Source organism: Myxine glutinosa, chromosome 1 (genome assembly GCF_964187855.1).
Source record: "Myxine glutinosa chromosome 1, kmMyxGlut1.1, whole genome shotgun sequence".
Lineage (NCBI taxonomy): Eukaryota > Metazoa > Chordata > Myxini > Myxiniformes > Myxinidae > Myxine > Myxine glutinosa.
The window spans coordinates 184247969-184373026 of NC_136261.1; the positions used below are offsets into that span (position 1 = coordinate 184247969).

The 125058-nt window shown below is 45.6% G+C and overlaps 1 protein-coding gene across 1 annotated transcript; it reads right to left on the reverse strand.

Moving 5' to 3' along the window:
- Positions 1 to 55286: 55286 nt before the first annotated feature.
- On the reverse strand, positions 55287 to 120875 carry LOC137431824 (rho GTPase-activating protein 5). Its single transcript, XM_078781065.1, has 6 exons — positions 116771 to 120875; positions 116063 to 116201; positions 96061 to 96138; positions 95493 to 95624; positions 73168 to 73273; positions 55287 to 58330 (listed from the first exon to the last, which is right to left on the reverse strand). Exons 1-6 carry the CDS (start codon positions 120458 to 120460, stop codon positions 58006 to 58008), a joined length of 4470 nt encoding a protein of 1489 aa, XP_078637191.1. The 5' UTR covers positions 120461 to 120875; the 3' UTR covers positions 55287 to 58005.
- Between the last annotated feature and the right edge of the window lie 4183 nt (positions 120876 to 125058).

Genomic DNA, 125058 nt, shown 5'->3' on the forward strand with positions numbered 1-125058 from the left:
GAAACAGGTGCACCAGCTCAGGTGCAAATGATTAGAACATCGTTAGAGAGGATCTTGGAGGAACCTGTCTTATTTAAACCTCAGACATTTAGCTTGGTTTGCTTTTTGTTGTTGAAGTATGTGGCCTCACCATGCCGAGATCAAAAGAGCTCTCTGAGGCCTTCAGAAAGAAGGTTATAGATGCCTACGAGTCTGGGAAGGGATTTAAAAAGATCTCCAAACAATTTGAAATCAATCATTCGACTGTCCGGAAGATCATCTACAAGTGGAGAAGTTTCGTGAGGATCAGGCCAGGCCACCCCAGCAAGTTCAACCCGAGAGCAGACCGCAATATGCTGAAAGAAGTCTCTAAGAACCCCAGCATGTCATTACGGGACCTACAGGTAGCTCTTGCCGCTGTTGATGTCAAAGTGCACGAGTCCACCATTAGAAAGAGGCTGCACAAATTTGATCTACATGGGAGGTGTGCCAGGAGGAAGCCTTTGCTATCCAGAAAGAACATCAGGGCAAGACTAAAGTTTGCCAATGAACACCGAGGCAAAGTCCAGCACTTCTGGAACAATGTGCTCTGGACAGATGAGTCAAAGGCAGAGCTATTTGGCCACAGTACCAGAAGACATGTTTGGCGAAAACCAAACACAGCATTTGACCACTAGAACCTGATACCAACTGTAAAGCATGGTGGTGGAAATATTATGGTTTGGGGCAGCTTTGCTGCATCAGGGCCTGGGCAGCTCACCATCATAGAATCCACTATGAATTCTTCATTGTACCAGAGGGTTCTTGAGGATAATGTGAGGCCATCTGTCGGAAATTGAAGCTCAACCGAAGGTGGACCTTGCAACATGACAATGACCCTAAACATACCGGTAAATCCACCAAGGAATGGCTGAAAAGAAAGAAATGGAGGGTTCTGGAATGGCCAAGTCAAAGCCCGGATCTAAATCCCATCGAGATGTTGTGGGGGGATTTGAAACGAGCTGTGCATGCAAGAAACCCCTCAAACATCGCACAGCTGAAAGAATTCTGCATGGAGGAGTGGGCAAAAATTTCTCCCAGTCGATGTCAGAGACTAGTAGACAGTTATAAGAAACGCCTACTTGAGGTTGTTTCTGCCAAACGGGGCAATGCCACCTATTTGAGCCAAGGGTGTACTTACTTTTTCCACATGCGAAATTTGCATTAATGTTTATTTAAATTATACAATGGACTACAAAATGTAAATGTTTCATGATATTTGTTATATTATATCACCTTTATCTATCAATATTGTTGAAATGAAGATCAAATAGCTGTGTGTTGAAATATGTTGAAAAAGTCAAAACTTTACATGGGGTGTACTTACTTTTTCACGTGACTGTATATATTTATATATTTATATATATATATATATATATATATATATATATATATATATATATATATATATATATATATATATATATATATATATATATATTGTTACGGAACCCAACGTCAGCCTTTTTCCCCCTTATCGAGTGGGTATTAATCCCCTCGTCTATGACTGACCGACGTGGTCCCGGGGGTATGACGTCACGCCCGGTCAGCGCTGGGTAGGATATTAGGCCCAACCGTCCTATGACCTAAATTCCAGCGCCTCCCGGTATGCAAGGAAACACCCCCCCCCCCCCCCCCCCCCCCCCGCTCACGGATGCAGCGTAATGGACTGGTTGCGCTGAGCGAAACGAACTGCGGCGTGAGCCGTTTATCGAAGGGGCTAAACCCGATTCATATTCGTTGGCCGAATCGCGCCACATACACTCAATTTGGAAACCTTTAGAGCGACAGAATGTGAAGAAGAAGACAAGGTAGGAAGAACAGGGATTTATTACTAATTATTATTATTGTACACAATCAAAAAGAACCAAGGAGAAGGAAAGATAAGGAAAGATAACGAAAGTAACTGGAAGAAGAAGAAGAGGAAGACAGTGCAAATACTAGCTTATACTATACAAGCTTACTTAAACCCCAGGACAACATAAAAGACGGACCACAATCAGACTTACACGGGGGATGAAGGCAGGAACGACTGGCAGGAGGTGGATGGCTGGACGGATGAGGTGGGATCTCAGGGCGGGCAGGATGCGGGTCCGGTTCATGTGTGCTCGAGGTGAGCAGCCGCCGTTCAAGCTCAAAGCTGTGGTGGTTCAAGCTGCGATGGTTCAAGCTCCGGTGGTTCAAGCTGCCATCTCTGCCGCATCTGACGCATCCCTCTCATCTCTCTGGGGGCGTTGCGTGACGGGTTATATAGGCCACACCCTCGGACCTTCGCGAATCTCCCCGATCGTTCTCTCTCCGCCCTCTCAAGCCAAACCCCTGGTGTTTGGTTGGTCGGCAAGGGCTCTCCTGGCTCCCGCTCCGATGACGAGGTGGAGACACGCCTTTCTTCTCCGAGGTACAGCACATGGCAATGGCGGCAAATGCAGAAAACCGCCCAATGCAGTTGGCAATGAAGGCTGGCAATTGAAAGGGGATCTATCTTATTTAATTGATGCAACGCAATGAATTAGTGGACCACAGAGCCTTATACTGACATTTACTAAGGACATAACTACTGAGGGGAAACTTATGATTGGCTACGTGTGTGCGATGGCCTAATTAAGGACGATCTTTGACCTTTTCACTTGGAGGTATTTACAAGGGATATTTACAGCAAATTACACACACAGTTCCCAAATCCTCAACAATATATATATATATATATGTGTGTGTGTGTGTGTGTGTGTGGATGTATGTATGTAGTATTGTGTGTGTGGATGTAGGTATGTATGTAGTATGTGTTTATATGTGTGTATGTATGTGTGTGTATGTATTTGTATCTATTGTTATGTTTGTGAGGGGGTAGGCAATGGATTACCTTAGGGCCAGGTAGCATTTATAGGATAGTGTGCTCCGAATGTCACGATGAAGAAGAACAACCCCCTGTACCTAAGTAGGGACACGATAGACCGGATGTCGTGTACGAGTGTATCTTTGTCCCCATGACAAGGGGTGGGGTTATGCTCATTAGGTAGGGGTTAATGGTAAATCCCCTGTATGTAAATTGCCTCTGTGACCTTTTTCCTCTTTTCCTTATGACACATACCACACCCGCCACATGCACCCCACACCGAAAATAAACACTAAATAAAAGTACCCGGAACCAGTACATTCTACTACCACTGATACCACCGACCGGGTGATCACAAAGGCCGGCAAGTGGCCGTGAGGCCACGCCCTGAAGAACCATTCACCAGGACGACCATAGAGCGATGAGATGGGGCTCACTGATAGGAGTGTGCGCGGACGTCATCGGATGATGTAAGAGCCCGGGGAACAAAAGAACGGTATCCCCGCCATTTTCTCTCTTGCGTTGGGGCCGTCATCATGAGCAGTCAAAAGTTGTACCTCTTGCGCCAGGGACATTGAAAGCGAATGATCGCAGATATTCTCTTCTTGCACTAGGTTCCTATTGAAGGCTTCCTTCAATTTAGAAACCTCCGCTTCTGGTCCCTTGAGCAAGGAAGCGATTTCGACCTCTGCATGGCATTAAAGTTTAAGTATCTTCCCATTTTTGTCTTTGTCAAATTTCCGCTCGTTATTTTATTGTGTATGTGTTACTGTGTGTTTCGAGTTAATCTTGGTTTGCAATTCATGCAAACTTGTGTATAATTAAGTCGTTTTCTGTTCGCACGGCGTGCGCGGCCTGGTAACTTGAGGCTTCCCTCCCCCCGTCGGTGTTTTGTGTATTTAAGTTCTTTCCTTCGCTGTATTGCTTATTTATTAGTTTTTCTCTTCTCCCCCTAACTACCCTGAACATCTACCCTTTGTCTAACGTTTTAAATACAAAAAAAAAAAAACTAAATTTTTTTAATTATTATTATTTCCTTCTCTCCTCGCCCCGCCCCCTTTATCTCCTTTTCTTCCACCTCTTCCTTCCACCTCCAGCCGTAACTCACCTTTCCAATCCTAGTTTCATCCCTCCATCCTTTCCTCCATCTCATTCTCCATCCTCCATCTCTTTTAACCCTTTCTCCTTTCTCTGATCCATGCCCTCACTTCAGGGACTTTTCCCAGATTGTTTTTCACGGTTTTGTTTAAATATGTTTAAACTTTCCCCTGCAGTGTTTTATTCAGTGGTTTATTACAACACGCTGTTTTTCTTCCCAATTTAAAGGCTTTTTTCAATTTCCTCTTCAAATCATTCCACTTTAAAAAAAAATACAATCTCTTGCAGTCATTCCTCCCTACATTCTCAAAACTCACCTTCATTCCAACCCTCCTCTATCGTTCTCAAACGGATCTCTGACTTGAAAATCACAAGAAACCCAGGTTGTAATAAATGTTCGTTTTTCATTAATCGTCCACTTTCTAAACTCCCCCTCACCCCTCCCCACCTAAACTCCCCCTCACCCCTCCCCTTCAAAACTCCCCCCTCAGCCATCACCTTCAAAACTCCCCCCTCACCCCTCCCCTTCAAAACTCCCCCCTCAACCCTCCCCTTCAAAACTCCCCCCCCCACCCCTCCCCTTTAAATCTCCATACCCGACTATCTCTCTTAAAATCTCCCCCCTACCACCTCCTCCTCAAAGCTGCCTCCTCCCCACTTCCTCTCCCTTCCATCACATACCCCCACCTCCGCCAACCTTCTACTTTCCTCTGCCCCCCTCAAACCACCCCTCACTGTGCCTCATCCCATCACCATCAAACCTTTCGTCCTCCTCATCCTTCCCTTTCTTGTAACTCTTCTGTAATCTCTGACACACTATCAACAGTTCTCCCTACCTCCTCCTCCTCTTCCTCTTCTTACCCTACCCCTCGCCTCCCATGTCATGTACCCGATGCTCCCGCTCCCTCTTCCTTAACGGTATGGACCTCAAACATACGGGGCCTTCGCTCAAACCTGATTGATCTCTCCATTCAGGTTGCTTCTGACAAACCAGACATAATCTGCTTAACAGAAACTTTCTCCTTCAAGATGTCTATGATTCTTTAATATCTCTTCCTGGTTACTCCCTCCTTCAGTATGATAGACCTGAGCCTCGTCCTGGAGGTGGGGTTGCTATCTTTATCAAAAACTCTCTTCCTCACTCTCCTTGCACTGCCCTCTCTCCACCTCACCCCCAGGATTACCTCTGGCTACAGCTTCCTCTCCTCTCCCACCTTTTGTTCACATGTGTTCTGCACCGTCCTCCAAACAGTGATGACTCCATTTACATCTCCCTGTCTGGCAACATGGACCAACTTCTATCCACTCATGCCAACTCTCTCTTTCTCATATGTGGCGACTTCATCTGTCATAATTCCAACTGGCTGAGTGTGGGTACCTCTCACACCAGGCATGGCACCTCAGCAAAGGACTTCTGTGACTCACTGGGACTGACACAATTTGTCAATTTCCCGACCCGGATCTCAGTCAATGGAGTATTGTCCCTTCTAGACTTGATTATGACAAACTTCCCTGCAAATGTCTGCTGCTCTTCTTGTGGTTCTTCTCATAATTTCCTTGTTAAAGTGGATATCTCTCTGGCCATTCTCAGAGAGCCTCCTCAGCGCTGACAAGTCTGGCATTTCACTCAGGCTGACTGGCACTGTCTTCAAGCAGCAATCAATCATCTGGACTGGTCTCCCATCTCTACTGCCTCTGACATCAACTCTTCCTGGGAAATCTTCCAAAGTAAACTGCTGTCTCTCATACACAGATTTATCCCAGCTCGTCTTCAGTTGTCATACCCTTCCTCCTGTCCATGGTACACTGAAGCTTGTGTTGAGGCAGTTGCCATGAAGCAACTTGCCTTCACCTCATGGAAGGCTAATCCAACTGAAGGCAATCTCAGTTCCTTCCACCAAGCTCGGAACAAGTGTGTCTACCCTCAGGAGAGCCAGGAAGCAATATCTCTCTACTCTCAAGATTGAAATCTCAAACCTGTCTCCCTCCTCCAAATCTTTGTGGCATCTGGTCAAATCTGTTTCTGGTGTTTGTTCCCATTCCATCCCCTCCCTTACCTCAAACGGCAACACAGCTGACACCGCACATGAAAAAGCCGAATGCCTCAACTCTGTGTTTGCCTCAAAATCTTGTATCCCAAACCCCTCTCTCTCTCTGTACTCACCTTGCCCAGTCAAACGCAGATGCTCCAGGACTCTGTGTCCTTCTCTCCTGATAGTCAAGGGACTAAGGGAGATATGAGGCTAAGTTCGTGCAAATCAGTCTAAAAGCACCAAATTTGGCCCAGATGTAGCTCAGGGTATGCTCTAATGATTTAGCGAGAGCACCCGAGCCGGAAACCCCCGGGGTCACCATGGCGGCCAAATTGGATTTGGCCGCCGCCCAATCAAGGTTTTGGCCATAACTTTAGATCCAGATGAGCTACAAATACAAACGTGGTGTCTATTTTATGTTTTTTGACCATCAGAAACACGTTGGAATGCTTATCTTTACGATAGGGTGTGTCTGGACCCCTAATTTGCATATTTCCAAGATGGCGACTACCCAAAAATGAGTTTTACCATAACTTGTGACTCTTTTGGCAAACTTGGTGTCTATTTTATGCTTTTTGAGCATTACAAACTCATTGGAGTACAGATTGATATGACTGAATCTATCTGGAGCACTCTATTTTGCATATTACCAATATGGCCGCTATCCCAAAAAATAAATTTAACGTACATTTTCACCCAGATTGAGTGTAGAGTTGTAGGAACGAGTTAAGATTAAACTGGTGAAAACAATCAACCGATGTATCTCACATATGTCATTTTTATTGAAACAATTCTACAAATAGAAGAGTAGAACCCATTCCTATTGATACAGTTAACAACCAGTACGTGCATCAATATATGTACATGTGAGTAGTAATTATGTCCATTGGGGGGGGGGGGGTATATGTTCTCAGGTATATGTTCTCAGCCCTTTTGATTTACCAGGGCGACTGTTTTTGGATAGTAGCTGTTGAGGTGACGAGTGGATTTTTGTTTTATCCTAATCACACAACCAGATTACTCAAATATCGTCGTCTCGACTCTCATTGTTGGTACAGGCACCCTCGCATCCACATATCGAGGTGCAACGGACTCCAGCTTTACAGCATTTGCAGTGCCCACTACATGACATTTTGCAGCCACAGCGGATGGCGCAGGCTTTACTGGCATCTGCAAGACGGGTCCAGTAAGGTTCCCAAGTCTTGGTCGTGGAGTCCCAGTACCAGCCCCACGTACTGAACTCTGGGATATTTTGCTGGACGGAGGTTGCCTGATTCCAGTAGAAGCTGGCCTGCAGCAGTGCCCTTTTGACATGCTGAATCAGTGCAGCTTGGGTGGGAGGCAGGTTCTCAAGGGACTTGGTATCGTTTGAGAAAAGCCGATGTCTGGCTTCATCTACTCGGCTGGAGCCACAGCTCTTGCTGTACATGATGACGACCATACACTCCAGTCTTTGGACATGGACATCTGAGTTGATCTGTTCAGGCTCCAAGGTGAGGGCGACCAGGGTTTCTGTGAGATCCGGTGTTGCCTCCTAAGCTGCCCATGCACTCCTTTTCCCATGGCCCAGAAAGGCTGATGTAGTATCGCATCCTGTTAGCGAGTGGAAGAGAGGTAAAGCCAGTGACTTTTGGGGACCAAGAGCATTGCGGATCTCGTGAACAGGATTGTCCTGGTAGTTCTTTCCGCATGTGAAGCCAATCCAGAGCTCTGTGCGGCCTAATGTGTCGAAGGGGCGGATTGCAAGTAGTACAACATCGCTGTCGACCGTATGGACAAATGCCTTTTCATGGCCGTTGGCCCCAGCATGTGCCAAGTGCAGAATCATTCTCGTGTCTGCTTCAGGGTGGTTACAACGCTGAAGCGCATATGTCATATTCAGGTCTGTTGGAGAGTACAACATCCTTCTTGGTAGAAAGGAGAAGTTTACCCTACATGTCATGCTTGGTGAGCTCATCGCTGATAAGTCCAAATAGTTCTTTTTTGTTCTCTTCATTCTTCAGGAAGTCGCTGTTCCAGTTACGCTTTGGAATAGGAGTTCTGCCATCTCCTATTTTAGTTCTTGACCCCGTTCCTCGGCGTTGGTGAGTTTGTGCTTTGAGGTTCTCCTCTGGATACGTATCGAACACGATGCCCAAGCGCTCGACAGATTCACGGCTCATATGCGACCTCACAAACCCAGCAATATTGGTGTTTACATAGCCCTGGAATGTTTTTGCAGTAATTGGCCGGACCATTTGGACCATTACTGCTCAATCTAGCACAACTACAGTGGCATCTCTGGCTGCTGCTACGCGGGTTTTTGCCTCATTCGCGCATTCAAGAATGTCCGCCTTTTTGCCGCTGCGTAAAAGCCCTTGGTTGGAAATGCTGGGTGGCTCCCTCTGATTTTCAAACCTGAAGAATTCTGCCATGTCTGCATCGGGCCGGGATTGAAGGGAAAGGAATAGTTGGGCGACGAGTCATGTTTTGCTTGTGAACGCCATTATTCTTTTTGTGTTTGGCTTTTGGGTCAGGTCGATTGGCAAACGTTAAGGTATTTGTCCGTGGGATCGTATCTGAAACGGGCTTGGTGACCTTGTCAAGTCGTTGCTCTACGTAAGCTGAATGTAGGGCCATACCAACTTCGTGAACACTTGCGAGCGATCCAGCCACTTCTGTTTCCATAACGTCTTGTGTGTCGAGTGCTATGAGGTCGTGATTCACTGATAGAAAGGGATTTCCGTGGGTTTCCATAACCTCGGTGAAGGATTTGACATCTTTCCTGAACTTGACCTGCAAGCTATGTGCCTCTTCATGATGAGATGTTGACGATGATGAGCTGCTGTTATACACAGCTTCGAACTCTTGCACCAACGTGGCGCAGTCAGGCTCTGCAAGCATGAATAGTGTGAGGCCTTCAGGGCTTTCATAGAGTCCAGCTGCTCCACCACAGGACTGCAGGATTTTGTTCGATTGCTCATGGGATTGATCTTTTGCAATCAAGCTGAACTTATGTTCTGACCGCTGCACTACGAAATTCCCATTCAAGAACTCTTCATAAATGGCAGGATTTTTTTCAGGCAGCTCAACCATGTCTCGCACGTGGATGGGTAAGGCCAAAAAATATATATTGCTGGTTTCTGGTCAGACCAAAGTTCCAGAATTGATGCGGCGATGTGGTTTTTTTTTTTTCTTGGTTTTTTTTGAAAAGCATGGATTGCACATATAGAGGTTTTTTTGTGTCCTCATGCCTTGCTGTCCTCCTCATCTGCTGTGGTGCCGTCCAGAGAGAAATTAAAGACAGCCAATGGGACTTGAAGGCCTTTTTTTTGTAAATAATGAACACAAGCTTAAGTTATTTTAAAATTTATTTATTCTGAAAATCATTAAGTTCTTCAAGCATATGATAGGCTGCCATTTCGATCTCGAGATCGCCTCGCCGTACCGTTAAACATTCCAATGCGTCCATCACGTCAACACTGCGCATGCGCAAGTGGTCTAACAGGCCGATGGTCTCCCACGATCTCTTCTCCCAGTCCACCAGATTATTACAGACACTTACAACTTCATGAGAAACGAGATAGGATCCAGGCCTAACTAACGAGACCACCCGCAGCTCTCTAGGCCTTCTGGTTGCTTCACACGAACCCGGCAAATAACGTCTTCGTTTCAATAAATGACAATATCCAGCCGATAGAGGCCTTGCATCACGTGAGCGTCGTCCATAGCAACCGGTTCCGGCCGCCATATTGGGTGGCATAAACAACATGGCGGGAAAGCTGTCGTTTGATCAGACGGACCTGTCAGTTTATGCCCGTAGCTTGCCCGTTGAGGCGTTTTCGCGGTATTGCGAGAAACTGAGGCTGTGTCATTTGCCTGTGGACCCATGTGGACCCACAAGTACGCCACACACACTCCACAGTCCACACACACTCCACAGTCCACACACACTCCACACACACTCCACACGTACGCCACACACACTCCACAAGTACGCCACATGTATGCCACAAGTACGCCACAAGTACGCCACAAGTACGCCACACGTATGCCACTAGTACACCACACGTATGCCACAAGTACGCCACACGTATGCCACACACACTCCACACGTACGCCACAAGTATGCCACACACACTCCCCACGCACACCACAAGTACGCCACACGTACGCCACACGTATGCCACACACACTCCACACGTACGCCACAAGTACGCCACACATACGCCACACACACTCCACAAGTACGCCACACACACTCCACAAGTACGCCACACATATGCCACACACACTCCACAAGTACGCCACACACTCCACACGTACGCCACACACACTCCACACGTACGCCACACACACTCCACATGTACGTAACCAAAATGCCTAATCCTGCTTTTCGCTTCGCGAGTGAAGGTAACAACCTCATGAGCCATATTCTCACCTGAGAGCTGCAGTCCAGGCAGCTATGAATCCGTTTTAGCGCGTTGTGTCGTCCGGAAAACGGTAGAATGACAAGCCCGATCCCTTATGAAATCGGGCTGTACATCCGACAGCACAACAACTCTTTACCCTTGTGTAGGGGGCAATTTATATGTGAGATGAGTTTCAAATTGCCGCCATTACGTATGGTGGCAGAAGCTGTCATGTATGAAGTGTATGAAGTGCAAATAATCACCGTTGTATCCCTACACCGGGACCGCATGGTATCCCTACACTGTGACGGCATTGTATCACTACGCGCGAGCTCGGATGGCGCTGAGGTGAATCGGGCCTGTATCGGCAGAGTGAATAAACGCATACGACAATTGATTGTAGTTTGTCGAGATACTTTACATGGCGACGAGGATAAACATCTAGACCATGACTTCTTTCGGCCATATCGATGAATTCGACCCTCATGCGGGGGATTTTGACACGTATTCTGAGCGGTTGTCTTTTTACTTTGAGGTGAACGGCATCGCGACGGAAGCCCTGATGAAGGCCGTCTTCCTGTCCATTTGCGGAGGTGAGACGTTCTCACTTGTTAAAAACCTGATTCGGCCTCGGACAATCCAAGAGCTCACGTATGCAGAGCTCAAGGCCACTTTGAAGGAACATTGCAATCCATCTCCTTCAGTCATCCTGTGTCGGTTTAATTTTTACATGTGCAGACAGCAGCAAGGTCAGTCGATCGCAGACTTCATTGCACACCTCAAAAAACTGTCACATCTGTGTGAGCTTGGGGACACGATTGATGACATGCTCCGTGATTTGCTGGTGGTTGGCATGTCCGATGACCGCACTCGTAGACGCCTGCTTGCGGAGAGAAGACTGACGTTCCAAAATGCCAGAGACACCGCCATTTCCATGGAAAGTGCTTACGCAATGCTACAAGCATCGGTGCCACTCGCTCATCTGGTACCAGCCCTGCTGTGAATCGGTTGGATCATGCTCAGCCAAAACGTTGGAACAAGTCTCTTCGTCAAAAGCCAGTGCAGTCTCAAACCCACAACAAATGTTTTCGGTGCAATGGAAAGCACCCTCCGGAGACGTGTCGGTTCAAAGATGCAACCTGCCATTTCTGTTCGAAAACTGGCCATATTGCTCCAGCTTGCATCACTCGCAAATCGGGAAAAGGGAAAGCTGCTGACAAGATTCATCAGTTTATCGGTTCGGAGGAACCTGAGCTTGACCAGGTGAGCTCTGTTTCCGACAACTCAGAATCGTATGACCTGCTTCATATCGATTCTCACCATAGGCGGGACCCTCTTCTTGCCAATGTTGTTGTCAACAATCGACCATTGCAAATGGAGGTCGACACTGGTGCGGCCGTCTCGCTCATCAGCCATGCTGTTTTCACAAACCTGTGGAGTGATGCTGACCGACCCCATCTGAAACCTACTACCTATGGACTCTCCACCTATACAGGTGAGAAGATTGTTCCCTGCGGTACATGTGACGTCACGGTGGGCTACGATAACCGTGAGTTTCACCTACCCCTGATCATCATTCCTGGAAAGGGCCCTTCCTTACTCGGCAGGAACTGGTTGAGCATAATTCGACTGAAGTGGGAAAGCATTCATCAACTCCGGGCAGCCAACGTTTCTCCTACCGCAGCATACACACTCAAAAATGTGCTGGATACGTACCCGGATGTCTTCAAGGATGAGCTTGGAACCTTGAAAGGACATACGGCTAAACTCAGGGTTGACCGGGATGCCAATCCTATATTTTGCAGGGCTCGCCCAGTCCCTTTCGCCCTGCGGGAGCGGATTGACAAGGAACTGGATCATCTTGAAAATCTGGGGATCATCGAGCAAATCCAGTATGCCGAATGGGCGGCGCCCATCGTTCCGGTCATAAAATCGGACCAGTCCATCCGCATATGTGGAGATTATAAAATGACCGTGAACAAGTGTTCTTCATTGGATAAATATCCAATCCCGAGGATCGAAGACCACTATGCTCGTCTCACGGGAGGCAAGACTTTTACGAAACTCGATCTCAAATCCGCCTATCTACAGCTCCGCTTGGACGAGAATTCGAAACAGTATCTTACCATCAACACGCATCGTGGGTTGTACAGGTACCACCAACTCAGTTTTGGAGTGAAATCTGCACCTGGAATTTATCAGCGTGTCATGGACAGTTTGTTTGCCGCCGAACGCAACGTCGTTTGTTACCAGGATGATATTCTGGTTACTGGTCGTACGGACGCGGAACATCTACAAAACCTGGATGGAGTTCTGAAGAAGATTTCGGACTCCGGCCTACGTTTGCGTCGAGACAAGTGCAAGTTTATGGTGCCATCAGTCACGTACCTGGGTCATACGATTGATGCCGAGGGTCTACACCCGACAGATGAGAAAGTCCGAGCTATCAAGGATGCTCCTGCTCCACGAGACATGACCGAATTGAAGTCATACCTCGGTTTGCTTCAGTTCTATGGTCGTTACATCCCGAATGTGACTGACGTTTTGGGCCCCCTTTATCGGCTTTTGAGGAAAGGAATCTCCTGGAGCTGGGCGTCTACTGAACAATCAGCATTCCAGACCTCTGAGGATCTGCTCAAATCGTCCAATGTTCTCGTTCATTTTGATCCAGAGAAGGATCTTGTGCTGACATGCGATGCCTGTCGGTATGGAGTGGGGAGTGTATTATCACACGTGATGCCTGATGGTACGGAAAGACCTGTTGCATTTGCATCCAGAACGTTGTCCCCGGCAGAGAAGAACTATTCCCAACTTGACAAGGAAGGATTGGGAATCGTTTTTGGCATCAGCAAATTTCGCCAGTACCTTCTTGGACATCATTTCACGATTCGCACTGATCACAAGCCGCTGATCTGTCTGTTTGGTCCAACTAAGGCGACATCTGACACACTACCACCCAGGATCATCCGCTGGTCCCTGTTTCTCGCTGCTTTTGACTACACCATATGTTATAAGCCCGGTTCGTCTATCACAAATGCAGATGCCATGAGTCGGTTACCCCTTCCAGAATCCGTTGATGATTCGCCTACACCAGGATCCATTATCGCACTGATGGATCATCTGGAAGATTGTGCTGTCGATTCCGGCCAGATCCGCACTCATACTCGACGAGACCCCGTTCTGTCCAGAACTGTCCAGGCTGTACAGCTTGGATGGCATTTGCTACCTGAGGGTGACCCAGATTTTGCGGCTTTTAAAGCACGTAAAAACGAACTCAGTGTGGAAAATGGTTGCCTACTCTGGGGATGTCGTGTCGTGATCCCGAAAAATCTGCGTTCCAGGGTCATGGATGAAATCCATGACTGTCACCCCGGGATTGTGAAGATGAAGTCACTCACCAGAAACTATGTGTGGTGGCCGAATCTTGATGCTGATATCGAACATCATGTTCGACATTGTTACCCCTGCCAGAGCACCCGGAATACACCTGCGAAAGCGCCACTGCATCCCTGGGAATGGCCCAGCGAACCGTGGCATCGCCTGCATCTCGATTATGCCGGGCCTATTAACGGCAGCATGATTCTAATAATTACGGACGCGCACACAAAATGGATTGATGCCTATGTGACGCATGGTACTACGTCAGCCATTGTCATCGAAAGACTCAGATGCTGTTTCGCCACTCATGGTCTGCCCAGGATGATCGTAAGTGATAACTGTAGACTACGGATTTTTATGTTAAGAAAATAGGCCTTTTATGTTTTGAAAAGCGGAAATTTTTTTTTTTATGTGAAAAAATCCCGAAATATTTTTTTCCCCCGTTTTATTCATTTTTTATTATTACCAAGTTTTTCAGAAATCAGTCAAAAAAAGAACAAAAAATGGTAAGCTTTTTCCTGCACAACATTAAGCACTCTGGGCTAGTAAACAGGTAAAAAATGACGTTCAGGTACCTTTATTGCAACCGCATTGTTTGATAAGTAGAGGACTAGAAGAAATTGACAAGACCCTTTTAGGAACGGTTAAAGTAGGTGTTTGAAATCATTATCTTGGTAATGTTCTCCTTGGTGAGGCGGTGTCGGCGGTCGGTGAGGACGTTTCTGTAGATGGAGAAGGACCTTTCCACGTCGACGCTGACGATGGGGCAGTACCTCAAGAGGGGGATGTCAGCAAGCTTGACTCCAGCCGGCACACCAACCTCAGATCCGTGCTGATCTCCATCCAGGATCAAAGCCACTGTCCTCAGCACACCAATGTCGGGATTGCGCCGCAGCACCGCCTTGAACTTGGTGAGCAGGATCTCCTTACGGCAGCCTCGGATCTTTTCGAGCTCCTCCTTGGCCTGATCAAGGAGCTGGAAGGCCTTGGCCAGCTCCATGCCGGCCTCCTCCAGCTGCTTAAGGATCTTCAGGATGAACGACACGTGGGCATTTAAGAAGACCAAACTGAGCTTGATGTCCGCCTTTCCGAACAGGTCCTTGGCACTCCGGATTGCCATCGCGTCATCATCGTTCAGCTGGTCCACAATGTCCTTGACGGCCTCGAAGTGCTCGGCGTAAAACACCGCGGCGTCGATCCACGTCCCCCACCGAGTCAGATGGGCTCAGGGGGGAGAGAAAGATTGGGCTGCTGCTCCTTCCAAAAGACAACACGCGACGGGGCTTTGACAAACACCTTCTTCGTCGTGGCATTCAGGTCGTTGACGTCCTTGAACATTTCTCAGACTGTCTCGCAGACACGGTGGAGCGCATGGGCAACGCAAGTCACATGCAGCAAGTCCGGGAAGAGTTCCTTCAGGGCATGGCCGGCCTTGATCATATAGGCCGCGGTGTCGCTGACGAGGACCTTGAGGCACTCCGGCTTGAAATCAGGCCAAAGATAGCGCAGCGTGTCATTGACTGCACGCACGATCTCCCCGGAGTTGGTCTTCTCCAGAAACATGCACTGGACGAGGTGGGGATGAAAGTACCCCTCCTTGGACAAGCGTCCCGCGATGATGTTGGCCACATATCGACCTGCCGAATCGGTCGTCTCGTCGACGGACAGCCAGATGGGCTGCTGTCCGAGGTCGGCACGGATCCCCGCCAAGGCCTCGTCGTAGCACTTGTCGAGGTAGTGCTTTCGAATCCAGCTTTCATCGGGGATCTGGAGAGTGATGTGCTTCTCCAGGAACGACCGGAGGGCAGGGTTTTCCAATTTCGACCATGGGATGCCAGCGGCCAGCATGGCCTGGCACAGCTCCTGAGCCACGACGTCGCACTTGTGCCTCTTTCCGCCACCAAAGTCCTCCATGGTGGCTTGCGTGACCGTCCTCTTCTTCTTCAAGGCCAAGTTGCTCTTGTGGCGGTCTCCTCAGACATGTTGGGCCAGCTCAGACTTCTGCTTCGCCCGGAAAGTCTTTTCACAAGCTCGACAGAAAGCCGTGTCACTCGACACGTACTTGAAGGTGGCCCCATTGCCGCCAGCGTTGAATTCCTTCAGCCACTTGTCACGAAGAGCAGCACTCATCTTGATAGGAGACTTGTTCACACTTTGTGTACACTCTCTCACTGTAGTACACCGCCTCACTGCTGTACACGCTGGGGACGCAACGCACGCAAGTGGACGCAACGTTTTGTTTTTGAGATCGATCGCAGTTAAAAATTTCGATCGCAGTTTAAAATTTCGAAAAATTCCCTAATTTTTTTTAGCGTTGCCAGACATTTTCGACCAAAACGGGCATTTTATTTTATTTTTCCCGAAAAAGGGCGAAATTCTTTTTTTCTCCGAAAATAGCAAAATAATTTTTTTGCGCGCAAAAAAAGCCGTTTTATGTGAAAAAATATTTATTTATTTTTCACATAAAAATCCGATGTGCAGTGATAAGTGATAACGGTACGTGTTTTTCCAGTTCCGAGTTTGCCGAGTTCACACGTCGGAACGGCATCAAACATAAGTTTGTCAGCCCACATCACCAGGCTTCAAAAGGCTTGGCCGAACGATCCGTGGGAATCATCAAATCCGGATTGCAGAAACTTCAGGAGGGAACCCTGGAAACAAAGCTGTCTCGTCTTCTGTTCAAATACCGCATCACGCCACAATCAACAACCGGTGCAGCTCCGTCTGAGTTATTGATGAAACGACACGTGAGATCGACACTTGACAATCTCAAACCAGACATATCATCAAACGTTTATCAGAGCCAGCTTAATCAAAAGTTGGTGCACGATAAGACGTCCAACAGTCGATGTATCAACATTGGAGATCCAGTGTTTGCCCGAAATTTTGGTGCAGGTGTGACGTGGCTACCGGGGGACATCATCGAGAAGCCAGGTCCACTGTCCTGTGTGATTCGCCTGCAGGACGGCCGCGAAATTCGTCGACATCAGGACCACATAACCTACCGTCACTGTCAGTCGATAGAGCCGGCAGCATCGTCACAGTCAGGACAACAGTTCGACCCGCCACTGCCGGAGATCGTCGTGGCCGCTCCAGCCGGCTCGGATGCCCCGAAAACCCCTGCGAACGTTACACCCTTCGTGGAGACCAAAGGAATCACCTCGGACTCTGTATCCACTGGTACACCGCGACCCAAAGGAATCACCTCGGACTCTGTATCCACTGGTACACCGCGACCCAAAGGAATCACCTCGGACTCTGTATCCACTGGTACACCGCGACGCTCAATGCGTGAGAGAAAAGCACCCGACCGGTTGAATCTTTGAAAATGTTTTTTTTTCACGGTGACACGTGTTCTATTTTCACGTATTTTCATTATTCTCATAACCGTTTGCACACATATTTTCACATGTTTTGGAAATGTTGCTTTTGAAATGTCAATTCTTGAAATCTAGCACGTATTGCTCTTGGTAATTTTGGACTTAAAGGGGAGGATGTCATGTATGAAGTGTATGAAGTGCAAATAATCACCGTTGTATCCCTACACCGGGACCGCATGGTATCCCTACACCGTGACGGCATTGTATCACTACGCGCGAGCTCGGATGGCGCTGAAGTGAATCGGGCCTGTATCGGCAGAGTGAATAAACGCGTACGACAATTGATTGTAGTTTGTCGAGATACTTTACAGAAGCAATGTTTTGCCACCCAAGCGGTTACGTGACTAAGACGATGACGTCACATGTAACTTCCCTATTGGATTCATGACGTCACGGCACACAAAACTATTCATATCTTTGGAACGGCTGGTTGGATTTGGACAAACTAAACGCAGTTTTGTAGGGGAGAACCGTGCGCGAACGTCGCTGCCAAATTTGAAAAAAAAAATTGTTGATGCGCAGGGTCAAAATCGATGCGCGCGCTGACCAGAACCCGGAAATGTATTTTTCTCGGCCTAACCAGCGGGCGTAGTTTGTGTGATCCATCACGTGAAACCAAGCACACAGCTCATCACAAACTTGAACGTACAGCTTGAAGTGTCCTTCTCGAAGAGACCGAATCAATCGACAGAGTAGTAGCTCTAGATCCATGATGATGGACCAGTACTTGAACTGTGGATACTCAGCTTGAGACCGTTGGTCCCACATCTCGAATGTTTCAGGTGGGTCAAGAACATCCGCACAATAGGCAGAGTATGCATTCTGCTTGAGAATATGAAGGGACATGAGAGTCACCTGATGGGCAAAACGTGTGCGTTTGATATGGTGCTCATTGAGGGCAGACTGAGCTCGTCCTGTAGTCAAGACCTGTGCCTGGGAAAGGACGGTGGTCCAACCTGAATTACGGAGCAGCTTTCCCGCCATAAGGTGAGCTTTGTCTTCGATGTGCAATGCTCCCATCATCAGGACCAACTTATCTTCGCCAAGTGTCGCCGGATATTGCCATTGGAGCTGCTTGGCTATAGCATACAATGGTTGATCAGCGCCAAGGACAGCAATCTGGCCAGGATTCAGGAATGATGTGCCTTTCTGTGCTAGCTCCATTGCATGCTTCATCATGGATGCAGATGCTGCTTTATCTGGGAATAATGGGTACACTCCTATCTCTGCACGAGGTTTCACTGTGTCATCATTCATAAGCCACGAGTTATACCCTGACCATGTAATAACATCATCTTCACCTGGTGTCTCCTGATCGAGAACTCTTCATGACTTGTACACAAGCACTACTGTAAACAACTGGATTTAACGGTTTTCTAATGCTCAAAAAGCATAAACTAGACACTAAGTTTGCCAAAAGAGTCACAAGTTATGGTAAAACTCATTTTTGGGTAGTCGCCATCTTGGAAATATGCAAATTAGGGGTCCAGACACACCCAATCGTAAAGATAAGCATTCCAACGTGTTTCTAATGGTCAAAAACATAAAATAGACACCACGTTTGTATTTGTAGCTCATCTGGATCAAAAGTTGTAGCCGAAACCTTGATCGGGTGGTGGCCATATTGGATTTAGCCGCCATGGTAACCCCCGGGGGTCGCCGGCTCGGGCTCTCTTGCTAAATCATTAGAGCATGCCCTGAGCTACATCTGGGCCAAATTTGGTGCTTTTAGACTGATTTGCATGAAAATATCCCTAAGGCCCTCGACTATGAGAAGGTGGAGAAGTTTTTGTTAAACCTCGACTCTGATTCTGCAACTGGACCAGACGGCATCAGCCCACGGGTCCTAAAATCCTGCTCTACCACTCCTTCACACCCTCTCTCTGCTCTCTTCACCCTCTCTTTTGCTTAAGGTTATCTGCCATCAGTTTGGAAATCAGCCAACATTACCGCTTTACACAAAAAATGTGCAAAAACAGATCCTTGCAACTACAGACCAATCGGCTTGCTCCCAATAATCAGCAAGGACATGGAATCAATCATCGCTTCTGACATCAAATCCTTCCTCTTCTCCAATGGCTTGACCTCAGATCATCAATTTGGATTCAGACCAGGTTATTCTACTCTGAACATGCTGATTCTGCTGTCTCAACAATGGATGGAGGTCTTTAATGCCAAACAGGAAATCAGAGCTGTCTCCCTTGACATATCACGTGCCTTCGATACGGTCTGGCACCCCGCTCTGCTCTCCAAACTCTCCTCCTATGGTATCCATGGAAATCTCCACGCATGGCTTGCGGACTTCCTCTCTGGTCGTAGTCAACGTGTGGCCCTGAATTTATTTCTCTCATCTCCCCTTCCTGATCAGGCTGGAGTTCCCCAAGGCAGTGTTCTGGGCCCTGTGCTTTTTCTGGTCTTCATCAATGATCTCTCCAACTCTCTGGAAAATCCTCTCCATCTCTTTGCTGATGACTTCACTCTCTGCCGCTCCATACCTCATCCCTCAGATCGGCAGTCTGCAGCCTCCTCACTCTCTGCAGACCTGGACAAAATCAGACTGGTCAAACAAGTGGAACATGTCTTTCAATCCTGACAAAGCTCACACTCTCACTATGTCTCTCCGAAAAGATCATCTGGAAAACCCTCCCATCTACTTTCTGAAAAATCCTCTCCAAGAAGTTCTGTCACTCAAGCTTTTGGGTCTCACTATCTGCCATGATCTTTCCTGGGAAAACAACATTTCTAAGCTGGCCTCCAAAGCCAGTCGCTGACTGGGCATCCTCCGTCGTGCCAAGTCCTTCCTTTGCACATCTCGGCTCCTCACCACATACAAGGCTTTCATCCGCAGCTCAATAGAATATTGTTCTCCCCTCTGGGCTCCTGCTCCTGCCTCACACCGAGCTAAGCTTCACGCTGTTGAAACCAAAGCTTTCAGAATCGTTGGAATCTCCCGCGATGTAGCTAACTCTGAGGGCCTTTCACTCCCTCACTGCAGGCAGGTTGGTGGTCTTTCTGTCTTCTACCATCTCCTCTCCGGCCTTGCTCCCCGAGATCTCTCTGTGCTCTGTCCCACAAATATTCCTACAGGTCGCACAAGATCTGCCTGCAACCCTCTTATGGTTAAACTGCCAAAATTGTGACTCTCTGTTCACCTTCACTCTTTCATTCCTCTTTTCTCCCACCTCTGGAACTAACTCCCTCACTCTATTCAATCCCACTCCTCCCTCCAGTTCTTTAAAACAGCTGTTCACCACCATCTTTTGTCTTCCCCCATCCAAACTTTTCTATCCCCGTTAAAGCACCCCAGATCCATTTTTTTGAAATTCCGACTTCTTTCCTGGAAGTCCGAGCAGTGTCCATGTGTTTTATACCTCTCCCACCCCCACTCCCCCCCTTCACGTGCCTCCTCTCCCCAAGCCCTCTCCCTCCCACAGATCTTCCGATGTCCCTGCTCTCAAATATTGTAGTTGTGTGCTTCCCTCTCTCTCCCCATCTTGTCTCCCGCTCCCTTTATCTTTTGTTTTATGTGTCAGTTTATCTTTTTGTGATTAATGTTAGCTCTTATATGAGCCTTGATGTTTTTTCCAAAAAAATTAATAAAAGGCACAGTCACATTTTCCTACTCTTGCGTTGGGACAGCGACATTGGTGTCGTGCAGTCGTACATTTGCGCTTTTCATTTGAGTTTTGATCGGTTTGAGCGGCCGCATTTTCCTTTCCCTGGCTCGATGGTGCTGATCGGGTGGCAGCTATCTGCGCTGAGAGACTGCATCTCTCAAGGGACCCCTGGGTGGTCTCGAAAGCTGAGGTGTGAAATATGGTGATTTTGTCTTGTGGACAATCCGTGAATGGCTAGGCAGATGCACCTGTAAAGGGAAAGTGTATTCACAACCCGTCTGGGTTGTGTCTGAAGACATGGTTTTGGAGTAAGTGTGAATAATGTTTTGGGAAAGTGCGAAGATGATAAAGGAAAGTCGGATCAGATGGATTATTTGGCAGTGACAAGTGAATCTGCAGGATTTGCTGAGAAGGAAAGGGAGAAGGTTGGAAAAAGTTGATGGTTAAAGCAGGGAATAAGGGAAAGTGCACCAATGAATGTAAAGTTGTGAATTTCGTTTAACAACATTGCGTTAGATTGCTACAGGCAGGTTGACCCCAATCGAAGAGATGGTTGGGTGCTTGTGCAGATTGGATCACGGCTCTGCAGACCAGGTGAACAGAACTCCACCAGCCGGTGACCAGGTGCTCGTGGAGCACCTCACCCACAAGGACCAAGGTGGACGGGACCGTTCCAGGTTCTCCTGACCACACCAACAGCGGTGTTTTGTGAGGGCAAGACATCCTGGGTACACGCCACGCATTGTAAGTTGGCCCTCCCTGCACCCACGGTCACTGAAGTCCCACCAACCACACCCATCGTCACACAGGATGGGGCAGGAGCTGCACCAACCGATATGCCATAGACATATAGGAATAATTACACTTGCACTGCTATGTTTAAAACACCTCGCCAGCACTGCGCCCACCACGACACACCTCAAGTGGGCGGACATGGTGACATATGTTGAAGGATTATATGACAACCTAACCTCTAAGTCACACGTCCACTATCAAAGCGCTATCTGGGGCCAGAAGATAAACGTACCATGTTGTCTAATACCATCAAAGGACCCCCCGTGGATTTATATAGTATGGAGGGCTGTCATGGCAAATTCAAACGGAACGAAGTCAACACAAGTTGCCCTCTCTCGTCAGAGGCAAGTGCAACGGGGAGGAAAATTTGGACCAACAGCAAGTTCCGCCAACGCAGGATTCGAATGGGGAAAAGGCTCAAACAATTTAACCACGCACGCTTTACTAGACAGAAATACCACCCTGATATTGATATGTGAAGTTACGACCATACAATTATTGACTTCCCGGCCACCATGCGTCACACACATAGTGACACCACGGGCCCCAATAGTGGTAAGGAAGAGGGCAGAGAGAAAGGAAAAAGCCAACAGTGTATGGTCCGGGATAGCAGCCTGGTTCCAGGGATGGACGGGAATCGTAGTAAAATGGCTGTTGACAGGCCTGGCCATAATCGTAGGAATCGTACTCACCCTGGTCATAATAAAGGCCTTGATCATGGTGTGTGTGAGAAAATGTTTCACAGGATGGACCACACCAACTGCTGCTATCGAGATGGTCCTCTCGCTACAGGGAAAGGACCCAAAGGCCTTCGGCGAACCGGCCAATTCTGTCACTTCGTCGCAAGATTCGAACACCCACGACTGGATCGTCGACCTAGTCGACTCATGGCAGGAGGATATGGCTTTCTACGACTCCTGGCATGGCACCAATGACCATGCCGATCCTGACTGGAATTTCTTTGATTTTAGTAGTAGAGGTTCTTTTAAGAGCTATTATGCAAACAGCGAGGACGAAAAGACGAATGAATGTCCAGGGGTACCACCATTTGTAAAGAACATTTTTGGATTACCCCCTCTGTAAGAGTCACCCGACACCATGGATACTGATGCTGATTCAGACAATGAGAAGGAGATTTGTGATGATGGATGTGCCACCTTCTCTCCAACAGAACAATCACATGTACAAGGCTTGATGGTATTGGACGTGGATCGTTTGCCCTGATTCGCGAGGATCGCACCTGCATAAGGAGCGCCCCTCATCAGGCCGGCGACTGGGTCGCACCTATGCTGGGACGAGGGTGGACTCAGAACCCGGCCGGGCCTCAGCTATCTCCGGACCAGGGGTCTTCGTCGCGAATTATGGCTAACAATATGCGTTAAATGTCAGACGGCCACAACCAGGGGCCGGTATCCCTCCCAGAGCATGCGTGACGCATTGCACTCCTGGCATGTGACTGGGGGTGGGGGGTGCTGGCCCGCTGGGGTTGATACATTGTCTTTTTCGAGGTGTTGTCTCAAAGACAAAAGGGAGATATATGTCGGTCAGCAGCAGGGGGGAGGGGAGGGGGGGGCACACCACGTGACACAGGGCACCTGAAATATATATATTTCATTGTGTCTTTCTTTTGCTTGCTTCAAAAAAGCTAGATTGAACTGCAAAACATGTTGTTTTATGGCTCGGTCAGAGCCAGCCTGGGAGACGTTTTTTCAACACCTTCTAAAGGGAGAAAGTTATGGGAATAGTTGCCAGTTAACCTCGAGCAGAGTATGATGTAATATGTATCCTTTGATTTTGTATGTGCCTGGCTCAATATGTTTTACTGCCAAGTTAAATACCATTGAACTGTATTATGGGAACGCATCACTGGGCCTTGTAAGCCCAGCTTGTTGGGAAAAATAGCTTGAGAAATATCTTACTTTCACACATCTGTGCCTTCAAACTTAATCTCTCTTGTCTGAGGTCATTACTTCAGCGCAGCGTTTTTTCTGTTAATCCATCTATTAAACAACTTGTCTTTTCTTGAGTTTTCAGTGCGGCTTGGACTTGCACGGTCTTGTGTGACAAGGCCCTGCGATTTCAAGACGTGCTCCACAATTGTGTTTGTTCGATTATTAAACCTCACTTGCTGCTTCAAAGGTGCTTCTTTCTTGAGTTCCGGGGGGGGGGGGGGGGGGGAATCCCGACAACTTGGTGTCAGAAGTGGGATCATCCAGCTGCAGGTCGAGAGGAGCACGCTCCTCAGGTCGGGAAGAGGCAAAAGGCCAGCGCTGGCAATAATGGGCTGAGGTAAGCATATTTGCACACCTAAATTTAAAGCCTCTTCCCTTCCTTTTGGATGTGTGGGGCCTCTGTCGACTGTACCTGAGCATGTTTCTCGAACCAAATTGAAGCAGAGCACCGGTGGGTTAATGAATCGAGCAAGGAGGGCGCCCGAGGTTAGGAGGGATAGCCCTCAGGTTAAGGTATAGTGACCCCGGCGTGGGTGGATAAGAATAAGTAATAGGTATAAAGGCTAGACCCCGGCGTGGGGGGATAAGAATACGGTAAGCTAGGAAAAGAAGGGAGAACCCCTTTAAGGAATCCCCACCCCTCCCAAGGCCTTCTTCGTCCTGTCCCAGGATTAAAGGCATGCACATCCAGTACGTTTTACCCAAAGGAGGGAGTTCTGACAATATATACTACAGGCAGCAAGTATTAGCTCTTTCCGGACAAGAGATGAGGTTCGATCTGGAGAAGTAACAGGGAGGATTATAATGCACAAGGCGCGTGAAATCCAGTGAACACGCGAGCACGCGAGCCGTCGGCTCGTGTGAACACGCGAGCCGACGTGCAGGCAGGTCGCTGTGGCAATGGGGTAACGGCCCTCGCGGTGAACCGCGAGGCGGGGACAAAAGCGAGACGGGAATGCGCATATCCCATGCTGTGCACGGCATGAACGCATTCGTGTTGTCCGAGGCAGGCATGGGAGGATTATAACAAGCCAGAGACAATGATTAAAACCGTGAGATATGAAAAGAAAATGATGCAGCCAGGCGTTGTGGTTGCACCTTTGTGAACAACGTGAGTGATAACGTTGTGCGGAGTGAGCACATGTATGTTGTGCGCTGAGTGGAAGTGATGCTGCATTGTAGAGCATGCTTCCAAGGAGGGCTGTGGGATGCCAGAGCTGGAAGCGTTTTTGTTTTGCATTTCGAGGGAGATATCGGTGATTTATATTTGGAAATAGGAACCCTATGTGATTTTTGGAGAAGGATAAATTAAACTGGAATCAGAAGAGCGCAGGTACCTGGTAGGAGAAACCTGGTAGGCAGGAGAAGTACTGAGGCAGGTGGAGCGCAGGAAACAGGACAGGTGAGCCTGAAGAGGGGATGAATGGGCTCACAGCAAGGAGCCAGGTAAGTTCACAGGTAGGAGGGATTGGGGGTGACGGTGAAAGTGCCGCACCGAATCAAAAAATGGCATGACGATCTCATATCTGCATTTAAATAGAATTTTTCTGTCATTGATGTGTGTATCTGTGTTTATTGTGTGTATTTGGCTGACGTATTGACGTGTGAATGATTGACAAGGGGTTCCCTACATTGCCCGCAGGAATTAGGCAAGGCCGATGAGTACTGGCCACTTGTGTATTGTATATGTGTATTGGATAAGTATATCCCTGAGGGAGATCACCTTCGTGATGAGGTTGTCACGTGGGATGTCATTGATTGCATTTTTGGGTCAGAGGTCAAGGGCGAGATAGCCTGTTGTTGCAACCTGACCACATTGGGTATGATGGAATGATATTATATGATGTAAAAGTAGAAATTAAATTGAGTAAATTTGGGGGCTAAGAAATAGATGGTGTCAGTTTGGATTTTTTTATTGAGATTCAATGTGGGATTCAGTCTGCTTGGGAAAATTGGCAGGCAAAAATGAGCTTGTATGAAGAGCATGTGCAGACAGGGTTTTAAAGCATGTATTTAATTATATCCCCACATTACCAGCTTTCCAGATTTAGCATGGGAGTAAAAGTCAAAGATGATAGGCTGAGTCAACCGACTGGGTGTTAATTCAACGGCATGGCCGGGGCTGGAACTCGGCTGACTTGGGATTGCGGAATGCGTTGGATAAAGGGAGATACTCAAGGTTATGGGCTGCCGTTGCCGTTTGCAACAGAAATTAGGGCAGGAATGGGGAATTTGTTCAGAATGCCGGCGATAACCCACCTGTGTCTATCCCTGTGTGTGTGTGTCCCTGTGTCTGTCTGGCTTTCTGGCCGTCCATGGAGTCATGTTTCTGAACACTGATTTCGAGGGGGTTGCGGGTGTGCCACGGAGCTCAGGTGCACCTGCGGTGGTTGGAAGGTGGTGTGAACGGTGTTGTTCGTGGTGGAGGCCTTGTGTTAAAATAGTATTTTTTCCAGTTATAGTATTTTTCCAGTTATAGTTATATTCATAGTTATAGTATTTTTTCCATTCGTGTCTTCGTCAATTTCTACTCGTTTTTTATTGTGCATGTGTTGCAGGGTGTTTTCCAGTTAGTGTTGATTTGCAATTCTTGCAAACTTTTGTATAATTTAATCGTTTTCTTTTCCCACCGCGTGCGCGGCCTGGTTTCTCTCGGCTTCTTACCCCCATAGGTGTTCTGTGAATTGAAGTTCTTTCCTTCGCTGTATTGCTTATTTCTTAGATTTTCTCTTCTCCCCCTAACTTCCCCGAACATCGACCACTTGTCTAACGTTTTAAATATCTTCAAAGTCTCTTCACGTCTCTTCTCGTCACGTCACGTCATGTCATGTCTCTTCAAAGCTGTCCATGCGCGCACGCTTTCGAAATTAAGTAACTTTACAATTGTGTTTTTGTCGAAACTGTATCTTTCTTTCAGTGTGCGTAACTATTGGTGTGTCTTTAATAGTATTCTTGGTGTTGGTTTTTCATACCTGTGTACAGAATCGTCGGTTAGTTCGTGTCGCGTATTCTGATGCCTAGTGTAGTACTAGTAGGCTACCATGTCTGTAGTACTAGTACAGTGTGTCAGTGTAGTACTGACGTGAAGTACAGTGTGTCAGTGTAGTACTGACGCTATCGTGTCAGTGTAGTACTGACGCCCAGTGTAGTACTAGTAGGCTACCGTGTCTGACCTTGGCTTGAGGCTTTGTTTCTGTCTCAGCGGTTCTTAGATTGTGCTCGCAATTACTTTCAGTCTCTATTTTTCACGTTTCACGTTCGGTTTGTCTCTGTTTTCATCTCAACTAAAAAAAAAAAAAAAAAAAAAAAAAAAAAAAATCCCTTCTCTGTTCTTATCCGTTGTTCGTTCTTATTTGTTCGTTGGTGCTTCAACCACGTTGTTCGTGATCACGTGTTCACGTCGTTAAAAAATGTTTCAACTGTCCCCTGAAGAACTGTATTCTGTCATATACTATAACACCTTTTTCTTCTTCTTCTATAAAAGGATGCTTTCGACTTGCTCACCAAATCTATTCATTCCAAAAAAAAATTCCATCTCTTACAGTTACAGTGCCTCTTTCATACATTCCCTAAACTCTCCAGAACTCCACCCATCCTTCAGCATCCTCAAACGTATTTTTGATTCAAAGGTCTCAAGAAACTCATTTTGCAATAAATGTTCGTTTCCCATTAATCGTACACTTTCTAAAATCCAATCTCACCCCTCCCCACCAAATCTTCCCCATCACCCCTCCCCTTCAAAACTTGCCCATCACCCCTCCCCTCCAAATCCACCCCCTTGCCCCTCCCCTCCAAATCTTCCCCATCACCCATCTCTTTCAAATATTCCCCCTTGCTCCTCCCCTCCAAATCTTCCCCATCACCCATCCCTTTCAAATCTTCCCCCTTGCCCCTCCCCTCCAAATCTTCCCCATCACCCATCCCTTTCAGATCTCCCCCCTTGCCCCTTCCCTCCTAAACTCCCCCCACACACCTCCCCTCCGAGACCCTCCCTCACTCCTCCCCTCCAAGACTCCCCTCTCACCCCTCCTCCTCAAAGCGTCCTCCCCGCTTCTTCCCCCTTCCAACTTTCACCTTCATCTCCCTCAACCTTCTGCCTCACTCTTCGCCCACCTCAAATAACACCTCACTGCGCCTCACCCAATCACCATCAAACCTGTTGTCCGCCCCATTCTTCCCTTTCTCCAAGCTATTCTGAAATCTTTGACACACCTTCAACAGCTCTCCCTACCTCTTCCTCCTCTTCCACATCTTACCCTACCGCTCCCCCCCCCCCCCCCCCCCCGTTCCGATGCTCCCCCTTCCTCTTCTTTAACAGTATGGACCTCAAACATCCGGGGCCTTCGCTCAAACGTGACTGATCTCTCCATACAGGTTGCTTCTGATAAACCAGACGTGATCTGCTTAACAGAAACTTTCCTCCTTCATGATGTCTCTGATTCCTTGGTATCTCTCCCAGGTTACTCCCTCCTCCGGTATGATAGACCTGAGCCTCGTCCTGGAGGGGGAGTTGCTATCTTTATAAAAAACTCTCTTCCTCACTCGCCCTGCACTGCCCTCTCTCCACCTCACCCCCAGGAATACATTTGGCTACGGCTTCCCCTTCGCTCCCACCTTTTGTTCATATGTGTGTTGTACCGTCCACCAAACAGAGATGACTCCATCTACATCTCGCTGTCTGATAATATGGACCAACTTCTATCTACCCATCCCAACTCTCTCTTCCTCATATGTGGTGATTTCAATTGTCACCATGCCAGTTGGCTGGGTGTGGGTTCCTCTCTCACCAGCCATGGCTCTTCAGCAAAGGATTTTTGTGACTCACTGGGACTGACACAATCTGTCAATTTCCTGACCCGGATCTCAGTCAATGGAGCATCTTCTCTTCTGGACTTGGTTATGACAAACTTCCCTGAAAATGTCTGCTGCTCTTCTTCTGCTCCAATCGGCTCATCTGATCATGTGCTTGTTAAAGTGGACATCTCTCTGACCATTCTCAGAGAGCCTCCTCAGCATCGACGAGTCTGGCATTTCACTCAGGCCAACTGGCACGGTCTTCAAGCAGCCATCAATCATCTGGACTGGTCTTCCATCTCTACCGCCTCTGACATCAACTCATCCTGGGAATTCTTCCAAAGTAAATTGCTCTCTCTCATGCACAGATTTATCCCATCTCGTCTTCAGTTGTCATACCCTTCCTCCCGTCCATGGTACACGGAATCTTGTGGTGAGGCTATTGCCCAGAAACAACTTGCTTTAGTCTCGTGGAAAGCAAATCCAACGGAAGGAAATCTCATTTCCTTTCACAAAGCCCGAAACAAGTGTGTGTCCACCCTCAGGAGAGCCAGGAAACTATCTCTCCGTTCTCAGGACAGAACTCTCTTATCTGTCTCCCTATTCCAAATCTTGGTGGCGTCTGGTCAAATCTGTTTCTGGTGTTTGTTCCCCCTCCATCCCCTCCCTCACCTCAAACGGCCACACGGCTGATTAAGCACGTGAAAAAGCTGAATGCCTCAACTCTGTGTTTGCCTCTAAATCTTGTGTCCCAAACCCATCCCTCTCTGTACCCACCGTACCCAGTCATACCCAGCTGCTCCTGGACTCTGTGTCCTTTCCTCCTGACGAGGTGGAAAAGTTTCTGTCAACCCTCGACTCTGATTCTGCAACTGGACCTGACGGCATCAGCCCACGGGTCCTAAAATCCTGTTCTTCCGCTCTTTCACTCCCTCTCTCTGTTCTCTTCACCCTCTCGTTTGCTCAAGGTCATCTGCCATCTGCTTGGAAATCTGCCAACATCACCGCTTTGCACAAAAAAGGTGCAAAAACAGATCCCAGCAACTACAGACCAATCAGCCTTCTCCCAATTATCAGCAAAGTCATGGAATCCATCATTGCTTCAGATATGAAATCTTTCCGCTTCTCCAATGGCTTGATCTCTGATCATCAATTTGGTTTCAGACCTGGACACTACTCTGGACATGCTGCTTCTGCTTTCTCAACAATGGATGGAGGTCCTCAATGCCAAACAGGAAATTAGAGCTGTCTACCTTTTTTTTTCTTTTCTTTTTTTTGTATACAAGATCGAGGCTCGTGAAAGAGCGAACATTAATCACACAGAAAGACAGACACATAAAACAAATAACATCGGGAGCGGTAGACAAGATGGGGAGAGAGGGGGAAGGACACAAACACAACATTTGAGAGCAGGGACCGAGAGACATGGAGACATCGAGAGATCTGTGGGAGGGAGAGGGCTTTGGGGGGGAGGCATGGGAAGGGGGGTGGGTGGGAGAGGTTTAAAACATATGGACACTGCCAGGACTTCCAGGAAAGAAGTTGGAATTTCAAGCAAGGTGGATCTGGGGTGAATTAGTGGGGGTAGAAAAGATCAAGGTTTTGGATGGGGGAAGATAAGAGATGGTGGTGAACAGCTGTTTTAAAGACCTGGAGGGAGGAGTGGGATTGAAGGGAGTGGGGGAGTTTGTTCCAGAGGCGGGAGAAAAGAGGATTGAAAGAGTGGAGGTGAGCAGAGAGCCAAGATTTCGGCAGTTTAACCATCAGAGGGTTGCTGGCAGATCTTGTGCGACCTGTAGGAATATTTGGGGGACAGAGCACAGAGAGAGCCAGGGGAGCAAGGCCGGATAGGAGTCGGTAGAAGACAGAAAGACCACCTACCTGCCTGCGGTGAGTGAGTGAAAGGCCCTCAGAGATAGCTTCATCGCGGGAGATTCCAATGATTCTGAAAGCTTTGGATTCAACAGCGTGAAGCCGAGCCAGGTGTGAGGCAGGAGCACCAGGCCATAGGGGAGAACAGTATTCCATTGAGCTGTGGATGAAAGCCTTGTATGTGGTGAGGAGCTCAGGTGTGCCTTGGAAGGACTTCGCATGATGGAGGATGCCCAGTCGGCGACTGGCTTTGGAGGCCAGCTTGGAAATGTGGTTTTCCCAAGAAAGATCATGGCAGATAGTGAGACCCAAAAGCTTGAGCGACAGAACTTCTTAGAGAGGATTGTTGAGAAAGTAGATGGGAGGGTTGTCCAGTCGATCTTTTCGAAGAGACATAGTAAGAGTGTGAGATTTGTCAGGATTGAAAGACATGTTCCACTTGTTTGACCAGTCTGTGATTTTGTCCAGGTCTTCAGAGAGTGAGGAGGCTGCAGACTACCGATCTGAGGGAAGAGGAATGGAGCGGCAGAGAGTGGAGTCATCAGCAAATAGATAGAGAGGATTTTCCAGAGAGTCGGAGAGATCATTGATGAAGACCAGAAAAAGCACAGGGCCCAGCACACTGCCTTGGGGAACTCCAGCCTGAACAGGAAGCGAAGATGAGAGAATTCCATTCAGGGCCTCACGTTGACTACGACCAGAGAGGAAGTCCGCAAGCAGCAAGCAAGCTGACCAGAGATCAAGTCCCTTGACATATCACGTGCCTTCGATACGGTCTGGCACCCCGCTCTGCTCACCAAACTCTCCTCTTTTGGTATCCATGGAAATCTCCACGCATGGCTGGCGGACTTCCTCTCTAGTCGTAGTCAACGTGTGGCCCTGAATGGGTTTCTCTCATCTCCTCTTCCTGTTCAGGCTGGAGTTCCCCAAGGCAGTGTTCTGGGCCCTGTGCTTTTTCTGGTCTTCATCAATGATCTCTCTGACTCTCTTGAAAATCCTCTCCATCTCTTTGCTGATGACTCTACTCTCTGTCGCTCCATTCTTCATCCCTCAGATTGGCAGTCTGCAGCCTCCTCACTCTCTGCAGACCTGGACAAAATCACAGACTGGGCATACAAGTGGAACATGTCTTTCAATCCTGACAAATCTCACACTCTTACGATGTCTCTCCGAAAAGACCGACTGGACAACCCTCCCATCCACTTTCTGAATAATTGCTCTCCAAGAAGTTTTGTCACTCAAGCTTTTGGGTCTCACTATCTGCCATGATCTTTCCTGGGAAAACCACATTTCAAATCTGGCCTCCAAAGCCAGTCGCCGACTGGGCATCCTCCGTCGTGTGAAGTCCTTCCTTGGCACACCTGAGCTCCTCACCACATACAAGGCTTTCATCCGCAGCTCAATGGAATACTGCTCTCCCCTCTGGGCTGGTGCACCTGCCTCACACCTAGCTCGTCTTCACGCTGTTGAAACCAAAGCATTCAGAATCATTGGAATCTCCCGCGATGAAGCTAACTCCAAGGGCCTCTCACTCACTCACCGCAGGCAGGTTGGTGGTCTTTCCGTCTTCTACCGACTCCTCTCTGGCCTTGCCCCCCCCAGCTCTCTCTGGGCTCTGTCCAGAAAATATTCCTACAGGTCGCACAAGATCTGCCTGCAACCCTCTTATGGTTAAACTGCCAAAATCAAGACTCTCTGCTCACCTTCACTCCTTCATTCCTCTTTTCTCCTGCCTCTGGAACAAACTCCCTCACTCTCTTCAATCCCACTCCACCCTCCAGGTCTTTAAAACAGCTGTTCACCACCATCTCTTATCTTCCCCCATCCAAAACATTGATCTTTTCTGTCCCCGCTAATTTCACCCCAATCCCACTTTTTTGAAATACCAACTTCTGTCCTGGAAGTCCTTGGTGTCCTTGTGTTTGATACTTCTGCCACCCCCCTCCCCCCAAGCCCTCTCCCTCCCACACATCTCCCTGCTCTTAAATGTTGTGTGCCCTCAAGTGTTTGTGTGCTTCCCCTTCTATTGTCTTCCGCTCCCTCTTTTTATATATTTGTTTGTCTGGTTGATTTGTTTGTGAAATAAATGTCAGCTCTTTCACGAGCCTCGATTCAGTATACAAAAAATAATAATAATAATAATAATTAGGGCGTGTTGCTAGGGATCTGGGTGGCTGCACGCGTGGTGGAAGTGTGGCTGGCACCTCGTGTGGTCGAAGGTTACAGTTTCACAGGAGGAGAGGGATTGACGGAGACAGGCGATGTTTTTCAGGTGAAAGAAGGCTGTCTTTGTGATTTGTTTAATGTATTTATCGAAGGAAAGGGTATGATCAAAGATGATGCCAAGATTCCGGATGTGAGGGGAGGTGGATACTGGGAAACCGTCGATGTTGAGGGCAAAGTTATGGGTGGATTTGGTGAGCGTTTTGGGCCAATGATGATTATTTCAGATTTATCATAGTTAAGTTTGAGGAAGTTGATTTGAAGCCAGGATTTTATTTCAGTGATGCAGTTTGTTAGGATAGAGTGGGAGCAGTGGAGGATTTGCAGTTATTGATGGAGATGAATTGGTGTCTGTTAGAGGTAAGATTTGATCCAAGAGAGGGCAGTGCCGGTGGTGTTAAAGGTGCGATTCCAAGGAGGGCTAATTGAGAGCTTTTAAGTGATTAACATCGGAATGCACCTTTCAGAGGACCACCAGCTGTTCCATGGAGGTAAGGTGTGAAATATAGCATAAGCTATAGGTCATGGAAATATGGCAGTGTAAGCTCGACGAGGGAAAGTTACCTGTAGTAGGGGACGTAGCAGATTAGTGGATTATAATGACGGGGAGTGCAATAGTATAAGGGGCGACTGGGAAGCGCAAGTCTCAGAAGGGAGTAGTCAGCTTAGATGATGCAGTGTGTGGGAAGGAGGTGATGGAGCAGTGTATGAGTGAGTAATTGTGATTGTGAACAGTGTAGATGCAAGAAGAGATAGACAGGGACACAATGAGCTGCTTGGCGAGCCATTGAGGTGGATTGGATGTTTTATTGTTGTTGTCTTGGGAGTTCAGTTGTTGACGTTGGCTGCACATTGTCCGGAGTGCTTTAATTTGCACAGGGAATGACAATTGGGATGACAATTGCATTCATTGAGTAGGTTACATATTGTTACGGTCCGCGGATAAGGATGTTGTTTGCCAAGCGGAGGCACCGCGGCCGAACAGTTTTTCCCCGACTAAACCCGATTCCCCAAACGTTGGCCAGATCGCGCCACAGCTACTCAATGAGGGAAAAGACAAAGACGACACGGATGTGAAGAAGAGGAAGACGAAGGCAAAAAAAGGTTTGAAATACGATTACTATTTATTACTATTTACAGGCTCAAAATAACCAAGGAGAAGGAAGGATAAGAAAATAATATAGACAGAGGGACGGACCAGAAGGACACAGTGAAAATTACTAGCTTATACAAACTTAATTAAATACCCAGGACAGAACAAACAGAACAAACTCATGTACACGAATGGGGAAATTGCAGGCAGGATTGGCTGGAAGGAGGTGTGTGGCTGGAGCTTGATCCCGCACGGGACGTAGGGCTGGACCTCGACGGCCGCTGATGCCACCGATCCTGTCGTGTGCGCGGGATCACGGGTCGGAGCTGCTTGGTGGAGCCGACGCACTGGTGGGGGGTCTGGCGTGACGGGTTCTCTCTCCTCGTGTCTTTCCTGGTCCAACCACTCTTCACCACCGGCAACTCAACGCAACCAACGCAACCACTCAACGCAACCACTGACGACCAACTCTTGCCAAAACCACACAACTCAGCTCCTGCTCTTGTCATGGACCTCTCTTGTCATGGACCTCTCTTTGTCATGGACCTCTTTTTGTCATGGACCTCTTTACGCAACTTCTTGTCATCACTCTTGCGCGCGCGCTTTTATAACGCCTCCGGCGATTAAGCCGCCGGCCTTTAGGACATGCCCATCGGTGTGCTCACCTCGGCCCTGGTTGGTCGCGCGACCCTCTAGCTCCGCCCTTGATGACGACGGGTGAGCACGCCTTTCTTCCCCAACCCGAGCACATGTTCAATGGCGGCTTTGGGGCGAAAACAACCCACAGCTGTAACAAACTGGCCAACTGCCCAGTGCAGTTGGCAATGGAGACTTGGAGGGGATGTAATTGGCAGATTGAGGCTTGGCCATGACGAAAGGGGAAATGGAGGTTTGTGGGGGTGGGAATGGGGAATGAAAGGAATCTATCTTTTTCACTTGGTGCAATGGAGTGTCATTTTAATGGAAGACAAGGCCTTACCCTAAAACACATAATAAGGATATAAACTACTGAACAGGGATATTATAGTGTCCTTCAATGTATGCTTTATGGAATTAACTACCGGGACGCCCCTTTGACCTTTATACACACTGGAGCAAGGAGGGCTCAGAATCAAGCAATGTTACACAACAATTTACCACAATACAACACAATAAAAAAAATACAATCCTCATATCCGCAACACTGCACCCTCCTCCTCTTAGGCACGTCCCGGGCCTATAACTTTAATTTAGTGTGACACGTAGGTGTAGTTCCCTCTACTTTTAACCTGACCCTGAGTGCGACAGTTTTAAAACATAAATAAATATGTCCCGCTGCTCCATTGCACCCTGCCTAACAGACTCACGCCCACAGCTAACCGAATTGCGGAATGGTCTTCAAACTATACACTGACCGTGGGGAGCATTATTTACAGTGACACTATTTTATTTACAAAACGTAACCCAGGACCTGTGATTGTTCTTTCTGGGGGGGGGGGGAGACAGTCTGCTCTGCATCGACGCACCATGAAAGCACCCAAAACGCACCAATACACCCTCAAGCACCAATCGGTGCACAGTCATCACTGTCCATCAAAATAAAACCAACAACCCCTAACCCTGCAGCTGGTCTCTTGCTCTTCGGCTCCCTCTGCTGGCTATTACTATGTTCCTGATGTTGTCATCTTCCTTTGCTGGCAGCCTATTTGTAATAAAATTTGCACCCAACATGTCCATTTGTATTTATTTATGGCCCACAGGGGCCGACTATGTATGGTTCACCTGTGGGGCACCGGTGCCCTGTGGCCAAACTCCGCCAGCAAGATTTCGGGCCTTCATGGCCGGTTCCAGCAGAGGGGCCATGCCCCAACCCATGGGGTCCATCAGTGGTGCTCGGCCACAGACATGTGGTCCATAATGTGGTGCATCGATGCAGGCAGCTGGTTCTGGGAGTTCCGGGCGCACAATGGCGGACTCACGCACGCTCCCCTCGGCGCCCAGTGGTGCTCAGGTCCTCATGTGGGAGACAAAGTGGAGAAGACAGATGAGCGAGGGGTAAGGTCACAAGGGTACACATCAATAAGGCAATGCAAGGCGAAGTGCGTACGGAGAGCGAAGTGAGAAAAGCTCGTCCCTACCGTACGTCACCCCCCCCCCCCTTGTCACCTACACTACCCTTGCCCTTACCCCATATATACAACAATCTACACATTTACAAATCCGTCGCTACCGTCACGTCTTCCCCATATTTCAAATTCGTCTTCACTCCCTCTATCCAAAATTTGCCATCACCCAATTCATCATCAATCCTCATAATGAGGAAGAGATGGAACACAAAGCACAATGTCACACCCACGTCATGATGCGTCTCACATTCCAAACATTTGCATCATAAAAATAATAAAAACAACCTGGCATGGTGTGGAGGTACGTCATCTCAGGTGAGTGGATGCAGATGGTGCGAGGAGACTTCAATCCTAACTATCTTTCTAAATGACATTAATACACTTCACACTACCCGGGGTCTTTCCCTGCCAATCCATTGGCCATCTTACACTATGGGTTCTAAAAACCAATTCCCATTGAACAAACTGTGGTGCTTCTCAATTTGGGGTCTCACTCCCCCGATTCAACTCCCTGTGCCCTTGCACAATTTCAGGACTGGGGCGTGTAGCTTTCCCAGCAGGTCTACCCACCTGCACACCTCCACCACTGCAGTTGCCACCCGAGCTTACCTAGCTCCTCACCCTAACCTAACTAACTGGGGAAGGCCCCTCCTGGCTCTGTCACCCCTCGGTGCCCTCTGGCACTGGGCTACCCGGGTCCGTCCTCTGGATCCTCGGGCCCCATCCACAACAACTCTACCGGCTCCCAGAGCCCACCTGCGGCCTCACCTGGCCGACATCCTCACATTGGTGGAGTGCCCAAACCAACTACACACAATAACAGGCTACACGCCCAGCCATTTCCACAACACTAATGCACCCATCCAAACACCATTCTTTCACCCGCACCACAGATGCCAATATCCAACCACAATTTACCTATACCCGCTACCTAACACTTACACTACCCTCCCCGGGTATTCGTGATGGGGGTCCATCCTTCCCCCATTCACACCTTTGCACCATCCACTCCACTCCATAGTTTCCACCATACTCACTCCACGACCATCCATTCCCATACTCCATATATTCCATAATCCATATATTCCCCACAACCATTCTCCATACACCTGTCGTTGCACACCTGTGCAATCACACCTGTTCCTCACACACTTTTCACAATACACTTCCAATCCTCAAACACACGGCATCATCTCATCTAACTACTCCCCTCTGAAACTTGCGCTTCCCAGTCGTCCCTTTAAACTATTGCGCTCCCTCATCATTATCATCCACACTAATCTACCTGCGTCCCCACTACCGGTATCACTGTCACTAACTAACCTTAACGTTACCTAAGGTCATCTTCTAGGTCCCTATCATTATCCAAACCCTCCCTCGGCGAGCTTACACTGCCATAAACCCCATAACCTAGTGCTCCTTTGCCCCCGCTGTGAGGGATGATGGATTGGCCATCCCACCACATCGGGCATCTCCCACTACCAATTTGGCTCGTCCAAATTCCAACCAATCAAAAATTTTCCAATTACTGCCAATTCTATTCACTTTTCTAAATTTCAGATCAAAACCACTATCACTATTATCATCATCACAGTCCGCTATATCCTAGCCTCGGTGCGTCATGACATCATTAAACTCGGCTTCGTAAAGCCGAGCAATGAATTCGGGTGGTTTGGTCGCCTGCAGGTTGAATCCGTCCGGCTTTCGGTTCAAGGGAGGTGGTTTGGTCGGGCCGAGATTCCACGCACCATCTCGGCGCGGTACCTTGCGGTCCCGGGCCCGATGGCTCAATCTCCCCCAGTCGGAACACCGTCCCCGCCAGGGGGCGCCGTTCCGCTTCCTCCCACTCGCCCTTGAACCGGACCGGTCGCCTCGCCCGACAAGGCCCGGACTCGACCGTGCAGGGCGGGCCAAGCCCGAATCGGCAACGACGCTTCAAAGAGAAGCGACGCAGCATCGTTCCACGCCGGGCCTCGCATCCAACAAAGCACACCGCGCCCCGAGTGCTTGCATCGGCTATCCGTCGCTCTAACCGCTAACCCGGTTACCGTCGATGCTTCACCTGCATGCTCACACGCATACGCTACCTCTTTCACCCTCACAAAACCCGGCGTTCCAACGCCGTCCGTCCATTCCACCAACGCACTCCCTGTTACACACCACACCTCTCGCGCACACTCACCGTTCGCACACTCTTTTAACACACCTCGCGCACCGTCTTGCGCACTCTCCCTTGGTACGTACTCCGTACCACTCACCATGGGCGTGCACTCTGGCATCCACCCACTAACGCGCTCACATGGGCTCTCCCACACCCGCACCATGACCAACTCAGGTGTGCTTCCTCGCACACCCTCAACCATTCCAAGCGTGCCTTCTCGCACCCGCTCCACCACCACCTTACTCTCCGTGTCACACTCCGTACACCCCGACATGCATTCTCGCTCGCACTCGGTATCACACTCGCGCTTCGTAACACGCTCACCCCTTGACGCACACTTTTTATTGCTCTCACTCCCTGTGTCACACTCCGTACACCCCGACGTGCATTCTCGCTCGCACTCGGTATCACACTCGCGCTTCGTAACACGCTCACTCCTTGACGCACACTTTTTTTCCACACGCGTGCCATTTCCACTCACACGGGACCCTTCACCAACGCCCGGGTGCCCTATTGACCCCAATAGCGCGACAATTCTTTTGTCGCCAAACATCCTTCTACAAAATCTACCCGCACAATATACAGCACGACTCACCTGGGGGATCCTTTTCTCCACACGCACCTGCAAACTTCCATTTGGATTAGCGAGTACATCATCATGATTTGAGCAGGGACTTTGTACATATTCCATCTTTTCCTCCCGCCGCGAGTGGTTTTCTAAGTCCCCGGTCTCTTCAATTTCAATGCCCACTTCCACTTTTTCTTTACTCACCTCGACGACCGTTGGCTTTAATAAAATTTCCTCTACCTCAGGGGCGGGCAACCTTTTCAGAGTGAGGGCCAGATGAGACTTTTGGAAGGAGATCGCGGGCCGGAGTGAAAAACGAAATCTCAGAATTACTATATTTTGTTTACATGAATAGATTGTACAAAAATTGCATTGAACACTCTACAAATCAATGAGACTGCTGGTGCTGTTTGCCATGAAGAAGTATTTCCATGTCTGGCTCGATGGTTGAGGTAGACAACAGAAGAATGTCATTGAGGTGGCGGTCCGAGAGTTGGGAGCGAAGGTGAGACTTCGTGTACTTCATTTTCGAGAAGAGCTGTTCACAGCAGTAGGTGCTGCCGAACATGGCCACAATGCGTTGGACATAGGCAATGTATTTTTGAAAATTGTTAGAAGGGAGAACGGTGTCGCGGAAGAAGGACAATGGAGAAGAGGTGCGGAACTTCGCCTTCATTTCATCGTTGCACTGCAGCTCCACCAACTCCATCTGTAAGGAGGCAGGGGCGTCTTCCACGGGGAAGTCAAAGGGAGCAGTGAAAAGCTTGAAGTCCGCAGCCAGCACCCTGACTCCTGCAAAACGGGAAGCAAATTCCTCACGTAGAGAGTTGACGACACTAACGCAAGTGCCCAGGTCCACATCGTCAGGGGCACATGCAGCAAGGCGAGGAAAATGCACAAACTGACCAGAAGCCAATTGAGCCTCCCACAAGCGCAGTTTAACCTCGAAGGCAGTGATGTGCGCGTACATGTCTGTCACGAGAATGTCTTTGCCTTGCAGCTTTATGTTGAGGGTGTTCAGGTGCGCCGTGATGTCCGTGAGCAGGGCCAGGCGAGCTAGCCACCGCGGATCAGAGAATTGATCAGCGTGGGGAAGGTTCTTCTGACGTAGAAAGGTGGCAATCTCCTGCTGTAGGTCGCACACCCGAGACAGCATGGCCCCACGACTCAGCCAGCGTACCTCACAGAAGTAGAGCAGGTCGTTGTAGTGCACGTTCACCTCGTCCATCAGTGCCTGGAACTGACGATGGTTAAGGCTGCGGGAGAGGATGGAGTTGACGACCTTCACCACGACAGACATGACACCAACGAGGTTGGCAGACTTAGCGCACAGGGACTCTTGGTGGATGATGCAGTGCATCTTGTTAATGGGCTGAGTGTATCCGGCGGCTGCACAGTGACGCACTAGCAGCGAAGCGGCGCCCTTCTTCTCACCAACCATCGCCGGGGCACCGTCGGTCGTCACACACACAAGACGGGAGAGGTCCAGGGAGTGCTGATCAACACACAGAAGCACGGCGTCGCAGATGTCTTTCCCAGTGGTGGTGTCGCGCAGCGGGACAAGCTGGAGGAATTCCTCACACACTTGAAAGTCAGCGGTGACGCCACGGATGAAAACGGACAGCTGGGCCGTGTCCTTTGTGTCGGTGCTCTCATCCAGAGCGAGGGAAAAGGCGACGAAATTTGAGCTGCGTGTTTTGAGTGAGTCGTGCACGTTTTCCGACATATCCTCGATGCGGCGACGAACGGTGCGGGACGAAAGGCTCACGTTCTCAAAGGCGGAACGCTGCTCTGGACAGACGGAGTCCACTACAGCGAGGAGGCATTCCTTGATGAAGTCCCCATCCACGAATGGCTTCATTCGGCGAGCAAGGATGCGGGAGACTTCATAACTGGCGCGCGTCACCTTTTCGGCCTCAGTATTCTGCTTGCGGAAGAGTGAAGTTTGTTTCTCCAAGTTGCCTGATAGTCTAACCATGGCGTCCTTCCTTTCGGTGGCAGACACCGACGCGAAGTTTGACGAGCGGTGCTCTGTCTCCCAGTGGCGGCGCACGTTGTACTCTTTTAGGACAGCCAAAGTCTTCAAGCATATGAGGCACTGGGCCTGTCCAAAGCGCTCGATGAAGAAGTACTTCTCCCACTCAGGGTTGAAGATCCGACGCTCGAGGTCCACTTTCCTCTTCTTAACACGCTGGGTCGCAGACATGATGAGCTGAAAAGGAAGAAAATTAGGTATATCAGCAATGAATAAATGATGTAACAGCAAGCAATCTGGGGCACAAAAAATCTCGGAAGACGAATTGTACAGATGAATGTATTTATTTTGCGCGCACGTGGCCAACGCTGAATATGACACAGTTTCACCGTAAAACTGAAATACAGGAAATGAATCAGTCTGCATACTTTTTTTTTTAAAGAGTTCGTTTTCCTTTTAAACAAAAGTTCGTCAATTTCGTTTTCCTTTTAAACAAAAGTTCGTCAATTTCTTTTTTCTTTTACAAACAGAAAGTTCGTTATATATATTTTTTCTTTACAAATAGAAAGTTCGTTATATTTTTATTTTTACAAATAAAAAGGGAGAATAAAATTATTTAAACGCAGCAAATGAAAGATAATAACATGTTCTGACAAACAAAACAAAGCAAATTGAAAGAAAGTGAAAATTGAAATAGGTTTAGAGAACTCTGCGTCGCTTACCTCTTTGTTGCAAGTTATTTGTCCCAGACACCAACGTTTGTCGCAAGCTGACTGAATCGGAAGGACGTCCGTATCACATGCTGGCTGATTTGAAAAGACCGCCTATCAGCAAGCAGGCGGTGTCTAGGCAAGACAGTTCCCCGTGCGCATGTCTTCCGGAAGAGGACGGTGCTGAAGACAAAATGTCCCTTTCTTGAATTCAGACCGGCTAAATATAAACTCTTACATTTACAAATGATATGAGTTTTACTGGGAGGTCCGCGGGCCGGATTGCAATAATAAAGCCTAGCAGGGTGGCGGGCCGGACGCTAAGCCTTCGCGGGCCGGATGTGGCCCGCGGGCCGGGGGTTGCCCGCCCCTGCTCTACCTCATCGGTCGCCGGCTTTTCCAAACCCCGTGTCACGATTTCTACCCGCGCTTTTCTCCGCTTCGTTCAACCAGCGCTTCTCGACCCGCGTTACCTCCTCGTGCACCCCTGGGACCCTCTCGCCCACCATGCGATCCATGGTCTCCCCACATTTTTGCATGCGGTCACCCGTTCTGTCCGCAATTTTGCCGATTCACTCCATTTTGCTTCCTAGCCTCTCAAATTTATTGTCTAACTTCCCAATTTGGGCATTGGTACCCCTCGCTTCGTCCCTCATTTGGCCCCTCAATTGCTCACCCTGAGCATCCATCTGGTTCCCCATCCTATCCATTTTTGCATTCAGTTGGGTCAAGAATAATCTGAGGTCAAACCCGGTTTGCCCAGCGTCCCCAGCCGCCACCGCGGGCTCGCCCTCCGCGGCGCCGCTATTTTGGGACCCTTCAACCACGTGCGCGAGCGCGCCATTTTGTGCACCCGATACCCCCTCAACCACATTGCCAATGTTCTCCTCCTCCCTTTCCTCCACATACATTTCCCCGAGGTCCTGGGTCGATTCTACCACGTCTATCTCTCCCACCGACATCCCGTCGCCTTGACCAGCCATGGCGCGATTTCAAAATTCAGGTTTTGTAAAACAAAAGCAATTTCGGTAGTTTGTAATTTTGAGCGCGTTAAGCACTTCAGGTCCGAATCCGACACTTCTGACACCAATTGTTACGGTCCACGGATAAGGATGTTGTTTGCCGAGCGGAGGCACCGCGGCCGAACAGTTTTTCCCCGACTAAACCCGATTCCCCAAACGTTGGCCAGATCGCGCCACAGCTACTCAATGAGGGAAAAGACAAAGATGACACGGATGTGAAGAAGAGGAAGACGAAGGCAAAAAAAGGTTTGAAATACGATTACTATTTATTACTATTTACAGGCTCAAAATAACCAAGGAGAAGGAAGGATAAGAAAATAATATAGACAGAGGGACGGACCAGAAGGACACAGTGAAAATTACTAGCTTATACAAACTTAATTAAATACCCAGGACAGAACAAACAGAACAAACTCACGTACACGAATGGGGAAATTGCAGGCAGGATTGGCTGGAAGGAGGTGTGTGGCTGGAGCTTGATCCCGCACGGGACGTCGGGCTGGACCTCGACGGCCGCTGATGCCACCGATCCTGTCGTGTGCGCGGGATCACGGGTCGGAGCTGCTTGGTGGAGCCGACGTGCTGGTGGGGGGTCTGGCGTGACGGGTTCTCTCTCCTCGTGTCTTTCCTGGTCCAACCACTCTTCACCACCGGCAACTCAACACAACCAACGCAACCACTGACGACCAACTCTGACCAAAACCACACAACTCAGCTCCTGCTCTCGTCATGGACCTCTCTTGTCATGGACCTCTCTTTGTCATGGACCTCTTTTGTCATGGACCTCTCTTTGTCATGGACCTCTTTACGCAACTTCTTGTCATCACTCTTGCGCGCGCGCTTTTATAACGCCTCCGGCGATTAAGTCGCCGGCCTTTAGGACACGCCCATCGGTGTGCTCACCTCGGCCCTGGTTGGTCGCGTGACCCTCTGGCTCCGCCCTTGATGACGACGGGCGGGCACGCCTTTCTTCCCCAACCCGAGCACATGTTCAATGGCGGCTTTGGGGCGAAAACAACCCACAGCTGTAACAAACTGGCCAACTGCCCAGTGCAGTTGGCAATGGAGACTTGGAGGGGATGTAATTGGCAGATTGAGGCTTGGCCATGACGAAAGGGGAAATGGAGGTTTGTGGGGGTGGGAAAGGGGAATGAAAGGAATCTATCTTTTTCACTTGGTGCAATGGAGTGTCATTTTAATGGAAGACAAGGCCTTACCCTAAAACACATAATAAGGATATAAACTACTGAACAGGGATATTATAGTGTCCTTCAATGTATGCTTTATGGAATTAACTACCGGGACGCCCTTTTGACTTTTATACACACTGGAGCAAGGAAGGCTCAGAATCAAGCAATGTTACACAACAATTTACCACAATACAACACAATAACAAAAATACAATCCTCATAACCGCAACAATATTTTGTTTTGTGGATCTGGGGACAAGCTAGTTTGATGGGACCCTGGGATCTTCGGTGTGTCTATGTGTTTGTCTGTCTGTTACACTGGACTCTTGGATGGGTTTTCATGAGACGAATTTCAGACATAACAACAGTGAGAATCTATTTTGAGTGAGTCACAGTGGGTGGGAAAAATTGGCCAGACAGTAAGAGATATGAGAACTATTTTTATTTCAATAAATAGATCAGGTTATTTTCTTTTATTATTTGTATATTGGGATATTGGGAATATTCATAATATTGGGCAGCTATTGGGCCAGAGGCTAAAACAGGTGCCTACAACAGGTGCATGTGATGCTAAGAGGTATTAGAGGACATTGAATTGACTTTAAATTGAAATGAAAATTGAAAAGGTGGATTAGGAAAATGGGTTTGTTAAAATAATCGTGGCATCTGTGGGATGCAACAATTTTGTGCCAGAATAGCGTATGGAGAACCGTCATTTGGGAAGTAGTTAAATGGCAGTAGGTTTAGACAGGTATTGAAAGGGTTCGTGCAATGTCATTTTGGGGCACCACTCGACACAGGAGTGGTGGAGAGCTGAATTGAATTCTGCCAATAGGGTGACAATTTTTATTGGAAAACTATTTGTTTGCAGTCTTGGTTCGTATGTAAGCTGGTAAAGAGATTATACCAGTCTGAGGAAGTTGTGTCCTTTGGATGGGAGCTGGAGCCTTGTTGGGTTGGGCTTGTGGCTCGCCATTGTCTGTCTGCCAGTTATGGTGGGCAGAGGGAAGAGGGAGTGATACTGCTCTTGCCTCTTGCTTGGCAGAAGGTAATTGTGGTTATTGGTGGTTTCACCCCTGTCTGCCTGTCCGAATTGTGTTCATGAAGTCCATGGACGAGCTCATGGGCCAAAATTGAGCTCTCGAGAGCTGGGGTGATTTTAACATTAGGATGCATCTCTCAAGGGACCCCTGGGTGGTCTCGAAAGCTGAGGTGTGAAATATGGTGATTTTGTCTTGTGGACAATCCGTGAATGGCTAGGCAGATGCGCCTGTAAAGGGAAAGTGTATTCACAACCCGTCTGGGTTGTGTCTGAAGACATGGTTTTGGAGTAAGTGTGAATAATGTTTTGGGAAAGTGCGAAGATGATAAAGGAAAGTCGGATCAGATGGATTATTTGGCAGTGACAAGTGAATCTGCAGGATTTGCTGAGAAGGAAAGGGAGAAGGTTGGAAAAAGTTGATGGTAAAAGCAGGGAATAAGGGAAAGTGCACCAATGAATGTAAAGTTGTGAATTTCGTTTAACAACATTGCGTTAGATTGCTACAGGCAGGTTGACCCCAATCGAAGAGATGGTTGGGTGCTTGTGCAGATTGGATCACGGCTCTGCAGACCAGGTGAACAGAACTCCACCAGCCGGTGACCAGGTGCTCGTGGAGCACCTCACCCACAAGGACCAAGGTGGACGGGACCGTTCCAGGTTCTCCTGACCACACCAACAGCAGTGTTTTGTGAGGGCAAGACGTCCTGGGTACACGCCACGCATTGTAAGTTGGCCCTCCCTGCACCCACGGTCACTGAAGTCCCACCAACCACACCCATCGTCACACAGGATGGGGCAGGAGCTGCACCAACCGATATGCCATAGACATATAGGAATAATTACACTTGCACTGCTATGTTTAAAACACCTCGCCAGCACTGCGCCCACCACGATACACCTCAAGTGGGCGGACATGGTGACATATGTTGAAGGATTATATGACAACCTAACCTCTAAGTCACACGTCCACTATCAAAGCGCTATCTGGGGCCAGAAGATAAACGTACCATGTTGTCTAATACCATCAAAGGACCCCCCGTGGATTTATATAGTATGGAGGGCTGTCATGGCAAATTCAAACGGAACGAAGTCAACACAAGTTGCCCTCTCTCGTCAGAGGCAAGTGCAACGGGGAGGAAAATTTGGACCAACAGCAAGTTCCGCCAACGCAGGATTCGAATGGGGAAAAGGCTCAAACAATTTAACCACGCACGCTTTACTAGACAGAAATACCACCCTGATATTGATATGTGAAGTTACGACCATACAATTATTGACTTCCCGGCCACCATGCGTCACACACATAGTGACACCACGGGCCCCAATAGTGGTAAGGAAGAGGGCAGAGAGAAAGGAAAAAGCCAACAGTGTATGGTCCGGGATAGCAGCCTGGTTCCAGGGATGGACGGGAATCGTAGTAAAATGGCTGTTGACAGGCCTGGCCATAATCGTAGGAATCGTACTCACCCTGGTCATAATAAAGGCCTTGATCATGGTGTGTGTGAGAAAATGTTTCACAGGATGGACCACACCAACTGCTGCTATCGAGATGGTCCTCTCGCTACATGGAAAGGACCCAAAGGCCTTCGGCGAACCGGCCAATTCTGTCACTTCGTTGCAAGATTCGAACACCCACGACTGGATCGTCGACCTAGTCGACTCATGGCAGGAGGATATGGCTTTCTACGACTCCTGGCATGGCACCAATGACCATGCCGATCCTGACTGGAATTTCTTTGATTTTAGTAGTAGAGGTTCTTTTAAGAACTATTATGCAAACAGCGAGGACGAAAAGACGAATGAATGTCCAGGGGTACCACCATTTGTAAAGAACATTTTTGGATTACCCCCTCTGTACAAGTCACCCGACACCACGGATACTGATGCTGATTCAGACAATGAGAAGGAGATTTGTGATGATGGATGTGCCACCTTCTCTCCCACAGAACAATCACATGTACAAGGCTTGATGGCATTGGACGTGGATCGTTTGCCCTGATTCGCGAGGATCGCACCTGCATAAGGAGCGCCCCTCATCTGGCCGGCGACTGGGTCGCACCCATGCTGGGACGAGGGTGGACTCAGAACCCAGCCGGGCCTCAGCTATCTCTGGACCAGGGGTCTTCGTCGCGAATTATGGCTAACAATATGCGTTAAATGTCAGACGGCCACAACCAGGGGCCGGTATCCCTCCCAGAGCATGCGTGACGCATTGCACGCCTGGCATGTGACTGGGGGTGGGGGGTGCTGGCCCGCTGGGGTTGATACATTGTCTTTTTCGAGGTGTTGTCTCAAAGACAAAAGGGAGATATATGTCGGTCAGCAGCAGGGGGGGGGGGGGGGCACACCACGTGACACAGGGCACCTGAAATATATATATTTAATTGTGTCTTTCTTTTGCTTGCTTCAAAAAAGCTAGATTGAACTGCAAAACATGTTGTTTTACAGCTCGGTCAGAGCCAGCCGGGGAGTCGTTTTTTCAACACCTTCTAAAGGGAGAAAGTTATGGGAATAGTTGCCAGTTAACCTCGAGCAGAGTATGATGTAATATGTATCCTTTGATTTTGTATGTGCCTGGCTCAATAAGTTTTACTGCCAAGTCAAATACCATTGAACTGTATTATGGGAATGCATCCCTGGGCCTTGTAAGCCCAGCTTGTTGGGAAAAATAGCTTGAGAAATATCTTACTTTCACACATCTGTGCCTTCAAACTTAATCTCTCTTCTCTGAGGTCATTACTTCAGCGCAGCGTTTTTTCTGTTATTCCATCTATAAAACAACTTGTCTTTTCTTGAGTTTTCAGTGCGGCTTGGACTTGCACGGTCTTGTGTGACAAGGCCCTGCGATTTCAAGACATGATCCACAATTGTGTTTGCTTGATTATTAAACCGCACTTGCTGCTTCAAAGGTGCCTCTTTCTTGAGTTCCGTGGGGGGGGGGGGTGGGGGGGGGGGGGGAATCCCGACATATGTATGTATGTATGTATGTATGTGTGTGAGTATTGTGTGCATATGTGTGAGTATATGTGTATGTGTGAGTGTGTGTGTGTATTTGTTTGTGTGTGTATGTATGTATGTATGAATGTATGTGTGTATGTATGTACAAATGTATGTGTACAGTATGGATGTACAGTGCATTCAGAAAGTATTCAGACCCCTTCACTTTTTTCACATTTTGTTATGTTGCAGCCTGATGCTGAAATAGTTTAAATTCATTTTTTCCCTCATTAATCTACACTCAATACCCCATAATGACAAAGAGAAAACAGGATTTTAGAAAGTTTGGCAAATTTATTAAAAATAAAAAACTGAAATATCACATTGACATAAGTATTCAGACCCTTTGCTATGACACTTGACATTTAGCTCAGGTGCCTCCCATTTCTCTTGATCATCTTTGAGATGTTTCTACACCTTGATTGGAGTCCACCTGTGGTAAATTCAATTGATTGGACATGATTTTGACAAGCACACACCTGTCTATATAAGGTCTCACAGCCGACAATGCATATCAGAGCAAAAACAAAGCCATGAGGTCAAAGGAACTGCCTGCAGAAATCTGAGACAGGATTGTGTCGAGGCACAGATATGGGGAAGCCTACAAAAAAGTTTCTGCTGCATTGAAGGTTCCCAAGAGCACAGTGGCCTCCATAATTCTTAAATGGAAGAAGTTTGGAACAACCTGGACTCTTCATAGAGCTGGCCGCCCAGCCAAACTGAGCAATCGGGGGAGAACGGCCTTGGTAAGAGAGGTGACCAAGAACTCGATGGTCACTCTGGCTGAGCCCCAGAGATCCTGTGTGGAGATGGGAGAAACATCCAGAAGGACAAGCATCACTGCAACACTCCACCGATCTGGGCTTTATGGCAGAGTGGCCAGACGGAAGCCTCTCCTCAGTGAAAGACACATGAAAGCCTGCTTGGAGTTTGCAAAAACGCACCTAAAGGACTCTCAGACTGTGTGAAACAAGATTCTGTGCTGCTGGCCTTGCTACTGGCAGTTTGTCCCACTTTTCTTGTGCAAACTGCTCCAATTCTCCCAGATTTGAAGGGAGCCTTCTCCTAACTGCTGTTTTCAGATCTCCCCACAGGTGTACAATGGGATTTAGATCTGGACTCATTGCTGGCCACTTCAGAACAGTCCAGCGTTTTAATTTGAACCATTACTGGGTGCTTTCTGAAGTGTGGTTGGGGTCATTGCCCTGCTGGAAGACCCATCACCTTCGACGGAGACTCAGATTTCTGACACTGGTTTGAACATTGTGCTCCAAAATTCCTTGGTAATCTCCTGATTTCATGATGCCATGCACACATTCAAGGCACCCAGTGCCAGAGGCTGCACAGCAACCCCAAAACATCACTGAACCTCCTCCATGTTTGACTGTAGGGAAGGTGTTCTTTTCTTTGAAGGATTGATTTTGTTTTCTGTAAACATAGAGATGATGTGATTTACCAAAAAGCTCTAATTTAGTCTCTTCTGTCCACATGGCATTCTCCACGAAGGACTTGGGCTTGTTCAGGTGTGTTTTGGAAAACTCCAGTCGGGTTTTCTCAGCAGTGGGGTCCTCCTGGGTCTCCTACCATAGAACCCCCTTTCATTGAGTTGGCGATGGATGGTGCGAGTTGAAACTGTCGTACCTTGTGTCTGAAGATGAGCTTGAATCTGATTGGCAGTTGATCGAGGTGCTTTCTCCACCATTCAAACAATCCTTCACTGCAATCTTCGAGCAAGTTTTGTCTTGCGGCCACGTCCAGGGAGGTTGGCTACAGTGCCATGGGCTTTTAACTTCCTGATAACATTGCGTACTATGGACACAGGAACATCAAGGTATCTGGAGATTGACTTGTAGCCTTGAGATTGTCCATGCTTGGCTACAATCTCGTGTCTGACCTCCTCAGACAATTCTCTGGTTTTCTTTCTTTTCTCCATGCTCATTGAGGTACACACAGTGACACAAAACAGCAGAATGACTCCTTTTCTCTATTCAAACTGGTTAAATGAATGATTTTTATATTTCAGGTACCTGCAACTCACCACAGGTGAGTTCAATTCCAAAGTTAAGGAGAATCACCTGCCTGAAATCTAATTATTGCTAACAACTTCTAAAAGGTGCCAATAATATTGTCTGGGCCAATTTAGGATTTCTGTGTGGAATAAGCTATGATTTTGTAATTTTTTAAAGCTTTTTTTGTTTTGTTCCATTGCAAGCCAAAGAAATACATATGTGGATACCAAAATATTTTTTATTTCAAAACTTTTCTGGAATAAATGGTGCATTATTTGGAAAAAGTGCAAGGGTGCCAATATTTTTGGCTACGACTGTATGAGGAAGAGAGAGTTGGGATGAGTGGATAGAAGTTGGTCCATATTGTCAGACAGCGAGATGTAAATGGAGTCATCATTGTTTGGTGTTGACAGTGTGTCGGAGATTGCAGGAGAGCTAGGAGAAGGGGAAGAATGAGGTTTGATGGTGATGGGATGAGGCACAGAGAGGAGTTATTTGAGCAGGGGAAGAGTGAAATGGAGGGTTGGAGGAGGTGCAGGTATGAGTTGGAAGGGAGAGGAAGCAGCTTTGTGGAGGAGGGGTGGGAGGGGGGAATTTAAGAAAAATGGTAAGGGGGAGATTTGAAGGGAAGGGGTGAGGGGGGAGTTTTGGAGGGGAGGGGAGAGGAGGGAGAATTAAAGGGGGGGGGTGATTTGGGAGATTACAGGGGGAGGGTGAGGGGAGAGATTTGAAGGGGAGGGGTGAGGAGGAAATTTGAGGGGGAGGGGAGAGGGGGGAGATTAGAAGGGGAGGGGTGAGGAGGGAGATTTGAAGGGGAGGAGTGAGTTGGGAGTATTGCAAGTTTTGAATGATGAATGAGGAAAGGTGAGTTTAGAGAATGAAGAAAGGAAGAACTGGAAAAGATTGAATTTTCTTTTGTGATGGAAATATTTAATGAGCAAATTGAAGACAGCCTTTTGAATAGGAAGAAGAAGAGCGAATTATAATATACACATGAATACAACATTGCAGGGAGGAGTTTAAACATTTTAAAACAAAACCATGAACAGTCTGGGAAATTCCCTGAAATGCAGAAGAGGAGATTAACAAGCCAGGGGAGCAGAGAGGGAAGGGGAAGTGTATCAGGATTTTGTTCGTATGGAAGGAGAGCCCTAATTTTTATTTTCTTCCTTAATATTATATTTTTTGAAGGTTAGGTTAAAGCGGATTTGAGAAAGCAGGAGAAAGGTTGAAAGAGTATGGTGAATTATTCACAAATTGGAAAAGTGAAAAAAAATAACTGGAGCGGAAGGAGTTATGATGGAAGAAGGGAGGGGCAAGACAACACGTGGTCGTGGGCAGGGGAGGGTGGGTTGCAAGGAGAGAAGGTAATTATTATTATTATTATTATTATTTGTATTTAAGTTATTAACCAAAGGGTGAGAGGTTAGGGGGAGGTAGGTGGTGAAAAAAGGTAATCCAGAGAAAGAATGTACAGTATGTGAATAAACAAAAGACCGAAATGAGGAGACTGGGCAGGCCTTGAGGCTAACCAGGCCCCAAACACATACGACCAAATTGACTGACTAATACACAAATTTGCACGAAATGTACAACAAGATCGAACAAGAAACACACAGTAAAGACGCACAGAGAAAAATAAAAACTTAACTTTGAATAAAATATAACTTAACTTTGATTGACGTGGACGAGCTTGGACGACACAACCTCGCCCGCAGAACTGGAAGTCCAAAGAATGGTGAATTCCAAAATACAAAGAAATCCTGTGAAGAAAAACCCTAAAACAACTGTCATTGACATCAGCAAAATCTTTCAGAGTGCAGGGGTAAAAGTATGACAATTTACCGTTAGTAGAAGACTTTGACAGCAGAATTACAAATGCTAAACCACAAAATGAAAACCTCTCATCAACACCAAATATAGAAAGGTCAGATTAGAATTTGCCAATAAGTACAGAGGTGAGCCAGTAGAGTTCTGGAACAAAGTTTTTGGACATATGAGACCAAGATAAACCTTTACCAAAACGATGGAAAGGTGAAAGTGTGGAGAAAGGAAGGAACTGCGTATGATCCATAGCATACTACCTCATATGTGAAGCATGGTGGAGGTAATGTCATGGTTTGGGCTTGTGGGGCTGCCTCTGGAACTGGATCACTCATCTTTACTGATGATGTAACTAATGATGACAGCAGCAGAATGAATTTGGAAGTTTACAGAAACATTTTATCTACCTATGTACAAGAAAATGCATCCAACCTCATTGAGCAGCACTTCACCATGCAGTAGGACAATGACACAAAACACACTGCCAATGCAACCAAGGAGTTCATCAGGGGAGTTTAAGATTTTAGACTGGCCAAGTCGATCTCCTGATTTAAATCAAATAGAGCATGGATTTCTCTTCCTTAAGAGGAGAATAAAGTCAGGAACCCCCCAAAACAAACAACAACTGAAAATGTTTGCAGGAAAGGCTTGGTAAAGCATCTCAAACTAGATGGTATTCATAGAATACTTACCCTGCGCAGTCAACTTGGTGTGAGCCAACTCTTCTATTTTTGAACGTTTCTTTTTTTTTGATCCAATATGGCTGCCAGACCACGTGAGCGATGACATCATAAATTTATATTCTCTAAATAATTGTTGCATAGATCATGCTCAATACATTTCAAACTGATCAGACGAAGCGTTGTCCGTGTCGAATTATGATGTCGTAATTATGGCACCAATGATATCATCGTTAACAACACCTATTCCCCATATGGAGTTATTTACAATGAGCCACATTTCAATTTTTTAAATGCTGAAACGGCATACACTTTACTTTACTGAAATGCATACACAAATGTTATATTTTCGTCAAAAATCGTCGGAATTTCGCCAAATCTGTTTTGGTCCTGTGTTAATATACCTCAGCGATTAACAAATCTGAGATCAGAATTTTATTTGAGATCAAAATGACCCCGTGAGGTCGCTCCGTACTTTGCCTGCTCGTCATTTGCAGTGTGATAATTAATTCCATGACCACTCTAGAAGACTTCTTCTTCACGCAATAACAACTTCTAGCTTCCAGATCGTACATCCAATCATCTTGAAAATTTGCACACGTTACACTTCATTACCTCTACTATAATATAAAGTTTCACGTCGATCAATGAAGCGGTTCAGGAGTTGTAAAAATTTTTATATTTTCGTTTAATTATTTATATCTGCCAAACCACGTGACCTATCGCAAATTCCAAAAGGTGATTTTAGTACACTGATATGCTGAACACATCTGTGAAGTTTCCCCTCGATAGGATCACAAATGAGGGAGGAGCTTGGTTTTAAACGTTTATGCTTAAAAATGTCATAACTCCAAAACCATGTGATGCATGACATCATTCTCGCTGACTTTTTTGTTCGTCATGGATTGCGATTCTGCCTGCAAAGTTTGGCCTTGATCTGCTCAGTTGTTTAGGAGAAAATTGGATGTTAGTGTTTTTTCACTCAAAACAATATGGCGTCCGTACCACGTGACCTACGACGTCATAATTATATTTCTGCATCAATTTATACCGAGAAGATGCTCAAGAAATTATCCTGATCGGATAGTTTTTTTACTTGTCGAATTATGACGTCATAACGGCGGTACCTATGACGTCATCATTCACATATGTTATTCCGCATGGAGAGTTCTTTGCAATGAGACCTGTCTCAATTATTTATGTGCAGTGGTTTTTGAGATATAGAGGTGCAATTTTTTTGGGTTTTTCCATGATGACGCCCGTACCACGTGACCTGTGACGTCATAATATGCACTAAAATATTCTACAGGAGTCCCTCCTATGGAGAAAATGAATTTTTTAAATGCAGACACGCACGTACGTACGTACGACCGAATGCTTAACCCTGCCTTTCGCTTCGCGAGCGCAGGGTAATGAAGATAACAAGGATTTGGTGATGTTGATGGGTCACAGGCTCGATGCAGTTATTGCATGCAAGGGATATGTAGCCAAACACTAACTATTACACTACTTTATGTAATCTGTTCCGATAATTATACTTATCTAAAATGGGGGCAACTGAACATAAAAAGTGCTATTGTTCTACAATGGAAAAACATATATACATAAAATACCAATAAATAAAAGCTGACCTTCTGTACTCTTGCCTCGTATTCATCTTTTGATCTCAAATCCAAATTTCTTGAAGTATACAGCAATAATAACACATTTGACTTCACTGTTTCAATATTTATAGAGGGCACTGTATATGTCACACTATCTGAACATAACTTGAACATAATTTATTGTGAGGTATGTTTGTTTGCTGGGTAGTCAGGATAAAACTTCGTGAGGAGGATTATCAATGTTTATCCAACCTGTTGTAAAATATTTGAAGTGATGGTGCAGCTACCACTAACTGAGGAAGGCTATTCCATTTCTCGGTTACCGTTTGAATGAAACTTCATTTGTAGAGCCGTGCAACTCCTCTCCTTAAACAACCTCAGAGTATGTCCTCTAGTTACATGACATATCATTATAAGAAAGAAGTGCTCGGGATCTGTGGCTATACTAAACCTTTGATGATCTTGTAGACTTCAATCAAGTCTCCTCGTTGTCACCTGTAGTGAAGGGAGAATATATCCAGTTGTCTGAGTCTTTCCTCATATGCGAGTTGACTGGGTTTTGGTACTTGCTGTTTTGGTACAAATGCACCCTCTCTATCTGCTTTAAATCTTGGATTCCAAATGACATTTCCATATTCTAAGAGAGGATGGATGGACCATAGAGTTGAAGAGGAGCGGCAAAGTTTATTTGGTGAAGCTGGAAAAGGTCCTCTTGTAAAGATCCAGTTACATGATCTGGATCTATCCTGGATTCCAAAATCCTGGATTCCAAATGACATTTCCATATTCTAGGAGAGGATGGATGGACCATAGAGTTGAAGAGGAGTGGCAAAGTTTATTTGGTGAAGCTGGAAAAGGTCCTCTTGTAAAGATCCAGTTACATGATCTGGATCTATCCTGGATTCCAAAATCTTGGATTCCAAATTACATTTCCATATTCTAAGAGAGGATGGACCATAGAGTTGAAGAGGAGCGGCAAAGTTTATTTGGTGAAGCTGGAAAAGGTCCTCTTGTAAAGATCCAGTTACATGATCTGGATCTATCCTGGATTCCAAAATCTTGGATTCCAAATGACATTTCCATATTCTAGGAGAGGACGGACCATAGAGTTGAAGAGGAGCGGCCAAGTTTATTTGGTGAAGCTGGAAAAGATCCTCTTGATAAGATCCAATATCTGTTTGGCCTTATTGACAGATGCTGCTACATACCTATGAAAGGTTAGTTCATTGTATAATACAAGCTCCTTCTCTTCCTGTGTAACTTGTAGTTCTTCACCCTTGAGATAATACGTTACATTCTGGTTTCCTTTGCCAATGTGCATGACATTACATTTTACTAGATGAAAGTTTCCAAGTATTCCCATCTTTCAGGTGTGCCAAGGTCCTCCTGTAATAATCTTGAGTGTGCTAGTGTCATGACGTCCCCATATGTGTCTTCAGTTTAAATCTGGATGGAGTTCTGTATCTCAGTCGGCAAGCCATTGCCGTATAACACAAAAAGCTGGGGACCAAGACCACTTCCTTGTGGGACTCCGTTGCCGATGCTAATCCAGTCGGATTGAACACCGTTGAGTGACATGTTGGATTCTACCTCCAAGAAATCTACTTTTGGAGCCTTCTACTTTTTTTTGTATACAAAGTCGAGGCTCATGTAATTTTGAACTCAAAATCTAATCAGTTAATCTTTGTGTTACAGTCCATACTTGTGCCAAGTTTGGTTGAAATCACTTCAGTGTTTCACAAGTTATCTTGGTGAAAAAACCCTGATGAACTGATGGTCGGATGAACGCACGGATGGACAACCCAAAAACGTAATGCCTCTGACCTTTGCATGCGGAGGCATAAAAAAGTGGCATGAAGGATACAATAATCATCCCACAAAAATAATAAGGCTCCAACTTAGAATCTCAATAACAGGCAAAGTAACCAACCATAAACATATCGTTTTATTGTACAGCAAGCTGGAAAAAGATCGCATGACCAATTTTTTTTTTTTTAAACAACAAGTACGGCTGTATATGACACAAAACATCATAAAGCCTTGGCTAAAATGTACATCAGAGAAATGGTCCAAAATGTTTACATGTAATCGGATATTTTGTATTTTATATATTCACAACAGCATTGCTGCCACCAGGCCTAAAGGGAGACCCACAGATACCATTGTCACTATTCTATTGCTCTTGGGTAGTCTAATCTAAAATGTTCAATACTCAAATTACAACATAAATATTGTAATACAGAAGCCATGGGCTTTACTGGCACAGAATAAATTCACTTGTCCACCAACTAATATTACATAGTCACACAACATACAAGGCTTGTGGATTAAATAGGGAACTTTTACAAGGAAAACGTCTGAATAACAAAACGTGTTCGAAAATGCACATAAATAAGCTACGCTGAAGGAAATGTTGACAAAGTCATCGTTTCAAGTAACTTCGGCGTAGGTCTTTGCAGCGAAGGCTTAACACTTGCACGGCACACAGAGCTCGGATAAACCGAGTGGACCATTTCATTGAAGTAATTCGACTCTCCATGCAACATCAACCACATTGTAGCACTAACAAAACTCAGAACACAGACCCGTGTGATCATCAAACGAATCTGCATCGGGTTGTACAAATGGGCCCGGTCATAGAGAGAACACAAAGTATGTAAAAAGGGGGAAAAATGAAAAAGATTCATCTTCAAGTAAAAGTATTCGAGTAAAGGGGGGGGGGGGGAGGGAAAGCAAAAAAAAAAAAAAGATTGATGTTTCATTTATTTTTTTTTAGTTCAAAATGTAAGAAATGCATGCAATACTCCAAATGAAGAATACACAAACAACCAATGAGGCAATTCGTCAAGAAGTTGCAACAGTTCGTAAGGGCAAGACTAACTAACCTAGTTCTTGTACAAACAAACATGTCCTCATAATGTACATTTAAATAAGGCATGTACTGTGAGATGAGAAGATTTGATGGTACAAAATCTAAGGCTGACAAATGGGACCAAAATGGAAACGCAGACGTCGAACATCCCACGATACTTTACGCTCAAGAAGAAAATAAATGCCAAGCTAAGCGAAGCCCTTTAAATACAATAGTTGATAAACATTAATTTGGTCGTAGCCACGAAACACTGCTGGTTTTGAAATAACAAAACAACTTGTTTGTAATCGTTGCTTGTCGAAAAGGAAATACCGTTATTAATTCAGTGGGTGGCGCTGTCTACAAACCTTAAACGCAAAGCTCCTTAGTGCCACATTGAACCACAGCTGAGTCTGAGAGGCCATGAGTGGAGAATGTAAGCTCCGGTTTAAGTGACAAAGCAAAGGGCGGGCTGAACGACGGCTGGAAAAAGGCAGCGGTCATACGCGCAGCAGGTCAAATTTGAAACGCAGTGGGAACAAAAGGTGTATTTATAAAATTATGACAAAACATATAGAACTTGAACAAAAGTTTCTCTCATTCTCCCCATTTTGGCACGACAGCAATTTGAGGCATCTTGCTTGCTGGGCAGGGCAACACATGGACGGCGGATGTAGATGCCGTGCAAGACACAGGCACGTACATTACCAAGACCTAGACGGCAAGCTTCGCTTTGGACGAACGATTATAGAAATAGAATGCACGACTGCGCGGATAGCAAATGGTTTGTTGGTTGAACATTTCAAACCTCTACATAATTAATGTCAACATGTATTTTCTTCTTTTATTACAAAGATTTTGGTTCCCTCTGCAAGCGAAACCTCTCAAGATTTCATTACATGCGGTAATTCAATCATGCAGGAGGAGAATGGTGATGTAATTCAGCTGGAATGTGTCAGAAATTCATTCGGCCATCACAATACTATAATCACAAATGCATTGCGGAAACCTACTCCGTGCCCAGAATCACCAGCAGAGTACAACTACAGCACTGGCACTGCAATGTACCTATCAAAATCCACACCATACAGCCGACATGTTTGAACCTATCCTTTTGGCAAAAAACTAACTCGGAATCGAAGAATGCATCCTCATAAGATTTCCAAGCAAATGTTGTTTTCTTTTTTTTTTTCTTTACGGAGCTCGAAGAGTCCTTGTAATGGAGAAAAAGATCATCAAAGCATTTTTCAACACAAGTACTTGTGATTTTGCACAAAGTTGTGAGTGAGCAACATCCAATCAAGTGCAAATTAATTGACTCGAGTGGCATATTGTGATCAGAGGCAAAATGTCAGGAAACGTCATTTTGGGAAGGGCCAAGCAAAAACAACTGCAGAGTCGAAGAACATCACAAACCGGCAAATGTGGTCAAGACGAGAAAATAACCATGTATTTGTTCAGAGGTTTTCCATTGGATTGGCAGGGCCTGCAGCTCCAGGAAACAAGGGTGCGGTGATGAACAGCAGGTGCTGCAAACTGTTCAGACAGACGAACAATCTCTCCTGGTATAAAACCACACCAACCAAAGCACGTCTGTTTGAGCTCCTCAAAACCAGGACCCGTGGGAATCTTTTCAAGTCTCTCTATCTAAAGAGCCAAAAAACAATCCATTGGACCTTCATCCACTTATTATGCATCCCATCTGTCAAGTAAAACAAAACTATGATGCAGAGATAGTTCCAGCTCAACACGAAAGACACGCAAAAGGTGTCTCATACAAAATACAGACACTATCGAAGCAAGTCTTGCTGATGAGAGAGGGGGGAGTGTTTGGTAGGAGGTGGTGGAGGTGGAGACCCAATGAGGTCAATGAGACAGGCTTCAGGGGGGCCAGACGTAGAATTGATTAAATGTAATGAAGAGGCCACGTGGAGTCCTGGCTCCTTGAGGAAAAGGACTGGGCAGTGCTGGATGAATGGCTGGATGGGTGTTCGGCCGGCAAGCGTAGCAGTGATGGATGCCATATCCGTAAAGTTTGGCTTCATGAGGGTGGGCCAGAAGCAAATGGACAAGTTGTCGCAGTTCATCTTGTTCTCACTGCTGTGCTGGAATACACTGCAAAGGACAGGGTTGGGTGTGAAGACATGTCTGGTTATTTTGAAATGCAATGAAAAACATGCAATTGAAATGCAAAAAAGAAACTTAGACAAGGAAGTCAGAAATTCGGTCCGGTTCATACCTATCCCATAAGTTAAACTATCAATTTACTTGATCCAATGTAATAATATCATCATCCTATATTTACAACTTACATATGCAGTAGAACTCTCATCAATTTGAATAGATATGTTTCAGAGATCATACAAAATGGAAAAAAAAACTTTCAATCAAAATCAATTCTGGCTTTTGTTTCTGCAACCTTCTCCTCCCCCTCCATCCTATAACTTGGGACAAGGAACATAATTTATAGTGCTAAACATTCATATGATATATATATAATTATATTTATATATATATATATATATATATATATATATATATATATATATATATATATATACTGTATATATATATATATATTAGGGTGGTCCTCAAATGTAAACATTAACTTTTCTAAAGTGCTTTTCCATTTTTTTATTACACCTGTAGAGAGAACAAATTGGGTAAAATTTCATTTCATTTTGAAAACTTTTACCACTGTCACATGGCCCCTGCTAATCTGCTAATCAGCACTATACAGAAATTATTTCAGTTTGTTTCAGTTATGATGGCGAGTGCAAGTACTTCAAGAAGAGCAACCAGAAAAAAGAACCATGTGTGGCTGATAGGCTGCCATATTGAAAAACTACCAGAAACTCGGCTCCCATCTTGGCAAGAGATTCTGCAGCGATACTTTAAGCTACATCATGCTGAGAAATTGGATATAAGCAGTGCCGCAACAACTGTTGTTCGTGAGACATTATGCATCTGGGAAAAAGCACGGATCCCCACTGCAGATGAGCAGAATATCATTGCAAAACTAGAGAGAAAAGTAGAACAATACAGATCCATCCTGAAAGGAAAGAGCCGGCGATCTGTTCCTCAGATAAAGAAAGAAGAGCAGTTTCAAACCGGTCTACGTGACTTATTTGACATTGCTCATGTTGATGTCCTTGATCTGATCAAAATACCAGATGACCGTGAATTCCTTAAGGCACAACGGGAGCCAGGTCGACGGGGCTTTATGGTTGGTGTTGACAAGGTGCTAGCAGGAAAAGAGGAGCGGACACATCAACACGACAAGGTGTTGACTGAAAGAGAGCAGCATGAAAAAGAGAAGAAAGCAGCCCGAGAGGAGACTCTTGAGCTAGCATCATCAACAGACAGCAGTGCTGAAGCCAGTGATCATGATGACTCTGGTGTTCTATCTGCTTCAAAGAGGCAGAGCCGAAAGCGTGCAAGTAGCATTGTTACACCGGACCTAACAGCAGCTCTCGAACGCACCAAGGTTAGCGATCGATCAGCTGTTCACATCTTGTCAGCAGCAGCTTCTGCTCTGGGACACGACCCTTCAGAGTTGGCCATCAACCACACATCGATCAGGAAATCCAGGCGGATCCAACGGAAGACAATTGCAGGTGACATCCAGGCATCCTATGCTCCAAACACAAGTCTGGTGGTTCATTGGGATGGCAAGCTCCTTCCAGACGATGGGACTAAAAAAGTTGATCGCCTTCCTGTCATTGTCAGTGACCCACAAGGAACTGGAAAGCTTCTGGGTGTGCCAAAGCTGCCAGCAGGAACTGGACTAGCAACAGCTGCTGCTGTTATGCAATGCCTAGAAGAATGGCATTTGCAAGACATGGTGGCAGGTATGAGCTTTGACACGACAGTCAGCAACACTGGTTCAGCACTTGGTGGGTGCACTATTTTGCAGCAAAAGCTTGGACGACCACTATTACATTTTGCATGCCGGCATCACATTCTGGAACTAGTGGTAGAGGCAGCAATGGCAGCATTCAAACCATTTCTTGGTCCATCAAAAGGACCTGAGATAGCCGTCTTCAAGCATTTCCAGTCAAACTGGAATTCCATTGACCAAAGCAAGTTTAAGCCAATGATGCCTGATGACCTGGACTCTGTAGTTTCAGGTGTATTTTAAAGTTGCAAAGAAGATGTCGTTTCATTCTGCATCCAGAAACTGGAATTGGGCCAACTACGAGATGACTACCGTGAACTTATTGAGTTGACTATTATTCTGTTTGGTGAGCGTCCTCCGAGAGGATTCAGGTTCATGCAGCCAGGAGCCATGCATCGGGCAAGATGGATGGCCTGTGTGATTTATGGAATCAAGATCTACTTGTTCCGTGATCAGTTTCGACTGACCCCAAAGGAACTCACTGGCATAAAGCGTTTTACAGCATTTGTTGGAGCAGTGTATACCAAAGCCTGGTTCAGCGCTCCATCTGCCATTGGTGCTCCCGCTGGAGACCTAGCTCTCTTAAAAGCACTCATTTTCTATCCTGATTCAGTGATTGCCGAAGCCACCAGCAAAACGCTTTCCGATCACTTGTGGTACCTCAGCGAAGAACTGGCAGGACTTGCTCTGTTTGACGATAGTGTTGAGCTTGATGTCAAGCGAATGATAGTAGCTGCTCTTAAAGAAGAATGCCAAGAGAATCCTCAACCACGGGTACATGTGGATCTTACAGCAAAAGAAGCCATCGCTGCCAAGACTGTTGCAGATTTTGTTACTTCTGCCTCACTGCGAATTTTTACTGCATTCAAAGTCAATACTGACTTCCGAGAAAAGGACCCTGGTGAGTGGGCCGATGACCCATCATTTCAGTCATCACAGCAAGTATTGCGCGGTATTGCCACTGTCAACGACTTTGCAGAACGTGGTGCAGCATTAATACAGGACGACAATCAAGTCTTGACAAAGGATGAACAGCAGCGCCAGTACCTGTTGCAAGTTGTTGAGTGGCATCGCCATCAGTTCCCCGACGCAAAGAAGATAAGGAGGAAATAATTTACCACAGAACTTATAAATGAGGAATCAATGGTCTGGAGGACTCTTACTCTGTGTGTTTATGATGATTGTCATACATTCTTACTGATTTGGGATTACATCTGAGTGTTAGTTTATTAAAAACAATTTTGTGTGTCGATACTGAAACATTGTAATTTTCAACCCATGTGTGACAGTAGTAAATAAAGTCGTATAGAAACCATCTTTGGCACATTTCATTTTTTCACAATAAGGAACAATTTTAGCAACAAGCACCTGAAAAAAGTCCAATTTTATTTTTTGGTGTACATTTGAGGACCACCCTAATATATATATATATATATATATATATATATATATATATATATATATATATATATATATATATATATATATATATATATATATATATATATTTCACACTACATGACCAAAAGTATGCGGACACCCCTTCAAATTAGTGGATTCGGCTGTTTCAGCCACACCCATTCCTAACAGGTATACATAATCAAGCACACAGCCATGCAATCTCCATAGACAAACATTGGCAATAGAATGGGCTGTACTGAAGAGCTCAGTGACATTCAACGTGGCACCGTCATAGGATGCCATCTTTCCAACAAGTCAGCTCGTCAAATTTCTGCCCTGCTCCAGCAGGGCAGAACAGGTGAAAAGGTGATACGCTGCCCCGGTCAACTGTAAGTGCCGTTATTGTGAAGTGTAAACGCCTCGGAGCAACAGCTCAGCCGCAAAGTGGTAGGCCACACAAACCCACAGAACGGGACCGCCGAGTGCTGAAGCACATAAAAATCGTCTGTCCTTGGTTGCAACACTCACTACCAAGTTCCAAACTGCCTCTGGAAGCAACGTCAGCACAACAACTGTTCGTCTAGAGCTTCATGAAATGGGTTTCCATTGCCGAGCAGTCGCAGACAAGGCTTAAATCACCATGCGCAATGCCAAGCGTCGGCTGGAGTGGTGTAAAGCTCGCATTGTTTACACTGGAGTGGTGTAAAGCAATGCGAGCATTTCGTATCAAGTACTGCAATGCCACAAGCATCAGAAAAGTGTTTTCCAAGCACACTCTGTATGACAACAGTGGCACATTGTGATAGCGTTGCATAGTTGCTAACCGTCTGTCCCCTATTAGAGCTTTGCGGTGAAGTGCGCTATTGAACACTAGAACACAAGACTTGTGAAAGAGATGGCAAAAGAGCACTCAAAACCTGCCTATTGGCCTATATTTGCTTCGTTTCTTTGAGCATATCCAATATGGCTACACAATACAATAGTGGGATGCTTTTGAAAGGGTCCTTTCAATTCCACATTAAAAATGAAAAAGGGATTCCCTTACCATCAAAGGTTTTGAACATGAATATGTTGGAACCCATCTGTGGATCGGTCCCATCGGCCGATGGGTCTGACCCGTTTGCAGATCCGCAGATGGGCGACCCATCTGTGGATCCGCAAACGGGTCAGACCCATCGCTGAGGGCCTCATAGAATCACATAGGGCCTCATAGAATCACACTGAGGGCCTCATAGAATCACATAATGCGTTATTGTGTTTATATAATTGACAATGCCCCGATTACGAAGCCACACCTTCATCTTTAGCTTTGGGGTGATTAAGGCATGCCAGGAATTGCTATATAAACAATGGAGAGCTGAGTCTGCCAGTGCCACCACCGAAGTAGACCAGCGTTTTTAAATGGAGCGACATTATCTTATTTTTATCTTATCGACAAACGGTTATCGACAAACCACATGTCACGGACTGCTTTATAAACATTTATGACATCAATTGCTTCTTTTTAGGTTCAAATAAACATACTCATCCACCATTGATGCATACACATTCCTTCAAGGTGAACAACACATCCGCAGATGGCGCAGACCCATCGGCCGATGGGTCTGCATTGTCATTTCTCGTGCATCCACAGATGGGTCGCCCATCTGCGGATCCGCAAACGGGTCAGACCCATCGGCCGATGGGACCGATCCACAGATGGGTTCCAACAAATATATGGAAGAAACATTCAAAGCAGATTGCACACACACACACACACACACACACACACACACACACACACACACACACACACACACACACACACACACACACACACACACACACACACACACACACACACACACACACACACACACAATTGCTTGTGAAGCCTACTCTCGTTTCCCTTCCTATTACTATGCATCTATCTATAATTCCAGTAATCTCTGTGTGTATGTTTGTATGTATGTATGTATGTATGTATGTATGTATGTATGTTTGTCTGTGACCGCTGTTTCTCGACAACTACCGGTCCGATATACTTGAAACTTGCCAGGTATATTGCTGGGGACCCGAGGATGTGCCTTTTCAAGGTTTCATATTAATCGGAGAAGTAGTTACCGAGCTATGTCCAAAAAACGATTCAACCAATCAGAGAGCAGCGAGCTATCACGTGTGCCGAACGTGGCGAACAGACTCTGCCTCGGACGGCACATTTGAGAGCGTATTCATTTATTTCACGTTGGCAAACTATGTTGGCGTTCAACTATGTTTTAAAACTAATTAAAACTAATTTGCGATTCATCGTAACTGCGATATGCGACCTTCCGGACAGTGAAGACTGCACTTCCGGCAGCCAATCACAGAACGCGTTGTTGCGTAGGCGTGGCCGATGTGAGAGCGAGCCGAGCCGAGCGCGTGCGCCATTACGGTTCGTAATTCGATTTCTTCCGGAGAAAATAATAATTTCTCGATTTCTTATGTGCATTATTTCTCCCAATTCAGTCAGAGCGAAGGGCGGAAGCGAAGAGCGTTGTTTTTTTTGTTTATGGGCGTACGGGCGTACGGGCAGGGTAGAGCGTACGGGTAGCGTTTTTTTTTTTTTTTGGCAAGGAACGGGCACCCACGTACGGGCATGCCCTAGTAGAGATAAAGTTTTGCTTTACTTTTCATGGAATCCTTTCAAGTCATGAAAATTTTGAGTAGTCACAGATCTCCCCACTATAAAATGAACGATAGCTGTGTCTAAACTAAATCCTGAGCTTAAGCCAATTTTGAAATCGGATTTCTAAAAAAATAAGAACTAGAACGACACTCTTCGAAATCACGATGTCAACCGATATGCCTCCACCCACATCATTACATAATTTTATATATATTTGTACTAAGTTTGATTTAAATCCATTCAGCTGGTGTCAAGTATCAAATTTTTACCTGACATGACCTCTGACCTCACCAAAATCACAAAAACACCTCAATCCTCACCTTTGATGACCTCACCTCACCTTTGATGACCTCACCTTTGATGCCAAAATATAATCCGTTTATATTTGCATCATAATATATACTTGTACCAAGTTTGTTCAAAATCCCAACACTTGTTCACAAGTTGGAACGGCAACATAATTCTTGCTTAACATGACCTCTGACCTTTGACCTCTTGACACCAAAATGTCATCAGTTCATGTTTACATCATTATGCATAGTTTGCATACCTGTACCAAGTTGGATTTAAATCCCTTCAGTTGTTCTCACGTTATGACATTTTTACATGACATGACCTTTGATCTGTTGATGCCATAATCCAATCAGTTAAACTTTGCATCATATATACTGATACCATGTTTGTTCAAATTCCCATCACTTGTTCACAAGTTACGTCGGTAACAGAATTTTTACCTGATGGGACATCTGACATTTGACTTTTGACCTCTTGACACCAAAATCGAATCAGTTAATCTTTATATCATTGTACATGCCTGTACCAAGTTTTAATTATATACCTTAAGCCGTTCTCAGGTTATAGACCTATTACAGAATATGACCTTTGACCTCTTGACCCGAAAATCTAATCAGTTAATCTTTATATCATTGTACATGCCTGTACCAAATTTGAATTGGATCACTTCAGCCATTCTCAAGTTATAGACATATTAGTCTTTGACCTTTGACCTCTTTACCCCAAAATCAAATATGTTCATATTTGCATCATAATACATACTTGTACCAAATTTGGTCAGAATCCCATCACTGATTCACAAGTTATAGTGGTAACGAAAACCTATCATGGACGGACGGACAGACGGCCGGATGGACAGCCTGAAAACATAATACCTCCGGCAACTTTGTCGGCAGAGACATAAAAAATGCCAGAGCGGTTATTTGGGGTCGGTCATTTATGTATTTTAACGATGTTAGCCAAAAGTTTAATCCATGTTATTGGATGTGAAATCCTCCACAGACGATTGGTAGGTACTTTATAAGTTTGTATATTGGTCGGTTTTTTGAGGATTTGTGTTGTATTATACCGAGGGTATCCCTACATCAAAAGTCCACCAACCGCCTGAGAAGACTACGACTCCCTGATAATTTGAGAATTGTCTGTTTTTTGTTTGACTTCTATGCATTCCTGAACCGCTTGACAGCATAAGTTGAAAACTGGTGATTGTACTCGGGGTGTGGACGGTAAGGTTTTTAACGACGGGAAAAAGTCATAGTCCCAGTGTTCAGGGTTTGTAGGTGGAGGGGATGAAAATTATCTCTGTAAATGTGTATCATATAGCTCCACTCCCGATGTCGGGGGGGGGGGGGGCATTACAAATTATCATAAAATACACCATTTTTCTGCATTAAAACCAAAAAGATCATTGAAGTGGTGTAATTATCATACTAGATTACTATCATACTATTTAAAAAAAAAAAAAAACACCTTTAGAGGCCATTTTTCCCCGCAAGCGGGGGTTGTCCTTTTTCGGGAACTGTGGTAGTTGTTGTTTTTCGGTCCCCTTTTTGAAGCAATGTTTTACGGCCGGATGCCCTTCCTGACGCCAACCCTTTTTGCCGCCTTTAACGACAAGCAGGGAATTACCAGTGAACTGGTACTCAATTTGCCGACCTCGGAAGGATGACAGGCTGAGTCAACCCCCCTGGCGTTAATTCAGCGATCGACCGGGTTTCGAACCCAGGATCCTAGGATCCTAAGCCGACACCCTAGCCGCTAGCCCAACACCAGGGTTAAATTATCATATCTATCATACTATATAATACTATCATACTATAATTATCATAATTATCATACTTGATATTGTTTTGTGTGTTTGTTTGGTTTCTATGCTCTCCTGAACCGTTGGACGGATCCATGTTATTCCCTTACCGTCAAAGGTTTTGAATATATGGAAGTTGTACCCTTCTATGCTCTTAACGAGGAGGGGTCACTGGTAGACGCATACCTACTGGAGTAGATAGGGATGGTCGGAGGACTGAGAGAGCAAAGGGAACAATATAGGAGAATACACTGTAGAAAACAGAGAAAACCAACATACCTGTGATGTGAGAGCAACATACCCAATGCTTTGGCTTCATCATGGGAGATTCAAATAATTTTGAGAGCTGTAGATTCCACAGAATCCAGGAGACACAGATATATTGGGGCACAAACCCATAGTAGAGAGCAGTACTGTATTCAATTGATCTACGGACAAAGGCCTTGTAGATTGTGAGTTGCTGTGATTTTCCAGGGAAAGACTTGGATCGATGGAGGATGCCCAGATTCAGTCTGTGGCTGGCTTTATAGGCCAGCTTTGCAATGTTATCGGCCCAGGAAAGGTCATGGCTGATGATGAGACTTAAGAATTTCAAGAGACTGAACCTCTTCCAAATGGATGACTAAGGATATAAATAGTTCATTTGACAATCATTCCGGAGCGATACTAAAGGACTTGTTCCATTTATCAGACAAGAGTCTAATCATTTATAGATCGGCATAGAGAAACACAGTTGTTGTCTGCCGAGCAGAGCAGAGGTACTGAACGACACAATGTGGAGTTGTCTGCAAAAAAAGAAGAAGGTTTTCCAGAGCACCAAAGGGATCATTTCTATAGATGAGGAACAAGACTGGGCCCAACGTACTTCCATGGGGAACTCCAGATTCCATTGGGAGAGGAAAGGAGAGGCTTCCATTGATGGCAACACATTGATTGAGTGAGTGGAGAAAGTGAGAAATCCAGAAATATAATACACTAGCGAGGTACACGTACGATGCAAGGGTGGGAATTGTAACAGCATTGTTTCTTCTATCTCCGACCTTTATGTGAGCTTCATTGTCTTTGGCCTGTTCTTCCTCTCTGACGCTTGAACTTTGTCTGGCATCTCTGTGAGCTTCAGTGTCTTTGCCTGTTCTTCCTCTCTGAACTCAGCACTTTGTCTCATTTTTCTGTAAAAGTCAGTTTCTTTTACTTGTTCTTGTGTCGTGTTGGCATAATCCCATCTCTGACTTTATTTTGAGCATCAGAGCTTCCTCTCAATAAGACAAATTTTTTTTTTTTTTTTCCCCTCAACATTTTCTCAACATTTTCCCTCAACTACGTGTTGCACCTTTAAGTGCTCAAAAGCAAACAGACAATGCAGAAACGATGAATACCAAACCACAAGTCAATAAATTCAACATTCCTGTGCCACCTTCAGTATAACGTCAGCCATGGACAGCTGATTCGTGAATAACTTGGGCAAGAAAAAAAACTACTGCAGCTGACCTCACCAGAAGGTGGGTAATGTTTCTTCATACGGTCAATAACGAAACACTAGATGTGTTTGTCCATTGTCGACCAATATCCTTGTAATTCACATTAAAGTACACCGTTGTCTTCAAATAGTGCCTTTAAAAATTAGTTACACCCCTTGATTTTTTCACATTTTGTTGTGTTACAGCCAGAATTTAATAAAATGGTTTACATTGATATTTTTGTCACTAATCTACACATAATACATTATAATGTCAAAGTGATTTTTTTTTTTTTTACAAACTTTTGCAAAGTAATTAAAAATGAAATACGGAAATATCTCATTCACATAAGTATTCAACCCCCTGAGTCAATACTTCGTAGAACCACCTTTGGCAACGATTACAGCTTCGAGTATTCTTAGGTATGTCTGTATCAGCTTTGCACATCTGGATTTGGGGAGTTTCTCACATTGTTCTTTGCAGATTTGCTCAAGTTCTGTCAAGTTGGATGGGGAGCGTCGGTGAAAAGCAATCTTCAAGTCTTTCCACAGATTCTCAATGGGATTCAAGTCTGGCTTTGGCTGGGCTACTCAAGGACTTTCACGTTCTTGTTCTGAAGCCATTCCAGTGTGGCTTTGGCTGTATGCTTGGGTCATTGTCCTGGTGGAACGTAAATCTTCACTGCAGTCTGAGGTCTTTTGCATTCTGAAGCAGGTTCTCTTCAATAATTTGCTTGTATTTGGCTCCATTAATTGTTCCCTCTGTCCTTACAAATCTCCCATTCCCTTCAGCTGAAAAGCATCCCCATAGCATGATGCTGTCACCACCATGCTTCATGGTAGGGATGGTATTAGATGGGTGATGAGCTGTGCTCAGTTTCCGCCAGAAGTAGCGCTTTGTATTCAGGCCAAAGAGCTTATTTTTAGTCTCATAAGACCACAGAATATTTTGCCTCATGCTCCCAGAGTCTTTCACGTGCTTTTTGCAAACTCCAGGCATGCTGCCATGTACCTTTTTCTCAGGAGTGGCTTCTGTCTGGCCACTCTCCCATAAAGCCTACATTTGTAAAGTGCTGCAGAGACTGTTGTCCTTCAGCAGGTTCTCCCATCTCAGCCAAAGAACTCTGTAGTTCTGTCAGAGTTGTCATTGGGTTCTTGGTCACCACCCTGACCAAAGTCCTTGACCGGTGGCTCAGTTTGGTTGGATGGCCAGCTCTAGGAAGAGTCTGGGTAGTTCCATGTTATTTCCATTTCCTAATGATGGAGCTCACTGTGCTCTTGGGAACTTTCAACACTCTAGAAATTGTTTTATTCTCTTCCCCAGATATATGCCTCCTCACAATTGTCTCTCGGAGTTCTGCGGACAGCTCCTTGGACTTCTTGGTACAGTTTCTTCTCTGTCCTGCACTGTCAACTGTGGGACCTTATATAGAAAGGTGTGTTTCTTTCTAAACCATGTCCAATCAATTGATTTGGCAACAGATATACTCCATTCAAGTTGTAGAGATGTCTCAAGGATGATCAAAGGAAATTGGATGCACCTGAACTCAATTCGTAGTGTCATAGCAAAGGGTTTGAATACTTATTGACTTGAGACATTTCAGCTTTTCATTTTTAATTATTTTGTAAAATTTTCTACTAAAAAAAACCTCCACTTTGACATTATGGGGTAGTATGTGTAAATCAGTGACAAAAACTCTCAATTTAATACATTCTAAATTCAGGCTGTAACACAACAAAATGTGAAAAAGTCAAGGGGTGTGAATACTTTACGAAGGCATCTTTGCCCTGCAGGTGATTTATGGACCAGCTTCACACTATGACTCTTCGATCAATGTAAAAAGTAGAGGGCACTATTCGACGTTACGACGTCGACTGATATGCCTCCGCTCACATTATTACATCACTATACATACTTGTACCAAGTTTGATTGAAATCCCTTCAGCTGTTCTCAAGTATTACATTTCTATTTGACATCACTTCTCATCTTTGACCTTTGATGCCAAATTAATCTAATCAATTCAGCTCTTCGTCATAATACATACTTATACCAAGTTCGGTCAAAATCCCATCACTGGTTCACAAGTTATTGCAGTATCGGAATTTTTATCAAACGGGACCTCCGACCTTTGACCTCCTAACCTCATTATCTATTCTTTTATTTTAACATCATATACCTATTTGTACCAAGTATGACTTATTTCCCTTCAGCTGTTCTTAAGTTATCACGGTAACAAAAACCTAGTACAGAGTCTGACCTTTGACATCTTGATGTCAAAATTGAATCAGTTTATCTTTGCATCATAATAAATACTGAACCAAATTTGCTCAAAATCCATCACTGGTTCACAACTTAGCTCGGTAACAGAATTTTTTATCAAAAGGGATCTCAGAGGTTTGAACTTTGACCTCGTGTCCCCTAAATCTAATCAGTTCATCCTTACATCATACTACATACTTATCTAAGTTTGATTTAATCCCTTCAGCTATTCCAAAGTTATTGTGGTAATGAAAACCTGTCACAAACGCACGGAAGGACAGCCGGACAGACAACCCGAAAACATAATGCCTCCGGCGACTTCTTCAACGGAGGCATAAAAAGCTTCACAATTGAAAGAGCTTCTTGCAATAACAATTTTACATCAACATAGAAAGATGGCAATTCTGATGGGTCATCATTGTACGAAACATAGAAAGAGGAAAAATCATGGTGAAGCTCAATGAACCCTTTCACTCCCAAGATTGATATTTTTCACTTAATGATAAGCATCTTGTACCAACTGATTCAAATACAGGGTGTCCACAAATTACCATTCCAAATTCAAACCGTAAGAAAACATGAGATGCCATACAACGATGTACTTTGCTGCATGTGAAAGAGCTGCATTTTGTCAAAGTTTTATTGACTTTTTCGTTTCCAGGTATCTCCTGTGACATCACATTTACTGCAAAATGCCATCCCCACAAGAAAAAGTACAGTGTGTTGCCTGATTTATAGGAGACCAAATCAGCTGAGCAGGTTCAACAATGCTTCAGGATTACCCATTTCATTATTATGCCTTCACCGGTGAAGCCGCCGGAGGCATTATGTTTTTGGGTTGTCCGTCCGGTTGTCCGTCTGTCCGTGATAGGTTTTTGTTACCACAATAACTTCAGAACGGCTGAAGAGATCTCAGTCAAACTTGGTTCAGTTATGTATAAGGAGGTTAGCTTGTGGGGTCACAAGGTCAAAGGCCATAGGTCATGTTAATTAAAAATCCTGTTACCACAATAACTTGTGAACCAGTCATGGGATTCTCACCAAACTTGGTGTCATTATATATTATGATGCAAAGATAAACCGATTCGATTTTGGGGTCAAGAGGTCAAAGATCAGAGGTTATGTTAAGTTACAATTATTTCGTTACCGTGATAACCTAAGAACAGCTGAAGGGATTTTAGTCAAACTTGGTGGAGGTATGTATGAGGTAAAGATGAACTGATTTGATTTTGGGGTCACGGGGTCAATGGTCAGAGGTCATGTTAAGTAAAAATTATGTTGCCGCACCAACTTGTGAACTAGTGATGGGATTTTGAACAAACTTGGAATAAGTATGAATGATCGTTTTAAGGCCATTCTCCCCACTAGAGCGGGGGTTAGCCTTGCGGGCCACATGACAATCATGGTTCCCTGTTTTTGAAGCAATGTTTTTATGGCCGGATGCCCTTCCTGACGCCAACCCTTGGTCGCCTCTTACAATGTGCAGGGATACGGTGTACCTATTCTAAACCGGGGTACACACCGGGATCATTCATCCCAGCGAGCTGGTACTCAATTTGCCAATTTAGCGATCGACCGGGATTGGAACCCAGGATCCTAGGATCCCAAGCCGGCACCCTAACCGCTAAGCCAACACCACCAACACCGCATCATATAAGTATATATGATGTAAATATGAACTTATTCAATTTTGGGGTCAAGAGGTCAAAGATCAGAGGTCATATGTCAGGTAAAAATGTGATAACTTGAGAACAGTTGAATGGAATTAAATCAAACTTGGTACAAGTATTATGATGATGTAATAATGTGGGTGGAGGCATATCGGTCGACGTCGTGACGTCGAAGAGTGTCATTCTAGTTTTTATTTATTATGGTTGGAATTTGGAACAGTGCTTTGTGGTACTGTTCCAAATTCAAACCGTAAAGTACTGTTACAAATTCGTAAAAAACCATAATAAAAATAATAATAAAATGGGACACAACGATGTGGGTTTCTGCATATGAAAGAACATTTATCAAAGTTTTAGTTCTCAAAGCTCCCCTCCCTCACACCCTAAGACTCGTCAAAAACAAAACAGGAGCTCTACCCATTATGGCTTCTGGAAACACCCACAATTGGGAAAAAGTGTCACTGATTGGAAACCAAACTAAAAAGAGCTAACTACCAAGTTTCACTGGTGTAGGATCATTACTTCAAGGATTTGAGGGGGGCAGAGGGAGGTTGCCTTTTACTGCCCAATCAAACCCCCTTTTTGTACTAATTATAAGCTTTGCCATCCTCTATTATATATCTCAATCATGCATTGCCAATAAAATTAAAACAAACAAATGAGGTCTGCATGCAAAACTATAAACTGGTTTGACAAATTATATTTGGCAGTTATGTTATTAAAAAGGTCGAATCATGAGAAAAGAAGAGAGAAAAACAGGAAGATAACAGAAGAGATAAAGCAGATGTATACAGACCATTTGCAATGTAAAAATTGTTCTTTCATTATTGGAAAAGAAGACAGCTTGGATATAATTTGGTAACTTATAGTTAGCAATTGCTTCTTCCTCCCCTTTAAAACCAGAATTTCTCTGCAATACAACTTTTGTTTCTGATAAACAAACATTTCTAATGTTAGTTTCTGGTAAACATCTCTATGCAAGAAAACTACTTAATTGCTGGTGAATAACGCTGAGGCCATCAGCCGACTAAGCATCCAAGCATCGACTAAGCATCTCGATGCGACTAAGCATCGACTAAGCCTCTTCGAGTAAGGAATTGAAAAAGGAATTGGCAGGAAGGAGAGAAGAACATTGCACAAGAGGAATGAAAGGCGAAGAAAAAGTTTGGAGAGACCCAGGAATGAAAGTCAAAAAAAGAAAAGATAAAAATAAGGAATCCTGTGAAAAGGCAGGAAAATTTTCACCGTTTTGTTAACATAATAAAGAGATAGTCTCCAACCTAAATGTCATCCAAGAATACCAAAATTCTTATGTAAATATCCATAGTCGATCAATGCTGATCAGACATGGCAGGTGGCTGAGACATTATCTCAATGCCATTTGATCACCTGATTTCATAAGCCAATCCTGATGTAACAAGCGAACAAGAGCTACAATATTCACCAGACAATGCACTTCAAGATATATTACATGAAGGTACGCTAATCACAGGAACAACACCACAAGGAACAGGTACACACCGGTGCAGATGTTTGATTATGTATGTGAAAACTGCAAGGTTGGCAGGAGGCAGGCAACGTAGCACATTCCGGAGAGCGTCCAACAGGGTCTGCTCGTCTAGCAGAGCTGCAGCAACACATTCGATGCAAAAGGTTGATGAGAAAACAAAGAAAAACAAAAAATTTGGGATATTGAAATTATTTAATATATAAACCATCATAGTGGCACCGCTATCATTTCGCTATCACCATATAAATGCTATAATTTCGAATTCAACCCACTACGTGTAACCTACCACAGCTAACCTCATGTTACAATGGAGTTTATGCTGCAACAACATGGAGTTATATTAAAATAAATACATGTAGCCAAAATAGGTACTTGGCTTTCTCTGCATAATAGATGCGATTTATTACAACAGAAAAATCGATTAACATTGCATTTCCTTTGCCATCTGTTGCAGTGTCGCACAATGTGGGTCAATTATTCAACCCTTGACATGAATGAGGCGAAAACCACCAAGTGTGCTTTTGCATAGGTTTTGGTGGCAGGAAACAACAGAAGCTTCTTAAACAAATCCATCTTTGTGCTGTTGATAAAGTTTTTTTTTTTTTTTTTTTTCTTGAGCTGATAATTACTTTGTTCACTTGTTTTGCATTTACTTGTGTATTTTATCATGGTGTTAGGTTTTTTTATTGAGCATAATGGAACAAGAGAAAAATGACCACAGTGTGGTCACCAGCTGCGACGTGTAGAATCATGAGGATATCCGTTGCAATATGCGCTAATATGCTGTTGTCTTTGTTGCTAAATTTATTCTGGTTTCTTCAAACAAATCGCGATTTTAGTCCACGATGTTCTTACCTCATACCAACGCACGTGAGAGTGTATGCGCATGCGCTATTCAAAAAGGCACCCCAACAACAAGAACAACAACGCGCGGTCCTCTCATAGAGCTGCTCGTCGCAGCTAAAATAGCCTTGGTAGTAAAGGCTAGTGTTTATCTACGTCGGGGATAGGTAGAACCAAGAGAACATTGCTGCTGTTGGAAGCAAAGAGAAGCTGACATTTCAGGCATTAATCCTTCATCGGAGCAAAACAGGCAGGTGGTATATGGAGGAAGGTTGATTGTAGGATGGGAGTGAGTCAGAGTTATCCAGTCCTATCCAATCTTCCTCTTTTTCTCTGAAGAAGGGATAATGCCCGAAATGTCAGTTCCGCCTCATTCCCCATGGCGGTTAGCATACCTTGGTCAACATCCTGTGTTTTTATTATCAATTCATTGTATCGCTACATATAAACACGAACTCATATGTACAAACAACTTAAAGACAGTATTGCTGATTTCACTTCTCCTCGTAAATGTGAATCTACTAATCTATTGAAATTGAGTGAAAATAACATAATAAAGAGAAATATTAAACTGATGTAGAGTCACACTTAAAAATAACCTGCCAAATTATTGCACCATTGTACCAGTAGATTTTATCGTCCAGATAGTTTTTACCTGCGTCATTCGGGGAAATAATTGCAGAAATAATTGCCCCTTTTTTCTTCTATTCTTTGTATATGACTTGCCAACGTTTAATACTCTTCGCATTTACATGGCTGGGAATGAAAGGCTTCATTATTACTGGAAGAATTTCAATGAGAATCAAGTTCTTGTTTTGGAAAACGTAAGGCTTCCAGAGCAGTTTATGTTATCATAATAGTACAGCATTTGTATTAATGCCTTGATAGCCAAGCAATAAGTGCAATGTGAAAACTACAAATGAGCATCGATATGAGTGATTGCAGTGAAATTAGTTCCACTTGTTCATTTGTAAGGAGCTCTTAGGATAACATTTTAAAGCAGGGTCTGCATGAGCCTCCGAGTCACTGGATATACAGTGCCCTCCATAAGTATCGGAACAGTGAAGTCAAATTTGTTATTACTGCTATATACTTCAAGAAATTTGGATTTGAGATCAAAAAATGAATATGAGGCAAGAGTACAGAAGATCAGCTTTTATTTATTGGTATTTCTATATACATATACTGTATGTCTTACCATTGTAGAACAATAGCACTTTTTATATTCAGTCTGCCCCATCCCCTCATCACCCCCATCTCCTCCGCCCCCTCTCCCTCCCCCCCACACCCCACCCAAATTTTAGGTAAGCATGTATTAGAACAGATGCATACATTGGAACAGATGACTGATAGGTGTTTCTACTTGCTCAGGTAGAAGCAATGTTGTTGCAATGTTGTTGCAATCTAGTTGCAATGACTGTTGTTGAAGAACAGGTTTGTGATATTTCTACACTGTCCACACATGAAAGAGCTGTGAATGTCTCGTCTTGGTTTTAGCCTTTGCTTTTGCCCTGGGAGTCTGCCTTTGGAGTCAGTGTACATAAACCAACATGAATACCAGAGAACTGTCTATGAAAGAAAAACAAGCAATTTGGAAGTTGAAAGAATAGAATAATTTAATTATAACCGTAGCACAAAAATTGCGGATTGCAAATGCAACAATTTGGAATATCTTGAAAAAGACATAAACAACTAGTGTACTTAGCAATAGACAATGGCCAAGTTAGCGAAGGAAAACAACTGCAGTCACAGGTGTGAAGAAAAAACATGAAACAACTATCAGTGACATCACCAACAACGTCCAGAGTGCATGGGTGAAAGTATCACAATCTACCATTTGCAGAAGACATCGACAGCAGAATTACAAAAGCTACACTGCAGGATGCAAACCTTTAATTGCATGGCAGCCTCTGGAACTGGCTCACTTATCTTTGTTACCCTGTGCGTGCGAAGCAAAAATCAGGGTTAGGCATTCGGTTACGTACATACGTGTGGCGTGCGTCTGCATTTTTTAAATTCATTTTCTCGGCAACTGTTGGTCTGATTGACATGAAATTTTACCATAGGAGTGCATCCGCCTGTATAATTTTTTTATTCTTAATTATGACATCATAGGTCATGTGGCACAGATGCAATCTTGGAAAAACGTTGCACCTGTATATCTCCAAAAACACTCAATGCAAAAAATTGAAACATGGCTCATTGTAAAGAACTCCACATGTAACTGTGTAAATAAGTAACATGTAAATAAGTGTTGGTAATGATGATATCATTGGTACCTTAATTATGACATCATAATTCGACAGGGACAATGCTTAGTCTGATCAGTTTGAAATTTCTTGAGCGTGATGTGTGCAACAATTATATTAGATAATATAAATTTATGACGTCATCACTCACATGGTCTGGCAGCCATATTGGATCAAAGAAAAAAACCCTTCAAAAACAGAAGAGTTGGCTTGCACCAAGTTGACTACATGGGGTATGTATTCTATGAATATCATGTAATTGATGATGTAAATAATGATGGCAGCAGCAGAATGAATTTGAAAGTATACCGAAACATTTTGTCTGCCTATGTACAAGAAAATGCCTCAAATTCATTGGGCGGCGCTTCATCATGCAGCAGGACAATGACCTAAAACACAATGTCAACGCAACCAAGGAGTTTATCAGGGGGGAAAATTGGAAGTTTTTAGACTGGCCAAGTCAATCTCCTGATTTAAATCCAATAGAGCATGGATTTCACTTGCTGAAGAGGAGATTAAAGTCAGGAACCCCCCAAAACAAACAACAACTGAAAGTGGCTGCAGGAAAAACTTGGCAAAGCATCTCAAATGAAGATACCAAGAGTTTGGCGATGTCGATGGGTCACAGGCTCGATGCAGTTATTGCATGCAAGGAATATGCAATCAAATACTAACTATTATACTACTTTAATTTACTTTAAGTTAGGCCTGGTGTTGGGCTAGCGGCTAGGGTGCCAGCTTAGGATCCTAGGATCCTGGGTTCGAATCCCGGTTGATCGCTGAATCAACGCCAGGGGGGTTGACTCAGCCTGTCATCCTTCCGAGGTCGGCAAATTGAGTACCAGTTCACTGGTCATTCCCTGTTTGTCGTAAAAGGCGACAAAAAGGGTTGGCGGCAGGAAGGGCATCCGGCCGTAAAACATTGCTTCAAAAAGGGGACCAACAAAAACAACAACAACCACGGTGCCCGAAAAAGGCCAACCCCCGCTTTGCGGGGGAAAATGGCCTCTAAAGGTGTTTTTTTTTTGGTTTTGTTTTTACTTTAAGTTAATCCTTTACAATACTTATGCTTACCATAAAAGGGCTGAGTAAACATACAAAGTGTTATACAATGGTAAAACATATACACATAAATACTGTTACGTGGTCCTCCCGGTAACTACCTGGTCTTGGTGACCCCCGGACCGTGGGAGGGACCCCGCCAGAAAGATATATGGTTTATACGCTTTCGTAACGCAATCAATATGAATTCCGGTCAAGAAGAAACCCCACACCAAGGATCCGGAATAATCAATAATATATTCACTGAGCAATCAACAACCATCAACAATGCACAATCAATATTACAAAGATGTACACTCATCTACACAAACTCTAAGATGGCCATCTTATAGATTCCTCACGTGAGCCCCACTCCTGACTCCCTCCGTGGTCAATGTCTCCCCCAATGTCTCTCGTCTCCGCACACGGGCGGTTGAACGAACCCCGGGCGGACGTGCTCCAAACGTGCCGTCTCGTACCGGGGACAGCTGTTGCAGCGCACCTCCTTGCCAAGCAACGGGGCAAAACCCAGCGCGGCTTCCAACGCGCGCGAGGCCCCGAAGTGCGACCCGTACGCGTCCTTGTAGACGGGGCAAAACCGAGCGCGGTTTGTAACGCGTGCGAGGCTCCAAAGTTCGACCCGTACGCGTCCTTGTAGACGGGGCAAAACCGAGCGCGGTTTGTAACGCGTGCGAGGCTCCAAAGTGCGACCCGTACGCGTCCTTGTAGACGGGGAAAAACCGAGCGCGGTTTGTAACGCGCGCGCGGCCCAACGTGCGACCGCTTGGTTCCGTGCACGAACTCACGGGGACTTCACGTGTCCAAAGGTAATTACGCGGCCAGGTAACTCCTCGCGCCAAACGGGTTTCGGAACGCCTCTGTTTTCCGCGCAGCGCAAGGTCGATTCCACCTTCTGTCGTCGCGGGGCGAGGAAGAAGAAACCCCCGTCCTTTTTCTCCTCGTGTCTTTTCTTCTTCCGTTTCCGGCCACTTCCGTTTCCGGCCACTGGTTCCGAAGGGCTCCTGACCCTCCAACCACAACAACTACACCACAACTTAATATACTACACACGGATAAGCAAAGACCTGAATGGTAATTCACATACATTCACATAAATATGTAACACTCCCCCCCTTCAAGAAAGAAAGTTTGAACCCAGCGAAAACTTTCTTTGCCGGCCAAATTGGGAGAAACAAACCAGATAACTCAACCCCCCCCCCCCCCACATTATCAGTTCCCCCCGGGCCCAATTATCACTTAAAAATAAAGCAACCAAAATTTCACCACAACCCCTCCAGATTACTCCCTCTGGACTAAGTACCAACAACGACATTGTCCCTGCCAAATCAAACTCCCTCTCATGACCCTCTGACTTTGACCGTCCGTATCTTGGGAATGAAGGTTAAGGGTTGATCAAAGATCCAAAGTTAAGCAACTCGATAGCACTTTTTCCGGGAGGCCAAGCCGAGTATTCACTACATGGATGCCTTTAGGAACGCGGAGTTCACGGTTAGTCCGTGCAGGAAAGTTCTCTACATGGGCGCCTTGAGGAACGTGGAGTTCACGGTTAGTCCGTGCATGAAAGTTCACTACCTGGACGCCTTTAGGAACGGCGTTCACGGTTAATTCGTGTAGGAATCTTGGCTCGGCGGCTCCGCCGCCTTCAGTGCTTCAACTTCTCAGAACTTCCCTAATAATTAGGGTGGGACCACTGGTCCCTGTAGTCCCATGAATAGCGGTCTCCTTCTCGGCCACCACCAAAACTACCGCCCAGTTGTCCTCTCCTGTAGACCTCTCGACGCCTACGAAATGCCTTCCCTACTGTTATGGTCCGACCCTCCAAATCCTTGCCATTCCAATTCTTCTCTGCCTCTCTGGCGTCTTTTGTGTTGGCAAACGTGACAAAGCCGAACCCTCTTGACTGTTGCGTTTCCCAGTCTCTTACCAACCGCACTTCCACCAGCGGCCCATATCTGTTGAAGACAGAGGTCAGAACTTCTTCCTCTGTTTTGAAGTTCAGTCCCCCTACAAATAACTTGGCACTTTTGTCGCCATCCCGAGCTGGTGTGGCGTTATTTTCCCTGCTGGGCTCTTTACCAACCCTCAGGTTACCATAAACTTGACCCCCGGCCAAATCATTCCCAATAACCACAGATACACCCTCTACAGGAAGCGTGGCTTGTAAACCGACGGTGACCGGTCCTGACACCAAATCGGACTCCAAATGGATGACATGAAGGGGAGCACTAACACCGCCCCCGATCCCCTGTAAACGAACACTATCCCCCGTTGCCGTCTCCTCGGACCATGGCAAAATGCCTTCAAGCATTAAAGATTGATGTGCCCCTGTGTCCCTCAATATCCTAACCGGTTTCCGGTTAGTCGAGGCTCCATCCCGTGACACAAACCCCTCTGAAATGAAGGGTTGGTAACCCTTTTGATGGCGATTTCTCACAATGGCCATTGCGTTTGGAGTCGTAGTAGTCGGACTCCGCTCTGGGTCTTCGCTTTTCATGCGGTAACAACTGGACATCAAGTGTCCAGGTTTCTTGCAAAAAGCGCAAGTAGGCCCGGAGGAAAAACTCGTGGTCTGCCTCGGGCCCCCCGAACTATAAGTTTGTCTTGGGCCCTCATCCCTCCGATTTCGAACCGGTGGGGTATCATAGTTGTCCCCATAATCATCTCGAGGCCGCCGCCATGTATGGTCGTTCTCCGCACCTGCTGTTCCCCACCTCCCCTGCGGAGATCTAGGCGAGGAGTTAGGTTCGTGGACCCCTATTCGGTGGGTTAAGGCATAATCATCTGCCATGGTGGCTGCGTCCCACAACTTTGGTACCTTCTTTTCCTGCAGGTACACTTTGATGTCCTCGTGGACACACTGCTGGAATTCCTCCACCAGGATCAAGTCCCGCAATTTCTCGAAGTCTTTCCCGACTCCTTTTGACTCACACCACCGATCAAACATGTTTTCTTTCACTCTGGCAAACTCCACATGGGTCTCACTCTCCCTCTTCCTGGCATTCCTGAATTTTTGCCTGTAAGCTTCCGGAACCAACTCATAGGCCTTGAGGATGTGCTTCTTCAGTACCTCATAATCTGCACATTGGTCGATTGGTAGCGCCGAATAAATTTCCTGAGCTTTCCCCACCAGCACACTTTGCACGAGTATGGTCCAGGCCTCCTCCGGCCAATTTAATTGTCGAGCCACTTTCTCAAAGTGTGGAAAAAATTTCGCGACTTCTTTTTCACTGAACGGTGGAACCAGCCTCACATGTCTGCCCACATCCCAGGTTTTCTGGTTAGGTGTCGACCCCGTCAGCAAGGGTGGTGCCTCTCCCCGTTCTCTCATTAACTCCAGCTCCTTGAATTTGATTTCTTGCTGAAGCTCCATGTCACGTTCCTTTAATTCCCTTTCCGCTTTTCTCTCCTCTGCTTCGAGGTCCCTTGCAGCTCTCCTTTCCTCTGCTTGTTCCTTTTCTCTTCTTTCCTGGAGTTCTCTTTCCACTCTCCTTTCCTCGGTTCTTTCTTGTGCTGTTTTCTCTTCCAACCTTTCCTGGAGTTCTCGTTCCACTCTCCTTTCCTCTGCTTTTTTGTCTTCTAACCTTTCCTGGAGTTCTCGTTCCACTCTCCTTTCCTCTGCTTGTTTCTCTTCCCTCCTCTCTTCTGCTTTCCTTTCTTCTTCTGCTCTTTCCTTTTCTGCTTTCCTTTCTTCTTCTTTAATCCGTTCCTGGCTCCGTAACTGCAACTCCAGTTTCCGGAGCTCAACGTCTTCTGGTTCTTCGGGTAGCCACTCCCAGGCTAACTCGTCCCATTTTCCTAATCCCACCATAGATTGTATCACCGTGGCCTGCAACTCTGCCTTCCTCAAATTAGTTTGGACCTCCAAGTTAAAATGTTTGGCCAATTTCAAGAGGTCCGACTTTAGCAACGCTCGGAACTGTGCCTCACTCGGTGTTACCCCAAAGTTCTGTGCCACAAACGCCATGGTGCCTATCGTTAACACCTGTTAACCTTCACCCAAGACTTTACCCCAATTTCTCAAAAAAAAAATTTACCAATTAATAATTAATTAATAAATTTTAATTAATAAAAAATATTATTATTTTATTATTTTATACAATTTTAAATCCCGGACGTAGACCCAATTGCGAAACCGCAAATCGTAATTTGGACGAGCCCCCAATTCTGTTACGTGGTCCTCCCGGTAACTACCTGGTCTTGGTGACCCCCGGACCGTGGGAGGGACCCCGCCAGAAAGATATATGGTTTATACGCTTTCGTAACGCAATCAATATGAATTCCGGTCAAGAAGAAACCCCACACCAAGGATCCGGAATAATCAATAATATATTCACTGAGCAATCAACAACCATCAACAATGCACAATCAATATTACAAAGATGTACACTCATCTACACAAACTCTAAGATGGCCATCTTATAGATTCCTCACGTGAGCCCCACTCCTGACTCCCTCCGTGGTCAATGTCTCCCCCAATGTCTCTCGTCTCCGCACACGGGCGGTTGAACGAACCCCGGGCGGACGTGCTCCAAACGTGCCGTCTCGTACCGGGGACAGCTGTTGCAGCGCACCTCCTTGCCAAGCAACGGGGCAAAACCCAGCGCGGCTTCCAACGCGCGCGAGGCCCCGAAGTGCGACCCGTACGCGTCCTTGTAGACGGGGCAAAACCGAGCGCGGTTTGTAACGCGTGCGAGGCTCCAAAGTGCGACCCGTACGCGTCCTTGTAGACGGGGCAAAACCGAGCGCGGTTTGTAACGCGCGCGCGGCCCAACGTGCGACCGCTTGGTTCCGTGCACGAACTCACGGGGACTTCACGTGTCCAAAGGTAATTACGCGGCCAGGTAACTCCTCGCGCCAAACGGGTTTCGGAACGCCTCTGTTTTCCGCGCAGCGCAAGGTCGATTCCACCTTCTGTCGTCGCGGGGCGAGGAAGAAGAAACCCCCGTCCTTTTTCTCCTCGTGTCTTTTCTTCTTCCGTTTCCGGCCACTTCCGTTTCCGGCCACTGGTTCCGAAGGGCTCCTGACCCTCCAACCACAACAACTACACCACAACTTAATATACTACACACGGATAAGCAAAGACCTGAATGGTAATTCACATACATTGACATAAATATGTAACAATACCAATAAATAAAATCTGACCTGTACTCTTGCCTCATATTCATCTTTTGATCTCAAATCCAAATTTCTTGAGTAATTTACTGTACCAGCAACGGTACCCGCCCTACGGGCGGGGCTTCAATAGGGAGGCCGAAATGAAAAGGCAAAATATCAGAAGTTCAAGGTTTTTTTTAATTTTAAACGATTTATATAAACATGCATTTAAATCATATCACATGCAAATCATCAAAATCTAAACAGTATTTTTAGAATTTCAATAAAAGCCACATCACTGTTCATATCGGTAAATATTATTCCATCGTGTTTGGAAAAACTGGAATATTGGAAAATTGGGAAAATTTGGCAAAATTGGAAAAAACAATATAGCCTATTTTACTCCTGGGGGTCCCAGGATTACCCACCCAAAATTTTGTTGCAATCGGTTCAGACGCTTTTGCGGTACCTGGGAACGGACGGATAGACAGACAGACGGACGGACATTTGGTGAATTATAGTAAGACTAGCAACGGTATCCGCCCTATGGGCGGGGCTTCAATTGGGAAGCCCAAATGAAAAGGAAAAATATTAGAAATTGAAGGCTTTTTTATTTTAAACGATTCATATAAACATCCGTTGAATCATATCACACGCAAATCATCAAAATCTAAACAGTACATGGCGCCCATTTTCAAAAAAGATTGAATTCTGCAAAACGGAAGCGGCCGCTGCACGTCTTTCTCAGTCGCACACTCATGTGTGAAGAGTGCGCACCGAATCTGTAAGACGAAAGCGGCCGCAACACCTGTTTCTCAGTCGCTTTGCACACGCTGCCGTGTTACTTCGGAGCCGCACGTTTATATCAGCAACACCCGTTTCTCAGTCGCTTTGCACACGCTGCCGTGTTACTTCGGAGCCGCACGTTTATATCAGAAGACTAGCAACGGTATCCGCCCTATGGGCGGGGCTAGCAACGGTATCCGCCCTATGGATACTGTACTGTATGGGCGCCATGTACTGTTTAGATTTTGATGATTTGCGTGTGATATGATTCAACGGATGTTTATATGAATCGTTTAAAATAAAAAAGCCTTCAATTTCTAATATTTTTCCTCTGCGATCCGGAGTCGATCTACTCTCTTCTGGTACGTAGAATAAACAGTATTTGTAGAAATTCAACAAAAGCCACATCACTGTTCATATCGGTAAATATTATTCCATCGTGTTTGGAAAAACTGTTAAATTGGAAAATTTGGAAAAATTTGAAAAACAATACAGCCTATTTTACTCCCAGGGGTCCCAGGTAAACCCACCCAAAATATCGTTGCGATCGGTTGAGCCGTTTTTCCGGTACCTTCGAACGGACGGACGGACATTTGGTGAATTATAGTAAGTATAGCAATAATAACAAATTTCACTTCACTGTTCCAATACTTATAGGGGCACTGTATACGTGTGCAGAACCCGGAATGGTGATTGGCAAATGGGGGAAGAGAGCAGTGCAAAATCTTAAATCTTGAAGGAGTATGTGGATGGATGTTATGGCTATTGTTATCCCATCCCCCACACAGTGGGAAATGGGTTTTGCAATCACTTATGTGTGTCTGTCTATGCCATAATATTTTCACCATTAGAACTTTTGTCATCAAATTTTCAACAAACTTTTATGATGAGAATATGGAGAAGACAAAGTAATAATGTTGTAAAAATGTCAAAAGGTCAAAGGTCAGCATCATCTAAAATCATCAATTTTCATTCAATTAACCTGAAATTTTTACTTAGCATTCGAGCTTTGTCATCAAATTTTCAACATAGTTTTATTATGAGAATATGGAGAAAACACACAATTTGGTCGAAAGGTCAAAGTTCAGGGTCACACAAAATCATCAATTTTCATCCAATTGTCCTGAAATTTTAAGACTTTGCATATTGGGTCACTTTGCATATTGGGTCACTTTGCATATTGGGTTATTGGTTAACCAATGAAAAGCTAGTGGCCAATTGTTTGCTGTTGTTTTTTTGTTTTTTTTATTTAAAGGTCAGGGCTGCATGAAATCGACAATTTTCATTACCTCTGCCACCAAAGGTGGGTGCAGGTTATGTTTTCACCACTGCCTGTCTGTCTGTCTGTCTGTTTCTTTGTCCATTTGTTTGTCCATTTGTGAACAAAATATCTCAAAAAGTTGTGGACGGATTTGGACTAAACTTGGCGGAGGGGTTGGGTGTCTGACAAGGATGATTCAATTCGATTTTGGTGAAGATCTGAGTATAGATTCGGATTTGAGTATTATTTAATCTTTCAAGTGATTCTTCACCATTGGGAGATAGGGCCAAAAACGATACATAGCAGGATATCTCAAAAAGTTATGGATGGATTTGGACGAAACTTGTTGGACAGGCTGTGTGTGTGACAAGGAAGAATCAATTCCATTTTAGTGAAGATCCGGATCAAGCTAGTATAATTTTTAAAGTGATTCTTCACCACCATTGAATGATATGGCCAACCAGGCTGAGGTATGCTCTCTACTGAGTGCCGTTCTAGTTTTGTATTTTTTTTTAGCTGCTTACGTCATGTTTCGCATACAGAAGAAGACATCTGAATACAAAGCAGATGCGGATGCGCAATGCATTTTCAGATGCTTTTTAGTTACTCCGGCCAGGGAGTAATGCATTCATTCGTGTCCGTGTGTGTGTGTGTGTGTGTGTGTGTGTGTGTGTGTGTGTGTGTGTGTGTGTGTGTGTGTGTGTGTGTGTTCGTGTGTTTGTGAACAAGATATCTGGAAAAATTCTGAACGGATTTCGATGAAAGTTGGTGGGATGATTGCCCTTGGGATAAGGAAGAATTGATTAGTTTTTGGTGAAGCTCAGGATATTATTCCCGATCCAGGAATTTTTTGAAGGATTTAATTACCATTGGAAGATAGGGCTAATTTTTTTCGAGCATTATCTTCTATATATTCTATATTTAACATTGTGATATGAAAATAGTTTTCATATTTGTTGTAAATGTAGTTTAAACTCGTGGTTATGTGTTAGAGCGGTGTATTTTTTTAGCAGCGTCGTCTTCAATGTTCTTTTTTTTCTTTCTAATAAAGACATTCTGTCATTTTAAAACCACCAAAGTGTGTATTAGGTTTCCCCGTTTCATAAAATGTATCGTTTGATACGTATAATGCTTTAAAACTGTTGTTGTTTTTTTTAACCTCAGAAGAGATTGTGTAGCGGCTACCGCTGGGTTTTCACAATCGCCTTGCACCTATCAAGGACGCGGAGCGATCACCATGCCGGGCTCGTCCAGGACGCCCGGGCAGGCTCGCCCTCAACTTGCCAGGCCGCAGCCAGGACGCTGGGCCACGCCCCCTCTCGCCTTTCCTGGGCAAACGCTCCTGGATAATATGTATATATATTGCTGCCCGATAAACGGGCTTTTGAGAGTGCCTGAGTGTTTGGTTTGAATAAAGCAACTCGGATGAATTCCAGCTTTTTGTCGCGTCCATTCTTCCGATCGACGTGGGAGCCCCAGCTCCTTCATTGGTGACCTACCGACATGGACACGGCAGTCGCCCTTAAACTGCCTACCTTCTGGGAGGCTCACGCGGCGGTTTGGTTCGCACAGGCGGATTCCCTGTTCGCCCTGCGAGGCATCACGGCCGACGACACCCGCTTCCACCATGTGGTAGCAGCGCTCGGTTCGGCCACCGCGGCCCGCGCCCTGAGCCTCCTCGAGAGCCCGCCAGCCGCTGACAAATACGGCGCGATTAAGAAGCTTCTCCTTGACGCTTTCGTCCTCCCATCGGCGGAACGCGCACGGCGCCTGCTCGACCTGCCCGAGCTCGGCGACACGCGCCCTTCCGAGCGAATGGACTACATGCTTTCACTGCTCGGCGAGCACTCTCCGGCATTCCTGTTCCGGGAGCTGTTCCTCCGTCAGCTGCCTAACCCGGTACGCCTCGCCCTGGCAAGCACGACGATCACAGATCCCCGGGCCCTTGCCAGAGAAGCCGACAAGATCTCCGCCGCAGATCAGCGCATCGCAGCGGCGACATGGGACCCACCGCCGTCCGACGCAACACCCATGGCGCCCGAGCGCCCGGCACGGTCGACGACCGAACTGCCGACGCAATTGGCGGCCGCTACACCGAGCCGACCACCTCCAGCACGACGACCGGGGCCTCCACCTGACCAAGCGTGGTGTTACTATCATGCCAGGTTCGGACAGAAGGCCCGGACGTGCCGACCCCCGTGCACCTTCGGCAGGCCGGGAAACGGCCGGGCCGGCGTTCATTACCAGCCATGAGCACCGGCCACACGGGCAACTTACTGTTCATCACGGATAAAGCGTCCGGACGGCGCTTCCTGTGCGACACCGGCGCCCAACTGAGCGTCATACCCGCCTCTGACCAGGACAGGCAATCCGCGGTTTGCGGCCCCTCCTTGGTTGCGGCCAACGGATCGACCATCCGCACCTTCGGCCCGCGCAACGTCACCCTCTGCTTCGGCGGCCAACGCTTTGCTTGGACGTTTGTAACCGCAAACGTGCCCATGGCTCTGCTAGGCGCCGACTTCCTCTGCGCACACGGACTGCTGGTGGACGTCCAACGGCGTCGTTTAATCAACGCCGAAACCTTCAGCTCCCTGGTATGCACATTGAGCAGCTCCGCGCCGACCGAGCTGGCATGCGCCGTCCCGGCGGCGAACGAGTTTGCTCGCCTGCTCACGGAGTTCCTGGCCCTCACGCGGCCGACGTTTTCGGCCGTCGCAGTACGGCATGGGATTGAGCACCACATACCAACCACGGGCCCGCCGGTCTACGCCAGGGCCCGCCGCCTCGACCCAGCCAAGCTCGCCGTGGCGAAGGCCGAATTCGACGCGTTGGAGCACCTCGGCATCGTGCGGCGCTCCGATAGCGCGTGGGCCTCGCCACTGCACATCGTGCCAAAGCCGGGGGGTGGATGGCGCACGTGTGGCGACTACCGCCGTCTCAATGACGCTACCACCCCCGACAGGTACCCGATCCCGCATATCCAAGACTTCTCCGCCCGTCTGGCGGGACGGGTCATTTTTTCGAAAATTGATCTCATACGGGGATATCACCAGGTACCTGTCAGGGCGGCCGACGTCCCTAAAACGGCAGTCATCACGCCGTTCGGCTTATTCGAATTCTTGCGGATGCCGTTTGGTCTCAAGAACGCGGCTCAGGCGTTCCAGCGCTTGATGGACGGCGTGCTGCGTGACCTGCCGTTCCTTTTCGTTTACCTGGACGACATCCTCGTCGCCAGCACGTCCCGGGCCGAGCACCTCCTCCACCTCCGAACACTGTTCGGGCACCTCAGCGAGCACGGCCTCATCGTCAACCCGGCCAAATGCCACTTCGGCACGACGGCCGTTGATTTTTTGGGCCACCACATCACCAAGAACGGGGCCGTGCCGCTGCCAACCAAGGTCGAGGCCATCACCACGTTCCCGCGTCCCCGCACCATAAAGGCCCTGCAGGAATTCCTGGGAATGGTGAATTTTTATCACCACTTCGTGCCCCGCGCTGCTCAACTCATGCGGCCCCTCTACGAAGCCCTCCGGGGCAAGCCGGCCAAGCACGACATCGCCTGGTCCGCAGCAATGGATGCAGCCTTCCAAAGCTCAAAGCGGGCCCTCGCCGACGCAACACTGCTCGCTCACCCGGTGCTCAACGCTCCCATCGCCCTCACCACGGATGCCTCCGACTACGCGGTGGGCGCCGTACATGAGCAATGGGTGAACGGGGTTTGGCAGCCACTCGCTTTTTTCAGCCGGCAGCTCCGGCCGAACGAGCTCAAATACAGCACGTTTGACAGGGAGCTCCTCGGTCTACACCTGGCCGTCCGCCATTTCCGCCACCTCCTGGAGGGCCGACCTTTCACGGCGTTCGTCGACCACAAGCCGTTGGTTTACGCCATGGCCAAGGTCACGGAGCCGTGGTCGGCCCGCCAACAGCGCCACCTCTCCGCCGTGTCGGAGTTTACCACGGACATCCGGCACGTCGCCGGCAAAAACAACGCCGTGGCCGACTGTCTTTCCCGGGCCAGCGCGAACGCGGTCCACCTGGGAGTGGACTTTGCGCTTATGGCGGCGGACCAAACCACCGACACCACGGTGCAAGCCCTCCGGGCGGCGGACACGGGCCTCCGCCTGGCCGACATCCCCTTCGTGGACACTGTCCTGCTCTGCGACGTCTCCCAAGGCCAGCCTCGCCCCATCGTGCCCGTCACCTGGCAACGCCGCATCTTCGCCTCCCTCCACGGCCTTTCCCACCCGGGCCGGAAAGCTTCCCAGAAGCTGGTGTCGGCGCGATTCGTCTGGCACGGCCTTCGTCGGGACGTCCGCGATTGGACCAGCACCTGCACGGCCTGCCAACGGGCCAAGGTCCACCGACACACCCAGGCCCCGCTGGCACCTTTCACCGTGCCCGAACGACGTTTCGACCACGTCAACGTAGATCTGGTGGGCCCCCTCCCCCCGTCACGGGGGTTCACACACCTGCTCACCATGGTGGACAGGACCACCAGGTGGCCGGAGGCCGTTCCCCTCGTCTCCACCACCACCGCCGACGTGGCGCAGGCTTTCATCGCCACCTGGGTCACCCGCTTCGGCGCACCGGCGGACATCTCGTCAGACCGCGGACCACAGTTCACCTCCGAGCTGTGGGGCGCGGTCGCCCGCAACCTGGGGGTCAAGCTCCACCGTACTACGGCCTACCACCCCCAAGCAAACGGGTTGTGCGAGCGATTCCACCGCTCCATGAAGGCCGCGCTCATGGCCGGCCTTCAAGACGGCGGTTGGGCCGACCGGCTGCCGTGGGTCCTTTTGGGCCTCCGCACGGCCCCCAAGGAGGACCTCCAGGCATCCACCGCCGAGCTTGTCTATGGCCAGGCGCTACGCGTCCCGGGCGAATTCGTCCCCGACGCTACCAGTCCCTGGTCCGCAGCTCACCAGCGCTCGGACCTCCAGGAGGCCGCCCGACGGTTTGCCCCCGTGCCAACATCCCACCACGGTGACCCCTAGTCCTACGTCCCCCCAGCACTTCGCACAGCGGAGTATGTTTTTGTGCGTCACGACGCACATCGGGGGCCACTCCGGCCGCCGTACGACGGGCCCTTCCGGGTGCTGCGACGGGACGACAAGTCGTTCGTCATCGACATCGGCGGCAGGTCGGACTGGATTGCGGTGGACCGCCTCAAGCCGGCGCACGTGGACGTGGACCACCCACCACAGGTGGCCCTTCCGCCGCGGCGAGGCCACGCCCCGTCCACAGTGCCCCCCACTCGACCGCCCACCACCACACCGGACCCCCTCCCACGACCCGCCAGGGGTCGCTTCGGCCGGGTCATCAGGACCCCCCTCAAATTGACCCTGCCGGTGCAAGTCGATTCTGGGGGGACGTGTGTAGCGGCTACCGCTGGGTTTTCACAATCGCCTTGCACCTATCAAGGACGCGGAGCGATCACCATGCCGGGCTCGTCCAGGACGCCCGGGCAGGCTCGCCCTCAACTTGCCAGGCCGCAGCCAGGACGCTGGGCCACGCCCCCTCTCGCCTTTCCTGGGCAAACGCTCCTGGATAATATGTATATATATTGCTGCCCGATAAACGGACTTTTGAGAGTGCCTGAGTGTTTGGTTTGAATAAAGCAACTCGGATGAATTCCAGCTTTTTGTCGCGTCCATTCTTCCGATCGACGTGGGAGCCCCAGCTCCTTCAATATCAACATTTAGCTCAGCGAATGTCATTCGCGGGTCAGTATTTGATGAACTTATAAAGACTTAGTTCCAGATTTGTCAATGGCTGAGGTATATTAACAAACGAATAAAACAGATTTGGCAAAAATTCCAACTTTTTTTTATAAAAGATCGCATATTCACCCAGGGTTGTGAAAGGCTGAAGAAGAAGAAACCTCACATGGGCTTCCCAGACCAAATAAATAATTCTGGTTCTGGCTCTGCGATTTTCAGGTTTATTACTCCCGTCAGGGAGTAACGCATTCGATCGTGTATGTCCGTGTGTGTGTGTGTGTGTGTGCATATGTTCGTGTGTTTGTGAACAAGATATCTGGAAAAGTTCTGAACGGATTTGGATGAAAGTTGGTGGGATGATTGCCCTTGGGATAAGGAAGAATTTATTAGTTTTTGGTGAAGCTCGGGATATTATTCCGGATCCAGGAATTTTTTGAAGGATTTAATTACCATTAGAAGATAGGGCTAATTTTTTTCTAGCATTATCTTCTATATATTCTATATTTAACATTGTGATATGAAAATAGTTTTCATATTTGTTGTAAATGTAGTTTAAACTCGTGGTTATGTGTTAGAGCGGTGTATTTTTTTAGCAGCGTCGTCTTCAATATTCTTTTTTTTTTTATAATAAAGACATTCTGTCATTTTAAAACCATCAAAGTGTGTATTAGGTTTCCCCGTTTCATAAAATGTATCGTTTGATATGTATAATGCTTTAAAACTGTTGTTGTTTTTTTTAACCTCAGAAGAGATATCAACATTTAGCTCAGCGAATGTCATTCGCGGGGTCAGTATTTGATGAACTTATAAAGACTTAGTTCCAAATTTGTCAATGGCTGAGGTATATTAACAAACGAATAAAACAGATTTGGCAAAAATTCCAACTTTTTTTATAAAAGATCGCATATTCATCCTGGGTTGTGAAAGGCTGAAGAAGAAGAAACCTCACATGGGCTTCCCAGACCAAATAAATAATTCTGGTTCTGGCTCTGCGATTTTCAGGTTTATTACTCCCGCCAGGGAGTAACGCATTCAATCGTGTCCGTTCGTGTGTGTGTGTGTGCGTATGTTCGTGTGTTCGTGAACAAGATATCTGGAAAAGTTCTGAACGGATTTGGATGAAAGTTGGTGGGATGATTGCCCTTGGGATAAGGAAGAATTTATTAGTTTTTGGTGAAGCTCGGGATATTATTCCGGATCCAGGAAATTTTTTGGGAAATTTTTTTGGGAATTACTTTTCCTGTTTTACTGCATTAAAGCTTTTATTCTTATTCTTAAATGATGATTTTCTCCTCTAATTCCGAGATATATCAAAATAAATTCTCTGACAGTTAGGGCCTACTTTCTTTTTCATTCATTGTTTTGGGGAGAGGGGATGTTAAACAAAACGTATTATTCCAACTAAACCCACGGCGGGAGAATGCGCTCTACTGAGTGGCGTTCTAGTTTATTCTGTAATACAAACATAGAATGACACTGAATAACGTGCAAATGTATCAACCGGTAGCAAAGTGAGTATTTCATCTCAGGCCCACACTCTACATAGGTTGTAGCAGCCTGCAGCATGTTGAACCCAGGCTTGATAGCTCAGCGGAGAGTGTGCATATACTTCTGCACTATCATGCCAACAAAATCAACCAACTTATGACCATTTTGCCTTTTCAGTGGGTTGGTTGAATGAAAGCATTCCTAAATATGGATTATGCAATGCCATCACTGACATGCAAATTCAAACATTCCATGTCTTTCTTGACAGTCTTCCATGTCTTTTTAGGACGTTCTCTCAGCTTCCTCCCTTCTCCCCCGAGCTTTATTACTTTGTTTACAGCTTCATCTTCTGATCTCCATTACACATGATCATACCAACCAAGGCTTCTCCTCATGAATTGTTCACCAGTATTGATTTTATAATCTCTTCCTGATTATTGAGCTCGGTATTTTCTTTCTTTCAGAGACAATCCATTCGTTCTTCATTCAATCTCTTCTCTGTTCCTTCCATTATTTTTACATCTTCAATCCGCATTGCCCACATTTCGCTTCCATACATCAATACAGGTCTAATACAGGCGTTATGAACGAGTAAAAGGCCCGTCAAAAATGATGGGTCGGAACAGTTTATTGAATCCATCATTGCTTCGGATATGAAATCTTTCCTCTTCTCAAATGGCTTGATCTCTGATCATCAATTTGGTTTCAGACCTGGACACTCTACTCTGGACATGCTGCTTCTGCTTTCTCAACAATTGATGGAGGTCCTCAATGCCAAACAGGAAATCAGAGCTGTCTCCCTCGACACATCACGTGCCTTCGATACGGTCTGGCACCCAGCTCTGCTCACCAAACTCTCCTCCTATGGTATCCATGGAAATCTCCATGCATGGCTTGCAGACTTCCTCTCTGGTCGTAGTCAACGTGTGGCCCTGAATGGATTTCTCTCATCTCCCCTTCCTGTTCAGGCTGGAGTTCCCCAAGGCAGTGTTCTGGGCCCTGTGCTTTTTCTGGTCTTTATCAATGATCTCTCCGACTCTCTGGAAAATCCTCTCTATCTCTTTGCTGATGACTCACTCTCTGCCGCTCCATTCCTCTTCCCTCAGATCGGCAGTCTGCAGCCTCCTCACTCTCTGAAGACTTGGACAAAATCACAGACTGGTCAAACAAGTGGAACATGTCTTTCAATCCTGACAAATCTCACACTCTTACTATGTCTCTCCAAAAAGATCGACTGGACAACCCTCCCATCTACTTTCTCAACAATCCTCTCCAAGAAGTCTTGTCGCTCAAGCTTTTGGGTCTCACTATCTGCCATGATCTTTCTTGGGAAAACCACATTTCCAAGCTGGCCTCCAAAGCCAGTCAACGACTGGGCATCCTCCGTCGTGCGAAGTCCTTCCTCGGCACACCTGAGCTCCTCACCACATACAAGGCTTTCATCCGCAGCTCAATGGAATACTGTTCTCCCCTATGGGCCGGTGCTCCTGCCTCACACCTAACTCGGCTTCACGCTGTCGAAACCAAAGCTTTCAGAATTATTGGAATCTCCTGCGATGAAGCTATCTCTGAGGGCCTTTCACTCACTCACCGCAGGCAGGTAGGTGGTCTTTCTGTCTTCTACCGAATCCTCTCCGGCCTTGCACCCCCAGCTCTCTCTGTGCTCTGTCCCCCAAATATTCCTACAGGTCGCACAAGATCTGCCAGCAACCCTCTGATGGTTAAACTGCCGAAATCTCGGCTCTCTGCTCACCTTCACTCTTTCATTCCTCTTTTCTCCCGCCTCTGGAACAAACTCCCTCACTCCCTTCAATCCCACTCGTCCCTCCAGGTCTTTAAAACAGCTGTTCACCACCATCTCTTATCTTCCCCCATCCAAAACCTTGATCTTTTCTACCCTCGCTAATTCACCCCAGATCCACCTTGTTTGAAATTCCAACTTCTTTCCTGGAAGTCCTGGCAGTGTCCATATGTTTTATACCTCTCCTACCCCCCCCCCCCCTTCCCATGCCCCCCCCTCCCATGCCCCCCCCCAATGCCCTCTCCCTCTCACAGATCTCTCGATGTCTCCATGTCTCTCGGTCCCTGCTCTCAAATGTTGTGTTTGTGTCCTTCCCCCTCTCTCCCCATCTTGTCTACCGCTCCCGATGTTATATGTTTTATGTGTCGGTTTGTCTTTCTGTGTGATTAATGTTCGCTCTTTCACGAGCCTCGATCTTGTATACAAAAAAAAAAGAAAAAAAAAAAAGGGTGCAACCTCGTGAGCATGCCGAAGTCTGAAGCCTCGGACTCATGTCAGGTGTGCTTCTTCTTTATTTATCTTTATTTATTCTTCTTCTTTATTTCTTCTTTCTTCTTTATTTATTTGACATCCTACGGACTTGAATGAACACTCGTTTTACTCTGCACACGTTGCACATCACATGCAGCTAATTTTACCTCCCTGAACCTTGTATTTATTGTTATCTTTTTTAAAACACTTCTGTACACCGCCCTTGAGGCTCGGTTCGCAAGCCACTGTCTACAATTCCTATAAAAGAGACATAATTACTCTTTTAAGAAAATCTTTTTCGAGTTTGTTTTATCAAAAATCGACCATAGTAAACACACATTCGTGTTAAAAGATTGGCCTTTAAAACCTATCCTTATGAAGGGGCCAGACATCTGTACAATCATACAAACACACAAACTGACATTGTTGAGGAAAACATTGGATGAGTTGCTGAGAGATGATCTCAGAGTTAAAGAACTAACGAGAGGGCTAGCAACAAGAGGGTTAGCAACAGATCGTGCAGCCTGGAAAGCAGCCATTGGGTGAATCACGGCTTACACATGGAAGCATGGAAATGGCCCTAAAATGATGATGATGATGGTAGATTTTTTTTTTACAGACTATGGAATGTTTCCGTGCTTCGTGATACCACTTAGTTGCCTCCATGTATTCCATGCTGACTTTATTCATGATTTAACGGATTAATTCTCCTGCTCCTGATGCCTCTATCATGTCTTCAAGGTAGCAGAAACTTTTGACTTTTTCTAAATTAAATTCTGAGGATTTCATTATCTTCATCTTTTTCTTGAAATTATTGATCCTCAACATCTCTTAAATATGAAAATCCCAGCTTTTGCTTCCAAATTTCCTGTGATACCACTGCACCTCTTGTGACACCATATATAACAATGCCTACATTGAATTGAGTTCCTTCCAACTCCTTTTCCGCGTATTGAATAAGGCCATTGTCTTCTCTCTTTTCTTTTGCCTTCTCCACTCACACATAACCTTCGTTTTATTAATATTGATGCATAAACTTCCCTTCTCTATTTCACTTTTTGAAACATCGATTTTTCTCCTTTTTCACTTTCCACATTCAATACCAAGTCATCTGCGTACAATAACTCGCATGTGAATAACAACCATTCATTCTTCGTCAATCCTTCAATCACTATTTAAACAGTAAAATATTTAAAACCGATTCCTGGTGTAATCCTACCTTGACTTCAAACATTGTAATACATCCCAAGTTGGTCTTTACCATGGGTTGTGATTTTTTTTTTTATACATTCCCTTCACTACTTTTACCATTTCTTCAGGCAGAAATTGCCTTCCAAGGGCCCATTCTATCCTGAGATCATGTTACCCTGCAGTTCCTTTATTATCCATCTAAGCGTTAAAATAAACAAACTCAGTTTGGCCAACCATCGTCACCTCTTAAAATAGAAACATCTCTTTATAGCTCAAAAGCAATAAAAAAATATATAGAATTGTCAGCAGTTAATGGACAAGCAAACATGGACATTTGAAGCCCATTGACGCAATCTGATTGACTTACAAACAGCTTGCGTAAGCTCTTTCTGGATGTCGTAGGGCAACAGCGGCTCATCAAGACCAGTGAAGAAAGATTTCAGCACTCCAGTGACAGAATGCACAGAAATGTTCATTTTTGCAAAGTCCACAGAATTATCTGTAACACACGCAGCACTCCACTGAACCTAAACTTGGAATGACACACACACACACACACACACACACACACACACACACACACACACACACACACACACACACACACACACACACACACACACACACACACACACACACACACACACACACAATTCCAATTTTACTTGGTGTTGTAGTTTCCTTTCTCAATTAGTATCCACAAAGGGTACTTTCAAGTCCTCCACATAACATGATGGTTCAACATTCCACCCACTTAGCAATGAACAGCACAAATTATGAGTCACAATGTTGCAAACGTACCAAGGCAAAACACATAATGGCATAATTGAAGATATGAGTGGTCTGTGTGTTTCAAAGAGACCAGCAGACCCCATTGGAAAAGAAAATGAAAAAACAAAAAAACAATGAAAGTTGGATTTGTGAAACGAACAAACCTTTCTCGAAAATAAGTTGAAGGTTCTCTTGGTCAGCCTTGTTTCCACTGACACGATATAGGCCTTCTGTATTTAGACCTGAGCCAAGGGATAAGAAGTGAGTTTAGAGAGTTGGTCAATATATGAATATCATTGACAAATATCCATCATCCCATCCCTGGTGTTGGGCTAGCAGCTAGGGTGCCGGCTTGGGATCCTAGGATCCTGGGTTCGAATCCCGGTCGATCGCTGAATTAACGCCAGGGGGGTTGACTCAGCCTGTCATCCTTTCGAGGTCGGCAAATTGAGTACCAGTTCACTGGTAATTCCCTGTTTGTCGTTAAAGGCGGCAAAAAGGGTTGGCGTCAGGAAGGGCATCCGGCCGTAAAACATTGCTTCAAAAAGGGGACCAAAAAACAACAACAACCACGGTTCCCGAAAAAGGCCAACCCCCGCTTGCGGGGAAAAATGGCCTCTAAAGGTGGTTATTTTATTTTATTTTTTTTGACAAAGCAACCAAGCTACATTGGAATCGGTGCAATTCAAGATGACTCAACAAAAAGAGCACACAAAGGTAAGCACCACACCGACAACACAAAAATTGCCAATGACAAGCAAGCATTAAATGCAACTGGTAACGTTTACGGTTATGCTGGTAATGACACAGGTGCAGCTACAATGGACACGTTTTATCACGTGCTCTTCTCCAAACGGCTATTCCGAATTTCATCCCAAGTGGAATCAAGCATGGTTACACTAACTTATCAAGCAGATATGGTGCAGCGTAAAGCACAACACCCTTATAAATGATGTAAAAAGCCAGCCATTCTGTCTACAACTATGTGCAAATTAAAAGGTATTTTTCTTTTATAAAAAGGTATAAAAGGTATTTATGGTATTTCTCCACAAGAGTAGGCCTTTGGGTGGCCACTTGTGACAAATGGTATGACACTGGTGTCATAAGCCGTGCCATGGCTCGTTACTGTCTCCAAGCTTCCTCATGAAATCCTTGTACAAACAGAAATATAATAAGTGGAAATAAAGTGATACTCCTTTCACCCCACACCATTTTTCCTCTCGAGGTTCTGCATCCCGGAGGCTGCAGGGTCAAGATAAGGACCGGATATGCCTTGTGGCGTGGGGAATTCAAGTCAAAAAGTTTCCGTGAGGCACTTGAGGATTCAAGAGACTTGCACTCCATGCCAGTTCCACTTCCACATCACATTCACCATCGGTTGGGTACCTTGATTTCGTAGAGCAGAAATACATTTTTGGGAACTATTTATTCATTAATTCCAATTCATTATTTTTTTATTGTCCACGTGAAACATGGAAATTTTTCATCCACTGGCAATCCACTACAGCATCTTACTTGAGGTAAAAAACAAAACAAAATAGGTTCACATCCATCATATCTTTTGAAATGAATACTGTAAAGTACTTATCTTTCGTGTGGATCTAACTTTCGTGCTTTTCACTATCGAGTAATCTCCATTGTCAGTCCAATGAATAATATTCCTCATTGTATTCGTGTAAACATAAACAGGAATCATGTTTGATGTGCCAAAGTTACATGATACAGGGAAACAACTTTAAATGCTCACAAGGCAACAAGTCTTGTGTGGATACCATTGATTGATCTATAGGTATCAATTTTTCTGCCTTTTGACAGCATTTCCTCCATCAAGGATTCCACAACCCTAACCAGGCACTCTTCTGCCGGAGGCCATTGGCACTTCCTGGGGTTGTCTAGTTAATTAACCACCGCCAAGTTTTCAGCATTGCTCTGATAAGATTAGTCAAAGCAGGGCCACCGTGGGCAGGCTTTGGAGCTCCAATATGTGTAAACACAGATTTTACCCCGATTCATTGTAGACTTTCCACCCACCTTCTCTCTTTTGTTCCTCTTTTATCCAGTTTGTGGAAATGTCTTCCAGAGATGGTTCCCTCCAAGGCTTCAAGCAAGAGGTGCACCAACATCTCATGTCACACCTGATCCCTATCCACAATAATTTCACCCCCATTAACTTTACATAGCCCAACCCTCTTACTTGCAGATAACCACGTTTCATCCCCATATATATATATATATATATATATATATATATATATATATATATATATATATACATACATATATATATATATATTGTTACGGGACCGCGGCGAGGATGTTGTTTGCCGAGCGGATGGCCGCCGCGCCCGAACAGTTACCCCGACTAATCCGATTCTTGGACGTTGGCCGAATCGCGCCACAGATATTCAATGGGGAAAAGACTAAAACGAAGGATGTAAAGAAGAAAGAAAGACAAAGGGTAAGAAATACAAATATAATTTATTTAGTATTTACACAATTGAAAGAAACCAAGGAAGAAGGAAGGATAAGAAAATAAAATACAGAAGAGGAAAGGTGACACAGTGAAAATTGCTAGCTTATCTATTACAGTCTTAATTAACCCAGGGACAGAACAAACAAAGACGGACTCACACGAATGGGGAATGGAGGCAGGAACGATTGGCTGGACCGGGAGGAAGGTTCAGCTCGGACCACAAGCTGGAAGGCTTGGCAGGGCGCACAGCAAGCCGGGCCTCGTCAGGCTGGGAGCGAGCAGGGTGACGTCGTGCACTTCTCTCAAGGCTTCCCCCGCGCTTCTCTCGTGCACTTGTGTTAAAGGCTTCCCCCGCGCTTCTGTCGCACTTGTCTCAAGGCTTCCTTTTCGCTTCTCTTCCCTCCTCGCGCACTTCTCTCTGAAGCTCGTCTCTTTGCAGCACTCAGAACTCATCTGAGGTGGGGGCGTCTCCCATGGGGTATATATAGCCCCACCCTTGAACCTTTTCGAACCTCCCCGATCGCTCTTCCTCCGCCCTCTCAAACCAAACCCCTCGTGCTTGGTTGGTTGTTCGGGGCTGGCTCACTCCTCCCCTCTATGACGAGGTGGAGACACGCCCTTCTTCTCCGAGCCGGAGCACATGGCAATGGCGGCGAATGCAGTTGGAAAATCGAGGCTTTGGGAATGGGGCTTTGGGAATGAAAATAAAAGGGGATCTATTTATTTGAATTCGGTGCAATGGAGTGTCAATTAATGGAAGACAAGGCCTTACCCTACTACACAGAATAAGGAAATAACTGTCAACAAAGGGGGAAATCTATGATTGGCTAACGTGATTGTTTATGAAATAACTACGGAATGACCTTTGACCTTTATACACAACTGGAGGCAGGAGGGTCCAGAATAAAGCAATCAAAAAAACAAAACAATCCTCATATCCACAACAATATATATATATACAGTCACGTGAAAAAGTAAGTACACCCCATGTAAAGTTTTGACTTTTTCAACATATTTCAACATACAGCTATTTGATTTTCATTTCAACAATATTGATAGATAAAGGTGATATAATATAACAAATATCATGAAACATTTACATTTTGTAGTCCATTGTATAATTTAAATAAACATAAATGCAAATTTCACATGTGGAAAAAGTAAGTACACCCTTGGCTCTAATAGGTGGTATTGCCCCCTTTGGCAGAAACAACCTCAAGTAGGCGTTTCTTATAACTGTCTACCAGTCTCTGACATCGACTGGGAGAAATTTTTGCCCACTCCTCTATGCAGAATTCTTTCAGCTGTGCGATGTTTGAGGGGTTTCTTGCATGCACAGCTCGTTTCAAATCCCCCCACAACATCTCGATAGGATTTACATCCGGGCTTTGACTTGGCCATTCCAGAACCCTCCATTTCTTTCTTTCCAGCCATTCCTTGGTGGATTTAATGGTATGTTTAGGGTCATTGTCATGTTGCGAGGTTCACCTTCAGTTGAGCTTCAACTTTCCGACAGATGGCTTCACATTATCCTCAAGCACCCTCTGGTACAATGAGGAATTCATAGTGGATTATATGATGGTGAGCAGCCCAGATCCTGATGCAGCAAAGCTGCCCCAAACCACAATATTTCCACCACCATGCTTTACAGTTGGTATCAGGTTCTTGTGGTCAAATGCTCTTTGGTTTTCGCCAAACATGTCTTCTTTTACTGTGGCCAAATAGCTCTACCTTTGACTCATCTGTCCAGAACACATTGTTCCAGAAGTGCTGGTCTTTGCCAAGGTGTTCATTGGCAAACTTTAGTCTTGCCCTGATGTTCTTTCTGGACAGCAAAGGTTTCCTCCTGGCACACCTCCCATGTAGATCAAATTTGTGCAGCCTCTTTCTAATGGTAGAGTCATGCACTTTGACATCGACAGTGGCAAGAGCTACCTGTAGGTCCCGTGATGACATTCTAGGGTTCATAGAGACTTCTTTCAGCATCTTGTGGTCTGCTCTCGGGCTGAACTTGCTCGGGCGGCCTGGCCTGAACAAGTTGGCAATTGTTTGGAATCTTCTCCACTTGTAGATGATCTTCCGGACAGTCGAATGTTTGATTTCAAATTGTTTGGAGATCTTTTTAAATCCCTTCCCAGACTTGTAGGCATCAATAACCTTCTTTCTGAAGGCCTCAGAGAGCTCTTTTGATCTAGGCATGGTGACGCCACACACTTCAACAACAAAGAGCAAACCAAACTAAATGTCTGAGGTTTAAATAAGACAGGTTCCTCCAAGATCGTCTCTAACAATGCTCTAATCATTTGCACCTGAGCTGGTGCACCTGATTCTAATTTTAGGTATTTGAAGTAGTGATAAATGTCGGGGTGTACTTACTTTTTCCACTTGCGAAATTTGCATTTATGTCTATTTAAATTATACAATGGACTACAAAATGTAAATGTTTCATGATATTTGTTATATTATATCACCTTTATCTATCAATATTGTTTAAATGAAGTTCAAATAGCTGTATGTTGAAATATGTTGAAAAAGTCTAAACTTTACATGGGGTGCACTTACTTTTTCACGTGACTGTATATATACATATACATACATACATACATACATATACAGTGTGTATATACATATACAGTGTGTGTATACATATACAGTGTCTATATACATATACAGTGTGTATATACATATACAGTGTGTATATACATATACAATGTGTATATACATATACAGTGTGTGTATATACAGTATATTACAACTTATTTCAAATAACTCACAATTTTCTCGAAAAATGACTTGTAATTGACAAAAGTATTTGGCCTCCACAATTCTTTATTTCACTGTTAATATTACAGAACCTTTGTTTTTGATTCAGAACTTAATATATCCTTTTAATTCAGAAAATAAAAAGAAATGGCATTGACAAAATTATTGACACCCTCGACTGAATATTTGGTTACACACACGGCCTTTGGACAAAATAACTGCAGTCAAGCGCTTCCTATCACCATGAATGAGCTTCCTACACCTCTCTCCTGGCAGTTTGTCCCCCTCTTCTTGTGCAAACTGCTCCAGTTCTCCCAGATTTGAAGGGTACCTTCTTCCAACTGCTGTTTTCAGATCTCCCAACAGGTGTTCAATGGGATTTAGATCTGGACTCATTGCCGGCCACTTCAGAACAGGCCAGCATTTGGTCTTGAACCATTCCTGGGTGCTTTTTGAAGTGTGTTTCGGGTCATTGTCCTGCTGCAAGACCCATGACCTTCGACGGAGACCCAGCTTTCTGACACTGGGTTGAACATTGCGCTCCAAAATGCCTTGGTAATCTCCTGATTTTGTGATGCCATGCACACATTCAAGGTACCCAGTGCCAGAGGCAGCACAGCAACCCCAAAACATCACTGAACCTCCTCCATGTTTGACTGTAGGGAAGGTGATCTCTTCTTTGAAGGCCTCATTTTGTTTGTTTTCTGTCAACATAGAGATGATGTGCTTTACCAATAAGCTCTAATTTGGTCTCATCTGTCCACAGAATGATTTTGGCTTGTTCAGGTGTGTTTTGGCAAACTCCAGTTGGGCCTTCTTATGTCTCTCTCTCAGCAGTGGGGTACTCCTCGGTCTCCTACCATAGAACCCCCTTTCATCGAGTTGGTGATGGATGGTGTGAGTTGAAAGTGTTCTACCTTGTGTCTGAAGGTCAGCTTGAATCTGTTTGGCGGTTGATCGAGGTGCTTTCTCCACCATTCAAACAATCCTTCGCTGCAATCTTGGATCAAGTTTTCTCTTGCAGCCACGTTCAGGGAGGTTGGCTACAGTGCCATGGGCCTTAAACTTCCTGATAACATTGCGTACTATGGACACAGGAATATCATGGTCTCTGGAGATGGACTTGTAGCCTTGAGATTGTCCATGCTTGGCTACAATCTTGTGTCTGACCTCCTCAGACAATTCTCTGGTTTTCTTTTTTTTTCTCCCGATTTCTCCATGCTCATTGTGACATAAAACAGCAGAATGACTCCTTTTCTATATTCAAACTGTTTCTCCATGCTCTGTTTCTCTATTCAAATGAGTGATTTTTATATTGCAGGCACCTGCAACTCATCACAGGTGAGTTCAATTCCAAAGTAAAGGAGAATCACCTGCTTGAAATCTTATTATTCCTAACAACTTCTAAAAGGTGCCAATAATATTGTCCGGGCCATTTTAGGATTTATGTGTGGAATAAGCAAAGATTTAGTAATTTTTTCAGCTTTTATTTTTTGTTTCACTGAGAGCCAAAGAAATACATATGTGGATACCAAAATATTCTTTAATTTAAACATTTTTCTGGAAGAAATGGTGCATTATTTGAAAAAAGTGCAAGGGTACCAATATATTTGGCCAGGACTGTATATATATATATATATATATATATATATATATATATATATATATATATATATATATATATATATATATATATATTGCTTCACAAAGTCCTGAATATTTATTGGCAAGATCCTATCACCAACAGAGATTTGTATGGTTCTCCTCCCCGCATCTCTGCTATTGTGAGACAATGCCACCTTCGCCTTGCTGATCATGTGATGTGCCATGAACAACCAGCAAAGAAAGTCCTACTCTGGAGGGCCAAGGAACCCCAAAGAAGGGGGAGTCCTCTCACAACCCTTTGGGACATCATCGGGAAAGACACAATTCTGAATGGCGTTGATTTAGTCGACGCAATCCGAGAACACTGGAAAAATCTCATCATGTCGCCACATTGAGTTGATGACATAAGAAGATATATATACCCTCCTCCCCCCCCCCCCCCCCACCCCTCCAACACCCCGCCTCCTCCCAACCAATGCAACCTGTAATGAGGCCTGGTTGATTGAAAGGATAAAGTATTCAAATGACATTTATTTTAAAGCTACTGAAAAGTTTTTTTTTTAATGGCCAGCAAACACAAGAAGACAGCAATCAAAAATAAAAAGAAAACCTGGGTGGTAGTTGAACACTTCATCTATTTGGTGTCAAATTGACCACTTGGCATTTCACCAGCATCTGTCAAGGCAACAAAACTTCAAGTAATGCAGTTGGAGAGCAGGCCGAGGCTACTGCCCCTTTCAATCTGCCTCTCTGAGATGGGCACAGCGCTGTCTCTGAAGTGATACGCTTAGAACAAGCTAAAAGTGATTGTGCGAGAGAATTAGATGGTAGGATTTTGCTGATGGTATGCATGGAAAGGCCAAAATACATATTAAAAAAAAAAATTAAAAAAAATTAAAATTGAAAGTCAAGGTGATGAGAAATAATTAAAGTCTTTAAAGAGTCAAATGTAACCATTATACACCTTTGCCAAATGTAGAATGTACAAAACAATCTAATGTAGTGTAATGGATGAAATCAACAGGATGTTGACCGAGGTAATAATAACCACCTTGGGAAACAAGGAGAAGCCGACATTTCGGACATTAAGCCTTCATCGGAGCGAAAGAGCGTCAACGCCTGAAACTTCAACTACCCCTCGCTTCCCACGACGGTTAGCATTCCTCAATCAAGGTCCTGTTGATTTCATCCATTGTTCGACCTCTTCACCGCCACAGATCGACACAAGCCTTCACCTGCAAGACTAATTCTTCATTATAATGTAGTGTAACCCAAACTCCATTGCCTTCCCACAAAGGAATACATTTAGAGAGAGCGAAATTGAGGCAGACCCTTAAATGCCATTTCCTGAGAAAGTGCGGCTGCTAACCCTGCACCCAAGCGTGCAAAACGAGACAAAATTGCAGCAAAACCATTTGGACAGTTCCCCAGAAATTCATGTTTCAGACTGTGTGGGAGAAAAATGGGACAATTGCCAGAACAGTAATGTACAAAAATAAGCGCACATCATAATCCTCTTCTCATCGGCAACAATGTTTGGGATGCTCCACCATTCAGGAGTTATCTCAACATCAGAACAAAAACGCATTGAACAAAGCGAGATGTTTGTTGCAGTAACAGCAGTAAAGTGTTCTATCACTCAAATGTCGACTTTATAGAAAAGCAATTTTTGAATTTTTTTTACAGCAGTCATGTTATAATGAATAGATATGCTCCGCGGACCAGTCATCGGAGTGAAAATATGTTATGCTGTGGACTCTACTCTACTCTACTCTCCACAACCAAACCTGCCAAAAAAAAGAAAAACTTAAAAAAGGTAACAATAAAGATTGGTTGAAGATACCATGTACATGAATATTCCACCACTTCATTGACACCATATCAAACATACCATCAAGCGTATGGCACAGGGCACAGTAAACCTTGGCTGATAACCTAAGCAAGACACGTCAAGCTGAGGCATCAATGCTTTTGCAAGGCTTACGTTGTACATAGAACATGCTGGAAACATGGAAGAGACCATCATGCACTAAACTTTTGAAATGCTGCAAACTGCAGTGGCTTACAAAACGATTGTAAGGCATAAAAGGTACGCCTTGGCATTACAAGAACGTCCGACGAACTGCAATACGTGCAATGAAATTAGAGGGGCAGGTAAAGTTTCAGGTGCAGATTACAGGATCAGTCGTGATTAGTCGCATGTTTTTAAGACTCAGAGCTAAATTCAAGAGTAGATTCCAGGTCTACTATATACATGAAAAACACAATGTGATTTTTTTTTTTAAGCATCATGTAAGTGCTGCAGTGAATCGAAGCTGTTTTGTTCACTGCACGAACAAAACACAAGCAATAGTTCACTCAACATTCATTTGCAGTCGCATTGTTGAAGCATCATCAGCTGAAGAAAGCATACGAGTGGACACTCTCCCATCTTCTTGCACCTCCAGAGCCAAAACACATTAATATTCCCTCACATGGATACACTATGGCATGGTGCTTCCCATCACAGTGTATGGTATCTGCTGTACTTTACTCTACTGTACCATTGTACAATCATACCTTGGCATCGAGATAGGGGTGGAAGCGAAAAGTGGCCGGGTCTATGCCTAATATGGGCTTGGTCAGCATAGGCCCGAAGGGACTCAGAAACTTGAATAAACGTGTGTGTGTGTGTGTGTGTGTGTGTGTGTGTGTGTGTGTGTGTGTGTGTGTGTGTGTGTGTGTGTGTGTGTGTGTGTGTGTGTGTGTCATTGGTTGTTATCTCCAAATGCGGGTTTCAGAAGGCGGACCTGAATCCTCCCAGGTCTCGAAGTATCCACCTCCATTTCAGTAAGGGATCATGATTCATGGACCAAATTGTGAAGTTTTCTTCTTCTCAAAGTTTTGTTCAGAGGGCTCTTTTGAAGATCGTCACCAAGCCCCTGACAGCTTCCAACTGCAGTTCATTTGCAGTAATATTTCCAGGGGTGGTTTTTAAGGTCTCCTTAACGCTCTTAAAGGAGCAAATTGTCTCAATTTTGAGGTTGTTTCTAGTTCCGCTTCTTGCTTTCGCCAAAATGTTTCCTCCTTCTGCTTCAACATTATAATATTCCCTTTCCTCACTTCAAAAAATAAAAACAAACCAAAAAAACTCCTTTTCACTCCAAAATACCATCTCATCCTGCCTTTTACTTGTACTTCCTGTACTTCTTTTTTTATCTCTCCCTTTTCTGAATATCTCCAAACTGAATCTTCATTGAAGACAATGTGATTCTTCCTTTTTCCTTGAAAAGCTCTTTAAAACGTTAAAATGCTTCACTTTCCTTTTTTCTCCTTCATGAGTACCCCATGTGTACCCTGGTTAGAATAGGTACACCGTATCCCTGCGTGTCGTAAAAGGCGACAAAGAGGGTTGGCGTCAGGAAGGGCATCCGGCCATAAAAACATTGCCTCAAAAAGAGAACCATGACAATTACAACTACATATGGGCAGGGTACAGCCCGAAGTGGAGATCGGTTTCTGAGCTTTGGGACATGGAATGTAGGGACAATGACAGGGAGATCAGGAGAAGTGGTGGAAGTATTGGTCAGAAGAAGAGTGGACATATGTTGTGTGCAAGAGACGACATGGAAGGGAAGTGGTGTGAGAATGGTGAAGGGTAGGCAGGGACAGAAATACAAGTTTGTGTGGCAAGGGTGCCCGGAGGGCGTGAATGGTGTTGGTGTCCTGGTTTCTGAGGAGTTTGTAGACAGTGTGGTGAGTGCGACTAGAGTGAGTGAAAGGTTGACGATGGTGAAAATGATGATTGGAAAGCTCTTGGTGAACGTCATCTTGGGATATGCTCCGCAGGTTGGTCGGAGCGATGAAGCGAAGGACAAGTTCTGGTGTGCGATAGAGAAGCTGATGGAAAACGTGAAAGATGAGGAAGTTGTTGTGGTAGGAGGAGACCGAAATGGACATGTGGGAAGGAGTATGGACGGTTTTGAGGGAGTTCATGGGGGTTACGGATATGGTGTGAGAAATGGAGAAGGTGAAAGGATTTTGGAGTTTGCTGATTTGTTGATTTGTAATACTCAGTTCCAGAAAGAGGATAATAAGCTTGTTACATACATGTCAGGTGGGTCGACGACAACCGTTGACTACCTGATGGTGCATAGGCGAGATAGGGGGCACCTCCGGGACACAAAGGTGATCCCGGGGGAGGAGGCTGTTTCACAGCAACACTTGGTTGTCTGCGACATAAGGGTGAAAGGTGTGAGGAGAGCTCGGCGGGCGAAGTACCAACCGAGAATGAAGGTGTGGAGGTTGAAAGAGGTGACAGTAAGGGAGACATTAAAAGAGAGGCTGAGTAAGGTAGAGGATGATGTGGTTGAGCATGAACGTGGTTGGATGTCAATGAAAGATAGTCTGTTGGGAGCCGTTGGTGAGGTATGTGGATGGACAAAAGGATCACCGAGGCACTCGGAAACATGGTGGTGGGATGAGGAAGTTGGAAAAAGGATTGACAAGAAGAGGAAGAAGTTCAAGGACTGGCAGAAGGTGAAGAGTACGGGAGCAGAAAAAGCAGAGCATGAAAGTTATAAGGCAGCCAAGAAGGCTGCAAAGGAAGAGGTAGCAAAGGCGCAGGAGGCATGTAGGAAAATGTTCGGAGAACGCTTGGATTCGGAAGAGGGTCCGAGAGCGGTATTCAGGATTGCAAACCAGATAGCGAAAGAGAGGTGTGATGGAATGGGGGCGAGTTGCTTGAAGGATGAAGTGGGACAAATCGTTGTGGACCCAGATGGAATTAAAGGAAGATGGAAAATATATATGGAAATGCTGTTGAATACAGAGAATGAATGGGATGGCAACATAGAGAGTAACCCAGTTTTAGGACCGGCAGAGAAGATAACTGAGAAGGAAGTTGAGGAAGCGATAAAAGCAATGAAGAGTAGAAAAGCGGGAGGGCCGACGGGAGTTGTGGGAGATATGTTCAAGGCAGCAGGAAGTTGGGGTGTGAAGAGAATGACAGAGATCTGTAATCTGGTGAATGAAGGCCGCATTCCAGTGGATTGGGAACTGAGTACCCTCGTCCCTCTATACAAGGGGAAAGGTGACCCTCTGGAGTGTGGCTCGTACCGAGCGATAAAGTTATTGGAGCATGGAATGAAGGTATTGAAAAGGGTGTTGGAGAGGAGGATAAGGAAGAAGGTGAAGATCGACGAAACGCAGTTTGGATTTATGCCAGGAAGAGGAACAACAGACGCGCTCTTTATTGTGAGGAAGTTGCAGGAGAGCCTGTGATTGATGCTGTGAAGAGGAACAGGTTGAGATGGTTTGGTTTGGTCAAAACAACATCAAGCTCACCCTGTTCAACACCCGGTCCCTCAACAACAAATGCCTCATCCTCAACGACTACATCCTGGATAACAAACTGGACTTTCTCTGTCTCACCGAAACCTGGCAACAACCACTGGACTACTCACGCTCAACCTCACCACACCCAATGGATATTCCTACGTCAATAAACCACGCTCGGAGGGCCGAGGTGGTGGAATTGCCGTTATCCACCGTCAAGACATCAGGACCAGCCTCATCCCCATCGCCTCATCCTCATCCTTTGAACACCTGGCTTTTAAACTCTCTGGTCGCACGCAGTCAGTCATGGCTGTCGTCTACCGCCCTCCCAAACCACACCCATTATTCCTGTCTGACTTCTCCTACTTTCTGACCCAGCTATGTTCCCTCTCCCCCTCAATCCTCCTCCTTGGTGATTTCAATATCCACATGGACTCCACTGACTCCACAATAACCACTGACTTCACTGATTTACTCACCTGCTTTAACCTCACTCAACATGTCAACTTTCCTACGCATATCCATGGTCACATTTTGGACCTTGTCTGCTCCACTGGATTAATTTTGCACCACCTCTCTGGCTCCGACCTCACCCTCTCTGACCACTTAGCCATCACTATGACCATCAACATCCCCACCCCAACCCCAACACCAAGACATTATCGCACTATCAACTTCCGTAAGCTAAACGCTCTTTCACCGACCTCATTCTCATCCACCCTCTCTGAAAAAATGTCCACTTCTCCCTTCATTGACCTCCACACCCCTTCCGACCTCACTGACTACTACAACCACACTCTCTCCTCCTGCCTTGACCAGCTTGCGCCTGTAAAAACCAAAACAGTTTCTTTCACCCATTCTGCTCCCTGGTTTACCCCTGAACTCCGCCTGATGAAAACTCGTGCTCGCCAACTTGAAAGACTCCGCAATAAAACAGGTCTCACAGTTCACTCCCAAGCCTACAAGGACCACCTATAACACTACAAAGATGCCCTCTCCCACGCCCGCTCCGCCTACTACTCTCAAATTATCCACTCTGACTCCGGAAACCCAAAAGCATTCTTCTCGACAATAAACAAACTCCTCCGCCCCCTGGACACCACCACCCAGTCATTCACAGTAGACGACTGCATCTCCTTCCTTTCTTTCTTCCAACGCAAAATTGACAACATCTACAACAGCTTGACCACCACCGCACCCGCTCCCCCTCCAACCACCTGCCCCCCCCTTATCCTGCCTTCCCCTGTCTCAATTCTCCCCGGTCTCCCCTACTGACCTCTCTGAACTCCTCATAGGAATGAAAACTGCTACCTGCACTCTTGACCCCATCCCCTCCAGCTTTGTCAAGGCCTCCCTCCCTGCTCTCTCTCCACTTATCATTGCAACAATAAACTCCTCCCTGTCTACAGGCATCGTCCCACCATCCCTCAAAATTGCTGCTGTTACCCCCATTCTAAAAAAACCTGGTCTAAACCCTGACACCCTAAACAACTTCAGACCCATCTCCAACCTACCCTTTCTGTCGAAAGTTTTGGAACGCGCTGTAGCCACTCAACTCAAACATCACCTCTCTGCCAATAACCTATATGAAACATTCCAATCCGGATTCCGCTCCAACCACAGTACTGAAACTGCTCTCCTCAAAATCACCAACGACCTTCTCCTCTCCTCTGACGCTGGCAACCTCAACATTCTCGTCCTCCTCGACCTCAGCGCTGCCTTTGACACCATCGATCACACCATCCTCCTCACCCGACTTGAATCCACCTTTAACGTTACCGGCACTGCCCTCTCTTGGATTAAATCATACCTCTCTGACAGATGCCAGTTCATCTCCATCAATAACTGCAAATCCCCCACTGCTCCCCTCCCCCAAGGTGTCCCCCAAGGTTCAGTTCTTGGCCCCCTCCTCTTCATCCTTTACCTGTCCCCCCTCGGTCACTTAATCCGCCGTCATGGTCTCCAATTCCACTGCTTCACCGATGACATCCAGCTTTTCATCTCCACCAAGTCCGTCTCCACCGACACCCACTCTATCCTGACAAACTGCATCTCTGAAATAAAATCCTGGCTTCAAATCAACTTCCTCAAACTTAACTGTGATAAATCTGAAATAATCATCATTGGCCCAAAAACGCTCACAAAATCCACCCATAACTTTGCCCTCAACATCGACGGTATCCCAGTATCCACCTCTCCTCTCATCCGGAATCTTGGCGTCATCTTTGACCAAACCCTCTCCTTCGACAAATACACTAAACAGATCACAAAGACAGCCTTCTTTCACCTGAAAAACATCGCCCGTCTCCGTCCATCCCTCTCCTCCACGGCTGCAGAAACCCTCATCCACGCCTTCATCACCTCCCGTCTGGACTACTGCAATAGCCTCCTCTATGGTTCACCCTCAACAATCACCAATAAACTCCAATACATTCAGAACTCCGCTGCCCGTCTACTCACCCATTCCCGGACCCGTGACCACATCACCCCCGTCCTTTACAAGCTTCACTGGCTCCCCATCTCCCAGAAAATCCAGTACAAAATCCTCCTCTTGACCTACAAAGCCCTCCATAACCTGGCCCCATCCTACCTGGCTGACCTCCTCTCCAGACACACTCCCACCCGCAACCTCCGCTCTGCTGGTACCAACCTCCTGACCCCCCCCCCCCCCCCCCCATCCGGACCAAATTCAGATCCTGGGGGGACAGGGCCTTCTCCATCGCTGCTCCCACCCTCTGGAACTCACTACCTCACACCATCAGAGACTCCTCCTCACTCACCACATTCAAAACATCACTCAAGACCCACCTGTTCAGCACTGCATTCAACATTCAACCCACAGCATCTAACCCCTGACTATCACTTCTCCTTCTCCCTCCTTTTGCTTTAAATATTTCCCTATTGATTCTTGTCTTTTTGCAATTGTTGTTTTCATGTTTTGTTATGCATTATGTTTTGCACTCTGTCAAAGCGCCTTTGGGCTTCATGAAAAGCGCTATACAAAATAAATGAATTATTATTATTATTATGTGTTGAGGAAGGATGAAAGTGACTGGTTGAGAAGAGTGATGGAAATGAATGTAGAAGGAAGTAGAGGACGGGGAAGACCGAGAAAGACTTGGCTAAAGATGGTGGAAGAAGAAATGCGGGCAAGGGGGTTAACAAGGAGAGATGCAGAAAATAGGGCAAAATGGAGAAGATTGTCATGGGGACCGCAAGGCTAACCCCCGCTATAGCAGGGAAAATGGCCTTAAAATGCATGTTGTTGTTGTTGTTGTAGTATGAGTACCCCATTTGTTCTTCTTCATCACTATCTCTTCCTCTTCTTCTTCACAAGGCATATTTTGCAAATCTGTCTCAATGAAACGTTTGGACCATCAATCCTCCTCCTGTTCATGCATGACCTTTCTCCGCGCCTCCAACAAAAGTTCTTTCTATCCATACCATGATCTTTATCTCAGAATGTTAAATTTGGGAATCTTGAGAAGTCCAGTTTGCAGAGATTGTCTACACACAACAATCATATCCTCTTCATATTATTTTATGGTGTCAAACTCCTCTGTATCAGTACCCTCCCTCCCATCTCCTAAAGCCTGCATCCTTCCTAGAGTCCCTATATACTCGGAGTGGTGACATAATTTCTTCCCAAAATTATCTGGTCACATGGACAGTCATCGGCCCCATTTTGTTTCCATCGATGATTCAATGAATGAGCACACGATAGCTCGGCATTCTTTTTTAAATGACAGAATGCTGTGCCTTTGGATGCACCAATCGATCAGAGGAAGGTTTCAAAATGTATAGATTCGCTGCAAATGCTAGAAGGAAAACAATTTGTGACAATAAAGTTAGCCAGCTGAGATGTAAACCACCTTTGAGGTGGTGTCTGTGCCAGGTAAGTTGTAGTCCTGTTTGTGTACATTTATGTGTGATACTATAATCATATTGTAGATGGCAGTTGGGCATAACTCGTAAAAAAACATGAATCAACATCTATAGATCATTTATACCATATCAAGAACATCCTGGCAAAATTGCTTATAAGAAAACACATCACTTGTATGATGCGAAGCATGTTTGGTTATTTATTTAAAATTGTCTAAGTGTTGCAGTTAATATTGGTTAACAACACATCATGAACGCGATGGGGCAAGAGAAACAGAGAGGGGTGGGACGAGGGGAAGCCGAGAGGGGCAGGGTCCATTCCAAAATAATTCAGGATCCATTTGCCTTCAGACTCACCTTGCAGCAAAACAGTATATTGATTGCATTGAAGGTTTGTTTCCATCAAACAACTTAGAAGAGGAATCAGAAGGGTGGAAGAAAAGGGGAGAAAACGAGAATAGAGTAATAGAGTACAACAACAACAACATGCATTTTGAAGGCCATTTTCCCTGCTAGAGCGGGGGTTAGCCTTGCGGTCCCCATGACAATCTTCTCCATTTTGCCCTATTTTCTGCATCTCTCCTTGTTAACCCCCTTCCCTGCATTTCTTCTTCCACCATATTAAGCCAAGTCTTTCTCGGTCTTCCCCGTCCTCTACTTCCTTCTACATTCATTTCCTTCACTCTTCTCAACCAGTCACTTTCATCCTTCCTCAACACATGACCAAACCATCTCACCCTGTTCCTCTTCACAGCATCAATCACAGGCTCTATTCCCATCATCTTTCGCAATTCATTTGTCTTCCTCTCTCTCAACGATACTCCGCACATCCATCGAACCATTCGCATTTCCACCCTTTCCAACCTTCGTTGCTGCTCTACGTTCATTACCCATGTCTCGCTCCCATAAATCATAACACTTCTCACACATGCAGCATACACCTTTCCCTTCAGCTTCAACGACACTCTCCTCCTCATCAGCACGCCACTCAGTTCCCGAAACTTCTTCCATGCACATCTCACTCTAGCAACCGTTGCCGAGTCTGATCCACCTTCTCCCTTCAGCATGTCTCCGAGGTAGCAAAATGTTTTCACACCTTCCAGCTTCACGCCGCCTCCAAGATCCAACTCAACATTTCCTCCATCTGCAGCTCCCTCTGTGCACACCTTACATTTGAATGTAGCTGCCACACTGGTTAATGACCCTCTCAGACCACTACATTTTTGATGAACCCACTCAGCGCACATTGTACATTGAAGGGAGTTCACTCCGACACCCTTCCTACACACAGCACAGGGCCACTTCCCAGTTCTTTCCATCTCACCACATGCTTTACCACTTGCCATCACCTTCGTCTTTCCGATATTCACCATCAGACCTTTTGTCTCCATACATTCCTTCCACTTGTTCATCTTTTCCTTCAGTCCATCCATACTTTCCGCAATCAACACCAGATCATCTGCATACAACAACTCCCACGGTAAACCCTCTACGTTCTGAGCCAGCACCTCCATCACAGCTACAAATAGTAGTGGACTTGGTACCGACCCCTGATGCACTCCCACCTTCACCTCAAACTCACCACTGTTCCCGTCCTTCGTCCTTACAGCTGTGCACGCTCTTTTGTACATTGCCATCACTACTCTCATCAACCATTCCTCCACTCCTAAACTTCCTCAATGCCCACGTCAATACTTTGCGTGGAACCCTATCGAATGCTTTCTCCAGATCAACAAACCCAAGAAACAACTTCTTCCTCTTCTCCATGTACTTCTCCTGCAACTGCCTCACAATAAAGAGCGCGTCTGTCGTTCCTCTTCCTGGCATAAATCCAAACTGCATTTCGTCGATCTTCACTTTCTTCCTTATCCTCCTCTCCAACACCCTTTCCAATACCTTCATTCCATGCTCCAATAACTTTATCGCTCGGTACGAGCCACACTCCAGAGGGTCACCTTTCCCCTTGAATAGAGGGACGAGGGTACTCAGTTCCCAATCCACTGGAATGCGGCCTTCTTTCACCACCAGATTACAGATCTCTGTCATTCTCTTCACACCCCAACTTCCTGCTGCCTTCAACATATCTCCCACAACTCCCGTCGGCCCTCCCGCTTTTCTACTCTTCATTGCTTTTAGCGCTTCCTCAACTTCCTTCTCAGTTATCTTCTCTGCCGGTCCTAAAACTAGGTTACTCTCAATAGAGTAATCGAGATCGAGTGTATTAACAAAATGTAGGAAAAAGGAAAACATGGAAGATGCACAAAGATTTAATTGAGAATAGAAAAGAATGAAGGATTACATGTACATCAGTGGCACAAGACTTATCTACCATATAAACACAATGTCAGTTTGTGTGTTTGTACAGATGTCTGTCTCCCTTCAGAAGGGTAGGTTGTAAAGGCCAATCTTTTAACATTAATGTGTGTTCACTACGGTCCATTATTAAGGATCAAACAAACTCGGAAAACATTTTCCATAAAAGAGTAATTATATTTTTTTTATTGGAATTGTAGACGGTGGCTTGCAAACCGAGTCCAACTGACCGTGGCCTAAAAACTGCTTTGGAAGTAATAACGCTCTGTGTTCCTCCTCCCCCCCCCCCCCCACACCCCCCACACCCCCCCCTGACTTCCCGCTCCCCAATGCCCGAGTCCAGGTCCATGTCCATGTCCATACCAATACAATCCATATCAAAGTCTACATTCGACTAACGAAAAAGCGTTTTTCGAATGAGCGTAAAAAGAGGACTCCCTGTACACTTATATGCAATTTTTTGGTGATTGATTTATTAACTGTTGGGATCCAGATTAAGAATATAATCTTCAGAACAATTATGTTTTGCATACCATATGATGTCCGTAAATATGCATCTTGGATAAAACCCTTATTAATACTAATTTCAATGCAAATTCCCACTTGGATATTTTCCATACATATTATCTGAATATACAATTTCTTGAATTTGCAAAATATGCCAAAATATGCCAAGGATATTTTCTGTTGTGAATCAAACTGGATATCAAGCCATACCAAATACGAAATTACTTGATCCTTCCTGTTTCAATTATGAGAGGCAGGTTGTACCAATCCATATCTATGTTATAGATCTCTATAAATACAATATAGATAATAAATAAATACAGCATAAATATAGATAGACTATCGACCTTATGAAAGTAAAAAAAATTCTCGGGATTCAAGAGTTAAATGTGGTGACAGTATTTTTAGCTTCTTGTATTCAAATTATACATAAATGCAATGCTCAGGGTGAAATTTACAAGCCATATATTAGTCGATTTTGCAGAACATTAGAGGAGTTTGATTCCAAAATGCAATAAAAGCTAAGTCCACATTTTGCAAGTTACCCAACAGCTTAGCTATCGATAGTCGATGGTAATCAATGATTTAACAAAAGAAGGTTTTCCTCAATGATACGGTATCGTTTTAAAATATGGTAGCCAATATTTTCAGTGCTGACAACGCAATCAAGATCTCGTTTTAGAATGAAACTTGACCGGTGGACATCTTGGAAGTAGCAGAAGTTTGAATAAAATTAAATCAGGTCCCCATCCAATATTTTTCAGGCGATCATGATCTCTATGCCAAATTTGGTGCATTTATCACAAAACCCACAATTAAGTCACCATTCTGACAGCTGGCTCAACAGCAATAATTGGATATAACAACAATAACAGGCATTTTAAGGCCATTTTCCCTGCTAGAGCGGGGGTCAAACTTGCGGTCCCCAATACAATCTTCTCCATTTTGCCCTATTTTCTGCATCTCCCCTTGTGAACCCCCTTGCCCGCATTTCTTCTTCGACCATCTTTAGCCAAGTCTTTCTCGGTCTTCCCCGTCCTCTACTTCCTTCTACGTTCATTTCCATCACTCTTCTCAACCAGTCACTTTCATCCTTCCTCAACACATGACCAAACCATCTCAAACTGTCTCAAACAGCAATAATTGGATATTACTTTTATTTAGGGAAACAATCTGGTCCAATGAGAAGAGCTGTTGATTGAAGCCCCACCAGCATGAAATGCAATGAGCAAGTTTATGCTGGGAAAGGATTTCTGACAAGGAAAATTAAGGAGGAATCACAAAATGGTACAAGTACATCTTACCATTTGTTTCAATGAACTCCACACACTTTTCAACGAACAGTGGAACCGGTCTGTCAGGACCCTGAGCCAGTTCCTGAAGGGGAAGCCCAAAGTAGGTCTTCTCTGCTTTCTTCGCCCTGGTTCTTGCAGCTTTTGCAGCCTAAGTTGGTTGTAAGCAAAATTATTTCCCACTTGAAATAGGCATGGGTTTTTATTTTTAAATGAACGAAGAATGAAGAAACAAGGCAAGGGAATTAAAATCGTAAACAAAATCCATGCAATTTCCCCCTACTGAGTGTGGATATTTAACTCGAACTCAAACTCATTCTGGCCTGCAGCCTGCTGTGCTTGCGGCAATGCAGGCTAAACGATATGAAATGCAGCAAACCAGCATGCTCTGCAGATTCTTCGACAAAATGCACATCTTAATAAATACAGGTTGCAACACAACAAGAGGTCTAAACCTCCTATAACAATCTCTGGAAAGCATTCAGAAAAAACGCTAAAACAATGGCAATGGCTCATTTGATGCTTTCAATTATGGACACAAATCATACAAATTTGATTTCCCCTGAACAAACATCCTTTTTTCCTGATTATATTGGTTGTTGTGTACACCTTTCAACTTTGAGAATACAAGTAGCTTGAAAAATACATCACAGAAAGAGCACCCATATTATGCCACTCAAGAATAAGCAGACTTTTCATCATTTTAAATGAGCATCTTACCTTCAATTTGTCCTTGCGCTTGCCTTTGTCACCTTTTTTCTTCTTCTTTCCATCACCACGAGCTGAACCGGTCTCATCAAATTCAGCTGCTGGGTTATCAATACCCAGGTGCTCAGCATCAAAAGGACAAAGTAGTGGATCAGAGTCACTACCCTTCTTGCGCCTTGGACGAAGACCTTCACCAATTTGAGCTGCTCCAGTTTGCTCATCTTCACTTCCCTCTGACAATGCTGCATGCTGCCGGATCACATCACTCGGGTACACCTGCTTGCGGAGGAGCGTCCGTGAATGGAAACGATATGAAGAGTGGCGTCGAACCTTGCATCTGGGTTTATTTCGACGATTTTCAAGTCCTCCGATCTCACAATCACTATCCCCGGGTGGTGCAGAACCATTAACTGCCACGTGACTACGGCTGAATAACCAGGCCTTGGACTTCAACTTTCCCCCGTCTAGTGATATCTCAATACAATCTCCGTCACCAACAGCATGCCCATATGGTAAAACTCGCTCTGGCCAACGACCAATGGTGTCATTTATCTTCTCAATGAGCTTTGGATCCAGTTTATTAACCTGTGGTCGATCAACTGTAGGCCGAATTCGTGCAGGGGGAAGCGAACGGCGGTTACGCTCTACATCATGCCCTGCAAGAGGAGGATTTGTTGGCAGGCATGTTATAGAATTACCTTCAAGGTCAAGTGCACGACCTCGCCCAACAGTGACTGGCAATAACTGCGCATCCTCACTAGCCAGGCTGTAAGCAGGTAATGCTTCTTCCTCATCAGAGTCACTTGGAGATGACTGTGAGAGAGGTGCACCCGAGTTAAATGCTCCACTACCCAAACTCATTGAGTCAATACTTGGCTCCTGCTTCCAGAATTCCTCAATGGCAGCCTTCCGCTCCATGACCTCAGCAAAGAATGGTTTGAAGTTATCAAGTTGGCGATGAAATTGTGACTGTGTTGTGGCAATAGCAAACTTGGCACCAATTTCTGTTGCAATGTGATTACCCTCACTGACCAATTCTTTTGTAAGCTCATTTTCAAAAAACTCTGATGAACTGTCAGTGACAGCGACAAGCAGAATAGGGTAGACATCCGTAATGTCCCCGAGGAGAGAACGCAAAGCAGCCAGTGAGGCACGTCGCTTTGCCGAATAGAGGAGTGCAAACCCATGCACACTGTTAAGCCTCTGAAGTGTTGCACCATGGTACGAGAGCACTGCCATACGCACAAACATTTGCTGACCATCGAAAGAAACACGCAGATTTAGGTGTTCATCGAGTGAGGGAAAGCATGGGTGGCAAAACTCAAAGAATGGTGCGAGTGCATCCTCCAGACTAAAAGAATCACCACACATCAAGCACATGGCTACTGTTACATCAGGCTCAAAGTCAGTGGCATCACCACGTGGCATTGGCACAGATAGCGCACTGGGCGGAAAAGCCTTTGCAAGAATGCTGATAGCCTGCCGGACTTGATCCTTGTGGAAGACCCCCAATAACATATCATCCGGACAGTCTACAAAAGAAACTTGCAACTTATTGGCAGCTTGTTGTGCTTGCTGCCGAAGAAGTGGCATGCGGCGATTTGTCAGGTCATTTTGGTTTGTAAGCATCAGGACAACTGAGACAGCAGCTGGCGTGCTCGAGCCCAGACCGCCCCGTGCACGTCCCAAGCTGTCCATAATGAAGTTGAGTGACTCAAGGGAGTTAAAGACACAGACGCACCCACCAGGCTGTGCAACCATGCTTTGCAACAACCGTGAAAGTTGTGCAGCATCACCATCGATCATGCGTACTTCCAGTTCATAGGCTTTTCCATTCAGGGCATATTCACCACCTGTCGACTGTCGCTTTATCTCAGCAGCAAACTCTAGTGGCAAACTTTCACGTCCAAAGACAACAACAGTGAGTCGGTCAGCAGAGTTGAAGTTTATCAAAGATTGTTGACTTTGGCGCACAAGACAGGGAAGTGCCTCAGAAAATAGCACCTGAACTTCATTATCAATACATCGTTTCTGAGCATAACAGAGCTCTCGTAATGGTCGATGAACAAAGCAAACATGCTTAAAAATTAGCATGTCTCGCTCAGCTGAGGCCCAACGTAGGGCTTTATAGCGAGAATCGTTTTCCAGAAGCTGGTCAATCTCAGCTTTACTGTCCTGGTTTAGTGTTTCACGCTTGCTGACATCTGCAAAAATCTCCGCACGTTCCAATAGCAACTCCTGGTAGTCAACTCGTGCCTTTTTCATCAACTTTTTCTGGTGCTCCTGGAAAACAGCAAGTCTTTCTTCATCAGAGAGTAGATGAAAACTTTCAAGATGCTGGAACAAGGACTGCACATCCTCCCAAGCTTTGCCGGGCAGTATAAAATTTGATGCCTCCATGGCTTGTAGCAACTGAGGCTTCATCTCGTTTTTACGGTGAAGAACTTGCAGGTGGGCAATGTGTACCTTCAATGCTGCGGCACCATTATCTTTCAGGAAGTCTACTGGAACACGATGGTCATCAGCACTATCAAGGTGCTTACTCTCACTCCAGTGATCAGGCAATTTTACAAACCAAGAGCCGTAGTCAATTTTCCTGGATAACTTTGCCATGGCATCAGGCCATGAGAGGTTTTGAACCTCAACAAGGTCGTCAAAAAGTGCAAGAAAGGCACAAGGCAGCCAGGCACTGTACTCCCGACCTTTCTTCAAAACATGCTCAGCTCGGAGCCGCTGTACATGAGCCACAAAAAGTTGCTCAGCTTTGCGTAGCCCAACCAAATCCGTGAGCTGCTGATGTTGTGGGTAAATTTTAAGCTCCTTGATTGCACTGCGCCAGTTTGCACTATGACCACCTATGACTTCGCCCAGAAGAGTTTCATACTTGCACAATGCATTTTGCATCATTTCCTGGACCTGTCGAGCCGCCTCAATGTAAGGAGTAAATTTAATTTTTCCCTTGGCTTTCTCAACCAGCTGTGCAAGTGCGAGGAAAGCGGCCGACACGTTTACGTTCTTCTGAGCCGATGTCTCCACCAATGGCAGGCCAACTTTCTTTCCAGCTGCAAAGGCCTGCACTTCACGCACATACCGTTCATCTTGTCGGTCACATTTGGTAGCAACAATCACAACAGGTTTTTTGGTCTTGACAAGCTGTGATACAAGCTTCTCAAGGAAACGAAGCTGATCATCACCTGGTCGTTGAATAGTTTGGCTCACGTCCACACACACCAGAAACCCATCCACGAGTAGCTTCCCTTCAGGCATTGGTATTTGTTCAAAGTCTTGTTCTATACCCAGCTGGTCAGTGCAGATGTACATAAGCTTCTCAGCAGATGATAGCTTGGTTGCTGCAGCACGTTTTACATAATGTTGTGGGCTAGAACAGCGGTAGGCAGTGAATGTAGCATCATCAATGAACTCTGTCTGTTCAACCACGTGAAACAACAGCTCTTGCCCATCATCTGTCAAGCGCACTGCTCGTCCCCAATACAAGAAATGATCGTTGTTGACCACTCGGCCACTGAAATCAATTTGGCTCAAGATAGATGTGTGTTCCGGGTGGTAGTCATCCGCCTGTGGCCTGACAAAGCGATTACACAAGCAAGATTTACCAACACCATAGGAACCTTTCTCTTTGTCTGCACCAGACAACCCAAGAACACTAACGTTGATCGTTCGGGCCTCTTTATTCTTGGACATGGCAGCAACAACTGCTCCGTTTTCTCATTGGCCACAACTACTGAAAACTCTATTCTTATTGGTCAGCACGCTGTCCCAATAATCACTTCTCAAAGGCTGGTTGAGATTGAGAAAGCATCGGGCTTTTTTCTTCTAATTGTGAGCCATAGATCATGATGGAATCCTGAAAAACAAATGCAATAAAATTAATCATTTGCCGTAAAACAAATACACAACAACAAATTTTGTTTTTTCATAAAAACAAACAAACATCTATAAACTTGATCAAAATAAATTGTCACAACTAGAACGGCACTAGTTAGAACGCATACCTCGGCCAGGCAGAACAGTTTATGGTTTGTATCCCACCGATAGGTCAGATCTGGATTCGGACCTGAACCAAAATCAAAATGGCTTGTTATTGCCACCTAACCAACTCATCCACCAAGGTTTGTCATAACTCGTCCACATCTTTTTGAAATATCATGCTATATATAATAGTGAAGAATCACTTTAATAATTAAAAAAAAAAACTCTTATCCAGATGTGCATCCAGATATTCAGCAAAATCAAATCAATCCATCCTTGTCACACATCAAACCCGTCAACGAAGTTTAGTCCGAATCTGTTTACAAAATTTTGAGATATCGTGATATTTATCGTTTTTTGTCCCTAACTCTCAATGGTGAAGAATCTCTTTAAACTATAGTAGCCTGATTCGTATCTTCACCAAAATCTAATAAATTCGTCCTTGTCAAACACCCAACCTCTCCACCAAATTTTGTGTCCGAAACCATGCACAACTTTTTGACATGGTGTAAGCATATCCTCAGTCCACCTTCAGTGGCAGAGGTAAATTTGACATATCTTCCTATCCGAAAAACTATCAACACTGTTTATGGAAGTTATGCAATATAATAACTTTTGTGTGGTGATCTGTGATACTGGACTTTACAACTGTATAGCCCACAATGCCCACCCACTCTACCAGCCCTCCTCTTCTATCAAAGCCTTTGCAGACCCTCGCTGCATCTTTACTACCCTCCTCCCTACCTCACTTCTTGACTCCTCAATCCCCAACATCTACCCACATTTCCCTTCCTTCCAATGGGATGAATTATTAAATGTTCCCAAGCTCCCAATTCTGGCCAAAAAAAAGTGAAATGAACACAAGCAATCCCAAACATTGCCTCAAAAGAATGATGTACTTCACCATGAGTCTACTCGCACCTATTTATGGCAATGTTAATCATTTCCGGTATCACATTCAGGCCAAGAAATATGCTTCGTTAACAATGACTTCACCTGTCAGGAAGGTGATGATGTCACCGCATTTCCCAGCATCATGAGAACAGCACAATTATGATACGTGACCATGGTATTGGCCATGAGAAGAGATAAACAGACAGGCCAGCCGGAAAGGCTTGAGTTGGAAAATGTGTCTTTCTCGAAGAGAGAAAAAACACAAACAAAAGCTGCAGCGCAATGATGGAGTAGGGCGCGTGTCACTGGCAACAAGCTTCAAGCAAGACATCAGAGTCTAGCCACCCACAGCGTTTACGATGCTGTGCCTGAAGATGGTTGCATTTTTTAGCGCAGGCCCCAAAATTCAACCAAATGGAAAACGTTTTCAATCAACGTAATAAATTTGTCAGAACAGCATGTCATTCACCACGTTGCTTCGAATAGGAAAGTGCTCGTCCGTTTATCTGCATCCTTTTCATGATGAAGAAAACTTTCATGCGGTTATGCAATTTACTAAGCATATCTGTTGTGGAAGAATAATATTACATTGTTATCGTACGAAAGAATAAAGCTGCCAGTAAGCAGGGAAGAAATGTGTTTTTGAACAATCTCAAATGTCAACATTTATCGTTGCTTGGTTATTAGGAATTATTTACACTCAAATAAAGCCAAGTTTAAGTAATCACCACTGAAGCCAATTTTAAAGCCAAATAATATGACATTATGTAAAGGGCACGACATCCATAATAACACCACGTGATCAAAACAAGATGATTCTAACTTACCAGACAAAATGTTTCTCTCTTGTCGAGGAATTCACTCTTCATTATTTTATTTTTCCCATTTAACCCAGACTACCCACCACCACCCGACCACCGCCGCATTTCTCATCTGACACCTTCCAGCTGACAACTAAAATAAAATGTGAGCCCAAAAGCCAGCGATGCCACTTCTTATCTGCTGAGTCAGCTTGACGAGTCACAAAATGTCTACGACGGACGAGTTGAAAGTCACAAAAAAAGTCAAGGAAGCTTATGGGCGTCTTGTCGCCAACACACCATGAGCAATGGCCTGCTGAAAGCTCTACTGTTGGGAACAATACAAGCTCTACATGCCAGGCAAGCAGTTCAACCGCCTCCCTGGTTTAGCTCTCCATTCATCAGACAGACACAAAGCGCACAACTGGTGTTGACAAAAGAGTCCAAAAAGCGAGTGTTTCAGAGGAATTACAAACTACTACTAAAACTACACATGCTAATACAATATAAGCAGGTCAGCGCAGGAGGAAAAACAAGTTTTTAAAATATGATATACTGTATATGGTTTTTTGGCCCTATCTCTCAATGCTGAAGAATCTTTTTTTTTTATTATAGTATCTGGATCATGATCTGGATCTTCATCAAAATCTAATCAATTTGTCTTTGCCACACATCCAACCGGTCACCCAAGTTTCATCCGAATCCATCCATAAGCTTTAGAGATATCCTGCTACAGTCAGACAGACAACAAGCAAACAAACAAAGCACGGGTGAAAGCATAACGTCCGTCCACCTATGGTGGCGGAAGTATAATAACTGCTTCCTGCTTCGGGGTTGTGTAAAACACATGGACTCAAGCAATTTCAGAATTTTGTTCAGCCAAACCATGCGTTGAGATTCAAATATAGTTTTGGTATCAAAGGATGAGCACTTGTCATCAACTAGAACGGCACTCGGTATGGAGCGCACACCTCCGCCAGGCTGAACAGTTTATGTTTGGTATACACCGACAGGCCTGATCTGGATTCGGACCTGAACCAAAATCGAATCTGCTTGTTCTTGTCACATAACCAACTCGTCCACCAAGGTTAGTCCTAACTCGTCCACAACAATTTGAAATATGATGTTATATATCGCTTTTCGCCCGATTTCTCAATGGTGAAGAATCACTTAAAATTAAATAATTCTCCTATCCGAATCCATATTCAGATCTTCACCAAAATCGAATCAATTCGTCCTTGTGACACCCCAAACCTCTCCACCAAGTTTCGTCCAAATCCGTCTATAACCTTTTGAGATATCCTGCTATGTATCGTTTTTAGCCCTATCCTATCCCCCAATGGTGAAGAATCGCTTTAAAAATTCTAGCAGCCGGATCCGATTCGGGATCTTCGCCAAAATCTAATCATTTCGTCCTTGTCACATACACTACATCTCTGCCAAATTTCATCCGAATCCGTCCAGAACTTTTTGAGATATCCTGATCACAGACAGACAAACAGACAGGCAGGGGTGAAAACATAACCTCCATCCACCTTTGGTTAGAATTTGGAATTCTGAACCAAATAATTCCAAATCATGCACATGCACAACACAAGGTTCAGACATATATATGGTGGAGGCCATCTTGGATTTTGACGTGGCGACCCAATTTTCAATAGCGTTCTTCCTTATGGCGAGATACACCCACACACCAAATTAGTAATAAAAAGTATAATGTATTCAAATAACGCACGCTTGGTAGACCAATAACTCAGAGCTGATTCAACCAGAAGATAGACGTAAACGTGCACAGACAAAACAAGCATTCTGAGTATTGCGCTGCAATACATGTCCCCTACCGGCAGTCTGTCGTTCGGAAAACTGTTGGGGAAATTCCCAAAGTTCAAAGTGCCATAACCTTGTCAAAAAGGATCGAAACGTCGTTAAGTTCGAACTTGACCTGTAACTTATCATGAGGAAACCATGTGCCAAGTTTGAAATCATTAGCTTTAAGCGTTTAGAAAAAAAAGTCCGGAAAGCTGTTCTTTGCGTGACGGACTGACGGACTGACAGACGGAGGGACAGAGTGCAAACCTATAGTCCCCTCCGGTGTACACCGGTAGGGGACTAATAAGGAGAAAGTCGTCATCGAAACAAATTTGTTCTGCCATCTAGCCAATAAATAAGACTAAGACACACACACACACACACACACACACACACACACACACACACACACACACACACACACACACACACACACACACACACACACACACACACGCACGCACACTTCATCGATATGGTATTTCAGAAATGAGTTCCAAACAGCAATTATAATCATTTATTGAACTGAACAATAGTGGATCAGTTGTATCCAGAATCAGTCAATCCAGCAATGCAACTTCACCATATTATCATATTTTCACACCCTCGTCGCACATTCCCTTACTTAACAATCAATACTACTCGTATATACCATCATACATTAACAACAAATCATGCACATTGCCTTGCGGATTACAAACATATATTTTGTAGAACATACATTTTGCTTACCACTGAATCAACCTGTTATTCAAAAACTATCATTGTAAGTAGTTTCCCACATGCTCTATGGCGCCCCCTGGCCGC

Coding starts and splice junctions, on each gene's coding strand:
- LOC137431824 (XM_078781065.1), bottom strand. CDS start 120,460: ATGTCCAAGAATAAAGAGGCCCGAACGATCAACGTTAGTGTTCTTGGG. Junction 116,202..116,770: donor AGCGCAAGGACAAATTGAAG/GTAAGATGCTCA, acceptor CAACCAACTTAG/GCTGCAAAAGCTGCAAGAAC. Junction 58,331..73,167: donor ATAATCAAACATCTGCACCG/GTGTGTACCTGT, acceptor TGTCCTTTGCAG/TGTATTCCAGCACAGCAGTG.